Source organism: Gossypium raimondii, chromosome 7 (assembly GCF_025698545.1).
Source record: "Gossypium raimondii isolate GPD5lz chromosome 7, ASM2569854v1, whole genome shotgun sequence".
Lineage (NCBI taxonomy): Eukaryota > Viridiplantae > Streptophyta > Magnoliopsida > Malvales > Malvaceae > Gossypium > Gossypium raimondii.
In genome coordinates this window covers 49,750,194-49,878,589 of record NC_068571.1, presented here as the reverse complement: position 1 = coordinate 49,878,589, position 128,396 = coordinate 49,750,194, and the positions used below count along the sequence as shown (strand labels likewise).

At 30.7% G+C, this 128,396-nt stretch overlaps 14 protein-coding genes and 1 long non-coding RNA gene across 17 annotated transcripts; 11 read left to right on the top strand and 4 right to left on the bottom strand.

The window, feature by feature from the left end:
* The first annotated feature begins 2,686 nt into the window (after positions 1-2,686).
* On the top strand, positions 2,687-5,139 carry LOC105776040 (uncharacterized). Its single transcript, XM_012598530.2, has 5 exons — positions 2,687-2,927; positions 3,057-3,152; positions 3,800-3,925; positions 4,226-4,265; positions 4,869-5,139. Exons 1-5 carry the CDS (start codon positions 2,781-2,783, stop codon positions 4,940-4,942), a joined length of 483 nt encoding a protein of 160 aa, XP_012453984.1. The 5' UTR covers positions 2,687-2,780; the 3' UTR covers positions 4,943-5,139.
* Positions 5,140-12,560: 7,421 nt separating this feature from the next.
* On the top strand, positions 12,561-13,212 carry LOC105770261 (VQ motif-containing protein 31). The gene has a single exon (XM_012591384.2). It carries the CDS (start codon positions 12,607-12,609, stop codon positions 13,117-13,119), a length of 513 nt encoding a protein of 170 aa, XP_012446838.1. The 5' UTR covers positions 12,561-12,606; the 3' UTR covers positions 13,120-13,212.
* Positions 13,213-20,319: 7,107 nt separating this feature from the next.
* LOC105776111 (monogalactosyldiacylglycerol synthase, chloroplastic) lies at positions 20,320-24,086 on the top strand. The gene is made up of 8 exons (XM_012598634.2): positions 20,320-21,008; positions 21,250-21,422; positions 21,630-21,791; positions 21,873-22,014; positions 22,317-22,541; positions 22,790-22,852; positions 22,930-23,004; positions 23,714-24,086. The coding sequence occupies exons 1-8, from the start codon at positions 20,490-20,492 to the stop codon at positions 23,948-23,950; spliced, it is 1,596 nt and encodes a 531-aa protein (XP_012454088.1). The 5' UTR covers positions 20,320-20,489; the 3' UTR covers positions 23,951-24,086.
* A 3,219-nt stretch (positions 24,087-27,305) lies between these two features.
* Positions 27,306-28,999, top strand: LOC105776180 (peroxidase 46). Its single transcript, XM_012598742.2, has 4 exons — positions 27,306-27,699; positions 27,835-28,014; positions 28,113-28,278; positions 28,355-28,999. Exons 1-4 carry the CDS (start codon positions 27,433-27,435, stop codon positions 28,765-28,767), a joined length of 1,026 nt encoding a protein of 341 aa, XP_012454196.1. The 5' UTR covers positions 27,306-27,432; the 3' UTR covers positions 28,768-28,999.
* Positions 29,000-32,081: 3,082 nt separating this feature from the next.
* On the top strand, positions 32,082-34,625 carry LOC105776249 (putative pentatricopeptide repeat-containing protein At3g25970). Its single transcript, XM_012598839.2, has 2 exons — positions 32,082-32,225; positions 32,386-34,625. Exon 2 carries the CDS (start codon positions 32,417-32,419, stop codon positions 34,565-34,567), a length of 2,151 nt encoding a protein of 716 aa, XP_012454293.1. The 5' UTR covers positions 32,082-32,225; positions 32,386-32,416; the 3' UTR covers positions 34,568-34,625.
* Positions 34,626-45,832: 11,207 nt separating this feature from the next.
* LOC105776397 (protein ENHANCED DISEASE RESISTANCE 2-like) lies at positions 45,833-47,311 on the bottom strand. Its single transcript, XM_012599062.2, has one exon. The coding sequence runs from the start codon at positions 46,943-46,945 to the stop codon at positions 46,004-46,006; it is 942 nt and encodes a 313-aa protein (XP_012454516.1). The 5' UTR covers positions 46,946-47,311; the 3' UTR covers positions 45,833-46,003.
* Positions 47,312-50,204: 2,893 nt separating this feature from the next.
* On the bottom strand, positions 50,205-51,497 carry LOC105776321 (zinc finger protein CONSTANS-LIKE 4). The gene is made up of 2 exons (XM_012598943.2): positions 50,802-51,497; positions 50,205-50,710 (listed from the first exon to the last, which is right to left on the bottom strand). Exons 1-2 carry the CDS (start codon positions 51,495-51,497, stop codon positions 50,408-50,410), a joined length of 999 nt encoding a protein of 332 aa, XP_012454397.1. The 3' UTR covers positions 50,205-50,407.
* A 7,199-nt stretch (positions 51,498-58,696) lies between these two features.
* On the bottom strand, positions 58,697-59,687 carry LOC105776476 (protein GLUTAMINE DUMPER 3). Its single transcript, XM_052633977.1, has 2 exons — positions 59,613-59,687; positions 58,697-59,477 (listed from the first exon to the last, which is right to left on the bottom strand). Exons 1-2 carry the CDS (start codon positions 59,685-59,687, stop codon positions 58,956-58,958), a joined length of 597 nt encoding a protein of 198 aa, XP_052489937.1. The 3' UTR covers positions 58,697-58,955.
* A 5,558-nt stretch (positions 59,688-65,245) lies between these two features.
* On the top strand, positions 65,246-68,038 carry LOC105776657 (uncharacterized). Its single transcript, XR_001128052.2, has 3 exons — positions 65,246-65,351; positions 65,821-65,887; positions 67,704-68,038. It is a non-coding gene; the product is annotated as an uncharacterized LOC105776657 (long non-coding RNA).
* Positions 68,039-73,083: 5,045 nt separating this feature from the next.
* Positions 73,084-75,267, top strand: LOC105776694 (transcription initiation factor TFIID subunit 10). 2 transcript variants are annotated; one of them, XM_012599577.2, is made up of 6 exons: positions 73,090-73,267; positions 73,419-73,483; positions 74,046-74,108; positions 74,378-74,435; positions 74,502-74,552; positions 74,938-75,267. In XM_012599577.2, exons 1-6 carry the CDS (start codon positions 73,175-73,177, stop codon positions 75,016-75,018), a joined length of 411 nt encoding a protein of 136 aa, XP_012455031.1. In that variant the 5' UTR covers positions 73,090-73,174; the 3' UTR covers positions 75,019-75,267. The 2 variants fall into 2 exon arrangements, with proteins under 2 accessions (XP_052489195.1, XP_012455031.1); XM_052633235.1 differs by having other exon boundaries at positions 73,084-73,267; positions 74,378-74,552.
* Positions 75,268-82,275: 7,008 nt separating this feature from the next.
* LOC105776762 (glutamate receptor 2.8) lies at positions 82,276-87,917 on the top strand. The gene is made up of 5 exons (XM_012599700.2): positions 82,276-82,741; positions 84,793-86,132; positions 86,220-86,532; positions 86,625-87,031; positions 87,129-87,917. Exons 1-5 carry the CDS (start codon positions 82,444-82,446, stop codon positions 87,705-87,707), a joined length of 2,937 nt encoding a protein of 978 aa, XP_012455154.1. The 5' UTR covers positions 82,276-82,443; the 3' UTR covers positions 87,708-87,917.
* A 5,516-nt stretch (positions 87,918-93,433) lies between these two features.
* Positions 93,434-95,531, top strand: LOC105770268 (tryptophan aminotransferase-related protein 4). Its single transcript, XM_012591395.2, has 5 exons — positions 93,434-93,705; positions 93,798-94,095; positions 94,176-94,468; positions 94,635-94,915; positions 95,001-95,531. The coding sequence occupies exons 1-5, from the start codon at positions 93,434-93,436 to the stop codon at positions 95,252-95,254; spliced, it is 1,398 nt and encodes a 465-aa protein (XP_012446849.1). The 3' UTR covers positions 95,255-95,531.
* A 7,808-nt stretch (positions 95,532-103,339) lies between these two features.
* Positions 103,340-109,423, top strand: LOC105776892 (ubiquitin carboxyl-terminal hydrolase 19). The gene is made up of 11 exons (XM_012599876.2): positions 103,340-103,793; positions 104,393-104,543; positions 104,647-104,735; positions 104,884-104,969; positions 105,048-105,210; positions 105,317-105,440; positions 106,583-106,740; positions 106,898-106,982; positions 107,642-107,854; positions 108,088-108,149; positions 108,473-109,423. The coding sequence occupies exons 1-11, from the start codon at positions 103,696-103,698 to the stop codon at positions 108,969-108,971; spliced, it is 1,728 nt and encodes a 575-aa protein (XP_012455330.1). The 5' UTR covers positions 103,340-103,695; the 3' UTR covers positions 108,972-109,423.
* Positions 109,424-109,436: 13 nt separating this feature from the next.
* Positions 109,437-110,718, bottom strand: LOC105776964 (B3 domain-containing protein REM5). The gene is made up of 5 exons (XM_012599990.2): positions 110,584-110,718; positions 110,219-110,507; positions 110,030-110,124; positions 109,712-109,946; positions 109,437-109,627 (listed from the first exon to the last, which is right to left on the bottom strand). Exons 1-5 carry the CDS (start codon positions 110,650-110,652, stop codon positions 109,542-109,544), a joined length of 774 nt encoding a protein of 257 aa, XP_012455444.1. The 5' UTR covers positions 110,653-110,718; the 3' UTR covers positions 109,437-109,541.
* Positions 110,719-115,022: 4,304 nt separating this feature from the next.
* LOC105777028 (UDP-galactose/UDP-glucose transporter 7) lies at positions 115,023-118,114 on the top strand. Of its 2 annotated transcripts, none has more exons than XM_052633055.1 (8): positions 115,023-115,194; positions 115,281-115,465; positions 115,648-115,742; positions 115,842-116,087; positions 116,484-116,594; positions 116,715-116,873; positions 117,414-117,557; positions 117,691-118,114. In XM_052633055.1, exons 3-8 carry the CDS (start codon positions 115,671-115,673, stop codon positions 117,853-117,855), a joined length of 897 nt encoding a protein of 298 aa, XP_052489015.1. In that variant the 5' UTR covers positions 115,023-115,194; positions 115,281-115,465; positions 115,648-115,670; the 3' UTR covers positions 117,856-118,114. The 2 variants fall into 2 exon arrangements, with proteins under 2 accessions (XP_052489015.1, XP_012455562.1); XM_012600108.2 differs by having other exon boundaries at positions 115,637-115,742.
* Positions 118,115-128,396: the final 10,282 nt, after the last annotated feature.

Genomic DNA, 128,396 nt, shown 5'->3' with positions numbered 1-128,396 from the left:
TTCGTTTTGAGCAATTTAATTTTTTTTATTTTATGTTCTTTTAACTTTCTTTTTTTTTCTTTATTTTCCATTTTCTTCTGCTTCTCCCTTCTCTATTTATTTTAACGTGGTTTTTCTATATTTTCCACCCTTCTACGATTAATAGCTCAATGACTAAAATGTTACAATGCGATAACATAAGTGACTAGAATATAACATTTCAAACATAAATGACTAAAATGTAACTTAAGGTAAACAAAAGTGAGAATTTTGATAATTTACCCAAAATTTAAATTAAGAGTATATTATGGTTCTGCCACGTCTTTAGAATGGTCGAGGATGACTGAAATATAATTATAATGGCCGCTATTTAACCATGTTTACTAGTTTGGTTAAACTACATTCATAGTCACCGTAAATTATTTTTCTTCAATTTAGTCATTTTAATTAAGATAACTATTTGGACTAGTCATTGTCATTAAATTTTTCGTTAATCCACTAATAGATTGCTAACGTGGTTTTTTTTTTTTTACTTTTAATTGATTGAAGTTAGGAACCTCTCTATAATTAGTCAAAAAACTTTTTTTTGTTTATTTGCAATTTGATGAATTATTTCTTATCTCTTTATTTTTTTCTATTCTCTCTTTGTCAATATCCTCGTCACTGCCCAACAACCACAATCACCATTTAACATCTTCAATCTATTAGTGGATTAACAAAATTATTAACGGTAGTAATTAATTCAAACAATTATCTTAATCGAGTGACTAATTTAGGAAACAATTTTAGAGCGACCAAAATAAGACAAATTTTATTTTAAAGTGACCTTGTAGTTTACGTATTATTTTTGGTTAAAATATACGATAAGTTTCTATAATATTTACAAATTTAAAAGTTACTCTTTATACTTTTATTAAACTAATAATTTGTACTTTTATTAAATTAATAAGCTAATAAAAGAAAAGAAAAGAAAAGAAGAATTATCATTGTAAAACATTTAAGAAATAATATATTTTTACTATTTATCGAAATTTTATATCTAGATTAAATTAATTAGTTAATTGGGTTGGGTTGTATTATTTTATATTTAAGTATTTAATTTTATATTTTACTTAAGTTAGGTTAGTTATTGAAATTAATCAATTTTTTATATTTAACTATTTAAATTTATATTTTAATTAATTAATTAATTGAGTTATTTTATATTTGAGTTTATTTATATATGAGTAATTGAATACTACGATAATTTTATCGAATTATTCAATTTAAATATCATAAATTGAAAATCGATAAAATAAATTTTTAAGCTGAATAACAAAATAAATATAAACAAAAATGAATTATTTCAATTTATTAGATCCAATTTTCTTGATTTATTTGATTTAACCTATATTTTGTACCCAACCACCTATATATTATATATAAAAGGTTTCGTGTCGTTTTTATTTGATTTGTATTTCTTTAAGCAATTATTTTAATGTAGTTAGGCTTTTTATCCTTTCTTTTTAAAAAAATACTTGTGAAATGAAATAAGGTGCAAGTTAGACTGAATTTTGAAAAATACTTCTTCTTTTTTTAATATTACTGGATTAGGTTATGTTTTTGAAAAATATGAGATTAAATCGAAATAACAAAAACATTTCTCGCTAGAAATATTTTTTTTAGGGTTAGGTTTTGTTTTTAAGTAAGGTTAGGGTTTTGTGGGTTTTAGAGTTTTATGTTTAGGGATTTATAGGATTTTGAGTTTTTTTATATTTTTAAGTTTATTATATATTCTTTAGTTTTTTTAATAATTTTGAGATGTAAAGTTAATAACTATTTAATTCAAAATTTATAAGCATCGTATTTACACCAATCGTATATTTGAATTATTCAATTGTAAAATTCAATTCGATTCATAATCAAAACTCGAGCTACTTGATTTGATTAAATTTTAGTTTGTAAATTTTTCAATTTTTTGAATGCAACTGAGTTTTGATCAGTTTTTTAGGGAGGTTAAAGTTGATAAGATTTGCAATTGATTTAAATCAAATTACATTAAATATAATAAAAAATTCTTACCATTTGTAATTGATTGACGAAATGTGTTTGTCATAACGGATTAAAGATTGTGTCATTGTTAATTTTTAAAAACACGAAATAAAATGTAATAGAGAAAATAATTTACGAAAATCTTAAGACAATTTTAATAGAAAAGGAGAGTTGAGAGAGAAATAAAATTTGATTGAGAATTTAAGAGGGAATTGAGAGAAATTCGAGAATGTGTGAGAGAGTTGAGATTGAATTGAAAAAAATAAAATGGGGGTTTATATAGAAATTAAAAACTGACCGTTGGGTGGGTGGGAGCCGTCGGTTCCAACAGTTAGTGGGTAGCCATTGTTCTCCAACAGTTACTTAATTAGTCGTTGGAAAAAATAGTTGTTGAGAGAAAACGTTTCCAACTAAAAGCGTGTTCAACTGATGTGGCAAAAGACACTTTCAACTGGAAATTTTTTCTGCCAATACACTGAAAATGCTTCGAGCTGAAATTTTTTTCTTTATTTTAACATTGTTCCATCATTTTTCAAAAACTGATCCAATCCAATAAATATTTTAAAAAACTGGCACTTTTATGTAATTCAGTCGTGAAAGTTAACATTGGTTAATTACTTAATTTATCCACGCACTTCATGGCGCGTAGATTGAAAGATAAAAATTAAAAAGAAATAAGCATTGTCACTGGCAGGCGGCAAATTTGCATATCTTAAATTCAAAAAGAAGAAAACCCTAATTGGGATGCGATTGTGAAAGGGGGAGAAAGGATGGGTCATAATAATCGGAACAATGAGGAGAAAAGCCATCATCAAGCAGCTGATAATTTGGTGAATTTGTTCACCAAAGCAAACCATGATCTTCTCGTCGTTCAGTACAGGCTCGAGAAGGAGTTTCAACAAATTTATCCTGATAATGTAATCCCCAATTTCCTTAACTTTCATTTCCATATCTCTTGGTTTTGCATTATATAGGGTAACTAATAGAAGACAATAATTCTTTTTTCTTTTTAACTCAATTGAAGCTTTATTGAGTGTTGATTGCAGGCGAACCCTATGAAGTTGGTGTCTCGAATAAAGAAGATCCAGGAAGAATTATCGAGCTTGACCGAGCAGTGCCGTGAGCTCTTATCGGCCAAACAGGTTTTATTTTTTTTTCTTCTAATCTAAGGAATCTCAGAGTTTTGAAGTTGAGAGGTAGGCATTTAACTCGGTTGATTCAATTGGTTACTAATTTTAATAACAAATAACTGAGCAATTAAAACCATCCTAGGCCTTGTTTGATTGACAAAATAAACTGAGAATTAATATTTAATTTTTTACACATCATAATCTAAAATAAAACAATTTGATAGAATTTTTTCTATAAAAAGTTGTAGAAAATAATAAGTAGATAAGCTTAAGGTATAATATTTTCAATTAATTAGTTTTATTTTATTTATTTTAATATTTTATTATCCTATAAAAACTTTACTGCTAAAATTTGATTTTGTTTCGAAAAAGTTGAGATGTTTAAAAATTAAGGATAAAAGGTAGAATGTATTCTTTTATAATTTAAAATATATATTTAGCAAATAATCTAATTATATTCATTAATTAAATTTAAGTAATATATCAAACAATTTTATAACTTAAATTCAGAACTTAAATTTTCAGTACTTAATTTTCTGCATGGGTCGAGCTAACCGAATAGGTCGATTAATCGGTTCTAGCTGACTTATGCTCTCCCCGACGAGAGCATGTTTATATTGTAAATTGAGCTTTGTTTAATTATTGATATCATTTTTCAGGATTTGATTGATAAGGCTAGAACAATTCTGGTTGGGAACAGAAATTTACTCCACCGTATGCAAGCATCAACAGGCACGTCCCTCACCAGTGATTCTGATGATCTGGCACTCACCAATTTCAACCAGGTTTCCCTGCTTTTCAATTCCATTGCTAATGATTAATGCACCTGTTGTTAAGGGTTGCCTATTTTCCAAGTGGTGTCTAAAGTGGTTGCACCACTTGCCAGCAAGCAACCAAGATTAAACTAATGCTTAACATTAAACACCCATGCTTAGATGTTCCATGGGTAGTTTCAATTTTCTTGATAAAGCCTACATGAATTGTATCTTGTCGGTGTGTTAAGCTCTTCATATCTGAATTCTTGCACACTTGAACCGTAATTGGAAGAAAGTTTTTTCACCAGTTTGATATTTTGCATCATGCAGATCATTGATGAGTGGACAGATCAAGTCAGATCAAGAATAGGTATGTTTGTTGCTTTGCTTTACCCAATAATGGCAGATACCATCGGAAATGTTCTTTCATTAGGGAAAAAGGCAGGGTATATAAAACAATATACGAATATATCATTGGTTCAGTTTGTTGGTGCTTTGAAACTGTCCTGAGTGAACACTTGCATTCTCAATTTTGACTTCAGCTAAGCGCCCTTTAAGATTTGGCATCCTGCATCCAGATGGTACAGATTTACTCGGATCTAAAAGATTCAAATGCAGTGACTTTTTCGCTTATTATAGTATTTTCTGTTGTCCCAATACTTGCTTATAAACATATTTTTGCTAATGATTAATAGCATGTATGGAATTCCATGAGCTAGTTTGATTACATCTCTGTTCTTAGAATACTTACAGATTAAGATTTCAGGCCAAAGGTTTATTCCTTGTCATAGCTGGAGCTTAAATTTTTATCTGTTGTTAGGAGTTGGTTAAGTTTCCTGAACCTAACCCAATGTGGGAATAATTTTGAGTTGCACTCTTGCTTTGATAAGAAAATGGTTTTGCAGGTGTTCAAGCAATTGATACATCTGCATCAATGGTTTTATTTAAAACACTTTTTACACTGTTGGTTCAGGAGATCAAATGCAGGAATCAGAGCCTGAGGATATCAACAAATTACTTTTCTCAGCCATTGTTCAAAGCAACTGAACAAACTTTGATCTCCAAGGATGATGATGAGTTGGTGTTGAAAGATTGGCACATATATTGTAAGAGACATATGTCAGTTTGTTATGTTTGTAATGTGTATGCGTCTTATTCTTTTAAATTAAATAATTAAAGAAATCTTAAAAGAAATAAATGATTAAGTTGGGTGATTTAATAAGATTTTTTGGATTCAGATTTAATTGTGTTTATTTTATACAAATTTTTCACCCGCAGCATGAGTGTCACGTAAATCAATGATAATAATTCATATAAAATTTAAAACGGTGTTATATTTGTATTATGTTCATATTATTTTTCATATCGTAGGGTTAAATGTCAAAAAGGCCCTCATAATGTAGTAAAAAAACCACTTAAGCTCTAATTGAAAGTTAGCAATCAGTTGAGCCTTTGAAATATAATTTTTCATTGAAATTTCATTCTTGACAAGTCATTAAGTGATGACGTAGCAATTGATGTAGTAGCCAATGTGGAAAAATGATGGTGTGATAGTTGACATGACATTTCACATCAAAAAATATTGGCGTTAATGGTGTATTTATTTTACAATAATTTAATTAATTTTTTATTTATTTAAGAGAAAATTATTAGAATATTATAAAAGTTTAAAAACTATAAAAATCATTAAATGATACTAAAAATTATAAATATTTAGGAAAATTTTATAAAAATATATTATATATTATAAAATGTATTAATAGATTATAAAAATATGGAAAAAATAAAATATAGAAAATGTATAAAAAGGTATTGAATTTATAAATATTATAAAATATTATTAGTAAATTATGGAAAATATGAAATAATTATAAAAATCTAAAATAAATAAATATTATTAAAAATTTAAAATTGATGTAGTAGCCAATGTGGAAAAATGATGGTGTGATAGTTGACATGTCATTTCACATTGTTGACATGACATTTGACATAAAAAATATTGGCATTAATGATTTAATTATTTTACAATAATTTAATTGATTTTTATTTATTTAAGAGAAATTTATTAGAATATTATAAAAGTTTAAAAACTATAAAAATCATTAAATGATACTAAAAATTATAAATATTTAGGAAAATTTTATAAAAATATATTAATAGATTATAAAATGTGGAAAAATAAAAATATAGAAAATGTATAAAAGGTATTGAATCTATAAATATTATAAAATAATATTAGTAAATTATGAAAAATATGAAATAATTATAAAATCTAAAATAAATAAATATTATTAAAAATTAAAATTGATGTAGTAGCCAATGTGGAAAAATGATGGAGTGATAGTTGACATGGCATTTCATATTGTTGACATGACACTTGACATCAAAAAATATTGGCGTTAATGGTTTAATTATTTTACAATAATTTAATTAATTTTTTATTTATTTAAGAGAAAATTATTAGAATATTATAAAAGTTTAAAAACTATAAAAATCATTAAATGATACTAAAATTTATAAATATTTAGGAAAATTTTATAAAAATATATTATATATTATAAAATTTATTAATAGATTATAAAAATGTGGAAAAAAATAAGATAGAAATTGTATAAAAGGTATTGAATTTATAAATATTATAAAACATTATTAGTAAATTATGAAAAATATGAAATAATTATAAAAATCTAAAATAAATAAATATTATTAAAAATTTAAAAATTGATGCGGTCGTTGAAAGCACAAAAAATATCCTATCCCTAATAAATAATGAAAAAGAATAGTAAAAGGGAAGTAGGGTCAAATCCTCAAGGACTAGACTTGCAAAATATCTTATTCCGTGAAATTCCAGGTAGAATCTTGCCCAAGAAAACTTGGGTTATTGAAAAAATAAAATAACAAAATTAAATATTTGGATCTGAAAACGAAAAATAAAATAAAAACAAATTTAAGAATATTGAATCGAAAATTAGAGAAATTAAAAATAGAGTTAAGAGAAAGGAAATTATTATGGGAGATTCCAGCCTCCAGTTGTCTCGTTCCGCCTTAGGTTCAATCCTCGGCTTTTAGATGATCCTTCCCAAACTGAATAAGCCAGTTATAGTGGAAGAGGATGCCTACAACCACCAACTCCAAGGATTTAGACTTACGATTTGGTGGAACCTGACTCTAGCCAACAATCACTTCTGTGGGATCGTCTTATGCTAAATCAACGCTTCTCAATGGCGAATCCCACGCCATTTTGTCTCTTGAGCTCACCAACCTCTGACACAGTAAGCTAACGAACCGACTGTGCAACCTTCCCAAAACATACAAAGCAGCCGCCTTTGCATACGTTGAAAATCTTACTTCTTAACGGACATGGACGGAAGCGTCAGCCCTGTAGTGTGGAGAAACGATGAATACTCATTGAGAAGGCTAAGTACGAATTCTAAGCCTCAAGAACCCTTTTTGGGGAATATCGACAACCTTCGACTAGATGGGTTTAGTGGCTCATGGTTGTGGTGGAAAAGAAAATAAATATAATAAAAATAAATATTTTATTAAAAGGAAATATGAGAAGAACAAAAGCCTAGACTTTTGGGAGAGAGTGTGTTTACAGAAAAAGATCCATATCTTTTGAGTCACTTCACCCCCTATTTATAGTGCTAGGGGAGATAGTCTAATCCTACTTAAATTCCTAAAAGATAAATACATTTAATTGAAGATAAATAAAGATAAATAAAATAAAATCCTAAAAATAATCCTTAATAATTATCTCAATATTAATTATCCTAATATAATTAAAATAAAGTTTAATAGAATAAAATCTCTTATTTTTGCATTTCAACCCTTGTGTCCTCCATGCTTGCACTTTTGGCACCAACTTTTCCTTGTGTCGCACATTGACCCATTTTATCTCTAAATTCACGCTTTTGGCCCTTAATTTTGCTTTTTCCTCAAATTTAGTCCCTATGAGATAAAAGATCATAAATAGCTCAAATTAGCAGGATCATACTCAGAATAAATATATAATTAATACATAAAAATATGTTATTGAGTGAGGGGTTTAAACGCTAATGAGTTTAATATTTTGTAGCTTAAAATGAAGGATGAAGAATGATTTTGGTTGAGGAGAAGTGATGTGAGGGAAGTTGATAATATGGACTGCAATTGATGTAGACAATGTGTGACAAAAAAAATGGTAGTTTTTGTTAATTTTTTAAAAATCATTTGAAATTATCAAAATATTATAAAAATTTTAGAAAATTTTATAGGCTAAAGGATAAAAAGTAATAGTAAAAAATAAAAAATCAATTAAACTTTTATGGAAAATGTTATACTATGTATAACTTGTGGATTTAGTCCATTTACTTTAATTTTGTCATTTTTAATCTTTATACTCTTTTTTTTTAATTTTAGCCTTAACCAAACAATGCTAATTTCATGAACTTAAATTATGCTACTTCGAAAATCTGAAACTACAAACATATTATCATATATGTAATGCCACGTCAACTTGTTTTCACATATTATTTACAAAAAAAGTCAGCTAACAGATTTTACAATTGTCATTTGCCGGCAAGATTGAAATTTCAAAATTTGAAAAATATAGAGACATGATCCAATTGGTAAACATGGATTAAATCTACAACTTTTCACATTGTACATGACTAGTAGCAAGATTTAGTGAAAATGGATATTATTGAACTTTCAAAATTCAAAACAAGGACTAAAAGTGACTAACTTGAAAAGTAAAAAGACTAAAATTGATCAAATTAAAGTGTATGGATTAAATTCACAACTTACACAAAGTACAAGGATTAATAGCATAATTTAACCTAAAAATCAATTGGCTCTTCCGTTAATAAAAATCATCATCGACCGGTTTGAATATTAACAATTGCTCCACTAGAAGTTGACACATAGCATGCCACATCAACAAAAAAAAATAAAATTAAAATATAATAATGATTTTTAAAAATAATGCACATTTTGGAATGATCCTCAACAAATATTTGTATAGATTCATTTTAGACAAGTGCAAAACTATAAAAAAAAGTACAAAAATATTGATAATTATTAAGAAATTATAAAAATTTGAAATATGAAAAAATACACATTTGGAATGAATCTAGACAATTAATTATTAAAGTTCATTTAAATTTAGACAGTTATTTATCTAGATTCATTTTAAACAATTGTAAAACTAAAAATTATAAAAAGTTAGTAATATATTTAGCATAGTATGAATTGTTAATCAACTGTTTTCCCTTTATCGAGAGATTAAGTAAATAGTTTATGGGTATATTTGTGTATATGCATTGCATTCATTGCTTGGAAAATAGTTTGTGGTTATGATTCATAATCATTAACCACGTTGAAGCAAACATTTGTTAAGTCATCCCCATCGCCATCGCCACCATCCTCTTCTTCATCAATCTATTCTTTTTACACATCATATAATATCTATCATTTCAATTTGCACAAACGGCAAAATTTGAGACCTTTCCTCCACCCTTAATGTAACACTCCCTAATCTTTATCCGTCACCAGAACAGGGTTACGGAGTATTACCAAACTTTTCAGATCAAATATGAATATTATTTAATCATCGAGCATACACATCATAAATTTAATCATATTGTTTCTTTTATGAGCCATTGAGGCCCAAAATATGTGTTAGAAACAAATCAGAACTAAATCGGGTACTCCAGGAATTTTTCGCAAAATTTCAAAAATTTTCCTAGGTGCAATGGACACACGCCCATGTGTTAGTCGTGCGGACTCAAAATAAGCCCAAGCAACTCAAAAACCAATCGTTCGATCACTTTAAAACACAATTTAATACCTTCAAAACATGTCAAAACAATCATCCTAGTTTCCTAACCAATGTATCATCATAGGTACTTCACATATATTATCAAAACAATAAAATAAAACACCATTTAAGCCAATTTTAAATTCATACCAATTTTAACCCAAATTTGTCTATGTCACTCTCACTTATGCATCAAGTTAAACATTCCATATTAAACCTCAACTTAACACGTATAATCATGTATATAAGTAACCAATATCATCTTATAACATCATTTACATTCACTTCCCAAAATGACAAGCATAAGACATCCTAGGTACATGCCGACACAAAAAGAAATATACATCACCACGTTTTGAGTTCGGGATTGTTGATGGATGCTGAATCAGCAATCTGACTTTAACCTAACCTGCGCACAGAAAACAAACCGTACGCTGAGTATAAACTCAGTGGTATTTCTATAATCCGAATGCTTAAAAGTAAAATAATATGACATACAATAACTATAGTCATACAATTATTCAATTCATAAATAAGGTATTTATAACACATTCAATTTGGATCATTTCCTATCCCAGATAGCTTTTCACAATATGAACACAATTCATTTGAACAACATTATTGTTCATTCATATTCAATTCATAAATACACAAATCATGTGTCTTTAGCCATATTTCAAATCACCACTCACTGTCAATCATAACACTATTTTATTCAATAACCCCTATTAACCTGACACGGACTCGGACGGATACATGGATCCAACCAAAACACACAAGTTTGACACCCAGTGCCTCATCGGATAATTCAAAGCAATAAGTTGAGACTTAGTGTCTCATCGGCCATGCCGAAGTAAATTGGTACACAGTACCTCATCAAAATTTTCCGAAGTAATAATTTGACACCCAATGTCTCATCAACTCAAAGTCGAAGTATCCCTGAACTCTTCAAATCCTATGGCATGCCATCTATATCCGACTCAGCTCGATACAATTAATAGGGTTTCAATTCACTTTTCTAATGCCATAATTATCCAATACTCAATTATCACATAAATCACAATTTCACATACATTCAATTCAATATCAAAAATGCTAACACTTTCCTTATTTACTTACCATAAACATTTAAATCAAAATACAACAATTAATAATTAAATTCAAATTATAGAAATACAAACCAGAATTTCCGAGCTACTCCTCGTCGACTTTATCATTTTCCTTCTTAGTCGAATTTTCTGGTATAGCGTTAGCTACGAAAATCAAAACAATTAAAATTCATCAATACAATATAATTTCACATTGAATATTTCAATTTTTATTCAACTTTGGTCTAAATTCCAATTTAGTCCCTAAACCTAGACTAACTTTATTTCTTCAAAACTAATTTCATATTTTCATTCAATTTCCACTTTAGACTAAATTCAACTCTCTAATTTTACTCAAATCCCTAAATTTTGAATTTTTACAAGTTAGTCCCTAATACCCAAAACTTATAATTTATTTTCTAACTTAAAGTTCTATCAATTTAATCCAAAATACTTAAATTATTCAACATGAACAACATCTAAAAATTCATTATTTTCTAAAATTTTAACATAGGTTTAGTATTTAATACTAAGATTCTAAAACATAAAATTATAAGAAAAGGACTAAATTGACTTACCAATTAAACTTTAAACCCTTGAAAACACTATTTTTTCCTTTTTCTTCTCTGTTTCGTTCTACTTTGTTCTTCTTTTTCTATTCTTTTCTTTCATTTATTTTATGTTTTAATTATTATAACAATATAATATAATAATATTTACTTAAATAATAAGTAAGTAATAATTATTATAAATGTATGTATTTAAATGTTACACATGTCATTACCAATACCACACACTTGTTAATTTGAGGTTTAATTGCTTATTTAGTCCATTCACTTTAATCTATAATTTAACTTTCTCCCCATATGCAATCTAGTCCTTACACCTAATTACTCTTAAATTAAGCAAATTCATCTAATCAAAATCTAATTAATCCATTTTTTGAAAACGGAGACCCGAAAATACACTTTTCGATACCCGTAACTATCGAGTCGTTACAACTTAACAATTTGTTTTTTTACTATATAGTAAACAAACAATCAATCAAAGAATCAAAGACTAATTCTCTCTTTGTGGAGTGCCTTGCATTTCGGCTGAAATAGAATCGACGTCAAGATGAGGAAGAATTGACGTTCCGATCCCATGACGCACCATGCCCCGAAGAGAAGAACCCGCCATCCCGACGAAGCAATGCATGCCATCCTAAAGAGCCGAATGTGACGTCACAACGTGGCGACGTATTCCCCATTTAACCGGGTTTCTTCTCCTAGTTAAACTCTATTATATTTTTTCAGTCTAACTCTGATTATTCTAAGGATGTTTTAGTCATATTTTCATATGAAATTCAACCTATAAATAGGTCTTTTAGTAATACTAGATAGCTTAGAATAACAACAACAAAATTAAGAGAGGTTTTGTGAGAATTTTGGAAAAACTTTGTATTTCGGATTCAGGGTTTGTTTGTTTCTCCATCTTGTACTCCCCTTTCGGTTTTTTCAATTTTTCGTGAATTTTTTTTCTATAATATTTTATTCTCTTCAGAAATTTTTTTTATGTAAATATTTGTATTCAATTTTCTCGATTTTCATTCGTATTCGTTGCATAATTCGAATTTGACCGAAGGGTGTCTAATTTTTAAATAATATTTCAACGCCCATAGTTTTTCCTAGTATCAATTTATGATATTTTTTTTAAAAGAAAATGTTAAACTTTTAGGATTTATATAATATTGGCGAGTGTATGTACACGTACAAAAACATCTTATTTATAGCCCGTCTTGGTTTCTATCTTCTAAAAGTTTCTGCCCTGCTGCTTTGCTTAACATGGAAAATCACCAATACACCATAGCTTCTTCTTCATCTGCAACGCCAACCATGTTCGTTCAGGCAGATGCAAACACCTTCAGGGACTTGGTCCAGAAGCTCACAGGTTTCACCGGCTCCGACACCGACAAGCTCCCTGGAAGGCTGTCTTCAACAGCTCCACGCCGTCCACCTTTCAAGCTCCAAGAACGTAGGCAACATGCCATGAGAAATCTAGAGATCAAGCTCGGTACTCTCACAACCTGTCCCACCAACTCATCACCTACTCAGTCCTGCTCTCCGGGCCAAGTTCCCCGGCTCGACTCTCCGAGTCCCAGTCCAGTGACTCCATTGTCGTTTGGTACCATATCACTGTCGTCTCCGGTGGTTTCAGTTTGGGAGGAGGAAAAGGCAATTGCAGAGAAGGGATTTTACTTGCACCCATCACCATTAAATATGCCTAGAGGAAGCCAACCACCGGAGCTCTTAACACTTTTTCCACTTACTTCACATAGGCAAGATAAACGAGAATAGGGTTAAAACTTAAAACATTATTTGTTGGTTAAAACTTAAAACATAAAATATCTGTCATTGTTGTTTTTGTGTATCCTTGTTCTTCAAGATTGATATCATGGTTTCTTGAATGTTTTTTTTTAAAATTTTGGTTTCTTTTATATGATTTATAATTTTTAATGATAAATTTAGTAATAATTTTAGTTGAATTTAATAAATTAATATATCTAAATATTAATTTAGTAAAATAAAGTTTAATAATTGCAATATCTAAATATTAATTAAGTAAAAATAAACATAAATAATTATAATACTTAAAATAAATTAAGCATTTAGCTTATTTTATTTTTCTTAATTTTGGTGATCAAAATGATCTCAAATTTAAAAATACCTAGTTGAAAGTAGGGCCAGGCCAATTTTGAACATGTATATTTTATATAAATATCATGATCCCCTTATTGACAATTCTGGTTTTGCCCTTGTCTGGAGTTCATTGTCAATGCAATCTAATTGCAACGAGTTAAAATACATTTATCAACAATCAGTTAATTAGGTAGTGCATCTCTGGTGGTTTTTTTGGTACTACTAGTTTCGCGGCAATTATCGTTTATATCTCTCTCTCACTAAATTTTTAATGGACACGACATGCAACCGTTGAGTCAAAATCTTTTAATCGAAGAATAAAATAAAAAATATAAGATTATAATTTCAAACAACCTCAATCTTACACTTTCAACTAAACATCATTCATATTTTATATAAATTTACCCAATATTTGGCAATAATGAAGGGTACAATAATTTAAGACTAACTTATGGGCAAATTATTTCCCTTTATGGTTTTAAATTTATAAAATAAGAAATTTGGCAATTTTAACATCATTAATGCAAGAAAATAAGGGGTGTGAAATAGTAGAAGAGTGGCCCATTTAAACATAAAGTTTTCAAGAAACACATAAAATATTGATTCATAATTAATAACAGACAGTATACGTACTAATTATTTTAAGATGATGGAACATATTGCCTGAATCGACAAAAACAACAGTAACCAACTTCATCACTTTAATTATTTTACCCCATCCTCTTTCCCCACAATTCTTCTAGATATTTGTTCACCAATATAACAAATTAAGTCAATTTAATCTGGGTATTATTGTCGGTATACGAAGGTGTGAGTTCAAGTGTGTTGATCCTATTTAAAGATTGAGAAGGAGTTATGAGTAATTTTAGACATTATATTAAAAAGAGCATATATGATAATAACTTTTAATAAAGTTAATGTTAAAAAAATTATTTATTTATATTTATATAATTTTAATAGATTAAATAATTTATACTTTACAAAATTTAACATTTTCATTTTGTATAAATGCTTCATATTATTTTAACTCATTTGAAAAAAACAAGACATTTAGTTTAAATTATATGGTTGACTGTGGGATCAACAATGAGAAGATACAAAAGAGGAAGTGGTGGTGTTGGCGGACGCCGGTTCACCTTGCCTAGCCAAAGAGTAGAGAAAGAGTGGGAGATAGTAAAGGTGGTTGTTGGAAAGTAAATTGGGAGAGTGTTGACAAGTGAGCTGGAGAGTTGATTCCTTTTTTATCATATTGAGGGCCATTTATAGGTAAGGTCCTGTGTTGGCTAGCGTTAATATGGCAAACCTACAATCAGGTTATCATTATGGGATGCGTGGGACAGATGTCTCCAATGGGACGATGATGCCTGTGATGGGATGTATTCTGTCATTCCTCCTTATTTGAGATACAGAGCAATTGAACCCATGTAAGGTTTAGTAATAAAAAGGATCATGTTCCTAATAGAATCCTGAGTTTTTGGAGGAGCGGGTGGTGGCTACATTTTGGGGAGCAAGTAGTTAGCCATCTTGAATAATTACCTTCCACATGCTCAGGTGACTGAGCCGGGAAGTAAGGCTTCTTGTGACCTCCCGATTTGTAGCAACTGGAGTATGTTTCTTAAGTAGCTTTCCATTCTACCCATTGTCCCCCATTGGGGGGGGGGGGCGGTATAACAAGCCTTAGCTTGATTAACCTTTGTTACTATTACAACATATAAGAGACGTCAGTTCAAACATATTTAAGCACATATTATCTTATAATATAAGGGTTAGAGAGCTACGGGTATTAGTAAGAATTGTATAAAAAACTAAAATTTTTATTTTTGTGAAACTAAAGTATCCTCCATATTCATTTTACAATCTATAAAAATTAGTCCTTTCAAAATTCGTGATATTTTTTTCAACCCTTTTAATCCTAAAATTTATAATTTTATCATAGCTTATTAAACAAAATTTCTATGTATCTAACATTATCAAATCTCTCTTCTTCTTTTTTTCAAATGAGTTGGATTAAAAAGTCAAGAAGTACATCTGGTAGATTACACAAAACGTCATGATTAATTAATTACTCAAAATCAAAGGGAGAGAGATAGGGTTATGTAAATATTCTTTGAAATTAGTAATTTAATTAGAAAAGACAATTTTATCATTTCCTCTCCTCATGATAAGTCTTTGAAATTTGTTCATGTAGTGGATTTGAGCATACTTGGGACTGGCGAGAGCATTTCCTCCGCTTCTAGACTTCTTTTATTTTTTTCACAAAAAAAAAAGATAAATTTTCAATGTTAAAATAATTCAACCAACCACAATAATATACAGTTTTGATCATAATTATTCCTCCCCGACTCATAAATTGAAGAATAATGCGTTTCAATGTACTTGAATTCACGTCCTCCTGTATTAAAAATAATACTTATGCCAATTGAACTAAAACTCAATTAACTCAATAATTAATATATAAGATCCTAGATAATTTTTCTTATATAATATTTTATAGTTTTACATGGATATTGGAAAATATAAAATGAATACTTTTAACATTGAAAATTCAAAGAGACACATAAGAAATAAACCTTGTTTTGGGAATCAGTTTTGAATATTTATACCAAGGTTTGACTTATAAGAAATAAACATTGACTCTGTGTGTCTATTTTATGAAAGTGTTTTCAATTATATTTTAAAATTTTAAAATAATTTTTTAATAAATATAATGAATATTTTGAGAATTTCAAGAAATTTGACAAGCTTTTTTAAAATTTAATAACATTATTTATTTTCTAAATTATAATTAAAATATTGTATACCATATTCAATGTAGAATATCACTTTACTTTATGTAATTAATACAAAATAGAATTATTCAAAATATTAATTAAGAAATATAATTAAAATATATAAATTATTTTGATACTTTAAATATAATGCTAACAAAAATTCCTAATAATTATTAAAGTATTTGTGTAAATTATAAAAATTTGATATATTCATTTTATTCTCTTAATCGTTAATAATTGGTTATAATAATTCATAAATAATATGTAATTAATATAAATATATTATATCAAATGTGTTATTTATAAAATTTTATACATGATTTATGAAATTATCTATTATATAAACAGTTAAAATTAACTATTTAAAACTAAAATAATATTTTTCTTCGTTCCTTTTAATTAATGGAAACATAAAATTTAAATATAAAATAGTTCAACATAAAGCTTAACATTTTATTTATTATTACATAAATTCAGCTAATAAAACTCTTTTAATAGATACAAAATTCTTATTTATAACTAGTAGGATAACCTTTTATTAAGTAAATTTATTTAACCAGTCAATTTAAAATTTTCTCTAAACTCCTGTTTATATATATATTTATACAATGTTGGGGTAGAGGTGAGGGTTAGGATGGGGATTACACGATTTGAACCCGTGTTAAACGAATATTTGATAAGAGCTTTAACATAAAAATAATCAATTTTTAATGCTATTGTTTGCAATTTTTATTGGAAAATTATTAAAATAATTAATTTCATGAAGTAAATTATATTATCTATACATATATTTAAACATTTGGTTGAGTTAATATTACAAATCACCTTAGCACTACTTTGGTTAGAAAATTATTAAGAAATTGTTTATTTTATAAAATAGTTATATTATTATGAAAGTGTGTTTTATATTTAGTATGTTTAAAATTATTAACATTTTAATCCCACACCATATCTACAATTATATATTAAAAGAGTGTTCATGCTGTTGCCATGGTCACACCTGTCCAGGGAGGGAAATGCTTTAAGCATCTGGCAGAAATGAATAATGCATAATTCAAAGATTGGTCCCTCGCATTTTGTTGTTTAAACGATTTGGTCTCTATTATAAGCATTTAAAATGTTCAATTAGGTCCATGCCTCTAATTAATTTTGTTACTTTATTTAGAGTAAGATAAGTTATATTTGCTAATTAAGTATAATAAAATGTTATGACCTTCGTTGATGGTGCTTTCTTTTTTCTTCTTCTTTGAATTATAAAAATAGTTAATTTCAGTTTTAGCCCTTTATTATACTTAAATTTGAAAATTAATCTTTAAACTTTAACTTCTAACATAATTTGATCCCTATATTTTTATAATATTATTGATTAGTCTAAATAGTTAATATCATTAAATTTTCGATTAAAATATTACGTAGCTATTTATAATTTAAAACGGATTTTAAATTCAAAAATAGAAGGATTAAACTCCAAATGTATGAAAGGTACAAAGACTAAGAGTATATTTTAATATTCAATTACTCTATAATTTGATACAAATAACTAATAAACCATTCTAATTTTGTTTGTAATAATTAGACTATATCACGTGGGTGGGAAAAATTGTAAGAAAGGTATATTTTTAAAACAAATGATTTTTTATTATAGAAAGTTGGTAAATAGAAAGTGCTAATGTTTAAGAGGGTAATTGTTAAAATATGATTTTTTTACTAAACTAAAAATAGTTATTTTAAAGTATATTATATAAAACTTTAAAATATAGAAATATTTTTATCCTATTATTGAATTATTTATAAAAATATTTTTTATAATTTTCAGTTATATCATTGAGTTAGTGACACTAAACTCAATTAAAAGGATTAAAATATTATTATATTAGATTTTATCATACCCACGACATGGGTGAAAGAAAATATTTTATGCTAAAATATTTATTTTGAGAATTTTCACTAGTGAATATATGTAGAGTGATAATGAACTTGTATTTTAACATTATTATTGAACACATGTTCAATCCTTTAATATGTAATTTTAAATCTTTTATTCAAAGATGATATAAAATATAAAAAAATAAAAGGGTGATTATAATAATATTAATTATAAATTAAAAGAAAAATGTATTTTTATAATTTTATAATTGATTTCATGATCTAATTAAGGATAAGACAATAATAGTAAAAATGAGAAAACTTAAAAAATTTGATATTAATTTCATCATCTGTTCTTTTTAATATAATATCTAGAACTATTCATAGTCCCTTCCCAACCCTTAAATAGGAGAATAATGTGCTTCAGCGTACTCGAATCATATTCTCCTGCATTGACAATAATGTTAATACCAATCAAACTAAAACTCAATCGGCTAAAACTTTTAAAGCAAAACAGTCCTCCATACATTAATTTAAAACGCATTTTTAACTTAAAAATTTGTTGAATTGAATTAAGTTTTGTAGATTCTGCTCCTCATAAAGAAAATGCTAAATTCGACAAAAACTGGTCAGCCCATTTCAACCCAAAAGCCACCTAAATGGGTCAAATCCCCAAATTGAATGTTCAGTTTAATAATCAAAACTCAAAAGCCAGATTCCCCTTTTTTCTTTTAATTGTTTTTGGGTAAACTACACTTGTAGTGCCCAACTGTTGATAAATTTCTTTTTTGTCACTAAACTATGAAAAGTTACAAAATAAGCACTTAATTATTTGATTTTTTTTCTTTTTGGTCACCAACCGTTAAATGTTTATGGAACAACTTCTAAAATTGGCATAATAGTAACTTTAACCCTCAGCATTTATATATTTTATCAATTTAGTCTTGATTCTAAAAAATTAACCTTCAACTTTTAAGCATTTAAACATTTAGTCACTTGAAAAGCTAAAAAACAAATTTCTCAACTAAATTTAATCGAATTATACCAAAATAGAAACACCAAAAATTCAAGATAATAATTTTCATTTTTCTTATTCTTTTAAAATTAATCCTCAATATCACATACACACACACAAAAAAACTACAAAAGATGTCGACTACTGTTGAGAGTTAAATTTTTTTAGAATCAAGATTAAATTGATACAATGTATAAATATTGAGGTTAAAGTTACTATCATGCAAATTTTAAAGGCATCAAATTATCTTTTCGTTAGCCAATTTAACCGTATATGACCAAAAAAATAATATCAAATAATTAAATGATCATTTTGTAACTTTCATAATTAGATAAAAAAAGTGATAGTTTACGCTAGTTTTTTTTAATGCAAAAAAGGGAAAGCATTGGGTATTTATTATTTAATTAATAATTATTCCAACATGGAGTTTCCCGATTTGGGTCTGACTTCAGAGAGTGTGGTGAGGAGTACAAATCACGAAACTTGTGGACGAACTGAACTGGAGCTAACCCATCACAAACCCAATAAGCGTGGGACTTGTTTTTCCAAAGCAGAGAGAGAGAGGGTCTAACTCTACTTTTACTCTCTCTATTCTTTGTACATTTACAATTTAGTCATTTTAATTTTAATTTCAATAATTTTAATCCTTCTAATCTTTTGATTTAATAATTAAATTCAATTTGATAAAAAAATTAAATATTTTCGTTAAATGGGATTATTTTGATATTTTTTAAAATAAAAATTACTCATATGTCAAATATTACACACATGAAAGGTTAAATAAGCAAATAAAAATATTGATTTGACAGTTGTAAAATTTACAATTTTGAACCTATAACTTTAAAGTTTTTCAATGCTCTTTCAAAAAGTAGAGTGAAAGTTGAGATTTATTTATTATTTACATGCCATTGCTTTCACATAATTTTAAATTGACTAAGCAAGCTAATTTTTAATTTTAAAATGTCACATAATATTTTTTAATAACCACATAATCCAATTTTTTTAAAATAAATTTTGATGTTATTATCAATTGGACTTTAATTGTTAAATCAAAAGTATAATTGAAATTAAAAACGGAGACACTAAATTTTAAATATAAAAAAGTACAGGGACATAGCGAAAATTAGCCCAACAGGAACAGCAGTAACAAAGCATTTCCTCGGAATCTACTCGCTAAATCCTATATCTGTGGCTACAATAATACCCATTAGATGCCCTGACTTTCACCTTCCTTTTTGCCTCTTAGCTAGCTCATTATCTTTTTCATACAAAGTAACCGAATTTTGGTTCTTATTCGTGATAACGACTACTTCCATGGATTAAATTGCATTTGTTTTAACTTCTTTCTCTTCACCTGGTTAAAAATCTTTTCAAAAATGCAAAACCCTTCTACGGTTACCCAAGAATCTGGCCCTGCTGCCTTCGATCTCGTCACACAATTGGGTCACTTAGCATTCAACAAGAGCTTTCGCAGCTCAAACACTGATGGGTTTTGTTCATTTAAGCCAAATCACGTGTATTTTTCAGGCTTCAGAGACTCAATTTCTCAGAAAAAGCGCAGAGTTGCTGCTGCTGCTTCACTCAGTTTGGGTGCTCGAAACAGCGTTTCTTCGAGCGTTAGGAGAATCCTGAATGATTTTAACAGAGCAATTAAGTTTCACTGTGATAGAATCCCGATTGGGTTTGCTTCTATTCGGGTTGGTTCTGAGGATAACAATGGAGTGAGAGATGGTGGTGGTGGCGTTCTTGAGGTTGAAGGTTTGCCTTTGAATGGTGTCGAAACTGAGACCCCCAAAAAAGTTCTGATTTTGATGAGTGATACTGGTGGGGGTCATAGAGCCTCTGCTGAAGCTATTAAGGCTGCTTTTAACGAGGAATTTGGGGATGAGTATCAGGTCAGTTTCCTTTTGTTTGGTTGCTAAGAAAATGCAGGCATTGGGAAAATTTTGCAAATTAAGAACATTCAATTCTTTTATCACTACTTGCAGTGTTTAGTATTGGTTTGAGAACTAACTGTACTACATAAAACAAGGAGGCATATGCCAATTTTAGACTTGGCAAGTGGTAAAATAATTAGTGGACGCGTTCTTGTTTTAGCTTACCTTTGCTCTATATGTTAAGAGTAGCATATTGCAGGTGTTTGTTACAGATTTGTGGTCGGATCATACGCCCTGGCCATTTAATCAATTACCAAAGAGCTATAACTTCTTGGTCAAACATGGATCATTGTGGAGGTTAACCTATTATGGAACTGCTCCTCGGGTGATTTATCAGTCAAATTTTGCTGCAACTTCAACATTCATAGCTAGGTAAGAATCCATGACAATTATGCTGTGATTTGCACCTAATCACCATTCAACATGTTTCTATTGATAACTGTTTCAATCCTGTTGATCGAACATGCTTGTGAATGAAATGGAATATTAGTATGTCAGCCTCACAAAAAATTAGTTATATGATTTCCTGCTCCATTCCTCTAATCTGTGGCTTTCTCTTTTTCAATATTCTTATGATAGAGAGGTCGCCAAAGGGTTGATGAAATACCAGCCTGACATTATTATTAGTGTACATCCTCTGATGCAACATGTTCCACTTCGTATTCTGAAGTCAAAGGGTCTACTGAAGAAGATAGTCTTTACGACAGTGGTCACCGATTTAAGCACTTGCCACCCAACATGGTTGGTTCTGCATCTTAGTTTTCATATTTCAAAATTCACTTAACCTTGGTGTAATTTTGGTAATGTTTATTCTTGTTTTAGGTTTCATAAGCTTGTAACAAGATGCTATTGCCCATCAGCTGAAGTAGCAAAAAGGGCATTGAAAGCTGGACTTCAACCATCCCAAATTAAGGTTTATGGCCTTCCAATACGACCTTCTTTTGTGAAGCCTGTTCGGCCGAAGGTTGGTTTACCTTTCAAACTAATGAGCTTTTATATTCTCATTTGTCTACAACAATTTTATTCTATTAAAACTATTGTCTCAAACTATTGCACACAGGGAAAGAAGTCTTGTTGCAACAAGCTTATTGTGTATTCAGATTTTGCAGTTTTTCTTGTTCTTTTTGCTGGTTTCCATTAGATCACTTGTTTTGTTTCATGTCCAATTGCAATTTTGGCTTTATTATCTCCAGAGATATCTCTTTTCATCTTTTGTTGTATATTGGATCAAATGATACTGACAATTTTGATACTTGGACAATGTAGATTGAGCTGAGGAGAGAATTAGGTATGGATGAGGATCTTCCTGCTGTTTTGTTGATGGGAGGAGGGGAAGGAATGGGTCCCATCGAGGCTACTGCTCGTGCACTTGAACATGCATTATATGATGAGAATCTTGGGGAGCCATTAGGTCAAATCCTTGTCATTTGTGGCCACAACAAAAGGCTTGCTAGCAAATTGCTTTCAATTGATTGGAAAATTCCTGTTCAGGTATAGACTTTTCTTCAAAGTTTTAATTGTAACTTTGCACGGCTAAGTCTTCTACGTATATATCCTATCCAGATGCCATTTTCAAGAACCATGAGGAGACTTGTGATAAACATATTCTAAACTCTAAAAAAATATCTATATCATATCTCCATGTGAATTAAGCATGCCAAACAGTGTTATCATCATTGCGATTTAAGGAAAAGGTTTATGTTGGCAACTGGTTTTTCTGAAATTGCACAATCTTATAGGTCAAGGGATTTGTCACCAAAATGGAGGAATGCATGGGTTCTTGCGACTGCATCATTACAAAGGTAACTTTCTAGTGACAGCATGTGGATGCATGTAATAAGTTTTTTTTCTTAATTCTGAACGACTCTTGCTTCAATAGGCAGGCCCGGGGACTATCGCTGAGGCTATGATACGAGGTCTTCCTATAGTTCTGAATGATTTCATTGCTGGGCAGGTAAGTTTTCTCTTTCTCTTTTTCACTTTTATCTGTGAGCTTTCTGAAGTAGATTAGATATAGATTGCTTTTGGGAGGGAGTTTGAGGTATCTTCCTTAGGTTGATTTATTTTATAGTTATCATGTTGACTATATTTCATTTGTCTAAATATTGTACTTCTGTTCATAGTCTGGCCTAATTTGAGTTTCCCTAATTTGTCAAACATAATAAATTAATAAGTTGACCACATTATATATAGCTGAACTAGGCTGAAACATGTTGAAATATAAATGGTATTACAATTTATAAAGTTCATGCACCCTATGGATTTCACCTATCAGCTGCAAGTAAACTAGAGAAAGAGGGAAGTATAAGCAAATAAAAGTACACAAAACATGGCTTGTAGGTACTTTCCCCTGTATATTCTAGAATGCCATATATATACATGTATGTGTATATATGATTATATGCCATACCTTATTATTGTGTTAGCTGGTCATGCCTTATTATGGTCATGCTATAGAAAGTTGTATATAAGCAACTTTTCTTCCTCCTAGATATCTATTCCTATCAGGATTGGCAAATTACCGAAGTTGAAACTATGTTTTACTGGTACAATTTACCAGGCTATTTTGCTTATAACCTCAATATGAGTGGTGCAAAAGAATCTTGTAATGGGATTTTTAACTCTTTCCAAATAAGTTAAAAATCATGGTTCCGATGTTACAGGAAGTCGGCAATGTTCCATTTGTGGTGGAAAATGGATGTGGGAAATTTTCAAAGTCACCAAAAGAAATAGCCAATATCATAAGCCAGTGGTTTGGTCCCAAAGCAGATGAACTCAAGTCCATGTCTGAAAATGCTTTAAGGCTGGCTAGGCCTGAGGCAGTATTCAAGATTGTCCACGATCTCCATCAGCTGGTCAGACAGAGAAATTTTGTACCCCAATTTTCTTGTACAACTTAGGTCCACTAGAAAAACTAAACAAAGAAATAGTTTTTCTAACGATTTTCCCCTTTTTGATTGCATTATCAATTACCTTGTTTTCTTATTTCATTAGTTTGCTATGGTAATCTGAGAAAATAATATCTTTTGCGTCGTATCACTAATATGATTCAAGCTATGACAAGCTGAGAAAGCATCAATATTAACATACGTTTTTCTGAATTTCCAAAGAGAACCTTGTAGAAGGGAAGGAATTATTTTAGAAGTCCCCATTGCATGAGATATTATCTCAAACAAATAAAAATAAAAATTGTGAGCTGGATAATCCTTGTATCAATATACCATAAAAGATCCTCATTCTAAATTGATGTTCAAAATTAAAATGTTTAAATTAAGTATCAGTATTGTATTAACTAAAATTTTCTATCAGTTTACTCAACAATTTAGGGATTATATGTCAACTCAAACTTAGCTTGTGGCATATTTTGAATAGGTGAATTGAATTATAAATATGTATCTACTACATCATCAATATAGATTTGACAAGTTAAAACAACATAACCTTTTCTTTTTCTTTTTTTAATTTTATGGCTATTGTTTATTTTTTAAATACATTAAAATCGAATTATTCTGTAAAAAGTACAAACATGCTTATAATTTGATCTATGTATTTTAAATGTATTCCACGTCGATTTGAATTAACATTCAATAACTAAATTGACGGCTAGGTGATGAAAGGATTTGATTAATATAAAATTGATACTTTTAAGACTCAATTAGAATATTTTAAAATTTAGGGTAAACTATAAAAATAATCACTTATGTTTGGTTAAGTTTATGTTTTGGTCATCGATGTTTCAATAGTTATGATTTGGTCACTAACATTATTAATTTGTAACATTTTTGTCACTGTGTTGGTATCCAACCTTAAAAGTGTAACAAAAATCACACGTGTCCCATCAAATGCTGATGTGGCCTCCATGTTATTGCCACCTAATTTAAATATATATATTTTTTATTTGTAACCTATTTTTCTTTTTGCATATATATTTGTAACCTATTTAAATTAGGTGACAAAAGAGTAGATCTTATTGGGCCTAAGTTGATTTTCATTGTCCTTAATTTGTGTGGTTTAGCACTTGGTGTGTGGAAGGTAAGATGCAGTTCCTTTTTCACTTCCTAATGGAATTTCTGCTTTGAAGATTATTAGACGAAAGAAAACATAACCTGAGTTACCTATTTGGTTTTGCTAGCTTTAACTCATTGGGGGCTTTTTCTAACACATGCATTAGACTGGTTTTATCTGAGTAATCGATTGAGTCGGGTCGAATTAAGTAAAAAAAATTTGAGTTAGTCGAGTTGATGACTCCTATTTTAGCAACTAAACTCAATTTGAAATTTTTTTAATCGAATCGAATCGAATCGAGTCAAAAAAATTTTGAATCAAGTCGAGTTAATGAATCTTATTACTTATACTCAATGTTATTTAACTAGTAGACGAAGTACAAGATTGTTTAACTATATAAAAATATAATAGTTTTGCCTTTTAACTTAATGAGTAAATATTTATCAAAACGATGTGTTTTTACTTTTTAACTTAATGGTTTTAACTTTTAACTTTAGAGAAGTAAATATTTATTAAAACGATGTAGTTTTGTCTTTTTTATTCGGATTTTAGATAACTAGAATTGTGTAATTCATATTTGAGTTAAACCGAAAAACTTAATTTTTTATTCGAGTTGATCCGAATAACTTGATTAACTCAAATAACTCGAACTATTTAATTTAAAATTTAATTTTTTTATCGAATTTTTCGAATCGAATCGGATTTTGCTCACCCTTAATCCTTACCCCCACCTCATCTAGCAAAGTTAATGCTCAATTCCTTTTCTTGAAGGATTCAGCACAATCCCACAATAAACTAAAACCTACAGCCTATGTGAAATGTTAGTGGTGGTGGGTATATGAAAAATCCATAGTCAACAGCTCTGACCATCTAAACCAATAATCATATAATATTTTTCGTTATGAATTTCTGTTCAGTGAGGGAGAGTAGGTGCCTACTAATGGTCATTTATATACATGCACATAGACTTAACAAAAGTGTTAATTCTTGCTTAAGATATTGGGCTGCCATTGTCTAATGTTGTTTTTATCAATGCTTTCTTCAGATCCTTCTACTGACTCTAGCTTTAAATTGATATTTCAGGAGGTTGAATATTCGGGTGGGGGGGGGGGTATTCTTCTGCAATAATTAATCATCTTTGATTCTCTGACCAATGCCTTGAGGTGCTGAGTAGAAGTAACTTATGAAGTCTGGTGGAACTCGGAAATTTTAACTTAATGTCTCCTTAAGATAGAGAAGAAACCAACCATAGCTTTTCTTTTTAACAATCATGCACTTGTAGTGTAGCACAGCATGATAAGGGATGTAGGATTGTCACAATTTCCTTTTACTTGCTAATGGATTTCTATCCACAATTTATGTTCAAGGTAACATTTTTTTGTATTATTGGGATGATATATATGGTTACTTCTTTTCCCAAACCACTGGATTTGGGTAACTTTTAGTTATTACAGATTTGGGGATTCAAATATTCGTAAATTCAACATTTTAGCACGGAGGAATCCTTGAAGAAGATGCCACCAGAGCTCTTGCAAAGATGAGCATGAACGAAGAAGATGTCTACCCCAATCTCGGTGGCCTCTCAGCAAAGGAGATGGGTGTCCTTGAAGGTTGAATAAAAAAATTGAAGCTAGTCTCTTGAATTTGCAGCCTCTCAATTCAATTCACTTTAGCACATATATTGGCGTCGTATGTTATGAGAATTTGTACACTGCTTTCCATGTGTAATTTGTTTCCTTCAGTTCTTTAGACTGGTAATCTATCGACTTACTCTCAACTTATCTTTGGTGTTTGACTAATTGCAGAACTTTCCTAGGATAAATGAACTGGAAATATCACAAGCTTTTTGATGTCAAGATATTTATGACTTGTGTTTCTCACTGCTTGCTCGAGTTTGCTTCTTGGTCGTTGATGGTGATGATTGCGTTACTTCGGTTTAGTTAATAAATCAACAGAAAAGAAAATACATTATCGTTGCGATTTAAGACTATGGGGTGAAGTTGGAAGTGATCTTAAATGTGCATAAATCCCGGTCTATTTTGTCGGATAATCCATTAATAGTATCTAATCTTTTAAATTCTTATCGTGCAGGCAAACGGCGGGCAGGAACTGAGCCATGCTTTATTTTTGAGACTATGGGGTGAAGTTGGAAGTGATCTTTAAATGTTTGCTTGGCCAAATGTAACTAAATGCACGAGTTTTAACTCATCTACCACTCTGACATCAGCCTAAGGTCATAAATGCAGGTTTAAATAGAGTAAATTCATGGGGCATGGCAACCTTTGGCTAGTTGACTATTGATCACCTCTTACAACAAATGTATCAGTAAATGTAAATCAGTGTGAATTATAGAGCAAAGACCAGAGTAGAACTAGTTATGCAGTTTATGCTGACAATCAGGGCCTCAATGGAGATGAAGATTACTGTCTCTTGCCCAACACCAAATCGTTGCACTCTTCTCATTCTTGTTTTGTTCTCTTTTGCTGCCTCGCCTTTGCACGCTAGCCTCTCGATCAACTTCTATGCAAGTTCATGTCCTACTGCGGAGCTCATTGTCAGCAACATGGTCAGGTCAGCTTCCTCTTCTGATCCGACCATTCCCGGGAAACTACTGCGCCTCTTGTTCCACGACTGTTTCGTGGAGGTCAGTTCCAATATTTGGTTAAATGCCTTTTATCACCATGAAAGTTGCATCTTGCATGATATCTTCTTGGATAATTTTTGAACATCCTTGCCAAAGTCGTGATTATGATTGTATTAGTTTGCCTGTCATGTTCAGGGTTGTGATGCATCAGTACTGTTACAAGGAAATGGAACTGAGAGAAGTGATCCAGCAAATACCTCTCTTGGAGGATTTTCGGTTATCGATTCGGCTAAAAGCGTGCTCGAAATCTTCTGTCCAGAGACCGTTTCTTGTGCTGATATTGTTGCCTTGGCTGCTAGAGATGCAGTTGTTACAGTAAAATCTCTAATCTTCATCTTCATTTTACTCTGCCATATCTGCTTGCAAATGAAATCTTCAGTTGAGGGACTAAATATAGTAGTGGTTTTTGAAAGGCAGGTGGACCTGCATTCGAGATTCCAACAGGAAGGAGAGATGGGAGAATATCCGATGCTGCAAATGTTAGATCCAATATTGTAGATACAAGTTTTACCATGATTGAAATGATAAGGCTCTTCAATTCTAAAGGCTTGTCTTTAGATGACCTTGTTACTCTATCAGGTATTTCATTCAAAACCCCTTTTGACTGCCATTAGCACACTAAACCAAAAGTTGCTTTAATGGCTTGCTTTTACAGGTGCTCATACTATAGGAGTAGCTCATTGTAATGCATTCAGTGATCGATTTCAAATGGACTCCAAGGGAAATCTCACCTTGATTGACACATCCTTAGACAATACCTATGCAAAAGAGCTCATGAAAAAGTGTCCATCGGGTTCAAGCGCGTCTAAAACCGTAAACAATGATCCCGAAACATCCTTTGCGTTTGATAATCAGTATTACATCAATCTATTGGGTCACAAGGGGTTATTTCAATCGGACTCGGTTCTTGTAGAGGATGAAAGAACCAGTGCAAGAGTAGAAGCATTTGCAAATGACCAAGAAACCTTTTTCCAGAGTTGGAGGGACTCATTCTTGAAGCTCACTACCATTGGAGTGAAAACAGATGATGAAGGGGAAATCCGACAGTCTTGTTCTTTTGCTAATTAGGTGCAGATATATCCTATATATATAGACATACATATTACATATGATATTAATATTGCAGACTTAGTTGTCCAAATTAAGGCTCTTGAGCTTGTAATAATGTCTATATTACATCTGATATATACAGGTAAATTTTGTCTATGTGATGTTGTCGTCTAGCTTGTATATTTTTGGAGAAATCTAATGGACCTAGTTGGATGATGAAATAAATAAGGATTAAGCTGCAATTTTTCTATCATTATATAAATGAACGTTAAAATTTGCTTTTCTTAAAAATATGGCTAGAATTTTGATTAAAATTTTCGGATTTTGTCACTAATTTTAATTTTTAATTAAAATTTTCACATAAATTTTGTTATGGCAGGACTTGAAATCTAGATTGAATATCAATTAGATTCAAAAGTTGGCAAATTTTGATGATTTAAAACAAAATTATATAAAATAACTTTTAATGGTTAACAATAAATTATTTTTAAAAACATTAAATTCATAAATTAACATAAATTTTGGCTAAATTATACTGCAAGTCACTTTATAATAGTGTTATTCCTATTTTTGTCGCTTTAAATTTTTTTTTATCAATTTAATCACTATCATTAAAAAAATTGTTGGAATGCAACCATTAAACTTTAATGGATTTTTTTTTTTTTTTTTTTTACTTCTCTTCTTCCACCACCCAACCCTTGCTTCACCTCCCAACTCCCCCTTATATTTCCACTAGCACACTCTTGCTAACCTTGGGAATTTCAACCTCTTTACCCACTTCCCATTATGCGTAAAGTGCCTCCCAAGCTTCGCCTTCACCATTTTCAAGATAAGGCTTTTTATGTACTGATGCTGATCATAGTCTTCCTCACGTTGCCACTCGCTTTCTTTCTTATCAGTAAACATCAAATAGAAAGTGCTTTGTTGTTTTTAAAGTTTCAAGCTTTTTAAGTTTTACTAATGGTTCTTTCGGTGGATGTTTTGGTTAAAAAAGCAGTTTTTAATTATAGTAAAATTCGAGTTAATTTGTGATATTTAGAGTAATAAATATTTTTTCGAAAATTATTTATATTGTTATCGACTTTTAACCGAATAACTTTTTTTGTATTCTCATACCTCAGTTTGCGTCAAATATGGACTCAAACAATACGAACCAACACAAAACAAAAAATAATTTAATTACTCTCAATAAGAAAGTAATAATCTCAATAGAAATCGGTAAAATGATAATTCCCAAAAATAAATTTATTCTTAAAAATAAATTCTCACTACTTTATGATAGAATAATAACATATAAAACTTGAATGTAAAACTTATATTTATAACTATACCAATGTCATTTATGTATAGGAGAGATAGAAGAATCCTCGATGGATAAGTATATTGTTTATGCGAGATGATTGGAACTCGATTTATTGAGTCCAATTATATGTGTTCCTTAAACTTTTAATCAATTGCTTTATAATTTAATCCAACCCAATATTTATTTTTATTCCCAAAATAAATATTATTTATTTTATTAATTAAATTAAAATTTTAATTAATTAATTTTCTCAACTCATTTCTAATTTCGTTAAATTCATGACAACTTTATACTTATCATAAAAGAACTTAAGAAATATATTTAATTTTCATATTCAATGAATTCATAATGATAAAGTTAATTCCGTTTTAGAACTTTAATTATTTAATTATAATTAAATAAATAATAAATCGAAAACCTTAAATTAATTCTATAAGTCATTTTTATACTAAGTGAGAAAACTCATTTCTCTAACTTCATTATTTCTATTCATTTTCGTTCATTCAATTAGTTAGCGGAATGATCGATTGAACATGTATAATTAGGACTCAAATGATTTATAATTAAATTCTATTTTTTCAGCTATTAAAATTCATTTAGTCACGAAGTCATTTTACTATAGTATCTATCTATAATATATTGTCAGCCATATAACTTTATGAGACACAATGCAGCATCGGTTAAAAGAAATTAACATAGTTTTTTAAGCCCTGTATCCCCATCAAGCTATAGAAGCTCACGTATGAAGGTTATGGAAGAGCTTTTAAAATGTGGAACAAAAAAATTCAGCATCAGCAAGTGTTGGATCACCATCAAAATTAAGGATTTGGGACTGTTCTTCTTTAGTGGTGGCAATTCTCATGAGCTTTTCAAGAGTTTCTGCCTCAAGACATTGGCCTTCATTGAGGGCATCAAAGAGATCTCTAAGAGAGAGAGCTAGAGAATTGAGCACAATTGCTACATTCTGGCATTTTTTAGCATCAAGAACCATGATTTGTGATGGTGAGCCATTGTTAATACTCTTTGTGATGATACCGTTAGTAATTGGTTAAGGGTTTTACCGCGGAATGGTTATTATGAATAATTTTTCTAATGGTAGTGACTAAATTGATAAAAAAATAAATTTAGAGTGACTAAAATAAAAACATCGCTATTTTAAGGTGACTTTTAGTGTAATTTACCTTAAATTTTTTTGAGAACAAGAAAACTTGAAAATTTATTAAAAATAATTTAATTTGTTTTTTTATAAAAATAAAAAAATTAATGAATTTAATTTTAACATATTATTAATTATTTTATTTTTAATAACTATTATTATAAAATATTACATATAATTTTATCTTCAATTTATTAAAAGCTTTGTATCTAGATTAGAGATTTTTTTTAAAAATTATTCTTTTACAAAGTCAAATTACAAATTTGGAGAGGGAAATTACACCAATAGGGTTTAACACATCATTATTAGGGGTGTCAAAGAGAATCATTGCTCGGTTATAAAGGTGTCAACAATAGGCTTTAACCATTGCTCGATTATAAAGATGTCCACAAGAGACTTTAACTATTGCTCCCTAATACTGTTGGCAAATTTAATGATTTAATTTGATGAAATTAAAAAGAGATAAATATCAAAACTATACATGACTTTTAGTTCAATGTGTAATGTCATACATGAACTTTGATTTTGGATGATTTTATACATGAAGTTTTGATTTGATACAATTTTCACAAATCATTAACAAACATCGTCTTACATTGACATATTACATACACGAACAATTATATTAATCCGATATGGAATAAATGTTTGTATCCATTTCTTTAAATATGTCCAAATGAATCAAAATCAAAGTTTTATGTATACATATGGATCACAATTCAAGTTTCATGTATATAGTTGAATCAAATCAAAATTTATGTATAAAATTGCATATTAGACTAAAGTTTATGTATAAATTTGATATTTATCCCAATTAAAATTCTATAACCTAAAATTTAATGGTTTAATTTGATGAAATTAAAAATTTATGACCTAAATGGGAGTTGATAAATTGAACGAGTTACCATGTAAATTACCTTATCAATTTTGTTAAAATAACATCAAGAAGATAGTGAAGAGCGTATATGTAGCAGGATTAATTCATACCGTAATTATTGGCTAGCGCAAGGCCTAAAGGTAAATGAGTTTGTGCATTTTTCTTTTGTCAAAACTTGAAGAAAAAATTTCGATTAGGGCCAGAAATCTTGACGGCAACAAACGATTTTATGAATTAAGGTCTTTTATCACTTCATCCTTATTTTTTCATCTCTTTGGAGATTAACTGCTTGAGGAACAGGTTACAGGTAGAAGAAAATAGTTACCCATGTATGAGGCGGCCCTTGAACTCACTCATCCAGAGCTCTGCTTACGCGTTTTACAAGGTTTTGACGACTCATTGTCACGCTCTCAAGTTGGGGACTCTTGCCGATGTTTACACTGCCAACAAAATCTTAAACGCCTATACGAGATGGAAAGAGTTACATATCGCTCGCAAGTTGTTCGACGAAATTCCGCACAGAGACACAGTTTCTTGGAACACGATGATTGCTGGGTTTGTAAATTGTGGGAATTTAGAGACAGCATGCAAAATTCTAAAAAACATGAGAATATGTGATTTTGATTTTGATGGCTATTCCTTTGGGAGTTTGCTTAAGGGCGTGGCTTCCGCTTATAGACTTGAAGTTGGCCAACAGCTACATTCTATCGTTATTAAGATGGGTTATGAGGAAAATGTGTATGCAGGGAGTGCTCTTTTGGATATGTATGCCAAGTGCGAGAAAGTTGAAGATGCTTATACGGTTTTTGAATACTTACCCGAACCTAATTCCGTCTCATGGAATGCTTTGATTGCTGGGTTTTCAAAAGTGGGTGATCGTAGCACTGCATTTTGGCTTTTACATTGTATGGAGAAGGAGGGAGTGAGGGCTGAGGATGGCACATTTGCTCCGCTTCTTACATTGCTCGATGATATTGAGTTTTATAAGCTGACAATTCAAATTCATGGCAAGATTGTAAAACATGGGCTTGCATTTGATAATACTGTATGCAATGCGATGATAACAGCATATTCAGAGTGCGGTTCAATCAGAGATGGTAGAAAAGTGTTTGATGGTGCAGTTGGCATGCGTGATTTAGTAACCTGGAATTCCATGCTAGCTGCTTACTTGGTTCATGAGGAAGAAGAACTGGGCTTTCAACTTTTTCTAGATATGCAAAGGTTGGGGTTCGAACCAGATATATATACTTACACTAGTATCCTTAGTGGTTGTTTTGAAAAAGCACACAAAAGTCATGGACAATCCTTGCATGCCGTAGTTATTAAAAGGGGATTGGAGTACTTGGTGCCTATTTCCAATGCACTAATAGCAATGTACCTTAAGTCGAATAATACTTCCATGGGAGAAGCTTTAAAATTATTCGAGTCCATGGAATTGAAGGATCGTGTCTCTTGGAACTCCATTTTGACTGGGTTTTCCCAGATTGGATTGAATGAAGACGCCTTGAAACTTTTTGGTCAAATGAGATCTTTGATGGTAGAGATTGACCACTATGCCTTTTCTGCTGTCCTTAGATCTTGCGCTGATTTAGCGACACTTCAATTAGGTCGGCAGGTTCATGTCTTGGCAATTAAGTCGGGCTTCGAGACTAATGATTTTGTGGCAAGTGCATTGATTTTCTTGTACTCGAAGTGTGGGATAATCGAAGATGCTCGAAAATCCTTTGAAGAGACTCCCAATGACAGTTCAATTGCTTGGAATTCATTAATTTTCGGCTATGCACAAAATGGGCAGGGCAGTATTGCCCTTGACCTATTCTTCCTGATGAGAGACAGAAAGGTGAGGCTCGATCATATAACGTTTGTTGCGGTTCTTACTGCATGTAGTCATATTGGTCTTGTGGAAGAAGGCTTAAATTTTCTGAAATCTATGGAATCTGATTATGGAATCCCACCACGTATGGAGCACTATGCTTGTGCAGTTGATCTATTGGGGCGAGCTAGGCGACTAGGTGAGGCAAGAACCTTAATTGAATCAATGCCATTTAAGCCTGATGCAATGGTGTGGAAGACATTGTTGGGTGCCTGTAGAGTGTGTGGTGACATAGAATTAGCTACCCAGGTAGCAAGCCATCTGCTAGAATTAGAGCCTGAAGAGCATTGCACCTATGTTCTACTCTCTCACCTGTATGGACACCTAAGGAGATGGGATGAAAAAGCTAATTTAACAAGGTTGATGCGAGAGAGGGGAGTTAAAAAGGTTCCTGGTTGGAGTTGGATAGAGATTAAGAATCAGGTCCATGCTTTCAATGCTGAAGATCAGTCACATCCTCTTTGTAAAGAGATATATCAAATGTTAGGGGAATTGATGGAGGAAATAACATGGTTAGATACCGATACTGGTTTAGATATTTTAATATCTGATTTTGATGAGCCATGTGAGTCTTGTGATGCAAAGCTGCTGAGTGCAGGTAATTTCTGAAGGATACGCTTAATGTTTAGTTCACTGAAATGATCAACCAAAATTTTCTTTAGTTTAATTTATTAGAAAGTATGATTGAATATGAATATGAAATTAACTTAATTGTGAATTGTAAATAAAATTAAAATTTTGAAATTAAATAACAAAACACATAAAGTGACCCTTTGTAGTTAAATTTATTTTTCAAGAATTATTGTTGTTTATTTTTAAGAGTAATTTGTAAACATTTAAGGTAAACTACCAAAATAGTCACTTTTATTTTTCTCCGATTACATTTTAGTCACTTGTGCTTGAAATGTTACGTTTTAGTCACTACGTTAACGTATTGTAACATTTTAGTAATTGAGCTATTAATTGTCATTAACGTGTAATGGTAAGATAACGTAGCATATCAAATTATCATTTCAAATAAAATTTTAGGTTAAATTATACAATTTGTCTCATATTTTTCGTTTTGAGTAATTTAATTTTTTCTTTTATGTTCTTTTAACTTTCTCTTTTTTTATAAAAAATTCCATTCTCTTCGCTTCTTCATCTCTTTTAACGTAAAAGAAAAAAAATTAAATTGCTCAAAATGAAAAAAATATAGGACCAATTGTATAATTTAACAAAATTTTCGTTTGAAATGATGATTTAACGTATTACGTTAGCTTACCGTTAACGGCAATTAACGCTAAGTGATTGAAATGTTACAACACGATAATATAAGTGACTAAAACATAATATTTCAAATATAAGTAACTAAAATGTAATTTAAAATAAACAAAAATGACTATTTTGATAGTTTACCCAAACATTTATAATTTACTTTCTATAGGTTTAGACATAGGAAATAATATATGCAACTAAAGCCAAATACTTCATCAATCCAGATAAGAACCAAACTAGTCAAGGGAAACCATAACATGACAAAAAGGAATCTGCTCCTTTACACTTTAATTTGCAAAAGTTTAGTCAATTGAACTAAGAATGTTTCTTATAAGGTCCAATGTTTGGATCTCATTCATTCTTTGTGAAGTGCGGTTGGATCCTCCTCATCTTACGTGTAAGACATTTGTGTCTTAAGAATAACACTATGTATAATCATTTTTAATACAAAGTAATATAGTTCTTAATCATAAGCCTGTATCAAACTTTGATAACCACATTATGCAAATTTAAAATTCCAAAGATATGTTAGATAATATCAACTTAACCTAAAATTCAAAGCATTCATGTCAAAGTCTTTGGAGGATCAACGGGATTCCCCAGTCCCCTAACATTCCAGCTAAATGCAATCATGGCCGCGGAGGAGGCTGTTCAGGGACAACCTGCCTCAACCTATTCGAAGCAGCAATATTATCATCAATGTCATGAATCAGAGAACAAGCAATATCAAAACTGACAGAGTTAAGACTTGAAGGAGGCATCGAACTAGGAGATAGCAAATTCGATGGCATAACATTAGCTGCAGGGCTTACACTAACAATAGTGATTGGATTGCTAACGACATTGGGGTCAGAATGTTCTGTAGTAGTTGGGACAAGAGGAACAACAATAGTATAAGCTGGAGGGGAATGTCTTCTTCTAAAAGATGGCGGAATTTTAGCAGCGGAGGAGCTTTTACCAATCTCCCTCTTCCTTGTCGGATCCACATGAGAGCTCAAATTGTTGATTGTCATCGCGTCAAATCTAGCTTCAGCATCGTTCAAAACAGCTTGAAGAGAGGTGGCGCGAACATTTGCATTATTTATTGAGGAATCTGGGCTCATAGTGCGTTTGCGTTTTGAACCGGATTGCCCCCAAGAAGCATTAGAATCTTAACCTTCGTGTGGGCTAATGCCACTGGGAAAATGTTGGGAAGAGCTATGCAGACTAAAGTTCTCTGGGCTGAGAACATCCTTCGGTTCAAGTTCAATGGGATTAGTAGCAACAGTTAAGTCGACATTTACATCAACATAGATTACAAAATTAAAGAGTTTCTAGGTTTAGAGTATTCAAGTATAGTTGCGTCTATTGAGGCATTTGAGGAGAAATTGAAGGCCGCAAAAGATCTTTTCCTTCCTCTCATAGCTGGTGCTCTACTAGGCTCAACATAAATTGTCAGTGTCTTCAAGCGGCAGCCTCGCGTTGGTAAATGTAACTTCAGTGTTAGGGAGCCCTATGAATCTTGGAATGTTGTTTCTTTGTTGAATGGAGGCATCGGTGAAAGTAGTTGTTCGCAAATAAACTTCTCTAGGCAAGTAAAATTTCGAGAGCTCTAATAGGAGCCTATCAATTTGCTGAAGCTGTCTCTAATAGCCGTTCTCTTGCTCTAATAGCTGTAGCTGGGAATTGGTTCCTGATGGTCTCATCAACTTCATCATCTGAAGGGAAAGGATCAAAATTTGGAATGGGGTTAGTGAAAGGGTTTGGGGATGGGGCAAAAATAGTTAGAGTATTGGAGTGTGGGATAAAGGCGAGAGATTGAAGGTCGTTCGGCTAAGTTTGAATAGATACATTCACTGGAGGGTCATCATCAACATCAATTCCTTCTGAGGGAGTTTTATCATCGCTATCATTTTCTTCCATAGCCACGGAGGGGTCAGACTCTAGATTGTCAACGTGCAAAGCATTAGCTTAAACATTATTAGGGCACGTTTGGTTCGCTGTATTGGATTAGAGGTGTAATAGCAAATCAACTGTTTGGTTGAATGTAATGGAATAGAAGCGTACTAGTAATCTTGTGTTTGGTTGAATGGAATAGAAGTGTAATAGCATAATGGAAAAAACTAAAATAACTAGAATACCCTTAGCATAAATTTATTTTGGTAAATTATTATTGTTATTGTTATTTAAATTTTAATAAGATTATTATTATCAATAATAAATAATTTAATCATATTTAAACATAATTATTATTAAATATATTAAATATATTATAATTAAAATATATAATTTAATAAAATTCTTAATAATTAATATTCTTATATGAATTTACTCAAATCATAATATATGATACTATAAAAGATAATTTGAAATGATTAATATTAAATATATTTTAATTAAAATATATGATTTAATAAAATTTAAAATAATTATAACTAATAAATTATCTTATATGAATTTGTATAATTTAAAATAATTATTATTACATATAATTTAATAATAATATATAATTTCATAAAATTATTGATAATAATTTTTCTTATATGAATTTATACAATTTAAAATAATTAATATTAAATATAATTTAATAATGATATATAATTTCATAAAATTCTTAATACTAAAATGTTCTTATATGAATTTACTAAAATCAAAATATAACTTGAGAATTATATTCTGCATAAACATAATTAACTTATATTAAGAAAAGGTTAAATGAAAATGAAATTCTACATCATAATCCATATGTTATATAGTTTTACAACATCAAAAAGTTTGAACATCGATTTTTAATGGTGAGAAAGAAATCTTCTGACCCATTCTAATCGCACAACAGAAGGTAAACTAAAGAAAACGATCATTTGAGTTGGATGATCTGGAATTTTAGTCAAAGCTTCATACCGCTGATCGTCGGATAAACCTTCAATTTCCCATAAGGTTGAATATAAATTTGAAGCTTTCTCTTCCATCTTTTGATATTCTTTTGACTTCTGCTGAACTACCACCTCGGAGGCAATACTCCTACTGATTTGATCGCCAACGGCCTTGATGTTTTCGGCCAACAAAGTGGCAGCCTCATCAAATGAAGAATACTCATTATCACGAGCATCAGATTTCTTCTTTCTCTTGTTTGAAGATGAGGAACCCCCTTGGTCTCTATCTCCTCGCGGCTCCGTACCAGAAACATCCATGTCGTCTAAAGAGACGTCAGCTTCGCAGTCATAGAATGTGTTTCTCTCCTCATTCATATATGTAGTAGGTACATCCTCAGCATGTATTTCTTCAAGAACATCAGCAGCTGTTTGAGCGTCTTTCCCAGTCGCTCGATCTCTAGCGTATATGGCAGTAAGCTGGTTGTAGTAAGGGAAAGAACGATGTCTGAACTGAGCGGCTTCTTTGTGACTCTAAAAAAAATGAGGAAATCATATTAGTTATAAGTTTTGTAAAAAAACAAATAAATTGAAGTGATATTCGGTTCATCGTCCTAGTAGCCCAAGCATCCGATGGATGAATTGAAGTGATATTCGGTTCATCGTCATCCACCACATTACTAGGTAATCCTTCTCCCACCTCCGCTTCAATGGGATAAATACTCATATGGGTTCGAATAAAATTATGGAGCAAACAACATGCAATAATAATTTTATTGTGCACCCTTACAGGATAAAACGATGGACTCCTAAGTATTCCCCATCTAAGTTTTAATAAGCCAAAGCATCTTTCAATAATATTATGTGCTGAGGCATGTTTCATATTAAAAAACTCTTGCGGAGAACTTGGCTGATAACCCTGACGCCACTCGTTCAAATGATATCACTGTCCTCTAAATGGTGCAAGAAATCCCTCACAATTTGTGTATCCAGCATCAACTAGATAATAACAACCTATAAAATAATTTTTTTTTAAAATGATTAATTCAGCACACAAAGTTTGATCTTAATGAATAATTCAAATTCCTCTAACTATATACTTTACCATGAGGAACTTTTAGTCCATGTCTTCTACTAATGGCATCTCGAAGCACCCGTCCATCGGCAACTGAACCTTCCCAACCAGGAAGAACATAAACAAATTGCATCTCAGGTGTACAAACACCTAGCATATTTGTTGCTATGTCACCTTTTCGCGTTCGATATCTAGGTTTATCAACTGTTGGCACCCTAATCTTGATGTGGGTTCCATCAAGAGCACCTAAGCAATTCTATATCACATGATATAAAACATTGAGTTAGAATACTAATTTAAATCTAAGTCAACTAAATGTTGTACAATCTATATATAAAACTCAGTCTAATACCTTAAACCATTTCCACATTGTGTCAGAAGAATCGGTACATAATTGGCTCCGCTTTTAAATAACACATCTTGTAGCGTGTGATGACATTTAAAACACTATGAAATGCTCTGCTAACAGTTTCCCCAGACCTTCTACAGTGATGCTTGATAACTCGATTTTTCAGGTGATGGGATATGATATGTAAAAACATTGCTACTTGCTCATCAACAAGCATGTTTCTTGACGACTTCAATCCCCCTATCGATTCTAACATCTCACATAGTTTAAAAAAGGCAGTTCTATTCATCCTAACTTGTTCAATACAAGTCTCATCACTAGCATATACAAGCCTTTTCACATAATCCCGTTTTGCATAAAAATCTAAGGTATAGGACCTAACCATTGGTCTATAAGTCTGTAGGCTAAGGCTGGCACCCATTCTAAATAAGAACCAAATCGCAATTCTACAGATTTCCAACCATAGTGTCAATGCAATACCAATTCTTTTACGCCTCTCACGTTGTGCAATTAAAGGCAGACGGGCCATTATTGGAACATATTAAAATTAGAAGACACTATCAAAGAATTGAAGTTGCAATTACACATTATCAAATAAAAATTAATTGTTACACATTTTTATTCAAGGGAAGCTAGATCCCTGCTTGCCCTCCCTTATATTAACAAAATCAATCCCCTAAATGACATAATCTCCTCAGTAAATTTCTAAAAAATGAAACTAAAAAAAAGAAAAAGGAAACACTAGAACTAAAATTACTAAAACTACAATCAATAAAACATCGACACTTGAAAACAAATGAACCATTATTAGTGCCACTGCTATCAAAGAAAGTAGAACCAATTTTATTTATAAACATGCTTTAAGCTTAATAGTACTTTCTGAAATTAGTTGATTGTATCAATCATACATATTTATTTATATTTTATATTTTTATTTAAAAATAATTTATAATTTTCTATGAGGAAAATTATAAAAGTTTGTATTTTCGATAAAAAAAGAAGTTAATAATATATTTATTTATAATTTATATTACTATTTTAAATGTGTTTTGATTATTAAATGAATCCCAATTCAATTAAAAAAATTAAAATGTAATAATATTTTTATAAATCATAATCCATAAATACATTTGTACATGCCCATTTTGAGCAAAAACCCAATTACAACCCAAACCACAAACCCAATTAACCTACCCAAGCCCAATTACAAAACCCAATACCCAAAACATAAAACCTTAAACAAATTAAACCCAAACCCACCTTGTTATTCGCGCATTCATTGTGGTACTTCCCCTTTATTTTATTTGCGATTTGACCTCAAATATTATTTTTTAATTCAATCTAGCCCTCTGTTTGTATTTAGGTTATTTTATTATTAAAAACAATAATTTGATATTATTATTATTATTATTATTATTATTATTATTTATTAGTTTTATTTTCCTTATATCTATTCGTTACTGTTTTGTTAGTATGTTCACTAGTTTTATTATTATTCTAGCTTATTTTTCATAAATACCTATATATATCTATACCTATTCTTCATATCTCAAAATCCTTTCCTATATTTTATGATTTATTTTACAATGTATACGCGCATATGTATCTATATATGTTTTATTATTTTATTCTTGTAAATATACATGTACACCTACTTTTTACACGTGTTTCATTATTTTCATATTTCATAATTTTATATACCTACGTATATATGTACATATTTTATATATACATATTTATATGTTCTTTATATTTTAAAATATTATATATTTTTAATAAGCATACTTATTTTAATTTATATCTATATACATATATATATCTTTTATATTTTTATAGTTTTATACATTTTCTTTGTTTATTTCTTTATGTACATTTTCATTATTTGTTTTGAAAGAATGTTTTTAATTTTATTGCTTATATGCTTGCAATTGTGTACTATATTAGTTTGTCTTTGTATTTATTTTATTTTGTAGCCCTTGCTTGTATTATTTTACTCACATTATCATCATTGCTGTTACGTTACATCTTTTTACTCAGATTTGTCAAAAAATGAAAATTTCAAAATAAAAGCAATACTCGGTATTTGAGATCTTCGAGAGAATCGAGCCCTAACGTATTGGGTTCCGATTTTCTTTGTTGAATCAAAATAATCGAGATTACTCTTTTGTAAAAAAATACAAATAAAAAGCTCATTATCGAGAGTTCAATACGTCGTGTCCTAATGCATTGGATGTGACACGTTAATTCCTCGAGATGAAGATTTTTAAAATAAATGCAATATTCAATGTTTAATATTTTGAGAAATTGTGCCCTAACGTATTGGGTTGTGATTTCTTCATTTGATTTAAACAATTGAATATTCTTTTAAACTTTATTACACGATTTTTTTTAAACTCAAGTTTTAAACGATATCGGGAATTAAAAAAAAGGATCGTGTCCTAACTTACTGGTCGTGATTCCTTTTTTAATCCAAGATAGTTAAATATCTTTTAAATAAGTATTTTTCATTCGCATATCGAGAATTCGAGACATTGTGTCCTAACTTACTGGATATGATTCTTTTTCTCGAATAACGTGAAATATGCCCTTTTTTTTGAAAATTTTCAACGTTCTAATACAAGGATCGTATTTTTAAAATTCTTCAAAGTTCTCAATTTTCGATATTAAGATATTAAGTAATCAACTAGGTACCAATTTCGGGAGTATCGAGGGTGCTAATCCTTCCTTGTGCGTAACCGACTCCCGAACCCGTTTTTCTGAATTTCGTGGACCAAACTTGTTGTTTTAATAAAATCAAACCGTTTATTAAAAACAACAACTTTTCGAGGTGATCCAATCACACCTCATAAAAAAGGATTGGTGGCGACTCCCGTTTCATTTTTCAAAACCCAAGTCGACCCCGTTTTCAATCAAAAAAATGGTGTCAACAACATTTTTTTAGTAAAATTGTAATCAATAATCACCATAGATAACAATGACTAATTCATAGAGTAATTTATCATTGACAACAACAATTAAAACACATTAAACAACATTTAATAAGATATATAAGACACTTAATTTTCAATATATTATTATTAACATTTGAATCAAAATTTCATTTATTTTCTCATAAATTTATATAAAAATTATAAATATATTTTTTTGCAATTTCTTTGAATTTTTTGTTTGAGTTAGGTAGACAGTAATAAAATAAAGTAAAAAAAAAAGGTAGGAAAATTGTTCTCTCATCCTCTTTGTCTGCGTAGGTTATTTTTATTTTTAATTTTTCTCCCATCGTCTGCTTTTACAAGGAATCAATCATCAATAAGAGCACGATCTCACTTTCAGTTAGCCGGATTGTTAGAGAATACAGCAAAGAGGGCTAAGGGCACAAGAAAAGTGTTAGTCATATAGTTCTAAATTAATTTCTTGTTAGTTAGTTAGTCATATAGTTCTAAATTAATTTCTTGTTAGTTAGTTAGTAGTTTATTTTTCTGTTATTTTCTGTTACTCCATTTTCTTACTTGTATATAACAATACGTTAGCATCCAATATACAATTGAGCAGTTTTCTTTTATCATTCTACAAAAAGTGCCCACTTTTTGAAGGACTGCAGGATTTGTCTAATTTTTCAAATTTGTTATCTTTATCCCAGATTTCCAAGTTAATTCCTTCTCCCCCCCCCTTATTTTAGCTGCTGGGTGTTTGTTGAACTTCCAAATGAAGTTCTGGGTATGTTTGTTGACTTTATCACTCCTTTAGTTCTGGGGTTCTTGATTTTTATTTTTGTATGTGAACTCCTTGACTTTTAATTATACAGTAATTACTGACTTTTTGCTTTGGGATTGATTTAAATCTTCTAATTTCAATTTTGAAGTGTTTATAATTGAATCAACTGCAAAACTTGCTTAGCCTTTTATAGGAAACCAGGAGGGTTATGTACTGGTTAGGTTTTGAAACATGTTGGAAAATAAGTATAGATAGAAGAAGGTACAGTTTTTTTGTGCAATAGTGCGTTCACTGAATTGATTTTATTTGTGTCAAGTTGACAATGTTTTTCTACCCTGAACTGTTGTAAGGTTGAAGAGTAATGTTTTTATGCTTCTTTATCTCTATAGGGCTCATTATTTGTTATTTGTTTCATTCTCCTTTTATTCATACACTTTTATGGTTATGATATTGATCAGGCACAACACGAAAGAGCTTATATTTGCACTCTTTTGATTTTCAAAAGGAATTTCCAGTAATAATAATAATAAAGAAAAACTAATCAATTGAAAAAAAATCCCCAATGCTCTTCAACAAGAAGGAGACTATCAATTTTCTCAACTCGAAAAAGAATTAAAAGAAACAATTCCTCACCCAAAAACAAAATAACTATGGAAAACTAACCTGTAAATGACCAAATCCGACACAGTCGATGAAGAAGAACACAGAATCGAGAAAGGGGAAACCGATTACATGCGAAATCGCAGAGTGAAACAAATCAAGGGATTAACTTACCAACAAGGAAAAACTACTCAGTTATGCCAATAATATCATAAAAGAAGAAAACTTGAAGAACCCATTAACTTACCAACAAGGAAATCAAAAAATACAGTTCGAAAGCTTGAAGAAGTCTGCGGCTAAGGCTTCACAACAAGGAAATCAAGGGATTAACTTACCAACAAGGAAATTGGCAGAGGCTAGAAGGAACAGAAGAGAAACAAAGGGGAAGCCGATGGGAGGGTATAACAGGGATGGTAAACCGATGCGGCGCCTAATCTGGGCAAAATGGACGGATTACAAATTGGTGAAATCCACCGATTAAATCAGTAATGGATTACAATGGTATTAGCAATACCATGAACCAAACATAGGAATGAGGGGGGATTGGGTGGGGCCACCGAACATAGTGTTAGTATTTGAAGGTTGGTGGCTTGAGAGCATAGTCGGCCCCCGGAGAAGAGGTACCAAGAACTGGTATGGATAGAGAAGAATTTTTAACGTTGTTAATCACTGAAAGTACTTAAGTTTTGTCTTTGTAACTACAAATGTTGCCATCCATGGTACGATCTAAACATAATCTTGTTTGGATCAAGGTGTTATTCAGGTAAAGCCCTCTCAACAATATCGACTCCAAGATTTAAACTTGGTTCAAATACCTAGGAAAGACGTTCACTTCCACTTTTTCCAATTACTTATTGATCAAAGTATCTAATCTTATGTAGAGGTATTCATGGGGTAAGTCTAATCATGATATTAACATTCTTTATACTTATTTAAGCCCAACTCGAAATATAGGCCTAAAGTTTTGCTCAAACTCACCATATGTATAAATGGTTAACCCAAACTCATTTTAGACCTTCCAATATTTTTGTTTTTATTTTAATATTTAATAAGTTCATATATTTTTATTTATTATTGTTTTATATATAGTGATCTTCAATTTTTAATATTTTACATCATATTATTATATATATTACTATAAATTTAATTTTTATGTGTTATAAATTATATAATATAAAATATTATAAATTTAAATATTCAAGTTTTAGCTAAGCCCGTTTTTTCTATCCAAATTCATTTTTTAGATTTGATTCTCTAACTTGTGGGCCAACCTTCAAACTTAAAAATAGCTCCACCCGTTAAGAGTTCAAAATTCTTACCGTTGAAATTCATTTTGGTGTGGGAGACCGTAAGTTTGTGGCTTGTATCCATATTTGAGGTGATTATGTTAATAAAGAAATTTATGGTTTAGTTTTTGAAAATATACTTATTTTTATTTATCTAACATATTTTCTCATTTTTTAAAATGAGAATTTGTCTTTAATAATGTAAACATGCAAACATATGGTTGGTAGTTTTTTTTTCAACAAGAAGATGACAAATAAAATTTAGGAAAAATACTTTTATGATTCAAACCACGATACAAAATTTAATATTTAAAAATAATAAAAATGTTTTTTTGAATCATGATAAAATCATTTAAAGTTGAATTTTAATAAAAAGAATGAAAATAACTTCTTAATAATATATTTTCTTGAATATTTTTCATTTTCTAAATGGTATCTAATTCTTTGGGAATTGGATGTCTCCCCTACTTTTAACGCACATTATTGTTGTTCAAGTTGGCGGTGAGAACCGCCGCCTCTTTTGCCGTCCTAGTCTAATCCAGCTTCAATGGCAAATGTTTACCACCAAAATTCTAAAACGTAACCGACTGTGGCAAAAAAGAAGGGACCCATTCCTTAAGTTCCCATCCTGTCATCCGACCTGCCACCGCCACCGCCATCGCAACCTTCGCCATCCACCCATCATCTTCATCCCCTTCCTCTACTGTCGAAATATATAATCTAAACATATAAAGCAATAATAACAGATGAAATGCAAATCGGCGAAATTTTTTGATATTATCCTTTTTTTACTATATACACCCATTAAGGCTCTTGAAAAACGGCTCCAGGTTCACATGATGAAAAAAAAAAAGCAGATTAAATGTAAATGGAGGGAAAAAAAATCAAGTTCTAAGATTAACCATAGTCAAACTCAAATCATTTATCATCAGCATCATCATCATCATCATCACTCAATTTATGGTGATTAACTTTTGAACACCCCATTCCTCGCGCCACCGCTGTTGGAATCGGTGGCGTAAGTGCGTCAACAACAGTCGCTGATGAAATTTCTATCTGACAAACCCTAACCGCCCCGATCAACTTTTCCGGCAACTCATCCTCGGTCTGCGCTTCTACCAAAAATCCCATATCGATTGTTACGCTCGTCGCGTACCCCAACGCGAGGTGCAAAATCGCGTTAGCAATCGTCGAGCTCGCAATATCCACGTCGATTTCCAGGTAACTCGCACCTCTATGGTAATTACACGTCAAAGCTTTACCTAACAAGCACGCCGCGTAGTTGCCCACCGCTTTTTTGACGATCCAAGGTCCTTTGACGATCCGGTTGACGATCTTGAACCGTTGGTTCCTGAAGGCATCGTCGCCATTGATGAACTGGTAAAGTAACGAACCGGGAGAGATGGGATCCTCAGTAGCAAAATAGAAAACAGCGCTGTAATGATCTTTACCAGGGATCTGGAGATTAACGGCGACAATGAAGCTTTTCGTTGATTTGCCTTGGGATTTAGCTTTCTTTAACGCCTGATAAACACGGTTATCGGAGCGAGCTAGTACGTTGTCGAGCTTGGAAGTGGACTTGAGCCAGTCCATACCGACGGGAGAGAGAAGGTAGTCGCCAGCGGAGGATTTTTGTTTTTTAGTCAGGTAGTTAACGGATCGGAGAGAGAATAGATCCCCGGGGGGTGATGCCCAACCGTTGATTCCATTATCAACATCGACGTTTCGCAACGACCCACCGTTGATTGACTCAGCAATCCAATCGGGGATTGGCGTAGAAGTTTCCGTTGAAGCAGATATGGAGTATTTGGTGGCGGAATCGGCGGCGGAGGGTCGGTGTTTTTGGTTAGTTGCACGCATGATATTTGCCGCCCTTCTAAAAACAAAAACAGAAGGTTGGTGGGGTTGCTGCACCTTGTAGAGTTAGAATAGCGAAGCCACTTTATTAGTGGAGGATTTTATAAAATTGGTTTTGATTGGATCTGATTTTCTATGAATATTTATTTTTTCTATTATTTCACTAAGAATGAAGATGAAATGATAAATAAATAATAAGAGAGCGACATTACAAAAGACATCAATGATGGTGCGATGCCAGAGCAGAGCAGAGCCGACCCAAGAAAATTAAAGAGAAAGGAATCATGGGAATCGGAAGTTGTAACCCAAGGTAACGAATATAACTGGCATTTATCTGTCGCCACCATTATGCCATCTTTTTGAAGAAAATGGCTTTTTTATTTGTGGGTTCACGAAGGAAAATCATATGCAAAACTGATCAATAAATATGCTCCTTTTAACAGCTTGGCTAATATAGTTTGCACCACCTCATAATATAATAATCCTTTAATTTATGATCAATTTGATGTTAATTTTTTTCTTAATTAAATTTGGTTGTTGAAAAAAAAAAGTTGAGACTAGCTAAAAAGTTAAATTTTTTTAAATATGAAGATTTGTATACTAATTTATTGTGTACTTCAATTTTCTTTTATTTTTATGATTTTTTTATATATTTGATTTTTTTGTTAAATTGTGCCATGTTAAAAGAAATTAATGTTTTAGTCGACATTTTTATTAAAGAAAAATAATTTTATCTTTATTTGATTCATTTGAAAAAGAAAGAACGACTTTATCTTCAATAAATATAGTAAGAATAGTTGTGAGCTCATCATCTCGACCACGGCTTGGACAAAATCATTGAAAATAAAAGGAGCAATTGAACAGTGGGTGAGCAAGTCTATGACAAAAAAAAAAAAACTTGGTAATTACCAGCTTCTGAATGGGTTTAGGCAAACACGGATGGTTCAGTGTCAAGAAGCAAATCAAAGGCGGCAATAGATGGGGTGATGAGAGGACCAAGTGGTGGTTGGCTGGTGGGCTTCAGAATGACAACAGGTATATTTGATATCTTTAATGTCAAAGCTCAAGTTGTCCTAGAAAATCGGAAACTAGCTTGAGACTTAGGATTTAGACAAGTAGAATTGGAAAGTGATTATTAATTGATGTTTTGCGAAATAGTATAACAAGTTGCAACAGTAAGTAATATTGATGAAATTAGATTGATACGTGACTGGTGCTTCAAGGATTAGCAAATTAAGTTTCAACACATTTAGAGGGATGGTAATAAAGTTGTTGATCAATTAGCTAAGGTGGATGGGGACAAATTAGATTATTTGGTTATTTTTAATGACCCACCTCATTTCGTGAGAGGTCTGTTGGGGGGATATCTACCAAACAATAATGGATGATAGTAGAAGGAATTATGTTTGCTATTTTGTAGGCATGGCCTAATTTATTTTTGTAAAAAAAAAAAAGAAAAGCGATTTCACTCTTTTTTTTAAGATTATTTAACACATTTAGATAAAAAAATAGAATAATGATCAAATTAATAAAATAATATAAATGTTGACAATTAAATTTATCACAAATTATTAAAAATTTACTCCATAAGAACTACTTCTTTTTGTTGAAATCAGGGTATCAACTGCCAGTAGTAGTGACTCATTCCCTCACCATGGGTGCATTAAAAAAGGTAAACGACTAACCATGAAACGTGCTCCATTTTCATGGACGAGAATCAAACTCTTATCTTCATGATTAAGAAATGCGGTGAACAACCTTCAAACTACACTTCATAATTTAATAAATAGATAAGTATATGATCTAATTCTTCAATGAACTGTACTTTATCCCTGAGAAAAACCCAATAAGTTAAGACAGTTATGGTTTACTATTGGGAGGGTGGTGTTGAAAAGTTTGAGCATGTTTGCAGTTAACTCTGAAAATATATACGGCGACCAAACGTCGGTGATTGTTCTGAAAAAGAAGAAGCAAATTGGGTTTGCTCAATCTAAAAATGGGCCAGAAGGTGATTGTGGATATTCCTAAGAGAAGATTTTGTTTCCAGGTGGCAGAGGGCTCAGCCCAGCTCGTAATGGGTGACGCATGACGTACGTACATATCATAACGGGACTGGGTATCCACGATATGACACACCGAAAGACATGAATAAGTTAAGAGACATTGGCATGCGGATGCGAGTATTGACCACTGCCTAAACAGAACTCAATGTCAAAACCGGGACCACAACTTACAAGTTGCGTAATGAAATGCTTCAAACTTCTTAAATTGTTGACCATATTCAAGCCGGGGTTTAATCATGTTAGGTGTAGCAGTAAAATAGGGAATAATTTATATTAAAATTATTTTAAATTATATAAATTTTAGGTATTAATAAAATAGAATCATATAAATATTACATTTTTTAACTTAATTTAATAGTTTTAATTAAAAAAATTTAAGAATTAAAAATTTTATAAAATAAACAAATTTGTTTTCTTGTTTTATAATGTATTGTTCATTTTAGATTTTTTTAATTTTATCATGTTTTATTCTCATGCTATCAACTTTATAAATTCTTTTAATTGATAGGCAGCCAATTTTTCTTTTTTCATTTTAATTTTCTATTTCAACTTTTTCTTTTAATTTTCTTTTTTGTGATGCAAATAACATATTAAACTAAGCCTTCTACTGGGGTTATTCAAAATGCACACACCATGTCTTCTATTACGAACCATCTCAATTAAAATATCCACGATCTATTGTTTTCAATTTTAATCAACTACCAAAGTTTTACAACACCATTCCTGATGGTGATAATTTTCAATTTTTGCTAAAGGCATATTTTAGTTTTTTTTTAATTTTTAGTTATTGATTCCTATTTTTTCATTTTCTATTTTCTATTTTTATCCAATTTTATTTTTAATTATTGATTTCAATATTTTCATATTTCAATTGTTTGCCTATATTTTATAAAAATAACAATTAATTTTAAGAAACTTAATAATAAATTAGAAAAAGATATCATATATGAATAAATGTGTAATAATATTTATATATCTTTAAAAGTTGATTATGTAACACTATTTTTTTATACCTAAAAACTATATAATTCAATATGGAAATTTGTTGATTGAGTCCTAACTCGATTGGTAGAGGCATTATTGTCAATATAGTAGTATATGGATTCGAATGAGTTGAAGTATACTATCTTCCTGTTTATGATTTTAACAAAGATTATGAGTAATTCTAAACATTTTATGAAAAATAACAGATATAATCATGTTCAAAACCATAAAAACTCCATCGTTGGTCGGGGATACAATTTACACCACTCATCATCACCTTCTTATATACAGCCACATTTCTTTTTTATTTTTATGAAGCAGCTCCAAGTCCTGCCCCCAAAGAACCCTCGTAATAGAACATAGAAAGAGGGAAAGTTTGCAAAGCATTTAAAAGAACGGAGTGGAGAGGTTAATGTAATTAAAACGAGGGAACCACTCCGAATCCATAAATGTTAGTGCGATCGGGTTCAAAGTCAGTGCGCTTGGCGAACCTACCTTTAATCCTAGGCCGCATTTCAGCGTAAGATTTTCTAGAGGCGTAACGGATTGTCTTCTCAAATTTTCTCTTTTTTCTCTTCTCTTTGTACCTGAGAACTCTCGCTTCTCTTTCAGCTGATGCAAGTTCATGCATTGACTCCGTCCTTCTCCCTTGCTGCTTTGATATCTCCCTCATCATCGCACTTCCATCTGGGACCACTCCAACCTCCAATGATGATGATGCCTGCATATCAAATCCAATTTTTCAAACTTTTATTTCATGACCATAATAATTGTAATAGTAATTTTTTTACAAAGTTGCATGCTTTGCTTACACTGAGGCTATGAGAGTGAGGGTTGTAGCCATAATTAGTGAAGGGTTTGGATCGGGTGAAGTCCGAGTTGACGCATCGATGGTTAACCGGTGGATCTTCGACGCTTTTGCTTTGGGTAGGGACCATTGCGTCAGTTCCAGAGCAGGTCTGCTCCGGGGTTCCGATTTTTAGATTCAAAGGCACGTAATCCAGATCCAAATAGAGGTCAATCTCCGAGAATAAAAACTGCCCCGTGTACACGTCAGGACTCTCCACAGCCTTATGGTTAGTATTAGGAAGCAGCCAAAAAGCCTCCTCCGTTTCCTCCTGGTTGACGTAAGTGTCTCCATCGACGGCCGAGAAGTACGGCTCGTCTAGGAAGTTGTTGACGGCACAGTTGGACTTGACTGCAGGGACTGAATTGTCGGAGTCATAGAAGGGGATAATAGGAAGGCGCACATGCTGGCGGGCGAGGGGGTTTGCTGAGTGGATGTGTTGGTCGCAGGCGACGCAGAGAGAAGCGGCGTCGCCCTTGCAGGTGACGTGAGCCGGCGCTTGCTCGCAGACTTGACAGAGGCAAACACGAGGGTGAGGCGATGCGAGGTGATTGGCGGCGTGGGTAGTGGAATCACAGTTACAGCAAAGGAACGCTGAGTGAGGGCAGCAAAAGAGGTCGGAGGTGGCTAATTTGCAGGAGTCACACAACTTGGACGCCATTTCTTCAACTTCAACTCAGGCTCGTCAGAAGGATTTCTATCTTTCCTTCTTCTCTTTCTTTCTACTGTTGGTTCCTTAAATATGTTTGAAGATGTGCTTGTACATAAAAAAAATCTTTAAAAATAAATGCAAATAAATAGATTTCTTTTATCAAATATGTGCTAAGTTGGTTGATAAAATATAAATTTATACATTAATAATATATCTATAAAAAATATATTTAATACATTGCGAGTTGAGTTTTCGAACATTGTCAATAAGGTCAAGGTTGACAAGTGTCGTATAGGTATGTAGTAAAATATTAAAATGTATAGCTACTTTCTTTAATTCCACAAGCATATTTTAAAAGAATGTCACGTGTCTTTAAAAATATGCACATACTAAAATCTGAACTCGCACTAATTGAATTAATAAACCCTTAAATTTATCACTCAATTAAAGTTTCATTTTGATATATTTTATACATTTTATTTTAATGTGTATAATTTATTATCTTCGTCAATTATATATATTAATAATATTGTTAATTGAGTTGGTGTCACAAGTCAACTCGATACTAGTTCACAATTGGCGACAAAATTATGATAAATAATTATAGTTTATTTAATATTTTTATCTAATATACGTATTTATGTGTTTAACGTCGTTTTACTCATAATTTAATCTAATTTTATTTTAATATAGTACATATTTCACATATTATTATCATTAATTAATTTCAAACAATATGTTTCATTATTTATTATATATTATTTTTAAACAAGTCTATATTTTAAATTTATAATTTTACGCACATAAAAACCAACTTTTTCAAACAATAAGAAAATTCAAAATCTCAAAATAAAACGTATATGATTATATAAACATGTTTTTCTCTTATCGTTTTCAAATTAAAAAAATTCAAGAAAATTACCTATTTCTTTTCTCCTCCCTATTAATATTAGATTACGATATAAATTAAAACAAAATTATATAACAAATATATTTATAAAAGTAAATGATGTTTTGATTAAAATAGTAAAATAAGTTCAAATTCTATTAAAATAAATTTTAATAGAATATTTTATCATGCACGTATTTTTATTTTTATATAAAAATATAGAAAGATAAAAAATATTCTTAAAATAATATATTTATTTTATAAAATAATGATATTTTAGTCATTGAACCTCGAATGACTTATTATACCAATTTAATTGAGAGCTTAATATCTAGTATAATATAATATAACGATCGAGTATAGTAGTAAAACACCAACAAAGAAAGAAAGCATGTTCGAAATTTAAAGAAAATATTAAAGAATCGTGAAAACAAATATGAAAGATAAAAATATATATAATATTGTGAATGAATAATAGATTAATAATCTGTAAAAATAAAATATAAGTATTTAAATGTTATAAATTTTAATTAATTTTCAAAAACTTTAATTTAAAAATTGTTAATGAAAGAATGATTTATTGTGAATGTTGAAATTCAATTTTGTGTTGAAGAAAAATAAAGAACTTGCCGATGACAACAAATTTAGTGGGGGATAGGCCAATAGAAGGGAAACACGTGGAAGAGGCTTAGTTGAAAATGGAAGGAGAGAATAGTCAATTTCAAAAGGAGGTAGGTTTTCGTGATGATAATAATGGGGGAGTGCATGAAAATAATGATATAGCTGGGAGATTGGCGAATAGACCTTTCCATGGGCCGGGCCGGGCCCACAAAAAAATTCAGCCTGTTTACTAGGCTCGGCCCGGCCCGAAATATGGGTCTGAGATTTTGTCCAGGCTCGGCCCGAAGAAAAAATATGGGACCCGAGCCCGGCCCGGCCCGGCCCGTTTTTAATTATAATTAAAATTAAATTTATTTTTTTAATAAAATTAAAACTAATTGTTATTAAAATTAATTGTTAGTAAAATTATCAAATTATTAATTGTTAATTGTATTAATTGTTGTAATAAAATCTAATATTTGATTAGTAAATTTATCAAATTATTAATTGTATTAATTGTTGTAATAAAATCTAACATTTGATTAGTAAATTTATCAAATTATTAATTGTATTAATTGTTGTAACAAAATCTAACATTTGATTAGTAAAACAAACTTGATGTTTTATTATTATTATTTTGTAACACTAGTCAAGGAAATGAAAGTAAATAAACTTAAAATAAAAAACTATTATATTTTAAAAATAAAAATATATATTTAATATTTTTCGGGCCGGGCCAGGCCGGGCCCGGGCCAAAAAAATCTTGCCCGAGGCCCGGACCATTTTTTAAACGGGCCTAAAATTTTGCCCAAGCCCATATTTCAGGCCTATATTTTTACCCAAACCTTCCCATATTTGGTAGGGCAGACCGCCTGCCATGGATGTGTCTATTGGCGAAGCAAGGAATTTGTTTTTGGGTAAAAATTAAATCATATTTTTATAATAGTAAAAATATAATTTTTAAAAGATTGAATCAAAATTATTATTAGGGTTAAAGTATAATTTTATTTTTATAAATTTAAAAATAAAAAATTTCATATTCGGGCTCTACCAACCCCTTAGATTTGTCCTTTTATAGGAATTTTTTATTTTTATTTATAATGAAAATAATGATGGAAGACTAAGTTGTATTTTTTTTTAGAATTTGGTTTCTTATATTTATTTTAAAGAATTTAACTCTTTTTAATTATTTAAAAGTATAAATTCAGTGGTTAATATCATAGCAATTTTTATGTTAAATTTAAGTTTATTATAATATCATTTTGTTGTTCTGAAGCTATTAAATAAGTATATTTTATTTTAAAAATATTATATCGATATATTTAATATAAGAATTTTAACAGCGTTAACAACTTAGATTTAAATTTTGAAATTTATAAAATAGAAGGAGGAAATTCTTAAAAACAAAAGTAAATGCACAAAGAATAATAATAAATTTTTAAAAACATAAATTCTTCATATTTCCCATTCAAAACTTTTCATTTATTAATAAAATTATTTCAACCATTTCCTTATATTGGTTTCATGATGAACATCAGTCAAAACCTGCAACAACAAGTCTGGTTATCGATGCAACCACCATTGATGCTTTCACCATACTTTTCAACGCAGCTTTGAACGCATGCTTCATGCGAGCAATTAGGAAGATGAATCGGAGACATCATGCATGCAGCTTCAGCTAACTCACCTGTTTTAATTCCCAGCCCTACAAAAAAAAAAAAAAAGAAAACCAAAAATGTAAGTTAAAATACTATACTACAAAGGATCGATGAAATGAAAGGGGAAGTGATAATAATACCAGGAGACAAAACGAGGAAAGATACGAGTAGGAGAAGGAGATATGAGTTCTTCATGGTTGTCAAATGGTAAGTAGCTAATTCTTGCATGGCTGTTTCTGCTTCAAAACTTGAAGCTTTTTATAGGCAATAATCAGTCAGCTTTTTTTTTTTATTTGATATGGTGTCCAGCTTTGTAATAGTTAGCAACATTCATAATCATCCTAAAATAGGAGGAAAGAAAGATAATATCTCACCTTACTGTCCTTAATTACATGCGATTTGGATCTTGGACAGGCGAATGCTGATTAGATTACCTTATAGACTACTTTTTTCTTAACATGGTAGAAATGCCTATTTGGAACAATTTATATATGTAAGCTTTTTCATATTTATTTATTTTATTTGTATATATGTTTTATTGTTTGATTTTGTCAGATAAATTAATTAAGATTCAAAAATAGATTTACTAAATTTAAAAATATTTTAAGATTTTAAAATTCATTATTAAATAAATATCTAAAACAAAATAAATCCTAATTCCCAACATTAAATTCAAAATAGAAGTCCAGTTTAAATAACCTTATTCATTGGATATTCGAGTCCAACACAATATTTGTGTTGAGGATTTGTTTGGACAAAAGAGTAATTGGATGAAAGTGTAATTACTAGGATGATAATTACATTCTTTTGTAATTACAAAGAATTATAATTCTCTAGATGTGTGTAGTTGACAAAGTATAATTACATTGTAATTTTTATGTCATTTTGGTAATATAATTTGTAATTACACAGTTACATTTTTTAGGATTTAAATAATATAAGTTTTTTATAACTTCATTAAATAAAAATAAATTATTTTTATAATATAAATTCTTTTCTATAATCATCCCAAACACTCATACATGCTCATGCTTATAATATAATGACTTAAATATGCACTGAGCCCATGAACTTATGACTTTCTCTCAAAATTGATACTTATGATTTTTTTTCCTCAAGTTAGTACTCGAATTTTCAATTCATCAAGAGTTTTGGTACTTTTCTTGTAACGGCATTAAAATTAGATTACGATACATGGTAACGATGATATCCTAATGATGGCATACTTCAATTTTAGATTGAATGATGATACATATGCACATAATGAACATGACTTATTTGGATTTAGATTGTTTTTATATTTTAGTTTTATACATTTTGAATTTGTTTCGAATTTTTAAAAATATTTTAAATTTTTTCAGACATTATATTATTGTCACGTGACTTCCTTTCAAAGAGTTACGTGTTCCAAATTTAACTCCGTTACAATAAAGAATCAAAACTAGAATGAAAATTCGATATCAATTTGAGATAAAAAAAAATCCACAAATACTAACTTGGGAGAAAAGAAGAAAGTGAAAAGTGAAGGGGCTAAATGTAAATGTATGGCCAATATAATTTTATCAATCAATGACCCACTCAGCCCCTCTAAAAGCAAAGGGTTTTACACCCAAAAAACAAAGCTTCCATAATAAAAGAAGCTTAGCGAGGGTATCAAAGTTGCACTGAAATAATAGGGTTAGCAGAAGTTGCACTGACAATTATAGTACACGGGTTTGTTAATTATGGCGGTAGGCCATGAATTAGCCACAATAAATTCCAAGAGAGGGAGAGGGACGAGGTGGAGGGAGGGAGGGTTTTTATTTTATTTAATATTAATATTAATTTAAATTTATTATTATTTTTTTTGAAAATATTTATGTATTTTTTTTAAAAAAATTTGTTAGAATAAATATCAAGAATATTTATAAATTTTGAGAATTACCGTTTTAAAACTATGATTAAATTGATATAATATGTAAAAGTTAAGGGGTAAATTTGTTATTATATTAATTTTTTCAACTGCCACATTTACTTGCCCTTTGCGATTTTAACAGGAGTGGTCAAACTTATTGAACTATTTAACATGGGTGCTCAAATTGCAAACTTTTTATTTTAAGTGTCTAAAATAAAATTTTTTTTTATAATTATATGACTTTATGTAGTTTACCCTAATTCATATTAAGCTCTTCATTCATAATAGCCAAAATTTATCTTATATTCATCACTTCTAGCAAGTGGCGGAGCCATAAAATTTTGTTGGAGGCAAGAATTAAACTGTATATTTTACTATAGTAAAATGTAATTTTATTATTTTAATAGTTTATATGTTTATAATTTTAACATATTAAATTATATTTTATCATTTTATGAAAAACAAAATAAAATTTTAATATTACTAATTTAAAATTTTATAAATTATAAAAAGTTAAAAGTTAAAATTTACCGTTTTAAAAGATGGGACCATGAAGATTCGAAGCAATCAGAAAGATGAGACGGTAAAAACAATGTATTAAATAAAAAAGGTAAATTACACCTAAAGTTATTAAATTATTAAATAAGTTTAGCTTTTAGTCCTATAATTACAAAAAGCTATAAAATAATTATTAAATTATTTGAAAGTTTTTATTTAAGTCACTGAACTATTCTTAAGCCACTAGATTGCTAAGTTTTTTTTTAAAGTTCAATTAGCGAGTTCTAAGCGATATTTGACAATCGGTATGGTAGATTAGTACCCATAAACTAGTTGAAGAACATACCTTCGATCCGATTTGCTCTGTCGATTAGTGTTGGAGATCGAAGAAGAAAGTTGTTCGGATTTTGATTTATAGATTCGTGACTTTCAAATCAGTTTCATGAAAGAAAAACAAAATTGTTGAATAGAAGGGGAAGGAGAGATTTTGATTGGTATAAGTAGTGTGAACGGATTAGGCCATACAACAACGATTTTGACAACCCAATGACTTAAATGAAAACTTTCGAATAATTCAATGACTATTTTATAATTTTTTTAAAGTTAAGTGATCAAAACATAAACTTACTTATAGTTTAGTCAGATTGAGTGTAGTTTGTCTTAAATAAAAAGGGTAAACTACATTAGTAGCCACTTAACTACTAGTAAATTTATTTTTTAGTCATCCAAGTATGAAAAGTTACAAAATGATCACCTAACTATTCAATTTTGTCATTTTCTATCACCAACTTGCTAACAGTGACAAGTTTTATAATTAACATAATAGCAACTTTAACCCTTAACATTTATACATTGTGTTTATTTAGTCTTGAATCTAAAAATCTAACCCTCAACAATTACACATTGCTTAATTTGGTGTGTGTTTTGCAATTTTGCTTTTCTTTATGACCCTTTTACCTAAAAAGCTAAAAAAAAAATACATTTGTTAGCTAAATTTGATTGAAAATATACAAAAAAATTTGAAAGCACCAAAATTTCAAGATAATAAATTATTATTTTTCTCATTCTTTAAATTAACCCTCAATGCCACAAAAAAGAAGAAGCAAAACTACCAAAAAAAGAAGAAGAACCAAATTACACAATATGTAATTGTTGAAGGTTAACTTTTTTTAAATCATTATTAAGTTGACATAATTTATAAACGTAGAGAATTAAAGTTGCTATTATGTCAATTTTAAAACCCGCCACCATTAGCCGAGTGGTGACAAAAACAAAACAAAATTATATAATTGGATGATTATTTTATAACTTTTCATAGTTGAGTGACAAAAAAGAAATTTACTAATAATTGAGTGGCTACTAGTGCAATTTACCCTAAAAATATGTATATTTTTGATAATATCTAAAGAAATAAAATTGAAGTAATATTTATAAGCACAAGTTAAAACAGACAAAAAGAAACCGACTAGAAGTTTAATTTAAAGTTACAAATGCAGAAATGCTGGCGTCGAGTCGCCGCGTAAATCAGACAGCTCAGCTGCTTAAGATTTGATACCAATTAAAGATGAGCACATGTCCCCTGATCTCCACGAGACATAGAAAAACTGTGGGCTTCCATTCTAAAGTTTCAACCCTTTCGAGGAATATGTGGTTTGACTTTCAGTATGAATTTATAAATCATAAAACAAAAGGTTGATCTTTTCACCAAGATTGAAAATTTTACAATACAAGAAACTATAACCTGTTTCGTATATGGAATTTGATTGTAATGTAATCAATAGGGATTTGTGACGGAAACTCTTTCACATATCTAATGAACATTCTCAGCAAAAAAATTTTACATTTCCGATTACCAAAAAGGAACAACAAGGCAAAACCCAGAAAACAAAGAAAAGAACAGTAAAATTTTGATATTGGGTTTGTTGCCTCTAATGGCGTTCGTTACCCACTTCTTCTTTCACTTTCTCACCATTTTTAGCTTTCTCAGATCCTTCATTGTCCTCACACTTACCATTTTTATCATCAAAACAGGAAGGTTTAATGGAAATAGGGGTGGCCAAGAACGTAGGTCTCTCCTCACCGGCCATTATCACCAAAATCTTCTCCTCATAAACCTTCACCTGCTCGCTGGAATCACCGTCTTTTTGGCCACTTTCAACATCAGCTCCTTCACCTGTGGTGGTGTCCAAAAGACCACAAAGTCGGAAGTAGGAGCAACCTAAGATCAACAGAGCAAAAGCGATGAGACCGAGAATCGCTGCTAGCCCTCCAAAGAGATACGGTACGGGAGAGTGCCACCATGGAGAGTGTGGTTCCGCCATTGCTGGTGCTGGTGACGACAATGACGGTTTGGTTCCTGTTTGTATTGCTTTAACACTGCTAATAGAGAAGGTGGTGGGATTGCTTTGGGTAGCGAAATAAAATAATATGCCAAAAACAGAAGGTGAGGGCTGTTATTTTATATGCAGGGAAAGTTTTAAAAACAAAAAATGCAATTTCTGCGATTCTGCCTTTTGATCGGAGTCACCGACTTGTCCCTCTTTACCATATTTTCGTTACTTGGTAACCACGGATTCAATTTAAACCGAAGTTAATAACGATGGCGGGGTGCACTCAGCTGTTGGCTGGGGCAGTGACCACGGTGCGTTCTGGTCGGGCATAGATGGCTAGAGTACTTGACCCATTTCTCTTGTGGTTTTTAGTGGAAAATATCGACCTTAAACTCCTTTCTAAAAAAACTAATTGAATAGAAAAGCCAACCTTAAACCCACTAATCAATCGGCCCAAAATTAACCCAAATCCAAAAAAAAAATATTTATACTGTTATTTTGACCCATTTCGATCAATATTGACTTGTACCAGTTCGTACCAACTCGTATTGGTTGATGCAAATGTTTGATATTTTAAACTAATTTTTAAATTTATCTTAAGAACTTTATTTTTTATTATATATAAAATTAAAAGCTATTAAATTAAATTATTGAACCCATTTGATGATTTTAAATTTTATATTTACATGTAAATATATTTATATGGATGTAATTGAGATATATTTGCATGAATATATAATATATAATAATTTAACTTTTGTAAAAATAATAAATAATTTATTAAGAAACTAATAAATCAAAATATGTATATATGAAAAATTAAATGCGTATATAATTTATCATGAAACTAAAATTGAGACTATAAATATATATTTCTGAAATATTTTAAAACATTGATAAATCCAAAACGGTACATCGAAACATGCTGGTATTGGTATGTACTAGTACTAAGACAAAAACAGTACATTCACGAGTACGATATAGACTACCTTGATTTGAATCTGCACAGATTACATTAGTAAAACCTTAAATTTACTACTCAACCAAAGTTTTGTTTTGAATTTTTTATACATTTTATTTTAATTATGAACATGTTATTACCTCCATCAACTATATATATATTATTGACTGAGTTGGTTTTACAAATTAATTTGACACCAACTAAAAGTTGATGACAGCACCGGGATAAACAATTATTATGAATTTAGTATTATTAAATTAATGTATTTACATGTTTAAATTTTGTTTTTCTCACAATTAATTTTTTTTCATTTTAATATTGTACATATTTGATGTGTTATTATTAATTAGTTTCAATTCATTGGTTTCATTATTTATTACATATTATTTTTAAACACATCTCTGTGTTCTAAGTACCTAATTTCCATAAACATTAGCTTGCAATAAAATTTCTACTTGTTATTTAAATGTATTTCCTTTTTCTTAATAGTAAACATGTCGGATCGGCAATTGATTCGATTCAAGTAATCAAATCAAAAATTGATGATTAATAATCCAATTATGATAACTTTCCAATAATTTATTTTTACATTAAGAATAAAAAAAAGATATTGTGTTGATACATATGCAAGTGTGGCAGAGGGGGCTCTTTGGGTACACTTAAAACGCACTAAGCTAAAATTGCCGATGGAAAGAGTGACCACAATCATCCATTTATACTGAAGTACTCAGCCAACAAGCTCTCTGGGCATTCCAGTGCTTTCTTCAGTTGCTTTTTTATATATACATAGGTTTGAGATGGAAAGATACATGCTATAAATCTACAAATCTCATATTAGTGAACAATCAAATTCAGGTATGAAATATGATATTGAGATAGTTTAAGCATCCCAATGCAAGGTTTTATAAAACCAGGCCAAGAGGGATACTTTCATATCAAAAAACAGAATGCTCACTTGGTGAAGGTTATATCAGCCTGGAGCACGCTCTGCCGCCTGTGGATTATAGATAAGATTCCCTTTTTCATCATCTTAAGAGGGCCCAAACAATGATGGTGATTCAATCTGGGGCATACATATAAACGGTAGGAATACCCTTTTTTGAGGTGTGGATCGTGTTTTTGTATATTGATTCCAAAAGGCAAAAGCTGCCTACAGCAGTGTTAGCGATGAATGCATGGATAGAAGAGGGATCTGGAATAGTTGAATGCAGTTATTGATAGCAGGTGATTGGCAGCTTTGTGTTATTTTATGGATGTCAGAGATAGAGAACAGCCTGCGGAATATTGGGATTGTGAAATAGCAGGCAAATTTTGGGTTAGTGGATAAAGAAATAAAATGACAGACAAAAAACAGGGCTTACCGGCACTCCAGACTCCATACTACTACTACTACTGTTCTTCTTCTTTTTTTAATCCCAAGTTCATGCTGTAGTTTTAATTGAAAGCTGGTCTTTTTTAAGTTCTACTTCTACTTCTAAGTATGGAATAGTTCGACATCTACACCTACAAAAATAAGAGAAAGAATGAAAAATTATTACATTTGACCATTATTAATTGATAGCATTTAGCATTTCACATATTTATGGTTTTGTTACTTTAAAAGATGAATGTCCTCCAACCATTTCAAAAAATAAATAAATTAACGGGTAGTTATTATCTTAAAAGAAAAATTTATAAAAACTTAAAGAAATTTTGATGATGAAGCCATTAACAATAAAGAAGTAATTCATTATATGATTTGGATGGAGGGTAGGGTGCAGTACTATGCATTTAGTTTTTTTTTTGTCTCATGCTACAGTGTCGTTATAGTATTTAATCTCACCGTCACTGTTATTTTTATACTAACCCCATATAAACACATCGTCTATCCAAACCCACCCATAATCGAAATCATGATGATGGGATAAAAGGAAATAAGTGTTTTATAATTAAGTAATACGGAAAATTTTGGATTGAGAAAAGGTATAGATTTTTCATTCCATTATCTTATCTTTAACAAATTAAAGGGCATAAAATTGCAAAGAATGTGATGGACTCGGAAACTTTTTTAGAAGAAAACAATCTTTAGAGTAATTTTATTTTATATTTATTTAATTATATGCACCCACATATTGAATTGTAAAAGTCTTATAGAAAAATAAAATTTCAAGATATCGAATGGTTGCTATGTTAGTAATATTTGACTAAGAATGAATAATTGGATACTTCCTAATAATATGACAATAATAATCCACCAAATAGTGAAAGATGAATGAAAGAGTATATCGATGATTGAATTAATTAGGGAAGCCAAAAAAATTTTAAGGGTTGGGATTGAATTATAATTTTATTTTTGTGAAGTTAAAGTTTAATTTTATCTTGTATTAATTTATGATTTTATAATTTTGAAGGATTAAATAGAAATCTTTTCTTTTTTTTAGTGACCAAAATGCAATTTTACCATATATTAACTTTTAATTCTATCATTTGTAAGAGGATTAAAAGATAATTTTTCCATTTCAAAGGGACCAAAGACTTTGTGTAACACCCCTTACCCGTATTCGACACCAGAATAGGGTACGAGGCATTACCAGAACACATACACTTGTAAACGTATTTAACCGAGTTATAAAACTTCATCTAAATTAAAACTTTCAAATTATTAACATGATTTTATAATTCTTCACAATATATCCTCAAAATATTATATTCATAATAAATAAGACCTACGAGACCAGATACATATTCATGCAATTCACAAGTCTTAATAATTCAATGCTTCATTTCCATTTCATTCAATTCACAAATTTCTCATGTTCACAATTCAAATCATTAAGTTCAATACTAATACGTATTTATCATTTAACTCAACATTTATTGATTATACCATTCATTAACACATTTATGAAATTCTCAATTTTTGCAATGAAAATATCACTTTAGCTTATATAACAACATCAATTTAACTTATCATCCTGGTATAAATTCACTACCACTTATCCATTTACTATAATTCTTTTGGGCCCATTTGTCACTTACCATCCTTAATCAAATTAGGGAACGGTTACGGAAAATTGAGTACTTCACTTCCACTTTGCCATAGTATAACTATGGTATTACGTATGATCACTTATCACTTGTCCCTGGTCAGATAAGTGTAGTTAAGCTACCACTTATCACTTGCCACTTGTCACTGATCAGATAAGTGTAGCTAAAGTTACCACTTATCACTTGTCACTTGTCACTGATCAGATAAGTGTAGTTGAAGCTATCACTTATCACTTGTCACTGATCAGATAAGTGTAGCTGAATGTACTACTTATCAAGTCACTGATTAGAAGTACTCAAATCCGGCGTTCCGCTCAATTTGATCATTTATTCGGTTTTCGCATTTTTATTTTATTCTCATTTCAACAATAAATATATTTCATCATACATTATATAATTCATGAAATTAACATTTAATCATTAAATTTCAGCCATATGAACTTACTATTTCATTATCTTTCCACACTCGTTTCCTATGCACATCACACAAGATATAAACATATCATTCAACCATAGTCGCAAGCTAGTGTATTTAAACATAACTCTTTTTGGAACCAACCACATGATAAACCATTTCACTAGAGATTATATAATTTAAACCTTACCACCCTTTTCATGATCACAAGAATATTTCCAATTAGGCACTTACCATTTCAATGCATAACTTATAAATTTAACGTGATATAATCCAACCACTACTTGGCCAAAGCCTAAGCATGTATGCCAAATATGTTAGCCAAATACACATATAGCATAAACATTATAAGCATGGATGAATACAACATTTACTCATGTTTCACACTTACCAACATGTGTTAATTCATTAACCCGTTCATGACATTACTTCATGCCAAATCATATACCGAATATACCATTCACACATACTATGAAATTTTATTTTCACACATGAGCTTAGACCATGACCAATAATGCACAAATATAAGCATCATTTATATTTCATCGTTTATCAATTATAATCAAGCATATGACCAATTATACACAAATCATTCATATATTTCCCAATTTTCCTCCACCTCCTCTCCTTTCCACATCCTTAATGTGTATAACACATTTAAACAACATTATCCATACTATCACTATTTTCCTGTATGTAAATTCAAGTTGTTTGTCTGAGTCAGAGTCACTAATTTATTTATATCTCGAGCTACAGAGCTCCAAATTAAGATCCGTTAATTTTTCCAGAAACTAGACTCACATATATTCTTACCATAAAATTTTCAGAATTTTTGGCTTAGCCAATAACTATAGTTTATTCTTTAAAGTTTCCCCTATTTCACTATTTGACAGTTCCGCCCCTCCTCACTAAAAATTAATTATCTCTTTATATAGAATTTGGATGATGTCTCCGTTTGTTTCTATTGAAAATAGACTCATTAAAGATTTTAAATATATAAATTATAACCCATAATCATTTTTATAAAATTTTTAATGGTTTTTCCAAGTCAGAACAGGGGAACCCGAATTTATTCTGCCTTATCTAACAAAATTTATTATATCTCATGATTTACAATTCCATTTGTAACAGCCCAAAATAGGGCCTAGTCGGAAAGTAGTTTCAAGACCAAAAAAAAAAACTCGAAGTAGAAATATTTAATTTATAATTATTTTAGAGTCTATGATATGTTTGGGTGATGGTGTGCAAATTTTGTTAAGAAATTTTATCGATTAAGTGCCCAATTTTATTATTGGGATCCAATTGTATTAATTGCAAAATATGAGTTCTATAACATAAGTACTTGTTTTAAATGGGGGTTTAAATTAGAGGTCTTTAAATGACAAATAGACCATCATATTTCGTTATGGACAAAACTAGTCATGGAAGGGTAAAAGTTGAAGGTATAGTAAAAAGGGCATTTTTGTCATTTGGGTGTTTTAAGGCATAAAAGACAAAATTGAAACCCAAAAATCTGCTCATTCTCTTCTCCATGCTGCCGAAACTTTCAGCAAGCCATGTCTAGGGTTTCAAGCTTTTTCAAAGTTCAATTGTAAGTGCATTTGAGCCCCGTTTTTAATGTTCTTCGTATTTTTGAGATCCTAGAAGCTTAACCTTTCTATTTTTACTATTTATTTGCATGAAAAATGAAGTTTAAAAATTGACCCATGCTAGATATTTGTGCATTTTGATGTTTAATGATAGAATAAGGGTGCACGAGGTTAGGAGAACGATTTTTGCTAAGTGATTTTCGTTGAAAATGGTTAAAACGGGTTAATTAGTAAAAGTTGTAAATGTTCCTAAAAGTTGTAAATAATAAGAATTTGAGGTTGCTTTAGAAGAGAAAAAGGTTTGGCTGACCTTGAATGTTATGGAAATTGAATAAAAATCATATTACGAGCCTAGGGGCAAAATTGTAATTATGAGAAAGTTTAGGGGCAAAATTGTAAATTTTCTGTAGTATGATTTTTGTATTAAAATGAGTAATGTGAGTGATAATTAAGTGAAATGTGACATTATAGATCAAAGAAATCGAGATTTGGACCAAATACGGGGAAATGTCAATCAAAATAATCGACTCACGTTGAGGTAAGTTCGTACGCGTTAATCATTGTTACAATTATGCTTTTAATGCTTTGTTATTTCATAAATTGTATACACGAGAATACAGTCACGTTTAACGATAAATCGGCTATGTTTAGCACTTAATATGAAATTCGAGATAGCTTCAGCTATTTATGGCACTTAGTGTGCGATTTGGAATAGCTTCGGCTATTTATGACACTTAGTGTGCGAGACTGAGATAGCTTCGGCTATGTAAGGCACTTAGTGTGCGAGATTATGATAGCTTCAGCTATACGATGGCAATTAGTGTATGAAACATTGAGTATTCGATAATGTTACGAGAATGTGTAAGTTCGTATAGTAAGTTTATAAGCAATTAGATGTTAAATTCTAAATGAATGTTAATTATATATATGTTGAAATGGAATATGCAAATATATATATATATATATATATAGCTAAATGCGTTTTAGTTCGGAAAGTAAAAATAGATGTGAATGCGATTTATCGATGTTTAGCACTAAGTGTGCGGGTATGAAATAGCTATGACTATATGAACGGCACTAAGTGTGCGAAATTAAAATAATGATGTTGGATAATGGGCACTAAGTGTGCGAAATTAAAATGATGATGTTGTATAATGGGCACTAAGTGTGCGATACCGAGAGCAACTTGGTTAGATGAGAAAGAGCACTAATTGTGCAACTTCATTATGGCATCGGCCGAGATGAGTTTTGAGTGCCATGTAAGACCACGTCTGGGACATGGCATCGGCACCGATATGTGATCCCATGTGAGACCATATCCGGATATGGCATTGGTGTCCTACCGGTGTACGAGATATCCCAAACATCCCTAATATTACAAGTAGTTCAACGAGAAATTCAAGGAGTATGCTCAAGATAAGTAAGAGTAGGATATGTGAGTATTATGACTAGGCACAGGTATGTATATGAGATTCATAAATAATGTGCTCAGATTATGATGCATTATTGATAAGGATGCAAACAAGTAAGATGTGTCTATGATCACTTGATTGTTGTGTGCCAAGATATAATATGCTTTGGTGTAAGTGTATATAAATGAAAGTGGACACAAAGAATTAATGAATGAGTGAAATTGACCTTAAAACAGTTGTGGGTAGCAGCATTAGTATAACTTTGAAAAATCACAAAAAATGGTGGAAATTGAATTAAAGTCTGGGTGAGATATGAAATTAAATATTAATGAGTCTATTTTTCCATAAAAGAAACAGAGTAAGCAAAAGAAGTGTGAATTATGAGGTATTTGAATTTTAGTGAGACAGGTCGGAATGAGTTTGAATCACTGTTCCAACTTTGAAAAATCAGTAAAAGTTGTACAAAAGTAAATATGGAGTATAATTTATATGTTTGAAATCCTTATTATGTCTATTTTCAAGTGAAATAAACGAGAACATCATATGAATTTTGTACGGGAGAAAATTGATTCGTTGTGAAGAAGTGTCGAATTGTTGGACAAATGAAACAGGGTAAATTTAATGAATAAAGCTGATTAATTGGCTAGACCAAAATTCTTAAATTTTATGGTAAGAAATTATGTGAGTCTAGTTTCAAGGAAAATTTACGGTTCTTCATTTGGAGTTCGTAGCTCGAGAAATAAATAATTTAGTAACATGACTCAAGTAGATGATTAATGTGAATATTAGTAATAAAGTGTAAGCATGTGATATAATGATTATATCATCATAAGAAATTATTGCGAGGATTTGTCCACACAAGTTTAATAGTTTCTTATTATTTTCATATGAACTTACTAAGCATTTATGCTTACTTCCCTACTCTTTTCCTTTGCCTTATAGTATCGCCAAGTTAGCTCGGGAATCGGTGGACGTCGGAGATTTGCTCACACTATCAATTAGAACACTTGGTATATCTAGGTACATAAATTTTTGGGTTACGGCATGTATAGTAGGTTTGGTCGTTTTGTCATATATGTCATATTTCTTATGGCCTAAAATGTTGACCCTTATTTAATAAATGTTCTTTTTGATTAAGGCTATTTGGAGATGGCCAATACGCCTATGATATGGTTATTCATGTATGTGGTAATTGTATAATTGAATGTTGTGGAGGTGGTTTACAAATGATTTCATGAATGACGATGTGTATGGGAATGTGAATGTAAAATTGGATATTCGGATGTCCAATTATAGTGTGATACATGTTGACGAAATTTTATGACACGGTTTTAGATGTTCAAGAAATTTTAAGTCCGGTAACTCCTCGTACCTTGTTCCGGTATTGGATACGGGTAAGGGGTGTTACACCATTACTTACACCGCTTCTTCTATGAGAAACTAGACTCAATAAGATTTAATTCCATATTTTTTCATCCTCTAATTCAATTTACACGATTTATGGTGATTTTTCAAAGTTAACCTACTGCTGTTGTCCAAAACTGTTTTAATGTAAGATGTTGATAATCAAATTTATAACACCCTCTTTTCCTTTCTCTACAATATTTTCTATCAATTCCTCTTGTTTCCCTTCACTAACATATCAAGAACATAGAACCTTATATAATAAAACCCTACATTAACATCAATTTCATACTTTTTCAATAATATTAAACTTAAAAATATATTGGAATCTTGATGTTCTTACCTTGCTCTATTGATTTTAATCTTTAACTTAATTTTCTCTCTCCTTTAGCTTCTATTTCTCGAATCTAACTTGATATTCTAGCTCCCCATAGTCTCCTTAACATTTTTCTCTCCTGGTAGCTATGGAAATTTTTTTGATTTCTAGGTGAAAATGGTAAATTTTTGGTGGAATAACCAAATTGTAAAGAAAGCAAAACTTTCTTTCTTCTCATCTCTTCTCTTCTAACGTGAAATGCATGGGAAAGAAAGATGATTCTTCATCTTTTCTTCCACATATATATACTAAATAAAATAATAATAAAATGATAAAATGTCATTTAAAAATCAAATTAAAATATTAATAAACTAATATTTATTTATTTATTTATTCTAAAATATCTCCAACATCATCATTATTTTCTAGATTTCTCTTTCTTCTAATTGACCATTTTGCCCTTTAGATCTTTTAAAATTCCATCCTTGAGTCATCACTTAATTTGGTAAAATTATGATTTAGTCCTTCATAATTCTTCATCTATTCAATTTGGTCTCAATTCATCCATTTTCCTTAGTTTCTAGATTATTCCACCCTTAAAATATTTACACTATTGGTCCTTCAAAATTTTCATATTTACACTTAAACCCTCAAATTTTGAGTATTTACTCTTGGATAACAAAACTTTTCTCACTTTTACAATTTAATCCTTTCTTTAATTAATATGTCATAATATACTTTCCAATGTTGTCATAACTCAAAATTCTCCTTTTGTCACTTTATTTCCTTACTATATCAAAGATAATATCTTCTTGTAAAAATTTTCGGGTATTACACTTTGCCTGCTACCCTAAAATGGTTGAAATTAAATATTTTGTTATATTAATATACTAAAGTTATAAAGGATAATTCTCAAAATTATAAATTTTGGTTCAACATGTAATTTTATATATAAACTTTGATTTTATATTTTTGTATATATGGAATTTTGATTTCATCCAATTCTCATAATTATTAACAAAATTATTGATATAGCATCATTTCATGTATATATTATATAAAATAATTATATTTATTTAATATAAAAATAAACTAATGTATTTATTTCTTTCTTTCAATATGTATAATTTATCGAATTTAAGTTTCATATATGTATTTGAACCACAATAAAAGTTTCATATGTATAATTACACCAAAATATAAAAATACCACAATAAAAGTTTCATGCGTATAATTGCACCAAATTAAAGTTCATATATCAAGATAAAAGCATCATTTCGATAACTCATAATTTACTTAATCATGGAGTCAGTTCACAAGTATGATGATTAAAAATTACTTATTGCATACTCTTTACAAAAACAATTCATACATCTGTTTTGCCCAATGACCTCGTCGTGTGTGTGTTACCGTCATATGATATCCTTAATTCCTTTGAGTTAAATCCGCTCACTCAATACAATCCAATTTTATCTAATTGTCACCATTTTATCTTCTAAACGATTACTATGGTCACTACCAACAAATAACTATGATAAATTGTTTGTTGAATAACTACTTGTGGCCACGTTACATATTTATCAATCCACACAATGTCAATAAGAGGATATCGTTAACTCTTGAATCGATCTATCAATTCCATTGTTTCTAGTAAAGTCAAGCCATACACAAGTCATGTACCCAACATACCGATTATGGGCTTAATCATTTTTATAGCATAAACCTCCACTTATATTGAAGCACATGAATTACATACGCATGGTCAATGACTAACTCATGATTTAGGTAAATCACAACATCAACTTCACAAGAGAATTAATTCACAAATGGATTCAGAAATAATTCAAATTGGGTTCAATCCAATGTATCATTCTTCCAATGAATACATTTATGTCTCTACCCATGGAGCCAACTGCTCCGATAACCAAGACGAGTCATCTTTCCAATTGAAATTGTAAACGACATAATAATATTCTAAGTATTTGAATCAAATGCTTACTTTGATTTTTTTACGGGATTACAGAATCGTTTAGATTATCTACTAAAGTAAGTTGTCTTTCTCGCAATTTAAATATTCTTACGATGCCACTTATCATCAGTTTAAACTTAGACAAACAATGAGCTAATATTCATTTGTCACAATTTCGCTATGCATACAAAGTATGAAAGACAGAAGCATAAAAGACATAATAATAAAATGTGAAATTAACTTTATTTATTTATCGTTCAAATACATAGAAAACAGTTACACGTTTACTACAATATGAACACATTTCCCAATACTCATCACATACATCAATCACAACATAAAGCATTTATTGCAAAATATCACAAGCTTGAGTATAATCACTTACACTTGGAACTCAGGGTAGAACTTAGGGTAGATGATCAAACTAACCTAAGTTCCCATTTAACTCTTTGAATTGTGCATAAAAGTAGCACACCAGATCACTCACCCTGTCGTTTCCAATCGAGCACCGAAAGCTTAAACAAGCTTTTCTTTTCCTTTTGCCTTGCTCGCAGAGACTTTCGATTGATTCGACACTTTGCATACATATTAAACACATTGCAAACTTATCATTTACAACCTTAATTACATTCAAATAGCAACAAAATCGCTGATCTAAACTCTCATTTCTTAATATCGAATTCTAACTCGTTTTAGCGAAATAAAAGATTTTATCACTCAATTTTCATTTTGTAATCCTCAACCATGTTTCTAAATATCCTAAATATCATTAAGTATCATATTATTATAGATATAAACTATCAAAATCAACTAATTTCTTGGATCGACTTTTCCGAAAATTGAGCTTACATGAATGTTCAAAGAGGAAAACTCTCAATTCCTTAAAATTATTTAACGATCTATAAAATTGAGTTTATAAACATTCTAATTAGCTCAAAATTATTTGGAAATCAATTTAAAACAACAAGTTAACTTAATATTTCGAGTTTCACCATTTTAAGCCAATTTTCGGTTTGAATGTTTTAGATCTATGTAATTCTCAACATAATCAATTAAATCTCAATTATAAAAATAAAAGCTTAGTTTTATAATTAGAAACCAGAACCTTACCTTAATTTAAGGAAATTGACGAGTTGTAGATCTAATTCAGTGAAAAATGTTTGAAGAGATTTGAAGAAATTGATGGAGAAAACATGAATGTTCTTTGAAATTGAAATATAATTTGGTGTTAGGTTTGTTTAGTCAAATTGAGAGAAAAACTTTGATTTAGCTTTTAGAAAAGTTTTAAATGGATGATGAAAAAGAGAGGGAAGAGACAACTGATGTTTAAATAGGCAAGGGAGGAAAATTAGATTTTAAAATTTAGAAATTTTGTCTTTTAAAACTTTCGCTTTCACCATTTTCAAATCGATATTTATTTTAAATTGAGTAATATTTTCTTAATTATTTTCAAATATGGTTTCGTTTTGAAAATTCATTTAAAAAATTAATAATCGAACATTTAATTCTAATTTCCCAACCTAGACTTTTAGACTCGATAATTATTTTAATACTATATTTTACCTAATTTAGGTATTCGAATCATATATCTGTTCCACTAATATGATTTTTGGATGTGACAAGTATGATTTTTAAGAAGTTAGGAGAATGTGAAAGTATATTACTCTAAAAAGCTAGCTCGATTGCCATGTAATCTTTGAGTTTAAGAAGTTAGGGGAATGTGGGAATATGTTACTCTTAGAAGCTAGCTTGTGTACAAAATGAGAGAGGAGAATCTTCTTTTATATAGGCAAACCCTTCTGATTTAACGGTTACAATAAAATTAAATGGACGGCCTAGATTGCATTTTAGGCTCTTTACATCTAACTCTTTAAAGGCTATACAAGGGTGAATGCTTCTAGAGCTTTTAGAATCTTCCACACGGTTCTGTAAGGATCCAGTCTCTTCTTTGGACATCTAAAATCTTTCAAGACGTTCCAGCAACCTCGTGACTTGGTTTTCTTATGTTCACTCCATTCCGAACTTGTTTTCGTGTTTTAGGTAGCTTTGCTCATGGGCGAATCGTAACACAAGATTGCCCTTGTTATTCGAACCTATGACGTGTGTTTTTAAGATGAATACCCGATGTCAATAGGCCAAGAGTCAAGATTTTAATGATTATCACGTTATTGATGAGTTATTTTCAAGGTTTTAATAACTATACATAAGATTAAACTGGTCAAATTATTGGCTCTTGGTTCGACTACTAGTCCAATAATAATTAATTAATTAATTAAAAAATTCATAAAAATAATAAAATATTAAATTTTTTATAAAATTGGTTCACCCAATTCAATCATTGTTTTTTTCTTCTTGTTTTTAATTTGTTATCGATTTAAAGTAATTTCCAATACAATTGGTTCAACATCTTTATTCTGATCAGACTCCAAATTTAATCGATTCTACCAACTAATTTAATCCGATTCAAATTCTAAGTAATTCACACTAAAAACATTACTTTCTACTTTTACCAATTTTAGTATTAAATAATAAATTGGTTGAAGTTAATATTGCCCCGACTTGTGAACGATTTTATCGGATATTACCTGGTGGGATGATTAGGCGTACAGTTTATTACTATTATTATTATTATACACATGAGGCGGCCGTAGAAAATAGGTTCGGTTCATTAATCATTAACATAAACAAGAGAGCGCACAGTTGGGAAAACGAAGGAAAGAGAGAATGAACCACAACCCGCAATCCAGCGATGGGAAGCACGATGATGACTCTGCTCTCTCCGATTTCCTTGCCTCTCTTATGGATTATGCTCCCACTGTACTCTCTTTTCCCTTTTACACCCTCTTCTTTTTGCTTTTTCTTCAAGAACAAATCAATCATCCTTTTATGGAGCAAATTCCTGTAAACTGTTTTTTTTTTCTATGTTTCTAATGATTCCTCCACCTGTATTCCGGTTGATTTGTGGCAGATACCTGACGAATTGGTGGAACATTACTTAGCCAAGAGCGGATTTCAATGTCCCGATGTTCGATTGTAGGTATTTCTCCCCCTTTTTTTAAATAAAAAAAATCCTTTCAGTATCCTTTTATCCTCTGTTTGGATGCCCAAGCGGAAATTTGTCAAAAAAAATTCCTTTGTCGGTTTAAGATGATACTGTTTGAAATCTTTCATCCTACTTTACACAACTAGCTGTGCCTAGGGTTACTTATCTTTCTTTTAGTTATTCCTAGGGTTCCGGAAAGATTGAATCTTTAAACTTAATTAACGTTTCCCTGCATATGTGTTGAACAAAATTTAATTACTATTTCCATCGTGACAAAAATGAGACGTTCTATTTATTTATTGTACTCAACAAAAATGGAACCCAAAAAATGAGAAAGGACTTTTGCCTCTTATATGCTAGCTAGTTTATGTGTGAGTCATTTTACATGCTTTTCTATGTTAATAAAAGCGGGATGGGGTCTTGGGCAGAAGATTTCCTTTAAATTTACCCTTTTTTCTTTAAACAATCTTTTAGAGTAGAAAAGGTGTTCACATTGTTGGTATTTTGTTTCCTTTATGTTTGGTCCTGTTTGATTTTGTTGGGCGTTTGCAGAATAAGGCTCGTCGCTGTTGCCACTCAGAAGTTCGTTGCGGAAGTTGCAAGTGATGCACTTCAGTATGACACCAAAAACTTATAACTTATGTCCTTTTTTGTTTCCCTTTAAAGTAGGAATAAGAAAATGTTTGAAATTTGTTGATGTTATATAAGTTGGATATAAGACTTTGAGGATAGGGCTAAGTTTTTACGTTCCTAATTTATGTGGATTTATCTATGATTTCTTTAGGTGCTAGGGAAATATTAAATAAATAACCTTTTGAGTACTTTCAGCCTAGATTTGCTCATGCCTAAGTAAGTTTGCTTATAACATTTTACTATTTATGTAGGCATTGCAAGGCAAGGCAAGCTGCAGTCGTCAAAGACAAAAGGGAGAAGCAGCAAAAGGTGATCTATTTATGTTTGCTTAGTTTCCTGATCTCTTTTGGCTTGTCTGACCCTCTTTTGGAACAGGATAAGCGCCTAATCTTGACAATGGACGATCTTTCAAAGTCATTGCGCGAGGTAGGCATTGAAATATCTACATTGCCACTCTTTCTATATTTCAGTACATGTTTTAGTATCTGTGACCAAATAGCATCTATTTACGTTTATCTTATATAGTTGATTGCTTGAGGTTTAGGCTTTTATTTGTTGTCAAAATTATGATGAGACATGGGTTATATCTGCTTAGGCGTACACAGAATATTCTACTAATTAAATGGGTTAATTTCCTTTGGGAAACATATCGGTATGTCGAGTCAATTTGTATTTTGCTTGAGAAGCCCTTTGATGAATGGTCATACGTTTTCCCATTTTTTATGTCCCAAGTGAAAAGAGAGTTGTTTTTTTTCTTAGCATTTTCATTGGTGTCTTAGAAGTAATTGCTTACTGGTGTTTGAATGAGCAGTATGGGGTGAATGTGAAGCACCAGGAGTATTTTGCCGATAGCCCGTCAACCGGTATCGATCCCGCTTCTAGAGAGGAATAGTTGGGCCATGTTATTTACATGTTTGTATTTAGTTGATCTACATTTTTTTGCATATCTATGAGATGTTATGGTAGTGCTACCATAACATGCTGTTCACTTTTCTTCACATAATATTTTTCTCCCTCTTGAATTTTAAAAGATGATTAGCTGGCAAAACGAGTCCTGATCTGGAATCTTGTTTATGTCATGGGCGTCCAAATATATGTACCTGATTGGATAAATAATTTGAAAATCAAATTGAATTTTGAAGTCGAATTCTTATAAACATACTAAAACTCGTTACCTATGAAAGTAATAAATAACAAATCCTTTTAAGTTACTTAAAGAAGTGTTAATTATGAATATAAATCTATGAAAAATATACAAAAAATGATGGTATAATATATTTAATGGTAAAACATGATTTTGTGCAATTTTAATAACATCATTAATATAATTATATTTTTCATAAAAAAGTATTATCTATAACAAAAGTTAGTTTACTAAAATATATACTTAGGTTCTTAAAATCATAAACCCTAAAGACTAATATAGTATAATTAATTTTTTACCTGCACGAGCTTTTGTATATATAAATTATATTACATCCCAATATATAAGGTAATAATATTTTATCAAGATTTAAGAAATCATTGCACTAATATATGTATTGCCCATTTTTCGAAAATTTATTTATGAGATTAGCAAAGTAAAACTTAGATGAATACACTGTAAAACTTGGCTAACATTTACCATTAATTCTTTCCATGCTATTCATATTAGCATTTTTTTTTTGAAAAAATCATAGTTATTTGAAGCCGAATCACTCTAACTTTAAGAATATGGAGAAGGCGGATCCGAATCTCCGATTTACTGGGTGGAAGATGTCCCTCCAGAAATAGAGTATCTTATAACAGCAGTTAGAAATAGATGCCAAAGAAGGTAAGAAGTAATCGTGTTGCTGAGACCGGAGCAACAAAAGTAAGTGAAAACTTTGAAGGCAACCAGTTTACCGAAGGGGAAAAGTTTTCACCGGGAAAGGTTAAGGGTTTAGGTGGATATTTTAGGAGTTTTTTCTGTTTGATCATTTCTTTTTCTTTTACTTGTTAATTATGAAGCACGCTTAGGTTAGGTTTAGGCTTTTAATTACCCACAAGGCACTGCCCAAATCTATGGCTGTACTGTAATGTCTTTAATCTATTCCGGCATTTATATTTTCAAGAAAAAGAAAAATGCAAATTATTATTACTTTTCAATTCACTGAACTAAAACTATTAGAAAGATCAACTTATATATAATTAAAATTACTATTTATCATTACTCTTTTCAAACATCCAATACTTTTATCCCTAAATTATATTGTTTAGATTAAATAGGTTTTATCATCCCAAACATAAAGTTATTATGATTTTATAAAATATATATTTTTTGGCATTTGTTTTTGTTAGAATTGCAAATTCACACCCACTTAAATCACTACACATGTACAACCTGCTGACTGATTCAGTAAACATTCTTTACCAATAGACCAAATGTTGGGGTTCTAGTTTTTCTACTTATGTTTAGCTTACCATTGTATTTTTTTGGGGGGTCAAAGTTGGTATCTATATTCAACTTTCGTTACACGAACTCGAACTTGGAGCAATAAATGTTAACTTTTTTTTATGTGGGCCAATACAAATATTAGAAATCTAATAAAAAATTTGGTTTTTTAGTATTTTCTTATTTTTATGAAATATTTTCAATTATATATTTTTTAAATTTTAATATATTTTATATTTTATTTCAATTTTTATAATTTTTGGCTGATTAATATCATTATGACATTACCGTTAACACCATGAAAAAGTTAGACGACATGAAAAAGTTAACACCATTGTGCTAAATATCATTTTGTGTAGCGGAAGTCAACACAGATACCAATTTGATTAAAAAACATAAGAATCGAAATGAACATTGAATTCGAACATATGTGTCTAAAAGTATAGTTACCTTATATTTTGATATAGTTTTTGGAAAAGTGGCTTAGACTGTTTGCACAACAAAATTTTAAAATCTTTCTAAAAATTGAGCCCTTTTGTTATTTATGACAATAAAATTTATCAAATTTAGCACTTGCGGTATTTGTTTAGCAGGACTCGTCGATTCTTGACTTTTAATCAACATGGTCTTCTTCGCTATTCTTAAACCATCAATTATTTAAAAAGTGGGTTAGACAATGAAAAATTTAATTTTTCAATGAAGAAAGTTAATTCTGTATGAGTAAAAAAACTAAAAGTCAAACTCGAGCTATCACAAAAAAAAAATACTCACTAAATTTCAAGAGACTAACTATACTCAATGATGTTTGTATTTGCCTTAACTCATAGTCGCCATTTTCAGAAAATAAAATAAAATAAAAGCCACAAGAATTCTATTAGAATAAGGAAAGACAAAATAATAATATTATAATAAAAAAACAGACACCGACTAGGCGATTGTATAATGGGTGATGCACACTAGGCATCCTAGGCCTCTTTCCAATTAAATAATCAATTTTTATTCTCAGAATATTATTTATTTAATTAAACTATTTTCTCAGCCTAAGTCTAATGTAATGACAACTTTAGACTTCAATAAAAATAAAAAAGTTGAGAAATTGACATGTGTCTTTAAATTATATAAATAAATAGGATGCGAATTGCAAAATTAAAAATTTTCTAAAACATAATGAACTCAGAAACTCTAACAAAAACTAGAGTTTGCTTGTAAAATACTATGAAACTAGACTGAAGTAATTGTAAAAATGTGAATGATGGGAGGCTAGGCCTTGGCCATGAGGTCGAACCTTGAGTAGAGTTATCCATAATGAAAAATTTTCAATTTCATACCCATTTCTTTGTTAAAAATTTAATTAAATATTTTATAATTAAAATTAAATTCGAGTGGGATGAAATAATTCCTAAACATGAAATTTGTGTCCCACCCTGATCTAAGTCCGACCGAATCAGGTGAGCCGCTACCGCATGGACATGTCTAATCTTGTGGATTAGCTCTCGCTAACCAAGCAAGGTCTTTCTAAGTCGATGCTCGTTTGTTTTAATTTTCTTTGCTTTTGAATTTAAAATATAAATTATATTAGGCTTTATTTATAAAAGTGGTCTTCAACTATATTTTATTCCTTAATTTTTTATTATCAAAAGTGATATTTAAATTTTTAATTTTATTCAAAAATAATATTAATTAATAAAAAATAGCATGTGACTCGCTCTTCACATCATTTTTGAATAAAATAGGTAAAATTAATAGTTTAAGTATTTCCTAATAAAAAAAAGCCTTTATGTTATTATTTATATATATTATTTTTCTAAGTATTGAATGATTCTAAGTAAGAATTGAACATACGAAAGTCACCTTAGTAGGTAGACTTAAATGTGAAGGAAGTTGTGGCCGAAAATGTACCAACTCACCTTCTTGGAATTTGGTTTTATTATTTGCAGTACTCCGCTCTTTGAAGTTTTGCTATAATACTTTGACTTTCTTCTTTGGCTAAACTCTATAGTTCGATTCTTTATTTTGGTCATTTAGAATAAAATTTTTGCGATTTGATTATTTAATTTTTAGGATATTTTTATTTTAGTCACTCAAATGTTAAATATCTAATGACGGTTAACTGTACACGTCACATCATATTTACACTTTCATCTTGACCGCTTAATTTTTTTGGCCACCCAAAAAATAATTTTTTAAAGTATTGGTTGGGGTAACAAAAATCAAGAATTAAAACGAAAAAATGATATCTACGAAACTTAAAATTTTTTGATTATATAATCTCAAATCTTTCATACTAAGTTAAAAGTAAATTAAAAATTACATGTAATTAATTAAATTAATTGTTTTTTTCATTCGGTAAAGAAGTGATGAAAAATTATAAGTTTTGTTTGGAATGGAATATGAAATTGACTACAAGGATTTCTGTTAAAATTGGGTTTCATAGACAACTATTGAAGAATAAAGACAATAACTTTCATTGATAATTTTTTAAAATAATCTCAAAACATCAAAATAAATTGTTAGACAATTTTTATCCATTGAAATGTCAACCGATTTGCTAGTATAAATTTAAATTTTAATATTTAAAAATTTATATTTCAGAACCCGAATTTAAAATTTTAGGCGATGGAATAATAAACAAGTAGAATTTGAAAATTTTTGTAGGCTTTTTTAGTTTCTCTCACTTTTTCACTTTAATCCATGATTTTTTTTTACTCCAATCAATACTTAAAAAATATATTTTTTGGGTGACCAAAATGAAAGCGACCTAAAAATTAGGTGAAAAATAAAAGTGCAAGCATGATGTGACATGTATAGTTAACAGTCATTAGTGATTTAATGCTTGAGTGATTAAAATGAAAGCACCCTAAAAGTTGGGTGACCAAATTGCAAGGATTTCATTTTGAGTGACCAAAATGAAAACTCCTTAAAATTTAGGTGACCAGCTAGATAGTTTACCCTTCCTTTTACTTCTCCAATTCCTCGGATTCAAAGTCTATGCCAAATTCTAATTTCCAATTCGTGGTTCAAAATTCCCACCCATACCACAAGTCTAGTTGTCTCATCGACAATGAAAATAAAAGCAATAGAAAGTAATATATATATATATATATATATATATATATATATATATATATATATCGCATACTATTTGAAAAAAATAAGTTTTTAATATTGATAATCTATAACAATATATTAAAACATAATTTTAGTTTTAGTCTTTAAAATATGCTAAAAATATATATATATATATATATATATATATGCATCATGCTTTTTTTTCATTTTATAACAATGGTTAATTCTCAATTTTGGTCCTTCTAATATGCTTAAAATTGAGATTTAATTTTTAACATAAATCGATTTTTATATTTGTATAATGTTATTGATTAATTCAAATAGTTAATATAATAAAATTTCAATTATAATGTTACATGGTTTTATATAATTTGAAAACGAATTTTTAAATCCAAAAAGTAGATGGATTACATTATTGAAAATAAAAGTAGGATGGCTAAATTTCAAATATACAAAGTGCAAAGACTAAGAGTCATGGTTGTTTGAACTAGACCAGATTGGCCGGGATATTGGTCCGGAGAGAAGCATCAAATCAATTGAGCCGTAAACTGGTATGAACTGATTGAACGAGGCTAAAAATGAATTGAGCCGAATTTTTTTTAATGATTTTTATTGATTTATTTAATTAAATTGTACAAACTAATGACATGACCAATATTTCAACAGTCTGATTCTAAAAACCTTACTTAGAATATATTCTAATATTTAAATTTTCACTCTATAATTTGAAATAAATAATCAATATGAAGCATGGATAAATTATATTAGTAAGGAATAAAAAAAGGAAATTACTTCATCAAAACAAGGAGCTAAAATTTAAAATATAAACCATCGCTTTAAGCATTGCCTTTTTCAAATTTTTTAAAAGTAGCAATTAATTATATAACTAAATTAATTAAATTAATTAGGAACACGTAATTTTTCTAAGATAAAAAATTAAATCTTAATATTCAAAATCCAAAAATCTAGACAATAAGGCATCATCAGCTTTAAAGTACCTTTTTATTATGAGAAGGGATTGTATGAAACAGTAAATATTTCACGTCATCTCTATCTCTGTTTTTAATAGGAGAATGACAAATTGGATTTTTCTTCTTGATTTTCAATTTTTTTTCCTCCTCAAAAAATTCAAATCCAGCTAAAAACACTAAAAATCAGAAGGAAAAATCTGATTTATCATTCTCCTATTGAAAAAGGATAAGATCAGATGATATAGAATCACAATTTCATACAATCCTTCCTCTTTTTTAATAGGTTGAGTTAAAAAAAAAAGGAAAAAAGTACAATTTTAATAGGAAAAGTGACACCAAGTCATACAATTTTATGTTTGGGATTTATGGTTTTTCCTTTTAAAAGAAAATAAAATTGGGCTCTAAGATTCGAGAAGTAAGATACTTGATTACTCATATATGTGTAAATATATTCTTATATCCCCATTTGGGATAAGACGCATGACAAGTTTGGGAGAGGTCATCATCATCAAGTTGAGATAACACTGGCGTGAACTCATTTTTTTGGAAGAATTATTTGGAGAACGGATGACTCGGTTTTAATTGGGAATATGAAATAGTTTGATCATCAAACATCACGTGTACTCAACTGGTCTATTCTATCAGAGTTAGAAAGGGTGATAAGATTAACCTTATCACAAGCATCCTCATCTCATTAAAGACATTCTCACATATTTTGTAATGATGGTTGGATGACAAATCTAACACATTAACACCACATTGCATGAGATCTTCACCTAAAAATGTCAAAAACAATGAAAAGGGGATCAACCCTTCAAGAATACGAAGCTTCTATTTTCTCAAGATTTTCCGAATCCTCCACCTTCAAATTCCACTATCATTCTCTATTAACTTCAACTCCCCACCCCAACCGAATAAATCGAACTTCTCAATAACCCCTCTTCACTCCCCTACATCCTTCTCCGGTTAAGTCCTAAATCAACATATATCCATTTCAAAGTCCTTGTCCATTTTATGACATTTCAGCTTCCCAACGAATTTTCCTGGAAAGTATGTTATTATGAATGATGTTAACTTTGAAAATGATTGATGTTCAGTATAATTAAACGTATGGCATATAAATATATATAAGTTTTAAATATTAAAATATATTCTTAAATTTATTAAGTAGGGAAAAAATCATCCATTTGAGGGTTTTCACTTTGATGTTTTGTCTGAACTGAATGACAGAGATTGTATATTAATTTGATTTGTTTTCTTAGAGCATAAGAAGCCATATTCTGGCTTTGAATTGGTCAAGGTAAACGTTGTTCTGACAGAAGGCAAAAATGTTATACTAATACTAGTCATGTACCATTTATTATATAATGTCCCACTCATGCTAATTTCCTTTTCCTCTACATAAGCTACTTTTTATTCCCTTTTACTAAATATTTTAATTATTAAAATAAGATATAATTAATTTTCAATAATCTTCCCTTCTTGTTAATTATTTTTGTTCTTAATTTTTAAAAAAATTAAAGTTTCTTTTTTGGGAAATAAAATGAAAACCTTTTGAAGGCTACTATATTATGTTAATTTTATAAAGTTAAAGCTATTGACTTTCATGTCTTTACGTATGAGTCTACGCTTTTGAAGAAGGGATATAAATAGCAATCCATATCTTTTAGACATCACTAGAAACAAGATATTATGAATTTGTTTTTACATATTTTTTTAATTAGTTACTATTTATTTTTTCAGCTGTAAGAGATATTTTATATATATATATATATATAGGCTACAATTTACTTCCTTGTATTTGTCACTTGTGTTGTTTTAAAGGTTGTTATTTGGGGGAAGTAAGAGGTAGAAGAGCTCCAAGATGAAGGGGAGCCCTACCAGTCGCATTAATTTCAATTCATTCATCACTATCTGTCTTTTCCTTAATGTTTGTTTGTCAGAAGGAGTGGTGGCTCAGTCTCAAAACACCACCGGCGACGCCACCATCCCTGTTAAAGTGGGTGTGGTTCTTGACATGGACTCATTGGTTGGGAAGATAGGGATGAGTTGTATGAACATGGCCCTTTCAGACTTTTACGCCACTCATCCTCACTACAAAACCAGGCTCGTCTTCAACACCAAGGACTCCATGGGTGACGTCGTTGCCGCCGCCTCTGCCGGTTCGTCCTCTCATCTCCTTTAAAACTATCGGTTTTACATTTATATATCAATATCTGATAACCAAGTTCAAGGTTGCTTATGATAATCTCATGCAAGATTCTAATATATATATATATATTCTACTTATATTTTCCCAGAGATTAGTTGAGAAAAATAATTATTTTAATCATCTAGTAATATTAATTATTTTATATTAAAATTTAAAACTACCCATAATATTTTCCTTACACTTAAATAAAAACATAAATACATTTCAACATTATTCACGCCAACAATGCTAAATGCAATAAAAATATATATTTGTTAAAATAATTATTTAAGTATAAAATGAGCAGGTCCTTTTTTATGAATTTCTTTGAAGTATTATAATCTCAAAATAAAATCAAAATATTTTATTTTCAATTTACAATATGAAATGTAGTATTATATTAAATTCATTTGTGAAATCTGGAACCTTCAACGAATGCACTAAATTCACTTAATTTTTATATTATACTTATTTTTTGTTCAATTATATCATACTTTTTTAATAGAAAAACTTAGCTAACTAGTAAGTCAACACAATGACGGCTTGCTGTATTTTCACATTGATAGTACTATATATCTCGACTCCTGTCATTTTGGCCACATACAAGAAAATGTTGCCATTTATCTTTAGATAATATTAAAATGAATCATAATATATGCATATCATTTATTTAAGAGAAAATATTAGGTATATTATTAGTGAAGAGGGTTGATAAATATATTATACGAGTTAATAATATATAACAAATTTTAAAATTGCTTGTAAAATAAAAATATATATATATTCGGGTGTGGCAAATGCATAAGAATATAGTTTTGGTTTCACAAGTCAATATTTTTATATTTTGAATTGACTGTAAAAATATGTAAATCTAAAAGGTTAGAAGAATGCACTTGTTTCACTTAATTTATAGCTTAGCTAGCTAGTAAACCAACACAGTGGCAGTTGTTGTTACCTGTGGCTATTCACATTACACGTAGACTTCTACTATTTTTGGCCAACAAGAATATATATAAAAACATATAGAATAGGGTAAATGTTGAAATTAAGGGTAACTTTTAAAATAATTAAATAACAACCTAATTTTTATAAAAGTGTTTAAATAAAAAGTTTATACACTTGACTTAATTTATAGAAAAAATTAAATAAATGCTCACACTTGAATCATATATTGCTTGAAAAGAAAAGAAAATAGCCGAACATAATTTGAAATCTAGTATACGGCATTTGAAAAATCTTTGTATGAACACTTTCGAAAAATGTTAGACCCTTGTTTATCTATTTTAAAAGATTTAGCTTATTTGAGTTTTTTTATAAAGGGTAGACCATTTTAAAAGGTTTGATCTTCATAATACTTAAAAAATTGGGTTTCAATTTGAGGATTTAAAATATAAATAAAATAAAATTAAAGGGTGTAATGAAAAAAAGGTACCAAGACGTGTGTGATTAGAAAATAATACATGCCTTATATAGAAAAAAGTTTAGAGGTTTCTTTTTCGACACATTTTCTATGGTGGTTGGAATTGAATCATATTGATTGAATGAAAACCAATATATCATTTCAGGAAAAAATTGAACTGAATTAAAAATAATAAATTAATTAATTTTTTCAAAAATATTTTAATTTTATAAATTTATTTAAATAAAATAGAAAATGGGTACATTTTACCACCCTACAAAGTTAGGATTTTAAGAATCTTGATTTTCCCCACATACTTTCACTGTTCTGTTATTGACTTTAATAATTATTCTGACCCAAGACTTGCCTTCCAACTTGTATCACACCAGCAATTGATGGTTGAAACGTACAGTACATCTTCCTCTCTTCACATGCATTGTTTGACCTGAAAGATGAAATCAATTGAAGCTACTACACATGTATATATTTATTTATAATTGTCTGACTGAGTCTTTGCACATGTTAATCTTTAATATATTTTTTAAGGAGATATTAATATTTGAGATTAGGGTTAACATGTTAAGAAAGAAATTTCTAAACTTAATTGTTTGGTGGAAGAACAGCTGTGGAGTTGATAAGGAATGTAGAAGTGCAAGCAATCATAGGGCCAAGAAGTTCAATGCAGGCCAACTTTGTTATCAGTCTGGGAAACAAATCTCAGGTTCCCATCATTTCCTTTTCAGCAGCTAGTCCTTCTCTTACTTCCCTTAAGAGTCCATACTTTTTCCGTGCTGCCCAAAGCGGGTCTTTCCAAGTGAATGCCATAAGGGACATTGTCGAGGAATTTGGGTGGCGAGAAGTAGTGCCCATCTACATAGACAACCTGTTTGGGGAGACCCTTATACCTTACTTAACGGCTGCCTTACAAGAGATTAACATTCGGGTCCCATATCTGAGTGTCATCCCAGAGTCAGCTGATGATGACCTAATTACTAAAGAACTTTACAAGCTAATGAACAATCAAACTAGAGTGTTCATTGTGCATGCGACTATCCCTCTTGGGTCTAGGATTTTGGTCAAAGCTGAAGAGATTGGAATGATGAGTGAAGGGTATGTTTGGATCATGACTGATTCCATGACTACTTTGTGGAGATCGATTAATTCCTCGGCTATTAATGCCTTGCAAGGGATTTTAGGGGTGAAGTCTTATGTTCCCAAATCGAAAGAGCTTGAAAACTTTACAGTTCGATGGAAAAGGAAATTCCAGAGTGACAATCCAAATGTTAATGCTGAAATGAACATTATTGGATTATGGGCTTATGATGCAACTTTTGCAGTGGCCAGGGCAGTCGAGAACGCTGGCACTGCAAACCTACGCTTCAACAGAACAAACATTTCCGGCAGCGGTGCCACAGACCTTGAGACATTGGGTGTCTCACAAAACGGTCCTCGGCTAATCAAAGAATTATCGAAAATTAATTTCACAGGGCTTTCAGGAGATTTTCATTTTGTTAATGGGCAGTTAGAGTCATCTGTGTTTCAAATAGTTAACGTAAATGGAAATGGGGAAAGAAGGGTGGGGTTTTGGACACCCCAAAGTGGACTTGTAAAAGACTGGAAGTCAACAAACACAAGCGCAAAGTCTAGTTCCAAGCCAAAGCTTGGCCCCATTATATGGCCGGGGGATACTAACTCGGTCCCCAAAGGTTGGAAGATTCCAGTAGAAGGGAAGAAATTGAAAATTGGGGTTCCAGTGAAAGATGGCTTTACTGAATTTGTTAAGGTAACCTGGGATTCTAACTCTAAAAAAGCAAAATCAATTGGAGGGTACTGCATTGATGTTTTCGACGCTGTAATGCTTAAAATGCCTTATCCCGTTCCTTACGAGTATGTTCCATTTGCAACGCCTGAAGGAAATGCTGCTGGTTCATACAATGACTTAGTTGATCAAGTGTTCTATGGGGTAAGTCTCCTCCTTTAACCCTTCTCTTTGTTTTATATATTCGCTGGCTTGGTTTCACTGGAGAGCTTCAATCGGCTATGAACACAGATTTATGACGGTGTGGTCGGAGATATAACTATTGTGGCCAACAGATCATTGTATGTGGACTACACATTGCCATACACAGAATCTGGAGTGTCAATGCTGGTGCCCGTCAGAGATAACAATAAGAAGAATGCATGGGTTTTCTTACAGCCCTTGACATCGGATCTCTGGGTAACCAGTGGGTGCTTCTTTGTCTTCATCGGGTTTGTCGTTTGGGTTCTGGAGCATAGAATCAACGAAGATTTCCGTGGACCACCTGCACATCAAGTCGGCACCAGCTTCTGGTTCTCCTTCTCAACCATGGTGTTTGCTCATCGTAATAACTTAACTCTTCTTTCACCTTTTCAATTTACAAATATGTTAGCGGCAGGCAATTTATTTGTTCTTGAGTTGAATAATTTTTTGCAGGGGAGAAAGTGGTGAGCAATTTGAGTAGATTTGTGGTAATCATATGGTGCTTCGTGGTTCTCGTTCTTACCCAAAGTTACACTGCTAGTTTAACGTCACTTTTAACAGTGGAGCAACTCCAGCCCACTGTAACTGATATAAATCAGCTCTTGAAGAGAAGGGAAAGTGTTGGTTTTCTAAGTGCCTCATTTGTTAAGGATATGTTATTGGAGATGAAATTCGATGAATCCCACATCAAGAAATATGGAACTCTTGAAGAACTCCATGATCTTTTCACCGAAGGCAGTGCCAAAGGTGGTATCTCTGCTGCTTTGGATGAAATCCCTTATATTAAGCTATTTCTTTCAAAGTACTGTGGCAAATATACTACCGTCAAACCAACATTTAAAGCCGATGGCTTTGGCTTCGTGAGTTCTCTCTCTCTCTCTCGACCTTCATCGATTCCATATGATATAATATGCTTACAGCTTATTATTACAATTACTATTTATTATCGTTTTGTAGGTTTTCCCAAAAGGATCTCCTCTTGCAGCAGATGTTTCGAGGGCAATCTTGAATGTTACTCAAGGTGATGAAATGCAAAAAATTCACAACAAATGGTTCAACAACGCTACTTGTCCTGATTTCGACCCCACTGTTTCATCGAACAGTCTTGGCCTCGAGAGCTTTTGGGGCCTTTTCCTCATTGCTGGGGTTGCATCGATATCTGCGCTCATCATTTTTGCAGCAATGTTCTTGTATGAACAAAAGCATGTCTTGTTTCAGTTCTATCCCGAAAATTCAGTGTGGAGAAAAGTTCGAACCATGTTTAGAATCTTTGATCAGAAAGACCTGAGCTCCCATACTTTCAAAAAAACTGAACCCAGAGATGCAAGCTGCAATTGTAGTGTTCATAGTATAGGCGCTTATGGAAGCTCAACAAATACTAACTGCCCGCCAAGTCCATCAGTTGGGTCGAACCAGATAGATCCTTCAGACTTAGTTTTCTTGGTAGAACAAGGCTCAGTTACAGATTCTCCAGATATACCCCCATCTCCAGAAAGATCTTCTATTGAGCTTGCTGATTACAGTCATGGCCAATAAGAAGATTTGATGATTTAGATATTGTCGCACAGTTGAACGCATTACTCAAAGATTTATGTAAACGGTTGTGTATATAGTATAATTAAGTAGGATCCTAATCTAGCTATTTTGCTGCTAAAATAAACCCTATTTTAAGTAATTACTTGGGATCCAAGTTTAAGTAATTACTTAGGCTACTCTTGAATGAGTGATAAGATTGATTAAAAGTAATAGTGTCAATTAGATTAAATATTTTAGTGGTGAAATTAAAATAAGTGATAAAATTGTATTTAAATTTAAATTAGGTTGTAAGAATGAGGTACAAATGTAAAATACTTATTAACATCATTACATTCTGTTTTTTTAATGCAAAATATATAATGTTAAAAATAAAAATTATATTAGATTTTTTATATTTTGCAGCATATGAGAATGATTCCTACATATTTAGAGACCCAAGTATCGGTACTTTTCCTTAGTGGTATCGCAACAAGTCAGACAAAAAAAATTACTACACAACAAGTGCCCCAAACCCAAGCCACTACAATATTTTGAGTCATTTTGACTTTGTGTGATATGGTTTGCACCCCAATCACCTTTGATCACCTTCGAACAATTTGAAAATGTCTCTAAAATCTTCTAATGGTTCAAATCTTGGATAAATGTTTTTCAAGTTTTAAGCTTTAGAAAAGTTCTCATTCATCTCAACCCGAACAATCTTGATGTCAAGTCAAAGAACTTCATACCCTTATTTTATGATTTAAACATATCCAAGTAAGTTTTTAAAGACCCAAGATAATTTATAATTGTATTTAAACTTTTCTAAATTTTTAAAATTTGATTTAGAAAATATTAATTCGTTGCAAAACAAGTATTTTATTAAAAGAAAGATTTTGGTTAAAATCTGAAAGTGTTTCGTTAGCAACTCCAACTTATACCAGAAATTCAGCGTCAAATTTTTTGTTTTTTCTAAAATGAAAGGCTCTAAACAAGATATAAGTCCAACTAGAAAAACTTCACAACGACGGAATCATGCTCGTTGCTCCAAGCTCACAAACGAAACCTTTTTATAAAAACATGAGAATTCATGGAATATCACATGAAAGTTTACTCTTTCATTCCCTAAAATGATAACCCTTTGATATGTGCCAGGTCTAATTGTGACAATTTGAGGTGCAAAGGTCAATTTGGAAAGTTGTAAGACTTTAGGAGTACTCATAGATGTTCCTTGATTTCTACAAAATGGATTAAGGGTGTTTGAAATTTTTAATCCTTTAACTGTTTATTGAATCAATTTTTAAAAAAAATTTAATCGAATTAAAATGTTTCGGTTAATTCGATCGGTTAACCAATTAACAGAAATTTATATACTTTTGTTTTTTTGGTTAAAACAAGTATAAAACATATGAAAAAATTGATAATGCTCATTTGACCGAATTATCTGAACTATCCGAACTAATTGATACATATAAATAATATATAATATTAATTATTATGTTCGACTAATTACTCAATTTCGAATTAAATTAACCAGTAACTAAACTTTCAAAAAATTATTGACTGACCTCCGACCGAATTAGATCGATTAATTTGATTTTAAACAAAATTTGAATGCCTTGACAACCTTGTGCGCCCTTTTCTGAACTCTATTTTGCTTTACCCTAGACCTTATTCTTGCCTTTTATTATTATTCAACGATGCAATAGAGATTCAGAATTCTTCCAAAAAGAAAGTATGAATTCTAAAAAGTGGAATGAGATATGGGGATAGACACATGATGAAGATGGACTTTAGGAGCACGTAACAAGGTCATGAAAGAATGGATATGTAGGTCTAAACAAGTGATTAAGGGTGTTCGAACCAAGAACCAATTCTTTACTGTAGAAGTTTTATCACTTCTTTCTCTTTCTCTCTTCTTCCAATTTTTTATTTCTCCTTAAGTTAATCAAATCAAAATTTCGTGTATAAAATTAAACAAAACTAAAATCCATGTATAAAATTGTATTTATGTATAGTTTTGAGATTTATCCCAAAAACAAATGAGAGTTTGATTGAATTGATAAAGTTGAGGTACTTTTAAAAACCATGATGACTTGTGTTCAAATCTTACCATGTGTTAATTTAAATTGATTTTTATAAATTTTATATAAAATATAAAAGACAAAAAACCTAAAAGAAGTGAGTTTTTAGTAATTTTCTAATTGAGTTGGTCTCTCATTAATTCATGACCTCAATTCAAACAGACATATTATATATTACTAGATTTTATCACATTCATAATGTGAGTGAACGAAAATATGTATTTTATATTGAAAAACATATTTATAAAAGCATATTAACAAATTATTATTAGTGTAGTAGCTAAGTTTTTTATATGAATTGGTTGATATTGTATTCGATATTTTTAATCATTTTATGTGAAGATTCGTAATATCAACTCAATCAACCAATTAATATAAATTATAGTCTATATATAAAAGGTAAAGCTAAACAAGAAATTAACAAAAGAAAAAGAAAAAACAAATTTGGAAAACGACATCATTTGGGTAGTTCGAATGAAACTCATGTTCACAAGTAAAGAAGAAGAGAATTATACTTATATAAAAGGATATATTCGGTAGTTCGAATGAAGCCCAAGTTCACAAGTAAAAAAAGAAGAAAATTATACAGGATATATTCGGTAGTTAGAATGAAGCCCAAGTTCACAAGTAAAGAAGACGAGAATTATATATAACAATTAAAAAGTGAAGCTCGTTCACACACGAACCAAATGAAAAATGCACCCAACAATATTCCAATAAGGTTAGTAGGTTACCAAGATGAGCAACTCATGCATTAGTTTGATACTCAGGCAGGGTGTTCACTGTCTCAGGTATAGTCTGGGTTTAAGTTACACCATTTGTATTACTGTTACGACTTTACTTTCTTCTTGTAATTTACTAAAAAAAAGGAAAAGGTAATAAATGATGATTAGTGAATTTCTATTTTCGTTGTTATCAAAATTTAATATTTAGTCACTCATATGTTAAATCAATAATAGAATGTCGATGTGGTTGTTTTATCATTAGTATAATAATAAATTTAGTTGTTTAATATTTATAAATTCTATCAATTTGATTCTAATTTAAATTTGACCCTCGATTTTACACGCTATGTCAATTTAGTGTTGATTCTTAAAGATTTTATAAAGACACATACAAAATTAGAAAAATATTTATAAATAAATGAATATCTATTTTTCCATTTTCTAACATGACATTATATATTTATTAAAATGATAATTTTATAAATAAAAAATAAAGGAAAAAATCATAAAGAAGACTTAAGTAGATTCGATTTTTCTCTTTTCTCAACATTTTTGACCATCATATTCAAGTTGGGTCAAAAACTATGACTTGAAGTTAAAAAGGGCAAGAATCAATATCTTTAGGTTATTACCCAGAACAAATTTGTTGCCTCTAAGGTTGTGCTTGGGGGCAGGCGTGGCTAAAGGTTTATAGGTGAGGATGAGGTCTAGGAGACCCTGTAGCTATAAGGCCATGCCGACAGCTCCACAACCGATTCCTAGTTCGATGGCACAATGATGGAGGATGTTGAAATCGAGCTGTTGGAAGTAAAGGTTATTGATGCCAATGGTTGTGGGTAAAGGTGATACCCATCACTCGACAAATTTCACAAGGACTAAGGAACAATAGAAAACATATAATAAATAAATAAATTATTATTTATAAAATAAAACTAAAAATAAGAAAAAGTTTGAATTTGATTTAAGTCTGGTGAGTTTTTTTTAAAAATATTTTATTTATAAAATTATTTTAATAAATAAATTTCATGTTTAAAAAGATAAAATGGGTATTAATTTATTTATAATTTAGTATATATTTTATTGAAAATAAAACTTCTAAATGCTTTTATTATTCTTATTTTTAAGATATTTCAATTTTTATTTTAAATTTTAAAATCTAGATTAAATTGACATAATATGTAAAGTTGAGGAGTTAAATTTATTAAATTTTTAAGAATTAGGGTCACATTAATAAAAGCTATCAATATTGGAGGACTAATTTTATTATTATGCCAATGAAAATCGGTCATGTTAGTACTTTGTTAATGATTTAATGGATGAATAATTAAAATATTAAATTTCGATAACGTTAGTGACTAAATAAAAAATTTTAAACTTATGAGATTAAATCAGAAACATGTTAATAATTGGGTTAGGTAAAAAAAAGTTACCACGACTTATATTCAACTTGTTTTTCTTTTTTTATACATAACACAAATTAAGAGAAAAAAAATGACATTACTCATATTTGAACCCAAAACTTGGAACCACCAACTCTCCCCAGTTGTTGCGTTTTCCACTTGCTAAATTCAAATAATATTTGATAACAACATATTGTGTCTTAGTAATAAATTTTCACCACTTGTATTCTATATACGTAAGCAGATGTCAAGCTGAGAAATTTTAAGCTGAATTTGTTGAGTGAAAACACTATTCTATTTTACATACATTGGAGTTAAGTGAACCCATTGTTAATTTATTAACCTCTCCTCTGAATGGTAAATCGCACAATTTTCTAATAAATAATTGGTATATTGGTGAATTTCTTTGTAAAAGTATACTTATAAAAAAATCAATAATAATGTTATCTCTTTTAAATGTTGTCGCCCAAGCAACCTATTAGATTCAATAATGTTAGATTTATGTCTCGTGCTTTGTTAAAAGTTAACTCTAAGAGGATTGGTTTACAGAACTTGAAGCGCTTAATTAATGAAGATATGACCGGTAAGATTTAGGGGAAATGTGTCGATATTGAGTATAACATAACTATATAGTTCACCTATATGTGAAGCCTTAATTATATAAAATGGCTCAACAGAGTACGAGAGATAAAATCTCAAAAAAATGACACTTCCTAACATTGTTGGAAAGTTCAGTTAACTGCTGTGCGAACGACATTTTGAAAACTTCTTCCATAAAAATCAGCCTTCCTCAACAACAATAAGAACAATAATAATGTGAAAGTATTAAAACAGTATGAAAAGAAAACATTAATTAACCATAGTTTAGGTAACGGAGGATTTCTGGCGTAACTAGTTTGAGAAAATAGGAAGAAATTGTATGTTTTTAATAATAAAAAAAACCCCTAAACTCTGCAACCCACTTTGATTAATACAACCTTTCCGAGATATTTAACCATTAACCACCACGTAATCGCCTTTATAATATATTTCATGTATCAATCCATCCTATGGAGCATGTACGTGGCCATGTGTTCTGTCCTATTTCTACCGCATGCATGAGTCTTTAACAATGAAAACAAAAAACCTATTTAAATTTTAATTTGAATGTATGTACATTAATCACAATTCACAAACTTTATAAAATTTAAAAAAAGAAGTTTGAAGTAACTTACCTTCGACAATAATAAATGATTACCATCACGTTTAAAAGCAATTTGGTATTTGTTTAGCCGCCTTGTTTGTCAACAACCGAAGATAAGCGATTCTGTTTATACGACAAAGTCAGTTTGACTCATGAAGTCTTTGATTATTGTTTTGTTTTTGTCCTTATTTGAACAATTAACCGCAAGTGAACGCCAAAGGTTAACGTAGATTATATTAATACTAAACCAATGGTTAATTAGGTTTTCATCTTAAACCGGATCTTAGTCATCAGCAGCATGAATGCTCCTATATAAACAGCTAATATTTTACGCCCATCACACACAGAGAGGTAAAACATGTCTAGGAATACGATTCTTCTAACTTGTTCCATCGTTCTTAATCTGCTACTATTTCATAGCTGGTACTTCCATGGCCAATGGGAGCAAAGTTGGACCAAGAGTGCCACTGCAGAAGCTGAATTTGTGGCATCCATCTCATGTTCAGGACATGGAAGAGCTTTCTTGGATGGATCAATCCTTGATGGAAAACCTGTTTGTGAGTGCAACGCATGTTATGGAGGCCCTCACTGCTCTGTGTTTTTACCTGAATGTATCGCTGACGCCGATAGGTAATTGACGACGGAGATATAACTAAAGTGACCGGTATTTATTTTAAGAATCTTGGGTCGTATCAATAATGTGAATATCTCATTTGTTACAGCGGAGATCCTATGTTCTTGGAGCCCTTTTGGTTGAAGCATGCAGCAAGTAGCACCATTGTAGTTCCAGGATGGCATCGGATGAGCTATGAATTCAATGATGATTCCCTCATCTCAAAGGAACTCGACGCTCAAATTCGGAAACTTCATGCAGTTATCGGAAATGCGGTGACTGATGGAAGATTCATCATATTTGGTGTTGGTGCTACCCAACTTCTTCATGCAGCAGTGCATGCCCTCTCCACTACTAATCATCCATCTTCCCCTTCAAGAGTCGTTGCCTCAACACCATACTATCCAGTTAGCTTCAAGCCCTCCTCTAGTCTGGATTGTAATCTACGTTTTAGCTTTTAAATTGACAAACTATGTTCATGCTACAGATTTACAAGGAACAAACTGAGTTTTTCAATTCTGAGGATTACAAGTTCGAAGGAGATACTTCATTGTGTAACAATAATAGTGGCTGTAAAGGGAATTTCATCGAACTTGTGACTTCACCGAACAATCCAGATGGCCAATTAAAGAAGGCAGTACTTCAAGGCCCATCGGCAAAGACAATCCATGATTTTGCTTACTATTGGCCACATTATACACCAATCCCAGCTCTAGCAGATGAAAATTTAATGATATTCACTCTCTCAAAGCTTACTGGACATGGCGGAAGCAGATTTGGGTAAGCATATATACATATTGAGGATATTCATAGATCTTGTACACCATTAGTCAATAATAAATAACACATCGTAACTTATATAAAACAAAGAATATTGAAGGACTTAAAAGATGCTTTTTCTTTGGAGGATATGCAATAATTTAACATGCTTTTTCTTTTTTCTTAGATGGGCGATAATAAAAGATGAGGCTGTACATCAAAGGATGCTAACATATATGAATCTAAGTACCTATGGGGTTGCTCGAGAGACTCAGCTACGAGTTCTGAAGCTGCTAAAAGTTGCCGTTGAAAATGAAGGAAAGGAAATGTTTAACTTCGGATACCAAACAATGAGGAACCGCTGGAGAAAGTTGAGCAAAACTATGTCATTGTCTAAGCGGTTTTCAATCCAGGAACTTGAGACTCAATTCTGCTCTTTCTCCGAAAAAGTCAGAGGAGCTACTCCAGGTAATTATTAACTCTCTTCCCATCACACAGTCATATACAAATTCCTGAACTAGTGAACTTAAAGAGTAGCTGGTTTTGATGGCAGCTTATGCATGGCTTAAGTGTGTAAGAGAAGAAGATAAAGATTGCAACGCGGTGCTCCACTCGGTCAATATAACTGGACGTCATGGTAGCTTGTTCGGTGCTGAAAGCAGATTTGTACGGCTTAGCTTGGTGAAAAGCGATGATGACTTTGATTTGCTGCTAAAAAGGATGGGAACATTGGTTTCTCAAGAAAATAATAATGATGGAATCAACAAAATTATGACACACAGAGATGAATTTATTGGAACCAAATAAGTGTACGGGGTAATGATAAAATCAAGGGGTAAAACTTAAATTCTAATTTTAAAAGGTGTAAACTATAAAAATAGTCACTTTTGTTTACTTTAGGTTACATTTTAGTCATTTATGTTTGAAATGTTAAGTTTTAGTCACTTACGTTAACGTGTCATAATATTTTAGTTACTGAGCCGTTAATTTTTGTTGACGGTGTAACGGTAAGCTGATGTGGCACGTTAAATCATCATTTCAAACAAAAATTTTAGATTAAATTATACAAAATGGTCCCCATATATTTTCATTCTGAGCAATTTAATTTTTTTATGTTCTTTTAACTTTATTTTTTTCTTTATTTTCCATTCTCTTCTGCTTCTCCCTTCGTTTTTACCCCTTATTCATATCTTTTAACGTAGTTTTTCTATGTTTTCCATTTGTTAAAACTTTTTTATGTTTGTGAAAAAAGAAAAGGCGAAAGCTGAAACAATAAAAAAAACTTGCTTCGCATATTCTCACCCCCACAATTACAAACCCTCATCGTCTATCATTGCTTCAACGAACCAATTTGGATATCTCAATAACTTAACCCACAAGCTCGCCTTACTCAAAAACCTCGCCAGTTGTGACTTATGGCAATCCACCTTCAACAAAGTTTCTCGAGCTCATTCCCTTAACTTCCTAACCAACCCCTACAACCACCTTATCTATCTTACCTACAACATTCTCGCCCTCTCGAAACTACGTTATTTCACGGATTCTTCAAACGAGCTCTACACTCTCAATGACTAAAACGACTACCCTACTAAACTTACCCTCAATTTCACCCAAACCAGTTTGGTTCCATGCTCCCTTTATCTCTTCGGTTCATCCATGCTCGACTTCTAATCAAACTTGCTTGGGAATATCCAAGAAGGTTTAGATCAATTTTATCATTTGCTCAATTTTATTAGTCAAAAAATAAAAGAAAATGAAAGGAATAATCTACATGATTCTGTAAAAGTTTAGAAATGGAAAATTTTTATTTTGAATATAAAGAATTCAATTTATATTTAGATTTGATTAAGGATATGATTTTTTATATTGATTAGTTAGATCCAATTTTAGTTTCAAAATTAGGTTATGTTCGAATCGAGATTTGATTAAAAATGATTGGTATTCGTTTATGAGTGAAATTCAATTTTGGAATCATGTGAAAGAAACAATGACTTTGTAACAGCCTAAGATAGGGCCTAGTCGGAACAGTGATTTCGAGACCACAAACCCGAAGTAGAAATATTTAATTTATGATTGTTTTAGAGTCTATGATATATTTGGGTGATGGTGTGCAAATTTTGTTAAGTAATTTTTTTTATCGATAAAGTGCCCAATTTTATTATTGGGATTAAATTGTATTAATTGCAAAATATGAGTTCTAGAACATAAGTACTTGTTTTAAATGGGGGGTTTAAATTAGAGGTCTTTAAATGGAAAATAGACCATCATATTTTGTTATGGACAAAACTAATCATGAAAGGGTAAAAATTGAAGGTTTAGTAAAAAGAGCATTTTTGTCATTTGAGTGTTTTAAGGCATAAAAGACAATTGAAACCCAAAAATCTGCTCATTCTCTTCTCCATGCTGCCGAAATTTTTGAAAAGCATGGCTAGGGTTTCAAGCCTTTTCAAAGTTCAATTGTAAGTGCATTTGAGCCCCGTTTTTAATGTTTTTCGTATTTTTGAGATCCTAGAAGCTTAACCTTTCGATTTTTACCATTTAATTGCACGAAAAATGAAGTTTAAAAATTGACCCATGCTAGATATTTGTGCATTTTGATGTTTAATGGTAGAATAAGGGTGCACGAGGTTAGGAGAATGATTTTTGCTAAGTGATTTTCGTTGAAAATGGTTAAAACGGGTTGATTAGTAAAAGTTGTAAATGCTCCTAAAAGTGTGAAATAATAAGAATTTGAGGTTGCTTTAGAAGAGAAAAAGGTTCGGCTGACCTTGAATGTTATGGAAATTGAATAAAAATCATATTACGAGCCTAGGGGTAAAATTGTAATTATGAGAAAGTTTAGGGGAAAAATTATAAATTTTCCGTAGTATGATTTTTGTATTAAAATGAGTAATGTGAGTGATAATTAAGTGAAATGTGACATTTTAGATCAAAGAAATCGAGATTTGGACCAAGTACGGGGAAATATCAATCAAAATGATCGATTCGCGTTGAAGTAAGTTCATATGGTTAGTCTATAGTGATCAATTATTAAATTTGAATTGAGATGATGTATTATTTTATATATATATTTGTTATTTAATCATGACTTTATGCAAGTACGAGATTAGATTGAAGGATCAATTGTGAGAAATGCAGGGTCAAATACATTTGTACTACAACTTGTGATGAATTGACGAAAAAGACCATGGTTGGACCATGACAGTGAGTGTGCCAGTGTAAGACCATGTTTGGGACATGGCATCGGCACCGATATGTGATCTCATGTAAGACCATATCTGGCATATGCCATTGCCGTCCTACCAGGTGTACGATATATCCCGAACATCACTAATATTACAAGTAGTTCAACGGGAAATTCAAGAAGTATGCTCAAGATAAGTAAGAGTAGGATATGTGAGTATTATGACTAGGCACAGGTATATATATGAGACTCATAAATAATGTGCTCAGATTATGATGCATTATTGATAAGGATGCAAACGAGTAAGTTTGTATGTGATTAATTCCTTGTTTTTACTTACGTTTTAACATTTTTATGAGATATGATTGAATATGGAATAATTAATTTAGGTGAATTATGAATTACGGTTGAATATGGAAGAGTTGGAAAAATGTTTAAAAAAAGTGAGAATTTATGGTTGAACCTTCGGAATGGATCGGATATCGTTGGAAATATAGGTGGATGCTATGTGCTGATTGCACCGGATATTAATGAAAATAAAGGTGATTGCTATGTGTTGATTTCACCGGATACCAATGGTTATATAAGTGATTGTTATGTGCTGAATTCACCCGGTACCATTGAGTATAAAGGTGATTGTTATGTGCTGATTTCACCGGATACCAATGGTTATATAAGTGATTGCTATGTGCTGAATTCACCTGGTACCATTAAGTATAAAGGTGGTTGCTATGTGCTGATTTCACCGAGTACTATTGACTATAAGGTTGGTGCTATGTGTTGATCCACCGTGTAACTGAGATTATTTCGAAGTGTTTATCAGAAAACTAATTAAGTGAAAATATATGTTACAAACAATGTGTTCGATCTTTAATCAACCCTTTGGCACGATGAAATGAAACATTGAAATTAAGAATGAGTAAATTTAACAACAAAACAGTTTAGGGCAGAAACAATTGCGTGATTTTGAAAAATCACCAAAAATGGTGGGAATTGAATTAGAGGTTGTATGAGATATGAAATTAAAGCTGAATGAGTCTATTTTCATATAAAGGAAACAAAGTAAGCAAAAGAGTTATATATTTTGAGATATTTGAATTCTAGTGAGACAGGGACAGAATAAATTTGAAATCCCCTATTCCAAATTTGGGAAATTACTAAAAACTGTACAAAAATAATTATGGTTTGTAATTTACATGCTTTGAATTCTGTGCAAAGAGATAATTAATTTTTAGTGAATGGGGGGTCAGAGCTATCGAGCAGTGAAATAGGGGAATCTTTAATGAATAAACTGTAGTAATTGGCTGGACCAAAAATTCTGAAATTTTTATGGTAAGAAATTATGTGAGTCTAGTTTCAGAGAAAATTAACGGTTCTTCATTCGGAGCTCTGTATTTCAAGAAATAAATAATTTAGTGACAGTGACTCAAGTAGACAAATTAATGTGAACATTAGTAATAAGGTGTAAGCATGTGATAAAATGATTATATTATCTTAAGAAATTATTTCAAGGATTTGTCCACACAAGTTTATTAATTTCTTATTATTTTCATATGAACTTACTAAGCATTTATGCTTATTTCCCCTCTCTTTTCCTTTGCCTTATAGTATCGCCAAGTTAGCTCGGGGATCGGTGGATGTTGGAGATTCGCTCACACTATCAATTGGAACAGTTGGTATATCTAGATACATTAATTTTTGGGTTATGGCATGTATAGTAGGCTTGGTCGTTTTGTCATATATGTCATATTTCTTATGGCCTAAAATGTTGGCCCTTATTTAATAAATGTTCTTTTTGATTAAGGCTATTTGGAGATGGCCAATATTGATGGTTGTTATACGCCTATGATGTGATTATTCATGTATGTGGTAATTGCATAATTGAATGTTGTGGAGGTGGTTTATAAATGACTTCATGAATGACGATGTGTATGAGAATGTGTATGTAAAATTGGATATTCGGATGTCCAATTATAGTATGATACATGTTGACGAAATTTTATGACCCGGTTTTATATGTTCAAGAAATTTTAAGTCCGGTAACGCCTCGTACCCTGTTCCGACATTAGATACGGGTAAGGGGTGTTACAGACTTAGTTTCTTTGGTGGGCAAAAATTATGTTTCTGCAATGAAGAATATGAGAAGAGAGAAAAATAAAAGGAAAGAAGAAAAGGAAAATAAAAAAATAAATTGTTCAAAAAAAAGTATAAGGGCTAGTTTTAACAAATGGAAAATATAGAAAAATTACGTTAAAAAAATGGAGAATAGAAGAAAATAGAGGGAGAAGGAGAAGAAAATGGGAAAAAATATTTTTTTTAAATATAAAAGAAAAAATTAAATTACTCAAAACGAAAAAAAAATATAGACTAATTGTATAATTTAATCTAAAAAAATTTCATTTGAAATGATGATCTAATGTGTCACGTCAGCTTACCATTACACCGTTAATAACAATTAACGCTCAGTGACTAAAATATTACAACACGATAACGTAAGTGACTAAAACGTAACATTTCAAATATAAGTGCCTAAAATGTAACCTAAGACAAATAAAAGTGACTATTTTGATAATTTACCCTTTTAAAAATGATATTGTTGGAGAGAGAGCCTCAACCCCACGAAAATTATCTTATTCTAAAAAGGATATTAAAAATACTTTAGTCACAAAAAAGAATCTATCGAAAAATATCTACCAAGCATTAATGATAATTATACGAGCATATGGTTTAAGGAATGTAAAATTATTTTGGTAATAAAATTAGGGAATGTAAGATTATGGAAAAAATATTAGATATGTTATTTTATTTGATTCATTTGACTGAAATATAAAATTATTTAAAACTAGATGAAATATAAGAAAATTATTTGCAATCAGTTGTCTTGCCTCAAACCATATACAATTTAAAAAATTAGTCTTGCACAATGATTTGATGTTATTACTTTCATATATTGCCATGGTCGCAACTCCCAAATTTTGCCCTGCTACTTTGAGCAAGAACACAATTATCCCGCGGGTAAAAATAAGATCGATGAAATCATGTGCTTGTTTTCTTTAGTATGAAATTTTGATGTGTAATTTAGGTTTTATTTTACTAATTGATAAAAAAAAGTTGTTACAAGTTTATGATGATTACATTTCCAGGTAATGAATCGAATTTTAATGGAAATAATCAAGACTATGTTTCTCAAGATTTGAATGATAAAAATCATGATGAAGACAAGATAAAGAAAGATATGAATCAAGAGTCTCTTCAACCATTTATAGGAATGAAATTTCAATCGTTGGAAGAGGCTTTAGGGTACTATACTAAGTACACAAAACAAAAAAGTTTTGGGGTTCGTAAGAGTAGTATAAAATCTCAAAAAAAAAATCAAAAAAATCTTTCCACAAGTATTTGTTTATCCAAAGGAAGGCTATCGAGATAAAAAGTATCTTACTCATATTGCATTTCAGTCCATTTATTTGAAAAACTTGCGAAATGATCCCTTACATTATAAAAATAGAAAGATGGTACCTTCTATTGATTTTTGCTGCCAAGTTGGCAATTTGGCATTTCAAACACTAATGTGAATGAAAAATTAAAGTCGAGGTGAATTTGTTAAATACTTATGGTTATTGTCAATCTTTAAACTAAAAAAATCCCTCTAAATCCTTAACCAAGTTAGAAACTCCAAATTCCTTAAACCATTTTTAATCCTGCCTTCTTTAGCAGTTTCCATAATCAACATTTCCAACTTTTGAGTCAAATCAACCATGTCTGGAGACCGAACTCTATAACCCCAAATGGCTAAGAGCTCATCCATACCATTGACTTTCTCATCATTTTCCTTTAATTGAACTACTAGTGCTCTCATTTGTCTCTCTTATCAATGACCATTGGCTTTTAGTTTGCTAATGAGTCCTCGCCAACCACCAGCACCATTTTGTTGACATTCACCATGTGCCACCAAGATTTAGGGTTAAACTCGTACGTTGGAGTTATTGTGAAGCTCCCTTAGCCTTTCCTTGTTGATACTATTAGGGTTTTTTATCCTAGTACTAAGTCCAACCCCAATAGCTCTAGGCTTGTAGAGCTTATAGCAATTGAAGGGTTAATTTGAGCCTTTTGGATATTTTTTGGATCTTGTTGGCTTGGTCCTATTTATTGGACCCTTTAGTATGTCATTTTAAGCATTTTTCAAACCCTTTCAGTGCTACTCACTTGGCTCAATCCAGCAAGCAAGCTTGAGAAACTAGACTTGTGGTTTACACCTTTCTTGTGTTACAATACGCGGGTGAGCAAGGCCTCATTAGGTCCGAAACCGAGCAAACAAAAGACAACTAAGCCATGAGGTTGTTAGAGTGCTTCATACTCTAGAAGTCTGACAGAGGCTGAATCTTAGTAGAATCAAATAGAATGTTTTGGGAGCTCTAAAATAATCCACCATCATATAGCATTTAATAGGGTGAGGCGGGAATGTTATAGAATTTGATCTAGATCATCCATTGAGATCATTTGCAATCGTTGGATCAAAGTGGGCTTGCCTATATAAGGAGAGCTAGAACAGAAAATGTACAAGAGGAAAAAGGGCAAACAAGGGGAAAGAGAGAAGAGAGAAAAATAAATTGAATTTTGACTGGTTTGCTACTTGAAGAATCATAACCTTTTCCAATTGGTTTTAAGAGCCAATCAGAAATGGCAATTACGATGGACTGTTAGGTTGTTACTTAGTCAGGACTCCTAACAAAACACTTGTTTCATTAATTTCTCTAAAACTTTTCATTTTACTAACTTGCTACTAATTGATTCTTAACTAACTTTTAAATTCTATAGCAATGGTTACAAAACAAAAAATGTATAGGAAGGAGGGGAAATGAGAGGAAAGAGAGAAGAGAAAAAGAAACCGAATTTTAACTGGGTTATTACTTCAAGAAGCATAAATTTTTCAATTGGTTTTAAGAGCCAATCAAAAATGCAATTACAACGGATTGTTAGGTTGTTACCAAAGGTTGTTACTCAGCCGAATGAAATGCACCGTATCACTAAACCCTTAACTCCCAACAAAATGCCCCATTTCATTGATCCTCAAAACTTACGGTTTTATTAATCTCCCTAAAACTCTCGTTTTACTAATTGTTCCTTAATTAACTTTTAAATTCTGTAGTATAAGACATTTGTCAATCCCAAACATTATTACTTATATCCAACATGTTACTATTCTTTAATATGCATTTCTTCTTTAACCAATGCTAAGTTAAACTTTTTTTAGAGATTCAACGATATTTATATATTCTATTCCTAAAAGTATAAAATCACACAAAGGGATTCCTGGTTGGAGTTATGAGCGGATCTAACATATAAATCAAAGTCATTTTGTTTTTCTTTTCCCTTCAATGTTTATTTATTATATGGTCAGATTTAAATTTTTTTAGTCGAATAATTTTAATCTGTTAATTAATTAATAAATAAAATTATTTATTTAAAATTATTAATTATGAAATATTAATAATTATTTTAATATTTAATTAACTAAATAAATAATAATTTTTACTATTTAAACTTACCTGATCCGAAACTATACCTATGAAAGTGAAGGGCTAACTGCCTTGACCTCAAAAACGGCATGAAACTAGGCATAAGTTAAATAGAGCGAAGAGGGTTTCAGCGTCTGGGTCTTGGCATTGTTTCATAAGATACCTTCCTTTGCTAATTATAACACGAAAAGGAAAAGCTCACACTATAGAAATTAACCCCGCTGCTGATATTGTTGTTTTTATAAAAGTTGGATTTTGCTAATTTTGTATTTTGGAAAGTTTTTTATTCAAATTCATCTTAAACCCTTTTGGGGTTGAGTAAGAGTAAATTCAATAACAGAATTACAATTCAGTAATGAAGTTTATGTTGGTATTAAAAAATTCGATGAAGAAAAACTAGCAACCGTGCAGATGCACGTGTTTAAATAAATTTGCATATCCTGCAATTTATTCACGCTTTTTATATTGGCTTTGGGGCTCTTCACCTGATAAAAAATACGGCCTCGAAATACTTCGGAGTGGACGCCAATTTCGATCGTCAACAAATAATGCCTTCCATCCCCATCGACAACGACGTCTCTACTTGCGCCGTTTGTTCCAATCCCGCCTCCAAGAAGTGCTCGCGGTGTAAATCTGTTCGTTATTGGTACATAACGCTTCCCCCCCCCCCCCAAATATTTTGGGTTTTTTTTTTTTGCGATGATTACTGCTGTTTTTCATTATTGTTATAGCTGAAGTTTCTTTTGCTTTTCGAGATAACGAAAATTAAATTAGGAATGTTTTTTTTCTTCTATTAAGTTGCAAGTTTTATGCTTTTTAATTTACTTCTCTTTTCTTAAAATAAAATAACCATTTGGTATTTTCTTATTTATAGGTCAGAATATAGAAAGAATTGTTTTTGCTACCATATTGGGGTTTCCTGGATTTTTTTGCTTATAGAATCTGGACTTATTCAACACTAATGGTGTGTATAAATTAGAAGCCTTGAAAGTTCAATGTCGATACTTTGATCACCTATTAGTCAATTCTACGGAAAGATGCCATATTTCTAGTCCTATTTGCATGAGTTATCGAAAAGCCTCTTAATCTCAATGATCCTTGACTTCAAAATTTGCATTTGTTGTCCAATATAATAAAACTAGAATTCTCCATTAGCGTGGTAGTGAACGATGATTTACTAATTTCTTAATTTATGTATTCATCATTTGAATGGTTTGATCTCATTACTTTTACTTTCTTTTTCAGTTCCTTAACTTGCCAGAAGGTGCACTGGAAAGACGGGCATAAGACAAAGTGCAAAGTAAATTCAGCACAGACTGCTAACACAAAATCATTTTCAGGAGTTGCTTTGGTTCCTGCCCGCGGAACCTCTACAATCAGCAAGAAGCCGACAGAGGTTAATCCTTTGACCCATTTTAAAACCAATAGAAGTAAATTTAAAACGCATTCTTTCTTCTTCTTCTTCTTCTTCTCCTCTTTTTTTTTTCTCCTTTTTGCAGGTTCTTTTCCCATATAATGAGTTTGTAGAACTTTTCAACTGGGAGAAACCAGGATTCCCTCCGCGTGGACTCTTAAATTGTGGGAATAGGTTCATATTTACCATGCTTATATTTCTTTTTGTTCAAGCTTTTGTTTATTATTATTGTTATTTGTTAGAACTTTTTATTAGACGGGATAAGTTTATGTTTCTTATTCTAATCTTTATTTATTTTTCCGTGTTTGTCCTTTGCCTACAGTTGCTTTGCCAATGTTGTTCTGCAATGCCTTGCTTCTACTCGGCCTCTTGTTGCTTACTTATTGGAGAAAGGGCATCGGAAAGAGTGTAAATTTAGAAACTAAAACTGCTACTCTCAAGGTTGTTGAACAGCACCTGACCTTCATTGTAATTTCTTCTTTCCAGGCAGACGTAATGATTGGTGCTTTCTGTGCGAACTTCAAATTCACATTGAAAGATCAAGCCAAAGTCTTCATCCATTTTCACCAACTAATATTCTCTCAAGGTTGCCTAATATTGGAGGTAATCTTGGTTATGGAAGACAGGAGGATGCTCATGAATTCATGAGGTTAGCATCTCATATTTGATTGCATTCTCTTTTAACATCTTGAAATTAACAAGAGGAAGTTGTTGACTTCTAGATTTATTTGTAATTAACATTGCCTTTTTTTCAGGTTTGCTATTGATACAATGCAATCAGTCTGCCTTGATGAATTTGGTGGAGAAAAAGCAGTTGATCGTAGCTCTCAAGAGACAACCCTTATTCAGCACATATTTGGTGGTCATCTACAGTCGCAGGTGATGTAACCTATTGATTAGAATAATTGATTTTCACCCTTTTGCTATTGAACTTTGGTTATTTGGTATTGATAGAGATACTGTAACTTTGGATTCAGCAAACAATGTTCTGCAACATTGTGTTTTTTCAATTTGCTCCTTAATTTAGGCTGTTTCCTCCATCTCCCCCCCTCCTGAAGAAAAAATAGAGTAGCCATATGAATTGGAAACTCAATGTGAATAAGAGTGTTGCTCCTTAACTGGGCCAGCGTTTGTTCAGAGTCTGAACATCTTAACATTAAGGGTGTTTTTGGTTGGGAGGAAAAGAGGAGGGATGGGAGGTGGGAGTGGAAAAGTGAAAGGAAAATAAAATTGGAGTATGCTTGGTTGAGTAGAAAAGTGGGAGGATAGAAAATAGGATGGATGACCATTTTCCATCCTAATGCATGAAAACTAATTCTTCCAAATTGGAAAGATGAGAGGAGAGAAAATGAGAGATGCGTATGTTAGTTCAAAATTATGCATTTTTTAAATGTTTTATTATCTTTCCTTTCAGTTTTCAACTCTACCAAGCAATGGATAGAATCCATTTTTTCATCTCTCCTGGCAAGGACACCTATGGAAAGAAAAATAATGTTTTCCATTCTTCTAAAGATGGAAAATTGAAGGGGCAGAAAAATAGAATGAGGGAAAATATATTTTTTTTCTTTCCATAGGTGTGCTTGGTAGGAGAGATGGAAAAATTGAAAGAAAAAGTAATTTTTATTTTTACCTCCATTGCTTGGCAGAGTTGAAAAAGGAAAGGAAAAGAAATAAAACATTTGAAAAGTGCGTATTTTTGAGGTAACATACACATCTCCCCTCTCATCATTTCAAAATGGAAATATTGGTTTTTATGCATTTGGATGGAAAATGATCATCTCTTCAATTTTCTTTCCTCTCACTTTCCTTCCCTACGAAGCACACTCAAAATTTATTTTCTTTTCACTTTTCCATTCCTTCCTCCCATCTTTCCACTTTCCCACCCAACAAAGCACACCCTAAAGGATATTTCAGATGATTTTGCCATAATCCTTCATATAAATCACCTTGCTTGGTATTATTCAATGCTTAAGTTTGTACCCTGATTTATATTGCTTTATCATCATGTTATAACCTTGCAGGTGATTTGTACAAATTGCAATAAGATTTCAAATCAATGTGAAAATATGATGGATTTAACTGTTGAAATTAATGGAGATGCTTCATCGTTGGAGGAATGCCTTGACCAATTCACTGTTAAAGAGTGGCTTCATGGGGAAAATATGTACAAATGTGATGGGTATCATTCATTCCCCTTCACTTGCTCTCAAGATCTGTATAATTTAGTTTGCATGGTTTTAAATTATTGAGACTGGAATTTAAGCTACATTTTATATACTTTTATTGTACATTGATGTGTACCTATTTGGTTTGTTTATGGTGTTTATTATTTTCAGTTGCAATGACTATGTCAAGGCATGGAAGCGGCTTACTATACTATGGGCTCCTAACATTCTTACAATTGCCTTAAAAAGATTTGAGGTCTTACCTACATCTTGCATATGTTATTTGTTTGCTTTGTTGATGCTTACTGTCTTCTTTTCGTTTGCTGGTTAATAGAATCATTGATTTTTTTGGGTAAATTATACCTAAAGTCACTAAACTATTAGGAAATTTATATTTTGGTCACGCAATGTTAAAAGTTATAAAATGATCATTAAATTATTCAAAAGTTTTTATTTAAGTCACTGGGCTGTTAAGTTTTTTTTTTTTAGAAAGTCCAGCTAGCTTCAAGTAATGATTCAACTATCGATACAATGGATTGGTACCCATTGACAAGTGGAAGAACATACCATAGATATAAGTCGATCTAACAGTCAATGTCAAAGATTGGAGAAAAAAGTTGTTTGAATTCTAGTTCGTAGATTCGTGATGTTTAAAGTTGTTTCATGAAAAAAAAAACTTAATTGTAGAAGAGAAGGAGATGAGAGCGTTCGATTAGTGCAGGCAGTGCGAATAAAGAAGGCCATACAACATCGACTTTACCAACCTAGTAACTTAAATGAAATTTTTTGAATAGTTTAGAGATCATTTTGTAACTTTTTAAAGTTGACCAAAATGTACACTTACTAATAGTTTAGTGACTTCGGGTGTAGTTTACCCTTTTTTATGACTGAAATTTCTATTGAAAATCTTTGCAGAGTGGCCGGTTTGGGAAACTCAACAAAAGAGTTAGCTTTCCTGAGACATTAGATCTTACCTCTTACATGAGTGGAGATGGAGATGATACCAATGTATACAAACTTTATGCAGTTGTTGTCCATTTGGATATGTTAAATGCATCCTTTTTTGGTCATTACATCTGCTATACCCAAGATTTCAATGGAAATTGGTATAGAATTGATGACTGTAAGGTACTCCCTCTCTCTCTCTCACACGCACACACGTGCATTTACCACCATTTCCCTTTTCTGATTGTGAGTCTTGTACCTATTAAAAGAATCTCTCTGCGGAGTTTTCTTTGTGCCAAGACCACTGTGTCATTCGCCTTCAATCATCATTACAAAGTGGTAGACAGAAAAAAAAAAAAAAGAAGTTTACTTGAGTTCTCTGTTGTGAACTTGATGTGATCTGCCACTTTCTCCAGGTTATGAGGGTTGAATTGGCAGAGGTCCTTTCTCAGGTTGCATATATGCTTTTATATAGCAGGTACCTTTTTCCTTGGTAAATTCTGGCACTTAAAGCCATTTTTCTTTCTCCCATTCTTCTGTTCAAAGCTTTTATTTACTTTGCAGCATGTATTAATTAGAACCCCCTAAATCTTGAATGTTTGATCTGAATTTACCTGTTGAGATAAAATTGCAGCCATTGAGATTTTAAGATTTAGATACTCCTGCATCACTGGCCCCTTTTAAATTGGTAATGGAGGGATACATGGATTTTGGTTGTAAAAAATTTTGCTTTTATTGTATGTGTAATCATCTTTGCAAGTGCTTTATGTCAGTGACCTTACAGGGATACTATTTGTGCAGGGTTTCTGTACGCCCCTCATGTCTTAAAACTTCAGGAACTCAGGGGAATGATGAACAGAAATCAATGAAAGCTTTAGTTGAACATTGTCCAAAGGAGCAAATTCAGTGCCTACCTGAAAATGAGTCCATCACTTCTAGTCTTTCTCCGTCCTTGTCATTGAATGGTAGTTTGCATTCAGAAATTCCTGGACTTAAAGTTGAGTCATCTACAGGAAGGAATACTGATGCTCAACATCAGGATGGTGATGTGGTTAGGTTAAAGTCCAACTCCTCTCTTTCTGAGGAAGTTTTCTTCTATGAAAACAACTCATGTTTACAGATTGATTCAGAAGTTATCCAAATAAATGGTGATGATATGGATAAGGTTAATTCTATAGCTGTGACAGGAAATCCAGAGAATATGGATAGGATTAGTACTCTGCCATGTTCTACTGATATGAAGGAGATTTGCAGGTCTGACAAAGATCTATTTGATGCAACCAACTCCGAAGATATATAAAAGCCGAAAGCGCGAAGACAATTGATGCAAAGCAAGCTGTCAGCTAGATTCGCTAGTATCAATTAGTTACGTGATCAAAGATTCACAAGACGTAGATATGGCCAGTTCCAAATCTAGTCCATCTACTGAAGGGGATGGTTTGTGAAAGATGAGACATCTCCAGTTCAAACCCGCTTTGAAATGCGAATTGTCGATGGCAAGGTAGTTTCCCTTGCAGTAATTGGCTGCATTTTATGGGGTAATTACTTTGTTCATATATTTATTGTTTGGATTATCCCATCATTGAAAATACTAAATAGATTCTATTTTTTTAAACTTGACCCTTAACCATTTTAGGGTTACACAGTCGAAGAATGTGGTTAGAATTATAACAGGAATTCCTTTGTCAATAAATCTAAGATCAGGGCTTGAATTATTTCAGTTCTGCGACATATTTAAGCTATTTATTAACACATCAGCGCAACATGTTAATTTCACTTTCATGGCACAGTGCAAGATATAAGACAAAACAACATTTTACTTTGCCTGTCTGCTTAGGATTCACTGTTTATCACATAATTGCTATTCATTCTAAAATTCTGGTTGATCCTCCTGAACAACAGCGTTGGAACCAGAACAATTAGGCAACTTTTTGGCATCTGAGTCGCTTGCAACCTCTGAAAAACAAAAGGAGTTGTTTGATCAGTAATACTGGGAGAAAAACAAATCTCATATTGATAAACAAGATTTCTTTAACATACTATAAAGTTTAAATATAGGCGTAATTCCATTTCCAATGAGCTCAAGTTTGACACAATCCTTTAAACCGAGGCTATTTCCAATGCAAATGTTTCTCCAACCGCGTCCAATATAGACTTGACCGTCTGAATCTTTGAGCCGTATACTTGCCATCCATGACCGACCTTGTTCATCAACAAGAACCGTCTCACAAGATCTGTCCAGATCATTGGACCTTGCAAATTTTCTTGGAATATTCTGTACGATATATGAAACATAACTGTGATGCCTATTGAATTGATTTTACAGGCGTATTTTTTGTACCAAATATATATACTAACCAGTCTGAAGCTTTTCATGGATTCAAGGGTCAAATTTGACACAAAATGAGGGCTTTCAAGGGTGACCGAAGTGCTTGTCCGTTTCTCATGTTGTTCTAAACCATCAAATCATATTATTAAGCAATACTTTCTCAGTATCAATGTATATACACATGGACATATATAAGGAAAAAGAATGAAAGAGCTTACTCCCAATCTCTTTTGCGGGTTGTTGGGTTTGGGTAGCTAATAGTGGATATTGTCTTTGACAGGCACTAGTATCAAACACCACAACATCAAAAACCATATTTCCTCCATATCTGAACACCAAGAAATCGCCCACATGTAAATCATGGTCTCGTGCAAAATCTTGCCACCCATCTTCAAATCTCCGGTCTCTAATCTTCACTGACCATGTTCTTCCATAGCTTCTCAGGACGGCACTTTCACAGTTAATTTGACCCTTTAAGTAGTCCTTGAAAAATGAAAGAGGGATTGACTGCAAATAATGCATGCATTACTTTAGCTCTACTTAGCAACACAGCAGAATGCAGAGAGAAGAGAGAGATACTTACAAGGTGGAAGCCTGGTAAGAGGGGTTGGAAGAAGTGAGGAATAGTGGGAGAAAATAAAGCATTGGACATAGCTGCGTTGAAAGTGAGTTGAGATGTTCAAGTTCCTTGGGGAAACTGATGAAGCTTGCATTTATTTCAGGAATTGTGTTGAAACTTGGGATGCTCAACAGCACATCTTAGACCAACGCACGGCCCGCCAGGGTCCGGGTAAAAATATAGGCCCGAAATATGGGCTTGGCAAAAAATGAGGCCCGCACCACTTTTTTGGCTCGGGCCCGGCCCGAATATAATAAATATATTTTTAATATTTTTAATTTTAAAATATTTTTAAAATACTTTTTTTTATTTTTTTATTTTAAAATATTTTTAAAATACTTTTTTTTATTTTTTTTATTTTAAAATATTTTAAAATAATTTTTTAAATTTTTTTATTTTTAAAATAATTTTTTAGTATTTATTAAAAAAATGAACCGGGCTAGGCTCGGGCTTATGAATTTTTTCCCGGGCCGGGCATGGATAAAATTTTAAGCCCATATTTCGGGCCGGGCCCAAAAAAATTTTGGGCCTGGCGCAGCCCGGCCCATGAGCACCTCTACTACGCACTTAACCACATTGAATGTCATATTTATAATAAAATAATATTGGCAATAAATTACATCATTAGTCACTAAATTAGGGTGAAGTTTTCATTTTGGTCATTTAACTAAAAAAGTTATAATTTTGTCATTGAATTATTTAAAAGTTTTCATTTAAGACATTGAACTATTCAATAGTCACTAAATCATGACCCAATGCTATGTCCACATTTTTGGATCTCCTTGTTCGATTCTTAATTTAAGAATGATCTGGGTACTTTGTTATATGGTTTCTTCTTGTTAGTTATACTTTTCTAAAGTCTTAATTTGCTGTTGCAGTTCAGTGTATGGTTGTGCAGTGGGAGTATTATTTTCTATGTATAGTTTTGATGATATCCACGTGCTTGCTCTAATTAAGGTTGTTAGTAGTATTCTCATTGACCGAATGGTCCCTAATAGTTGTAAGTAGCATAACCTTGATATTTTGCTCTTTAGTTGTTGCTAGATATATTGCTCCTGATCATAACCATACTGGTATCCATACTAATTATAATATTGATTCTAGTAATGTTGATTATTTTGCTCGTACTTGATCTCATTTTCTTGCAGTTTTAGAATGTTTTGGGTTGATTGAGCCATAGTTTTTCTCTAGATTCCTACAGAAAATATTTTAAGTAGACTATGATGGTGGTTTATACCGTATGTGGTGAAAAGAGTTATTGAAGATGGAGCTTTAAGATGGTGATTTAGCAAAGTGAAGTTGATCTCTTTTGTTGTTTGTATGTCATTGTGTCCTCTTAATCTTGGAGTAGATCTGACTCTTTAATATTTAGATCTAGATTAAGGTGCTATGACCTGGATGCATAAAAAGGCAAAGTTAGTGTACTTGGTAAGTTGAAAGAATTAATGAAATTAAACAGAATGATGTGATCCTCTAATCACGTTGAACCTCAAAAAGAACAATGAGATTCGAATTCTAATTATTGGAGCATATATAGTTTACTTGATCTTCTAAAATAGATTAAAAAAAAAAGACTTTAACCCAATAACTATATCAAGAAACGAACTAAAGGTACAAGGACCTTAACTCAATTTCTATAACAAGTTACGAACCAATGGTATAAGGACCCTGACCCGTTATCTAGGAAGATAAGAACCGAAATTATAAGGTAGTCACCACACTCAAGATAGGTAAAAGGTGAGTGATAAGACTGGGGAGGGGGGTAAACGCCACGAGAAATAATTCTTGATAAGTTCAGATAAAGTTCTCAAAAGTACCAAAGATATAACTTTTAGGGTGGGTTTGGATGGGTGGTGGGGTGCGGTGTAGTGTTTACTTTTTGTCTCACGCTACAATATCATTACAGTATCTAATCTCACCACCACCGTTATTTTTACACTAACTGCAGGTAGACGCACCACCTATCCCAACAACCCTTAATTTAATCAATGTACATTAGTCTTTTACATAAGCCTAAGGCCTAATATTTATACTTGGATCAAATCCCACAAGAATAGGAATGAGCAATTCGACCATTAATGAGATACATGACTTTACCGTTCAATGAATTGACGAAGAGTCACATTTATCCTCCTTTAGACGTGCGTGCATGTATGTTCCTTGGCTTGGCTGAACATGCATTGAATCTTAAAGGAAGATATGTGGCCTTTCATGTATGTTGGTAGTACATTGAACCCAAGGTAGGTGAAGAGTTGATGGTGCATGGATTCTCATGATACAATGTATCAATGGAAGCTGAACGATCTTTGGTGTATGTTCCTTGTGTGACCAATCATGGGGATGTACCTAAGACATATTAAAAGGCTGTTAAACCATAAAATGTTAAAACATAAATAAATAAAAAAACATAACAAACATAAAGACATTAAAATACTCATGAATGCATTAAGTAAAGAGATTGAATCTTGAAAACTAAGAGCATATTTGGTTCGCTGTATTGGAATAGAGGCGTAAGGAATAGAGGCGTAATGGAATAGAGGTGTAATAGCAAATCAACTGTTTGGTTGAATGTAATGGAATAGAGGCGTAATAGTAATCTTGTGTTTGATTGAATGGAATAGAGGTGTAATAGCATAATGGAAAAAACTAAAATAACTAGAATACCCTTAGCATAAATTTGTTTTGGTAAATGATTATTGTTATTGTTATTTAAATTTTAATAAGATTATTATTATCAATAATAAATAATTTAATCATATTTAAACATAATTATTATTAAATATATTATAATTTAAATATATAATTTAATAAAATTCTTAATAATCAATATTCTTATATGAATTTACTCAAATCATAATATATGATACTATAAAATATAAATTAACATAATTATTATTAAATATATTATAATTTAAATATATAATTTAATAAAATTCTTAATAATCAATATTCTTATATGAATTTACTCAAATCATAATATATGATACTATAAAATATAAATTAACATAATTATTATTAAATATATTATAATTAAAATATATAATTTAATAAAATTCTTAATAATTAATATTCTTATATGAATTTACTGAAATCATAATATATGATACTATAAAATATAATTTAAAATAATTAATATTAAATATATTTTATTTAAAATATATGATTTAATAAAATTTAAAATAATTATAACTAATAAATTATCTTATATGAATTTGTATAATTTAAAATAATTATTATTACATATAATTTAATAATAATATATAATTTCATAAAATTATTGATAATAAATTTTCTTATATGAATTTATACAATTTAAAATAATTAATATTAAATATAATTTAATAATGATATATAATTTCATAAATTTCTTAATAATAAAATGTTCTTATATGAATTTACTAAAATCAAAATATAACTTGAGAATTATATTCTGCATAAACATAATTAACTTATATTAAGAAAATGTTAGAGGAAAATGAAATTCTACATCATAATCCATATGTTATATAGTTTTACAACATCAAAAAGTTTGAAGGCTGATGTTAGGATCTGGATGGGCTGCTTCTAGAATGTTGCATTTTCCTTGATCTTGTTGGATCTAAATTTTGGACTTGGGCTTTTCACATTCGACCCAATCTTCTTGGGGCATCCCGTGGATGGCCTCTTTAAGCCGTTTAGCCTTTGTACTTGCGAGTGGCCCACTTAGTGTTTGTAAAGGTTCTTTTGAGCTTGATTTTGGCCCAATTATAGGTCCACTTGGAGTCAACCCAATTGAAATGGGTCCACTTGTAGACAATCTCATTGTGGCTTGAATTGGATCCGTAGCCCTTGAAAATGGCCCAATGATGAATGGCTTCATTGAAATCGGTTGCATACTCAAAATTGCCCGACGAAAACTTGGCCTCCTTGGAACTTGAAGACGAATGTTAGTTGATAATACACATGATGGGAGCAAGCTCACATCACCTAAGGTATCTACTGTCTTTAATGGTGTTGTGGTGGTAGACTAGCGTAGCTCAAGAATGTCAAAACGTGAGATGTATAACCAAAAAAAAGAAAAAAGTGATAGAAGCTGAATTGTAGATGAGATGCAGATGGAGCCATCGAAACATAATTATTACTCTACTTGGAAAATGGTAGATGCAACAACGAAACAGCCAAAGCTCCATTAGTGTTGCAATGAAACCAAGCAAGGAAGGGAGCATCCCAAGTGATACTGATGGCGATGTCTTTGTTCCAATTCCCAATCCCATTCTCTTTCTCACTATCTCACCGCCAGCTGTTTTTCTATATACCAAATCTCCCTTCCTTTTCCCCTTTCTTTACGGTCTATTTATTTTTTTACTTGTATATTACTTTATTAATATTAATATTATTATTATTATTATTATTATTATTATTATTGGATATTCCATCTTCACGTTCCTTCCACTGGACTTCTTAATCTTAACCCTCTCCATCGACCTTTCAAACTCCCCTTTTCACTCGATCCAACAGTTCTCTTATTTTCTAGATTTTCATTCCATAAAAAGGATACCTTGGGTCTCTATGTAATTCAACCATTTCTGCTATCAGGTGATTTGTTTTCCGATGATGGTTGGTTTTCATTCTTCCTTTTCTCCCGATCTGAAGACCCCATTTTCTGGTTGTTCGATTTGCAGGAATCTCTTTGTAGTTCTTATATATTTTTATTGGTGGAATCTGGATTCTGTTAACTCGACGATGTAATTGGATTTGGATTTACTGCTATTCGAATTGTCTTTGATTTGCAAAAGCGGCAATCCAATCTTCGATCTCTATCAATGATGGATACCAGCACTGTTGCAGATGGCAGTTCCTTTTTAAGGTTATAATTTTGTCTTGTAATTGTTCTGACACTTAGATATTTTGCATGTCAGACTATCATTTACTTTACCCACGAAGTACACTGTTCTTTTCTTTTAAGAGGGAAAAAAAAACAAGAAATAAAAAGCATTGTTATTAAATCAGTAAAGCTGAAGATTTATTTGCCATGTAGTTTGTTTGCAGCTTTATCATATGGGATTGCTTCCATGGCTATGGTTTTTATCAATAAAGCAATTATTATGCAATATGCGCACTCCATGACCCTTCTTACTTTGCAGGTATTTCTTTTTATGTTTTCTCTTTTAAAGAAACAAAATGGGGCATTGGATCTTTGAGTTTATTGTAAACAAACTTACTTGGTTAGTTGATTGTCTTAGCAATTGGCAACTACCTTGCTCATTCACTTTGGTCGGCAAATGGGTTATACAAGAGCAAAAGGGGTTGATATTACCACAGCTAGAAGGCTTCTCCCTATTTCTTTATTTTACAATGCAAATGTGGCATTTGCTCTTGCAAGCTTGAAAGGCGTTAATATTCCTATGTATATTGCTATAAAGAGGCTCACACCACTTGCTGTTCTTATTGCTGGATTCTTTTCTGGAAAGGGAAAGCCTACAACTCAGGTTTGTACAGTCATTTCTTTACGTCTTTTTATGTATAATTTTGATGTCTGGTACTTGATTGTTGACAGCTTGTGTAGCTTGAAATGATTGTTAAGGGGTTTGATTGATGTTTATGTCAATGTCAATGTCAATGGCTTCCTCTTTATCATGTTGGTGCAATTTTAAAGTTAAACTGTTTGCATTGTATGGTATGCATCTAAGACCATCAAACTGTCCTCTTTCCCTTAATAAAAACAGAGCTCAAGTAAAGGTGTCAAAGACACATGTCCTTGTGATCATCTTTTTCCTTGTCAATGAATTCATAGGGGCTGTTTTTGTTATTTGTAACAAGCTTAAAATATTTTGCACTTGGTCTTGAAAATTCTCATCCATTGTGTGCTTTGTGTCAATTTTCAGGTGACCCTTTCGGTAGTTTTGACTGCTGTGGGAGTTATTGTAGCTGCCATTGGAGATTTTTCTTTCGACTTGCCGGGATACACCATGGCCCTAACTTCTGTGTTTTTCCAGGTTTCCTTTTGCACATATATACATATAGATATAGCTGGTTATGAACTTGCATTGCATGTTGAGGTTCATTATTAATGCCCTGCATAGCTTCCTCATGTTGAAGTTTAATCCAAAATGCAGACCATGTACCTTGTGTTGGTGGAAAAGTCTGGTGCAGAGGAAGGGCTTTCTTCAATAGAGATAATGTTCTATAACAGTTTTCTTTCTCTTCCATTTTTGCTTTTTCTCATCATAGCGACAGGAGAGTTCCCAAATTCTTTGGCATTATTATTAGCAAAGGTCAGGACTTTGCACATTTTCTTTCAATTGTAATTCATTTGTGATTGTGTTAGGCCTGAACAAATGTCACAAGATTAAGTGAAACTGTTTTTTTCCAATAACATGTGGCCTCAGAACCTTGTTGATAGCTGCAGTTTAGATGAGATTAGAGTCTGTTAAGACGCTTAACCAATCAAGAAAGCGCATGAGATTTTAGATTGCGCATAAATTGTTATACAACCTTGGTCCTAAGAGCTCCTTTCCCCTCAAATATGTCTCATCTTGGATTTCGTTTCATTTTCACTTCTGTTTATATTAAGAACTACTTCAGGCGTCCATTAGGAACATTAACATAGGGATGTTTTCCATCTAAAGCAAGAGGAAGTAGGACCGAATTCCTTTAATCAGTACCATATAACCAGATAAAATAAAATCTCGGCTGTAGTTGATTCCCTGCTATTTGAAATATTTAATCTTCCTTGAGTTTTTAAATTGTTTCTTGGATGTTATTAGGATTTCATAGATTTGATTTCTAACTTGATTTAATATCTATGTTTGCAGAGCAATTCTTTCTCGTTTTTGTTCATCCTACTACTTTCATTGGTGATGGGAATCGCTCTTAACTACACCATGTTTTTGTGTACCATAGTTAACTCAGCTCTAACCACAACCATTGTTGGAGTACTCAAAGGTGTTGGATCCACGGTAAGTCTGTTTGCCCCATAACCTGCTTGGAAAGCTTTTTAAAGGATGGAAGTGTGGATTTTGTCCTACTGATAAATATTTTCACAAAACATACATACGTGATGCCTGATATATATTTTCTTTTCATTATTAGACGCTTGGATTTGTGTTACTGGGAGGTGTGCAAGTTCATGGTTTGAATGTAACCGGATTGGTTATAAACACGGCAGGCGGGGTGTGGTATTCTTACGCCAAATATCAGCAAAAGAAGATTAAAGCACCCAAAGTGGTGATGGATTTGGAGGCTCATCGAAGATAAATTAAACTCAATTTTGCATGGTTAATATTGTCTCGTTGGTTTCTTTTTGTTTTCATTTTCAAGTGTTACTCCAATGTGTCGGTGATGGTTATGAAAGTATGGGCAAGTAAAGGAGGCCCCAAGAGAGGGGTATAGAGTGAACATTTTTAATGATGCTATATGTATTTATAATTATTGCCTGGGATGATATCATCATATATTTCACTTCTCTAACTTTTTACCTAAAGAAAATATATATTCTTCTAAATGTTTAAGGCAATGTCCATGGAATCGATTTTTTTGATCTTCTTTGCATCCACTCCAATACTAGTCAATATAAATTAAAATTTTCAATCCCAAAAATAAATATTCTAATTTTATAAATATTTTTAATTTGTCTCGCGTTAAAATGTGAAGCCATTATATGTCATCATGTTATTGGTCGTTAGTGTCACATCAAGATATTTTAACAACGATATTAATTAGGTAGCTAATAAAAGTACTAAGTTGACTTACGATTTTTAAGTTTAGGTGCCAATTAGATCCAAAAAAATATAAATACCAATTAGGTATAAGTTATCAAGTTTAAGTATCTCCGTATATATTAATTCAATAATATATTGAGTGAAGCCATTTATAAAGGGTCTAGTTGTCCATATCAACTTTGTATTGTTAGTTTTGTAAACCTTTTAGGATGTTTTCGATAAAAAAATCTTTGAAAGAAAAGTAAATAAGAGAAATTTTTTATTTTAATACATAAAAATATATCAAGTTGAAGAGATAATATGAAAGAAAATAAGAGAGATAATTTTAAAATTATGCATTTTTCGAAATTTTAGTTTTTTTTCTTATTCTTACCACTACCAAGCAATAAATAATTTTTTTTCAGAATTTTCATCTTTCTTGCTGAGCACATAAATAAGAATAATATATATTTTGTTTTTTTATTTTAATAATTTATTCCATTTTACATTTTTATATTTTTCTTTTCATTCTCCCAGATAAATTCCTAGTATTCTTTGTTTAAAATTAGTACTACTTTCTAGGATCGGTTGATTTAAGTTCAAATTCTAATAAGTTTAGTTCTCTTTGTAAATTAATATGGCATTGAATTTTGTAATTTCATATGGATTATGTCTATTTCCAATAAAATTTAATTTTTTAAATAAAATATTGTGTTACATATAACGATCGTTGTCACTGGAAGGTTACCTTTGCCAACCTTTTAGTTTCATCTCTCACCTAGCTTCATTCGTCTAGTTCTGTCATCAACATTGTTCCACCAGGACCTAGGGAATATGCAAAACAATTACATCTACAATCGGACCATTCTAACAAGACAACCATCACTTGTCACCTACATATCCTATAATCTATATGATATCACATTCTCACTTAACAAGGGTCTTGGAAATGACTAGTTGACTATCCAGAGGCAACCATGTGTCCCACCAGGCCTACCTCTATAAACTATCTCTCACCTGCATATTATGCTCAACATCAGTAGGTCTAACTCTCATTGTATTAAGGAAAAACTAGTGCCCCTTAAGGTGACCAAACCTCCCAAAATCTTTATTTTAGTTCACAACAATTCATTGAGATATAAAAAAGGATAAGAATGTTAGAGAAACAACTTTCTCCACAAAAGCCATTGCACCAACAACGACAAAAATATAAAAAAAAGGTTAATCAAAGAAATGAAAAAATATATAGAAGAGTTAAGGTCAGGAAAAGACTCTCTACAACAAGACCCTTCATTTGATGTTTAACAGGAAGAGACAGTTCAATCTTTTCCTATCAGACAAGTCAATCAACAACCTAGAGTGAATCCAGTAGATCCTCCATCTCAACCACAAGAACAAGACCGCAAAGGTATTTAACTTTATTTGAAGAATTTATGCAAGTGATGAGGTAGGAAATACAAGAATTTCATAGTGCGAAACCCATTTCTCTTGAGGTTACTCAAATTAATCGTTAGCCTCAAAAAATTGTTGCGCGATATATATCTCTAACATTGAAGCTACTTAAAAAGATGTACAATGGTCCTAATTTATAGACACATTTAAATATCAAATGAAATAATATTTTTAAATTAATAAAAATAATATATAAAAAAAGAAGACACTTCTAAAATATATTTAAAAATTAAATTATTTAAAACAAATCAAACAATGTATTAAAAATAAATTAAAATATTTTTACTTGAATGGAGTAGTGGTTAAAGCTCTTGTTGGACACTTGTTTGACATAGATTCGAATTGTGTTATTCTCATTCTCTACCCTAATATTATATAGAAGAAAATAATTAAAATAGCATAAAATTCAAAAAAAAACTAAAAATTTAAAGTTACATGTTAACCGAATATATTTTAAACCCAAAAGCATTATTAAAATTTTTACAACAAAATTAAAACTATTTATGTAATTATTGAAATATTAACATTATCAATTTAAAAATTAAATTTCGTAATATTGTTAAATGTATTTAAATATGTTCTAAAAAGCATAAAGAAATTATAAAATATTATTAGAATTTATAAATTAACATAATTTATATGCATATTAAATTTTTAAACTAAATATTATTTTAAACTAATATAAAATACTTTCGAAAATGAAAAGAAAAATAGAAAACAACTTAAAATTTAAAAGAGTTTTAAACAACATATTTTAACCGACTTAAAATTAAAATTAAAATTAAAATTAAAATATTCATTCACACAACGAAGTTTTAAACCAATAAAATACTATTAATTTTTTAAAACATAATAATAATATTTTAAATAATTAACAATATTGTTAATCCATACAATCATAAAACTTTATTCATTTTATTTATAAAATCTAATAAAAATATAAATTAATTTAATACATTTTAATTTATATATAAACGGTGTAAAATAAAAATAAAAAACTAGTGTATGAGATAAGAGAGAGATGGGTAACGAATAAAATGATACTTTGTGAAGAAAATTTTAATATAAATGTAGAGTATACTTCATACAATGTTTGGAGCTATCCATTATGCGTTAAAGTTAAATTTTGAATAGTTTAAGTTTATGCAATAAAATTATTATTATTTTGTGTAGTCAAAATAATATATTTTATTTTATTAAAATTATATATTACCTAAAATTGATTATAAAATATGAAAATATTTTAATGTTTTTAAAAGGATTAATATAATATTTGGTCTCTAAATATGGTAATTAGGTCCATTTTGGTACTTATATTTTTTTGTAAGCCATTATGTAACTAAATTCATTTTGGTCATGTTGGGGATAAGCCCAGTTTAAGCAATGAACATGTAAAATAATGAAGAATTTGAAAAGATTGAACACAAATATTTTACATGAAAAAACTCCTATGAAGAGAATAAAAAATTACGACGAGAAAAGATAATTTCACTAAAACGGTAAAAACGAATAGTACAAAATATGGAGATAAAACTAAACCCTGAAACTCGAAATAAAAACCTTTAAAACGTAAACACAAAATTATCTGTATTTACAGGCTAAATTTGTAGGTTAAATAATATTAAAATAACTTACATTAATAGAGTTTAAGTAAGAAACGATATTAAAATAACATACACTAATCGAGTTTAAGTAAAAACTAAAAGTAAAGTTTAATTGGGAGAAAAATCAAAAGTACGAGACATAACTCCATATGTCATTTTAATGAAGTGATATTTTAAAATTGTCATATTTTATTCTAAAAGGATGATATAATTTCAAAGTGTCGCGTTATTAAATTTTACATTTTCAAATTTAAAGATTGAAATGAACTTAATTATCAAGTTTAAATAGTAAAATAGACAAAAGAAAAATAGTACCAAAGTGAACTAATTATCAAATCTAGTGATAAAAGAGATATATTAATTTTTTTTAATTAATAAAAATAAAATTTAAAAATGGGTCCAGAGGGGATCCAATAATTGTAGCAGTAACCATAAATTAAAAGGGAAGAAATGCACATGCATTTGTTGTGCAGTGGTGAAGGAACCCACAGTCAGCTCAGTCACAGCCAGTACTCAAAAGGATTCGATTTCACGTCCCTTTCACCTTCGCCTTTGTCATTCAAAGCACAAGTACGTATACGCTATAGCGCATCATTTGTTTGGATCTACCAATTTTATGGTCTATCATTGCTTTCTAACCTTTTTTTCTATGTTTTATTGCAAAATGAAAAAAAAATTCAAATTTAACTGTATAAATTATGTTATTAGTATCGTAATATATCTGTTCTTTTAAAACAATAATTAGAATTATTTATAATCTCTTTAACTTATAAATAGGAGATTAATATATTTTAGTGCAATTGAACTCATGTCCTCCTATATTGACAACAATAATTATACTAATCGAGCTAAGATTAATCAATTATTTACTTGTTATTTAACTAGTTTTCATCATTTCGATATCTTTTAACACCTTTTATCAAGTTTTTCATCAATTTTGAAACTCAATTTTTATATATTTAAAAAATCTCTATTATCTAACCTCATAAAACCCAACCTTTTTCTTCAAAATTTCATTTTCTTAATTTTGAAAATGAATTTATTATTAATTAAATTTTTGTAAAAATTATGCATTGATGAAAATTGATGATCATGATGCTATTGTGTTTCTTTGCAAGTTACTTTTCAATTTTCTTAAGATTCTTTAAATTTCCCTTAGGCACCTAGTGATCACCTGTCTTATCCTTTAATCAAACTTTTAGCCATGGCACCGAAATTTAAGGAAAACATGTTGCACATAAGTCTATTTTGAAACGTAAATGTACGGAGGGGGCTTCATATAATGCGGACAACCCTTGGAACCTCATGGACTCTTGCTTTAGAAATGAGGATGCTCCTAACCATTTGTCACGCACTTTGCCACCCAACCCAATAGCTTACTCATCCTGTAGATTACAATTTTCTCATACAGTTCGAGTTTTTTCATGTCCCTACACTCGAGGAATAAGGATAGATTCCCTTCCTCAAATTGTGTGACATTACCCATATTAATTTCATTAGAGCTTTTTATTCTAACACCACACTAAATTTCTCGTCTAATGAATCTAGTGAACCGATTATTTCTATTCAATCCTATATTATTGATCAAGAGATTGATTCTCTTACTCATTACATCCAACTTCCAAATGTGGGAGAAATTAATAAGAATGATGTCTATCTTTCTTATATACAAATTTTAGAACATACTTTTTCATGACGAGGTCATTTTTAAGCCATTTACTAATAAATGAACTTTTCTTTTTGAAATGTGCTTTAGTCACATCTTTTGTCAACTTCATGTCAATACTTTTCTAGATATTAATATACTCATACCAAAATTTCTCAAAGTTATTTTGGTTCATCAATTTGAATACTCTAAAAATGATGTTAAATAGTGGGCTAAAATTTAACTCGAGTGTTTTGTAAACGAAATAAAAGAGAAGAAGAAGGTGACTATTAGGATGGACAACTAGAGTTAGCACCGCTATACTCTTCCAACACCTCGTCAATCCTTAACGACATTGCCACTTTGTTTGGCGATATTTGTAAGATATCCAAGAATATTAATATGCTTTCTAACGAGTTTAGAGCATTTTGAGACGACATTTTCCCTCCAATGATGACCTTGGAAGAGTTCACGACATGATTATCAACTACTATTAGCCGAGTGACATGCTTAAGGCTCCATACTTGTCAATTTAGGGTTCTATGTTTGGTTGGCTTGAGCCTTTATATTTCGGAGTACTACGTTACTTTGAGTTTGGATGCTTCTTGACTGCTCTTTTAAAATAAAAAATGACATGACATGATTTTTGGAGTTATCTTTATATCTCTTTATGCTATTTTTGTTACTTTACCAAATTTCTTTCTCATTCTATTGGTTGATTTTAACCTTTTCTCTGATTTTGATATACCAAAAGGGAGATGTATTTTTAAAAATTACAGTCATTTCGCTTATGCAATTTTTGATAATATAACGTTATGCAGGAAGCACTAAAATTGTTTTTCACTTTTAAAAATATATTGCATATGATTAATAAAATTAAATTTCAATCAAGCTTTAAATTATAACTATTTTATTGAAATTCAAACAAATTATCTTTAAATCATTTTTCAAAAGAGGGTTTTATATGGAGTATTACTTGAATATAATAATTCTTAAAAATATTTTTAAGTTTTATTATATTAAAAAGGGAGATTGTTAGCTTTGATTTCCAAAGTATTAAAAATTAATTTAGATTTTCAATCCCTTAATCAAATTAGTAGGAATCAATCTTTAAAATATTTTCAAGTGTCCCAAAAATTTAAAAAGAAGTTTCCTAAACGGTTTGAATTATTACATGTGTTTTTGAGTTAACCCAAGATCTATTAAAAATGTTTCAAAGTGTTTTTTAAGGCATTTTAAGACTAAGTGTCGATATTTCCCTCAAAATATTTCAAACAATACCTTAAGGTACCGATACTTAACCCCAATTGATACATTTAACAATGTAACAATACATCCAGTAGCCACCAGTACACAAATTAGGAGGCAAAGTATCTATACCTGTTCTTGAAGTATCGATACCCAACCTTAAGGCATTTATACCTACCTTCATGATATCGATACTTGGCTTCTTCCAACGGCTATTTTTGCTTAAGGTATCTATATCATCTTTATGGGTATCGATACCACTATTTATAAGGTATCTTAAATGCTCGAATTTATTGCTCAAAACAACTAGTTTTTCCCTTCAACAACCTTGGACAATTAAAAATCAAAGAGAGGTTATAAACAGGGTCTCCAAACACTCAAGAGAAGACAAGAGATTGATATCTAAACATCATATCAGAAAAAGATTCTTTAAAACTTTATTTTCGTCATTTTTCTCATGTACATAGTCTCTAATGCTTGGTTGCAAAATCTTTGTACAAATTATTTTCTATCTTTTAGTGAGCTTCAATATCATAAACACTTATCTTTTAAAGGTTCCATTTGTTTACATCATTTTACCAAGTGTAAATTAGGAAAGTTACGAGTCGAGTCACAATAATTAGAGAGCTTTTAATCTTAGCCTTGAAAAAATATAGGGTTAGACTACTATAAATTTATTTGTGTCAAATTTTTCTATCCTTTCTCATAGTTAAAAGAAAGAAAGAAACCTTAAAAATCCCAATTCATTTCCTTTTAACATTTTTTAATCTAAAATATCCAAATCCGAAAATACTTAAAACCCAAAAAGCACAAACTCAAAATAATTTTAACTAAAACCCATCGTTTATTGATGGAGACATAGTATTGAATATTGATGTGATATTTTGCCCAAGATGTTTATAGTACCACCCAACAATTAATATCCTGCGAAGCAAATACATAATTCTCCAGCGCAGTGCTGCTGAATCTCGTATCACATGAGATGGTGATGACAGATCTAGAAATAAAAAATTCTGAAATCAAAATATAAAGGAAAGGAAAATGGGCAGTGTCTCACATCACTCATTCTTTTGAGCACATAACATACATTTCATTTTCTTAGTAAAGGTCAAAAGGGGATGAATGTTGTAAAGAAAGTTGAAAGTTTTAACCATCAAAATCAAACATTTGTTGATAATGGTGATGCCTTTCAAGCACAAACAATAAATCAATAAAGCAATGCCCCAAAAAAGCAATAACTAAATGTCATCCAAATCAAAAGAGGAACAGCTAAGTTGTTATATGAATAAAGAGTATTTATTAGGCCACACCTACCTAATCTCTTCACTAACCTTATATTTTTATTTTAATAATTTCTAAAAGTGAGCCCATCATCATTGACTTCATTGCCGTAATGAATCCAATGATGCCCTTTTATGAATTTTAATGGAAATAAATAAGTTTATTTTTCATTTCAAATCATACTTTATTTTATTTTACCTGATTACTTCTATAATAGCCTCTTTTAAATCTTAAATTAAAAAAAAAGTCACACATAAATTAGAAAAAATATTTTAATTTTTACTAAAATGTACCAATAACAGTTGTGTCATTATAGTATAATTTATTTTTTTACCTAAAAAAAAAAAAAACTGGGACACAAATGCTAAAGGTCGAAAAAGAAATTGTTTGAAACGTGAAAAGACGGTCAAGTTTCCATCCATTACAAAGTTCTAATGCGCCGACGGAGGGTAATATTGACATTTAGGGAGAGGGCTGAGGGCCCAATTCCAAAGGCCTAATCACTGTCTTTTTTTATTATTTTAATTAAACATTTTTATTAAAATAATAATGGGAAGAGAAGAAAAGCAAGTGGACAAGGTAAAGGAACAAACGAAAAGGATATTCTTATCTTCCTGCATTGCATTCATGATACAACCGACATTTCACTTTACCCCTCAAAAGGTCTTTTTTTTTTTTTTATGAGTTATGTAAATTTTTATTTGAGTTATTTTCTTATAAATTAATGAATTCATAATTGTATACATAAATTACTGAAATTTTAAAATTTATTAACAATAAGTATAATTATTATGATTATGAGTTAATTTCAGATCTCAAACTATGATTTAGATTTTAAATTAGTTCTCAAATTTTAAAACAAGTAAATTGAGTCCATTACCTTAAGTGTTGTTAGCTAAAATTTGACATTGAGCATATTTAAAATACATGGGTCTAAATGCAAACACATATGTACTTGTCACATGAATTGCTTAGATTTGACATGCTAAGAAGGGAAATGACGCTCCTATATGTTAATGACAATTTGTATTTTTTTAACATATCATATCTAATTTGACTGTACACATGTTTAAAAATCCTCCACAGTAGGTCTAAAGTGGCAATTAATGTCGAAATAGATAGCTAGGCTAATGAAATGATATAATTTATATAATATTGATACTTTAAGGACTCAGTTAAAATACTTTTAAAGTTTAGAACCAATTTAGAATTTGGTGATAGTTTGGGAGTGTATAATGAGATTAACCTTATATTTTTAACTAGTGGCGTCTTAATTCATTTATGCTGAATCGAATGGTAATAAATTTGATACACCTAAAGCAAGATTTTGAATTCAAGTCTCGTGGAGAACTTAGCTCCCCATTTAGAGTCCAATCTAGCTTGTTTATGAGTTTATAGGCACCAATTCATTTTAAAAAATGTTAAAAAATTTATTTTTAAAACAATAAATTTTATTTTAAATGTGATATTCAATATTCTAATAAAAAAATCTTTTAAAAAAACTTATCCATTTATTTTAAGAAACTACTATAAATGAAAATAACCGCCCTTACCATAAAAACAATACTCACTAAAAAAAGAAACTAAAAGTCAGTTTGGATGGGCGTTTTACTTTTAGTATGATGCGTTTAGTTTTCTTTCTGTCTCACGCTACAATATTTAATATTATCGACAATACTATTTTTACACTAAGCGCATATAAACGCACCGCTTATCTAAAAGGGCCAGATAAAACTTTCAAGTATCAACAATTTAAAAGTTTTGCATGTATATTATTATTGTTATTATTATTATTATTTGATAATATTAGTGTGAGATATTTTCTTTCACCCACAAAATTTTCTAATACATATATTGAAGTAATAATCAATCAAGCGATAAAATCTTTAGGGTGTCTAATGGAATCTAAAATTAATTATGGGATTAGGATTATTGTAATTTAAGATTATTTAGTATAATTTGGTTTATTTTACTGAAATGAAAAAGATTGTTGTTTAATTGAAGGAAGTTAAGAATATTTAAAAGCATATTTTACTAAAATTTCCTTAAAATTTGTTTTTTTTATTATTCAAACAAAGGTTAAAGCTTATAGTATTTTTATTTTACTATAAATAAATGCACTTCTCTAGTGAATTGATTTTATATCTCATTTTTCAAATAAATAAAATAAAATTGGAGATGAGCAATAAGTAGATCTGTCCAAAGGTTAGGTAGCCTCCTCGACTCGATAGACTCAAACTCGATTTGAGTTGAGTTTGGACAAGAATTTTTACACCTCGAGCAATCCTAACCCAATTCGAATTCAATTTAAATAATAAAAAATATTATTAAATTTAAATTTAATTATAAAAATATATAAAATGTCAATTAAAAATAAAATTTTTAATATTTTATTAATTTTTGAACTGTGAAACGGGCTTTTTGAATAGGTCGACTAACTCAAAAATCGAGCTTAGACTTGAATTTTTTTTGGAATCGAATCTCGACCCGACACATAAACAACTATAACAATAATTAGTTAAGACTTTTCCTCTAGTGAATGTGACATGAAAAAAAAGAAATGCATTTTTGTAAGATAATAGTTATTTATGATGGTCAATTTTGACCAAAGAAATGTTAAATTGTTATAAAAGCGATATTTCGATTTTAATGTAATAAAATTGACTAAACATTACTTGAAGAATATATTAAAAAATAGAATGATTGATTCATTAGTTTCAATTAGGTTCTTTTTTTTTATGTAAAATGAATTAAAATTATTAAAATAAAAGTTAAATTGTAAAAAGAACATATTATCTAAGATGTAGTATTGAGATTAATTCTATATTTTGAAATCTGATTACATAAATTTAAAAATTTGAATTGATT

Coding starts and splice junctions, on each gene's coding strand:
- LOC105776040 (XM_012598530.2), top strand. CDS start 2,781: ATGGGTCATAATAATCGGAACAATGAGGAGAAAAGCCATCATCAAGCA. Junction 2,928..3,056: donor AACAAATTTATCCTGATAAT/GTAATCCCCAAT, acceptor TGTTGATTGCAG/GCGAACCCTATGAAGTTGGT. Junction 3,153..3,799: donor AGCTCTTATCGGCCAAACAG/GTTTTATTTTTT, acceptor ATCATTTTTCAG/GATTTGATTGATAAGGCTAG.
- LOC105770261 (XM_012591384.2), top strand. CDS start 12,607: ATGGAAAATCACCAATACACCATAGCTTCTTCTTCATCTGCAACGCCA.
- LOC105776111 (XM_012598634.2), top strand. CDS start 20,490: ATGCAAAACCCTTCTACGGTTACCCAAGAATCTGGCCCTGCTGCCTTC. Junction 21,423..21,629: donor ACTTCAACATTCATAGCTAG/GTAAGAATCCAT, acceptor TTCTTATGATAG/AGAGGTCGCCAAAGGGTTGA. Junction 21,792..21,872: donor AGCACTTGCCACCCAACATG/GTTGGTTCTGCA, acceptor TTCTTGTTTTAG/GTTTCATAAGCTTGTAACAA.
- LOC105776180 (XM_012598742.2), top strand. CDS start 27,433: ATGCAGTTTATGCTGACAATCAGGGCCTCAATGGAGATGAAGATTACT. Junction 27,700..27,834: donor TCCACGACTGTTTCGTGGAG/GTCAGTTCCAAT, acceptor TGTCATGTTCAG/GGTTGTGATGCATCAGTACT. Junction 28,015..28,112: donor CTAGAGATGCAGTTGTTACA/GTAAAATCTCTA, acceptor GGTTTTTGAAAG/GCAGGTGGACCTGCATTCGA.
- LOC105776249 (XM_012598839.2), top strand. CDS start 32,417: ATGAGGCGGCCCTTGAACTCACTCATCCAGAGCTCTGCTTACGCGTTT.
- LOC105776397 (XM_012599062.2), bottom strand. CDS start 46,945: ATGCGTGCAACTAACCAAAAACACCGACCCTCCGCCGCCGATTCCGCC.
- LOC105776321 (XM_012598943.2), bottom strand. CDS start 51,497: ATGGCGTCCAAGTTGTGTGACTCCTGCAAATTAGCCACCTCCGACCTC. Junction 50,711..50,801: donor CTCACTCTCATAGCCTCAGT/GTAAGCAAAGCA, acceptor TTTGATATGCAG/GCATCATCATCATTGGAGGT.
- LOC105776476 (XM_052633977.1), bottom strand. CDS start 59,687: ATGCCCGACCAGAACGCACCGTGGTCACTGCCCCAGCCAACAGCTGAG. Junction 59,478..59,612: donor CGCCATCGTTATTAACTTCG/GTTTAAATTGAA, acceptor ATAAAATAACAG/CCCTCACCTTCTGTTTTTGG.
- LOC105776694 (XM_052633235.1), top strand. CDS start 73,175: ATGAACCACAACCCGCAATCCAGCGATGGGAAGCACGATGATGACTCT. Junction 73,268..73,418: donor TTATGGATTATGCTCCCACT/GTACTCTCTTTT, acceptor GATTTGTGGCAG/ATACCTGACGAATTGGTGGA. Junction 73,484..74,045: donor CAATGTCCCGATGTTCGATT/GTAGGTATTTCT, acceptor GGGCGTTTGCAG/AATAAGGCTCGTCGCTGTTG.
- LOC105776762 (XM_012599700.2), top strand. CDS start 82,444: ATGAAGGGGAGCCCTACCAGTCGCATTAATTTCAATTCATTCATCACT. Junction 82,742..84,792: donor CGTTGCCGCCGCCTCTGCCG/GTTCGTCCTCTC, acceptor GTGGAAGAACAG/CTGTGGAGTTGATAAGGAAT. Junction 87,032..87,128: donor AAGCCGATGGCTTTGGCTTC/GTGAGTTCTCTC, acceptor ATCGTTTTGTAG/GTTTTCCCAAAAGGATCTCC.
- LOC105770268 (XM_012591395.2), top strand. CDS start 93,434: ATGTCTAGGAATACGATTCTTCTAACTTGTTCCATCGTTCTTAATCTG. Junction 94,096..94,175: donor CCTCAACACCATACTATCCA/GTTAGCTTCAAG, acceptor TTCATGCTACAG/ATTTACAAGGAACAAACTGA. Junction 94,469..94,634: donor CATGGCGGAAGCAGATTTGG/GTAAGCATATAT, acceptor CTTTTTTCTTAG/ATGGGCGATAATAAAAGATG.
- LOC105776892 (XM_012599876.2), top strand. CDS start 103,696: ATGCCTTCCATCCCCATCGACAACGACGTCTCTACTTGCGCCGTTTGT. Junction 104,970..105,047: donor GAAAGGGCATCGGAAAGAGT/GTAAATTTAGAA, acceptor TCTTCTTTCCAG/GCAGACGTAATGATTGGTGC. Junction 105,441..106,582: donor GTGGTCATCTACAGTCGCAG/GTGATGTAACCT, acceptor ATAACCTTGCAG/GTGATTTGTACAAATTGCAA.
- LOC105776964 (XM_012599990.2), bottom strand. CDS start 110,652: ATGTCCAATGCTTTATTTTCTCCCACTATTCCTCACTTCTTCCAACCC. Junction 109,947..110,029: donor CCATGAAAAGCTTCAGACTG/GTTAGTATATAT, acceptor TATATCGTACAG/AATATTCCAAGAAAATTTGC. Junction 109,628..109,711: donor GCCTATATTTAAACTTTATA/GTATGTTAAAGA, acceptor TTTGTTTTTCAG/AGGTTGCAAGCGACTCAGAT.
- LOC105777028 (XM_012600108.2), top strand. CDS start 115,422: ATGATGGATACCAGCACTGTTGCAGATGGCAGTTCCTTTTTAAG. Junction 115,466..115,636: donor GATGGCAGTTCCTTTTTAAG/GTTATAATTTTG, acceptor TTTGCCATGTAG/TTTGTTTGCAGCTTTATCAT. Junction 116,088..116,483: donor AGGGAAAGCCTACAACTCAG/GTTTGTACAGTC, acceptor GTCAATTTTCAG/GTGACCCTTTCGGTAGTTTT.